Raw genomic sequence first — 144,179 nt, forward strand, 5'->3', positions numbered from 1 at the left:
GCCTGCCTGTCAGTAAGAAGATAACAGAAACGGATCTAGCTGAACACTGTGAGCAGGACGCACCCCCCTAGCTTGTAGGTTTAGCTGAACACTGTGAGGTGGACGCACCCCACTAACTTGTAGGTTTAGCTGAACACTGTGAGCAGGACGCACCCCACTAACTTGTAGGTTTAGCAGAACACTGTGAGCAGGACGCACTGCACTAGCTGTAAATAGTCTAGTTGCCTGACTGTGGTACTAATAGGATCAAAAGAACACCAGCAATTTTCTTCAGGTAGCTGTATTTACTGTAACAAGACAAGCCTGCCTGTCAGTAAGAAGATAACAGAAACGGATCTAGCTGAACACTGTGAGCAGGACGCACCCCACTAGCTGAACACTGTGAGGTGGACGCACCCCACTAACTTGTAGGTTTAGCTGAACACTGTGAGCAGGACGCACCCCACTAACTTGTAGGTTTAGCAGAACACTGTGAGCAGGACGCACTGCACTAACTGTAAATAGTCTAGCTGCCTGACTGTGGTACTAATAGGATCAAAAGAACACAAGCAATTTTCTTCAGGTAGCTGTATTTACTGTAACAAGACAAGCCTGCCTGTCAGTAAGAAGATAACAGAAACGGATCTAGCTGAACACTGTGAGCAGGACGCACCCCACTAGCTTGTAGGTTTAGCTGAACACTGTGAGGTGGACGCACCCCACTAACTTGTAGGTTTAGCTGAACACTGTGAGCAGGACGCACCCCACTAACTTGTAGGTTTAGCAGAACACTGTGAGCAGGACGCACTGCACTAACTGTAAATAGTCTAGCTGCCTGACTGTGGTACCAATAGGATCAAAAGAACACAAGCAATTTTCTTCAGGTAGCTGTATTTACTGTAACAAGACAAGCCTGCCTGTCAGTAAGAAGATAACAGAAACGGATCTAGCTGAACACTGTGAGCAGGACGCACCCCACTAGCTTGTAGGTTTAGCTGAACACTGTGAGGTGGACGCACCCCACTAACTTGTAGGTTTAGCTGAACACTGTGAGCAGGACGCACCCCACTAACTTGTAGGTTTAGCAGAACACTGTGAGCAGGACGCACTGCACTAACTGTAAATAGTCTAGCTGCCTGACTGTGGTACTAATAGGATCAAAAGAACACCAGCAATTTTCTTCAGGTAGCTGTATTTACTGTAACAAGACAAGCCTGCCTGTCAGTAAGAAGATAACAGAAACGGATCTAGCTGAACACTGTGAGCAGGACGCACCCCACTAGCTTGTAGGTTTAGCTGAACACTGTGAGGTGGACGCACCCCACTAACTTGTAGGTTTAGCTGAACACTGTGAGCAGGACACACCCCACTAACTTGTAGGTTTAGCAGAACACTGTGAGCAGGACACACTGCACTAACTGTAAATAGTCTAGCTGCCTGATTGTGGTACTAATAGGATCAAAAGAACACAAGCAATTTTCTTCAGGTAGCTGTATTTACTGTAACAAGACAAGCCTGCCTGTCAGTAAGAAGATAACAGAAACGGATCTAGCTGAACACTGTGAGCAGGACGCACCCCACTAACTTGTAGGTTTAGCAGAACACTGTGAGCAGGACGCTCTGCACTAAATGTAAATAGTCTAGCTGCCTGACTGTGGTACTAATAGGATCAAAAGAACACCAGTAATTTTCTTCAGGTAGCTTTATATACTGTAACAAGACAAGCCTGCCTGTCAGTAAGAAGAGAACAGGAACGGATCTAGCTGAACACTGTGAGCAGGAAGCACTGCCCTAAATGTAAATAGTCTAGCTGCCTGACTGTGGTACTAATAGGATCAAAAGAACACCTGTAATTTTCTTCAAAATACTGTAACAAGACAAGCCTGCCTGTCAGTAAGAAGATAACAGGAACGGATCTAGCTGAACACTGTGAGCAGGACGCACTGCACTAAATGTAAATAGTCTAGCTGCCTGACTGTGGTACTAATAGGATCAAAAGAACACCAGTAATTTTCTTCAAAATACTGTAACAAGACAAGCCTGCCTGTCAGTAAGAAGATAACAGGAACGGATCTAGCTGAACACTGTGAGCAGGACGCACTGCACTAAATGTAAATAGTCTAGAAGATAACAGGAACGGATCTAGCTAAACTGAATACAGTGTATATATATATATATATATATATATATATATATATATATGCAACACCTGGGATGCATATATATAGACAATACACTTTAAGTGCAGCTAACTGACTGACTGTCCTGCCTAATCTAGCTAACTCAAATGAAATGACGCTGTCTCTCTCTCTCTATTTCTCAGCACACCGGAACACACTGCACAGGGCCGCCGTGCAGGCGGCCTTATATAGTGTGGGGCGTGTACTAAATCCCCTGAGCCATAATTGGCCAAAGCCTCCTTGGCTTTGGCCAATTACGGCTCTCTGTTAAGGCGGCGCTGTGATTGGCCAAGCATGCGGGTCATAGTGCATGCTTGGCCAATCATCAGCAAGCAATGCACTGCAATGCCGCAGTGAATTATGGGCTGTGACACGCCACACGAATTTGGCGCGAACGGCCCATATCGTTCGCAATTCGACGAACGATCGAACAGCCGATGTTCGAGTCGAACATGGGTTCGACTCGAACACGAAGCTCATCCCTACTTAGCCGTTGATAATTCTCCCTTGTCCATGGGTCTGGTGACTTTGTGTATAGTACCTATTACCTTGACCATTGGGGAATTTCACAGGGAGACAATCAGTTTCTACCTGATCTCTTCTCCTGCTTATCCCCTTATCTTGGGGTATCCCTCGCTTAAACTTCACAACCCGCACATAGACTGGGCTGCACAGGTGATTGGGTCCTGGTCCCAGACCTGCATCCAGAATTGCATTACAACTGCTGATCAGTGGCCCATGTATAACTCTTGTGTGGCCAGTACCAGTCACATGCCTTTTTTCAGTCCTATTCAGATCCTGTTCATGACAATGTGACCCCAGTTTGCATAACCATGTGCCTTTACATGACTCTATTATAACAAAACATGCTGACAAGTAGGGATGAGCTTCGAGTTCGAGTCGAACTCATGTTCGACTCGAACATTGGCTGTTCGCAAGTTCACCGAACAGCGAACAATTTGGGGTGTTCGCGGCAAATTCGAATGCCGCGGAACACCCTTTAAAAGTCTATGGGAGAAATCAAAAGTGCTAATTTTAAAGGCTAATATGCAAGTTATTGTCATAAAAAGTGTTTGGGGACCTGGGTCCTGCCCCAGGGGACATGGATCAATGCAAAAAAAAGTTTTAAAAATGGCCGTTTTTTCAGGAGCAGTGATTTTAATAATACTTAAAGTCAATCAATAAAAGTGTAATATCCCTTTAAATTTCGTACCTGGGGGGTGTCTATAGTGTGCCTGTAAAGGGGCGCATGTTTCCTGTGTTTAGAACAGTCTGACAGCAAAATGACATTTTGAAGGAAAAAACTAATTTAAAACTACCCGCGGCTATTGCATTGCCGACAATACACATAGAAGTTCATTGATAAAAACGGCATGGGAATTCCCCAAAGGGGAACCCCGAACCAAAATTAAAAAAAAAAAATGACGTGGGGGTCCCCCTAAATTCCATACCAGGCCCTTCAGGTCTGGTATGGATATTAAGGGGAACCCCGGCCAAAATTTAAAAAAAAAAAATGACGTGGGGTTCCCCCTAAATTCCATACCAGACCCTTCAGGTCTGGTATGGATTTTAAGGGGAACCCCGCGCCAAAAAAAAAAAAAACGGCGTGGGGTCCCCCCAAAAATCCATACCAGACCCTTATCCGAGCACGCAACCTGGCAGGCCGCAGGAAAAGAGGGGGGGACAAGAGTGCCGCCCCCCCTCCCTCCTGAACCGTACCAGGCCACATGCCCTCAACATTGGGAGGGTGCTTTGGGGTAGCCCCCAAAACACCTTGTCCCCATGTTGATGAGGACAAGGGCCTCATCCCCACAACCTTGGCCGGTGGTTGTGGGGGTCTGCGGGCGGGGGGCATGGGGGGGAGGCTCCCGCTCTTCTCTTTCTTCTTTTCTTCTTTTCTTCTCTTCTTCTCTTCTTCTTCATTTTCTTCTCCGGGCCGCTCTGCAATCCATGCTGGAGGCTCCCGCTGTGTGACGGCGCTCCTCGTCTGACAGTTCTTAAATAACGGGGGGGCGGGGCCACCCGGTGACCCCGCCCCCCTCTGACGCACGGTGACTTGACGGGACTTCCCTGTGGCATTCCCCGTGACGTCACAGGGAAGTCCCGTCAAGTCACCGTGCGTCAGAGGGGGGCGGGGTCACCGGGTGGCCCCGCCCCCCCGTTATTTAAGAACTGTCAGACGAGGAGCGCCGTCACACAGCGGGAGCCTCCCTCCATGCCAGCATGGATTGCGGAGCGGCCCGGAGAAGAAAATGAAGAAGAAGAGAAGAAGAGAAGAAAAGAAGAAAAGAAGAAGAGAAGAAGAGAAGAGCGGGAGCCTCCCCCCCCATGCCATGGGTGCGGAGCGGCCCGAGGAGAAGAAGACAGAAGACGCCGCGGAGGAGATGCTGGACGAGAACGCCGGAGGAAGAACCAGAAGAACCAGAAGAGCCAGAAGAACCAGAAGATGAAGGAAGATAGAAGAAAGAAGAAGCATTTAAATAAAGGAATTGTCAAAAACTGTCTCTTGTCATTTTTAACATTTTTGACACTTTTTTCGTGAAATGGTAGGGGTACTTATGTACCCCCTTACCATTTCACACAGGGGGGGGCCGGGATCTGGGGGTCACCTTGTTAAAGGGGGCTTCCAGATTCCGATAAGCCCCCCGCCCGCAGACCCCCACAACCACCGGCCAGGGTTGTGGGGATGAGGCCCTTGTCCTCATCAACATGGGGACAAGGTGTTTTGGGGGGCTACCCCAAAGCACCCTCCCAATGTTGAGGGCATGTGGCCTGGTACGGTTCAGGAGGGAGGGGGGGCCGCACTCTTGTCCCCCCCTCTTTTCCTGCGGCCTGCCAGGTTGCGTGCTCGGATAAGGGTCTGGTATGGATTTTTGGGGGGACCCCACGCCGTTTTTTTTTTTTTTTGGCGCGGGGTTCCCCTTAAAATCCATACCAGACCTGAAGGGTCTGGTATGGAATTTAGGGGGAACCCCACGTCATTTTTTTTTTTTAATTTTGGCCGGGGTTCCCCTTAATATCCATACCAGACCTGAAGGGCCTGGTATGGAATTTAGGGGGACCCCCACGTCATTTTTTTTTTTTAATTTTGGTTCGGGGTTCCCCTTTGGGGAATTCCCATGCCGTTTTTATCAATGAACTTCTATGTGTATTGTCGGCAATGCAATAGCCGCGGGTAGTTTTAAATGAGTTTTTTCCTTCAAAATGTCATTTTGCTGTCAGACTGTTCTAAACACAGGAAACATGCGCCCCTTTTACAGGCACACTATAGACACCCCCCAGGTACGAAATTTAAAGGGATATTACACTTTTATTGTTTGACTTTAAGCATTATTAAAATCACTGCTCCTGAAAAAACGGCCGTTTTTAAAACTTTTTTTTGCATTGATCCATGTCCCCTGGGGCAGGACCCAGGACCCCAAACACTTTTTATGACAATAACTTGCATATAAGCCTTGAAAATTAGCACTTTTGATTATTCATGTTCGTGTCCCATAGACTTTAACGGTGTTCGCATGTTCGAACGAACTTTTTTCCTGTTTGCATGTTCTGGTGCGAACCGAACAGGGGGGTGTTCGGCTCATCCCTACTGACAAGTCTATTGAATTCTCTATAGGTCACCTCTCTAGCCAATTGACACAGCCTGAACCCTCTCCTCCTAGAAACCAAGCTTATCCATTGTTTTGTAGCCTTGAGGCTTGTTTCAAAAATTCCTCTAATTCCTCCGAAGTCAAGTTCCCTGGATTACCCCTACCTTTGTCTGTCGCTAAACTCCCTTGCACCCACAGCCAGGTTAACTTGTCCACAAGTTCCACTGTTGCCATGCCTGGTGATGCGATTCAGACAGTTGCCATGCCTGGTGATGCGATTCAGACAGTTGCTATGCCTGGTGATGCAGCCACTGCATCAATTATGCCAGTCCAGCCCATGCCTGTTGAGCTTCCTGTTTCTTCTTATTCTGAACTTTCTGGTGATACGATTCAGATAGTCGCTACGCCTGGTGATGTCAGGCACTACATCAATTATGCCAGTCCAGCCCATGCCCATTGAACTTCCTGCTTTTTCTCATTCAGGACTTTCTCACCCTACTTCTACTATACCCATTCTACCCGGTCTAAGAGGTTCAATCCATCCTTTAGATAAACTGCCTTATTTGGCCAGGTGGGGCTTTCAACCTCTTTTTTTAGGTCTCTCTGCACCCCACTCGTGTTTCAGCTATTCAGCTTGACTCATGTGACATGTCCCCTGCTAACCAGCCTGACCTCATGGATCCACAGACCTCTGCCCAGTCTGATGGTCCTGTGCTGGATGTCCAACTGGTCTTTGAGGGTCCGAGGGCCCCTACTCAGAGGGGGGTAATTTCATGATCACTTAGTGCCCCTGTTGCTCATTACAGCACCCGGTTGTTGGCTGTTGCTTTTCCCGTCTGTGCTCACCTGCCTGTTAGCTGAATGATCTGGTCAGTAGGGATGGGCGAACAGTTCAGCCTGAGCATAAGTTCGGGCCGAACTTTGGTTGTTCGGTGAACAACGAACATTATGCGGTGTTCGTGGCAAATTCGAAAGCCGCTGAAGCCCTGTTAAAGACTATGGGACACTAACATTAAAAACCAAAAGTGATAATTTTAAAGGCTTATATGCAAGTTATTGTCATAAAAAGTGTTTGGGGACCTGGATCCTGCCCCAGGGGACATGTATCAATGCAAAAAAAAAGTTAAAAACAGACGTTTTTTCAGGAGCAGTGATTTTAATAATGCTTAAAGTGAAACAATAAAATGAAATATCTTTAAATATCATGCCTGGGGGGTGTCTATAGTATGTAAGTGATGCAGTTTTCCCGTGTTTAGAACAGCACCACAACAAAATGACATTTCTAAAGGAAAAAAAGTAATTTAAAACTGATCGCGGCTGTAATTAATTGTCGGGTCTTGGCAATATAGATAAAACTCATTGAAAAAAGGGCATGGGTTCCCCCCCAGTCCATTACCAGGCCCTTTGGGTCTAGTATGAATATTAAGGGGAACCCTGAACCAAAAACGTAAAAAAAAATTGTGTGGGGGTCCTCCAAAATTCATACCAGGCCCTTCAGGTCTTTTCTCACTGCCTGGTCACACTGTTTGAGCATTTTGCAATCATCTGAAATAAGTACCCCCAAATATTTTTCCTCTGTAGTGCTGACCAACACTGTACCCTCAATGTTGTACTCTCTCAGGGGATTCTTTTTCCCTAGGTGCATTATTTTGCATTTACAAACATGAACTGCAGTTTGCACTGTTTTGACCAATCTTCCAGCAATTCCAAATCGTGTTCCTTGTTACAGATACCTCCAGGAATATCAACCCTATTACACACCATTGTATCATCAGCAAAAAGACATACATTTCCCAACAAACCTTTAGTTTTATCATTTACATATAGATTAAATAGAACAGGACCCTTGCACCAATCCTTTAACCAAACATTGAACTCTGCTATATGAAGTACTTTTTTCTTGTTGTCCATTATGCACTGGTAAGACCTCTGAAAATGTAACAGTATACCCTTAACTGGATGAAGGTTGCAGGCTAGATACAGGTGGATGCAATGTAAACTGTGCTGTCTCTGAGAGGATGATGGCAGGCGAGGGATAGGGCCCACTGTCTCTGGCTGGAACTGTCTCCCTGCTGGCACATTTCTGGGCGGTTAAGCAAAAGGTCACAATACCCTGGCACTTCCTCTCTCTAGCTTTCATCCTTTCCTGTAATGACTTAATGGGCCCATGTCTCTCTGCTGTCTCAGGGTCCTCTCTCTACACAGCCTGGTTTGTGTGCCCCCAGGGACTAATTGCTTTTTCCCATTGGTAGGATTTTGGTCTGTTCTGCTGATGTAGCCTATCAGTGTTCTCCCTGCAGCATATGGATGGGGCTAATTTCCAGCTGCCAATGCGGACAATGTTGCAGCAGCTCCTTCCTGGCCTGTCAGTCAATAATTGAGGGAAGAGGGTCAAGCTATGCAGCCGTGAGAGTGCCTGGGCAGTGTGGCTTAAAGAGGACACCAGCCAGGGCTTCATTGTAAAAGTTGCATCTTTTATGACCTATTGCACATTTCTAAATGTGTAGCTTGCAAGGTTTTATTTTATTTATTATTTATTTATTATTTACTATTTATTATATGCATTGTATAAAAGCTGTAATGGTATGGCAAAATTTAAGTATAACACTGTAAATTTCACAGATAACAGAAGAATTGATTGGAAAATGAACATTGTTGTCCACATAATGTTAGACAATAATAAAATAACATCCATTAAAGCAGAGTGAAATGTTGATCTTAAAATTATATGCTGCATGTTTGGTTATAGTACAATACAACTGCAAATGCATATGAATTTAATCTTTGTAAAACAACCTTTTACCCTATAATTTTAGGTGCATCTTAAGTGAATGCTTTTTACTTGTTAGCACAATGTCCATAAATATACACAATAGATTTCTTGTTTTTTTTCATAAACTATTATTATTATTATTATTATTATTATTATTATTATTATTATTATTATCCACTATTGTGGAAATTATCAATGAAATAAGAGAGCTTTATTTCTAAAAAATGGGATTAGCTCATTGTGCTTAGTTTGTAAATCAAATTTAGTTTTTTTTTTCCTTTGAAAGGCAATTTGATCATTTACTAGCATGTCTGAATGCAGTTCATAATATAACCTACTGTGACTGGAAGAGGAAGTACCTTGTGTGCTCAATTTAAAGAAGAGTACAGGTAGTCTAACTCAATTGAGTGAATTGGAAATATAGGATTAAAAACCTCCTGTTGGGTGTTTCTTTTCTGTCTCTTTCCCATTAGGTAGGTGTCCTTTCACTTCCTCTTCTATAGACACAAAAAGAAGTGAGGTAAATAACCTCTTAGACAGTTTTTATTAGAACAGATTTACACATTTGAATATTTCCCATATTATCCTGTTCTGGTGACAACTCAAAATTTTGGATTTTCGCTCACTTTAAATCTTGTTGACAGTGGTTACCAGAAAGAAGAGAATATAAAGCAAAGACTAAGATAAAGATAATAAAGTAAAGATATGATTGAGTAAGTAAATAGGAGGTACTGGATCTGGGATTATTTATAATTCAAGTATGCAGGATGAGGCCCTTCCTAATAGGAGTGCAATGATTCCAACTAGACTGCTCTCAGGCATAAAACAGCCCTAAGAGGAGTCTCTGATAGATTTCTGGGAACGTGAGCAAGTAAGATGTCCTCACCAATAGCTCTAGAGTCTAAAAGCATTTATTCCATCATAAAAATCCAAAGTAAAAAAAACAAATTTAAGAACCGTCAGAAGAGGAGATGCGTCACACAGCAGGAGCCTCCCTCCATGCCAGCATGGGTGCGGAGCGGCCCGGAGAAGAAAACTAAGAAGATGAAGAGAAGAGCGCAAGCCTTCCCCCATGCCATGGGTGCGGAGCGGCCCGAGGAGAAGAAGATAGAAGACGCCGCGGAGGAGATGCTGCACAACAACACTGGAGGAAGAACCAGAAGAGCCAGAAGAAGAAGATGAAGGAAGATAGAAGAAAGAAGAAAGAAGAAGCATTTAAATAAAGGACTTGTCAAAAACTGTCTCTTGTCATTTTTAACATTTTTGACAGTTTTTTAGTGAAATGGTAGGGGTACTTTTGTACCCCCTTACCATTTCACACAGGGGGGGCTGGGATCTGGGGGTCCCCTTGTTAAAGGGGGCTTCCAGATTCCAATAAGCCCCCCGCCCGCAGACCCCCACAACCACTGGCCAGGGTTGTGGGGATGAGGCCCATGTCCTCATCAACATGGGGACAAGGTGTTTTGGGGGGCTACCCCAAAGCACCCTCCCAATGTTGAGGGCATGTGGCCTGGTACGGTTCAGGAAGGGGGGCGCTCTCTCATCCGTCCCTCTTTTCCTGCGGCCTACCAGGTTGCGTGCTCGGATAAGGGTCTGGTATAGATTTTTGGGGGGACCCCACGCCGTTTTTTTTTTTTTTTAATTTTGGCGCGGGGTTCCCCTTAAAATCCATACCAGACCTGAAGGGTCTGGTATGGAATTTAGGGGGACCCCCACGTCATTTTTTTTTTTTAATTTTGGTTCGGGGTTCCCCTGTGGGGAATTCCCATGCAATTTTTTCAATGAACTTTTATGCGTAGCAGCTAGTAGTTTTAAATGACTTTTTTCCTTTGAAATGTCATTTTGCTGTCAGACTGTTCTAAACACGGGAAACATGCGCCCCTTTACAGGCATACTATAGACACTCCCCAGCTACGAAATTTAAAGGGATATTACACTTTTATTGTTTCACTTTAAGCATTATTAAAATCACTGCTCCTGAAAAAACGTCCGTTTTTAAAACTTTTTTTTGCATTGATCCATGTCCCCTGGGCCAGGACCCAGGTCCCCAAACACTTTTTATGACAACTTGCATATAAGCCTTTAAAATTAGCACTTTTGATTATTCATGTTCGTGTCCCATAGACTTTAACGGTGTTCGCGTGTTCTAACTAACTTTTTTCCTGTTCGCATGTTCTGATGCAAACCGAACAGGGGGGTGTTCAGCTCATCCCTAATGGACAGGCAGATTGTACCCAAGTTGATCGATGGAACCTGTCGACCAGCCTGTTCGATGTTTGCCATGTGATTTGTTAACTGCTGCCAGCTATAGCCACTAGCAGTAATCATTGTGTTCTTCTGGCTGGGAAGGCTCCCCACACTGGCAGAACACTGTGTGGTTTTAAGGGGGAATCAATCAATTTTCTTTCCTTCCACTCAAATCATCTATGGGCTTTCCAACCTGCAGCAATTAGGATTTAAAATATAATGCCTATATGAGAACAGTAGCATGGAAACAAGATACAGATTTCTCCATGAGCTTTAGCTGCAGAATTACAGGTAAAGGCACATGAAAAAATGAACACAAAATCCACCCTTTGGCCCTATGATTTGGGCCTAAATATATATTTTACTTGTAATATTATAAGGTTTAAAGAGTGTGTTACCCTGATATTACAAGGTCATGATATGTGTATGGTTATCATGTACTTGAATTAAAACACATCCTGTTCTCTATGTATTGCTTCCTGGCAGTACCCCTACTTTTTTATTTCAAACTGACCATGCCAAGGTTTGGAAGCACATCCATCCCATCATGGTCAGTTTGATTTTTGTACTCTACCTGGGACCACAGCCTACCTGTACTCTGATGGTCAAACTTGTGCTGACATGTCCAACCCCCCCCCCCCCCACACCTTTTACACCGGACCGTGTCCATGTTCCATGAAAGATGCTGCTGCAATACTCCACCCCCCCCCCATTGTCTCCAACCCCACCTTTCCTAGCCCCTTATGCAGCTGTGAGAACAGAGGTTACTTGATCATTTATTGAAAAGAAGACAGACAGACCTTTTCATGTGATGACACTTTGCTACAATGTAAAGTAGTGAGTGTACAGCTTGTATAACAGTGTAAATATGTGTGGCCACCATTACTTTCCAGCACTGCCTTAACCCTCTTGGGCATGGAGTTCACCGGAGCTTCACGGGTTGCCACTGGAGTCCTCCTCCATGTACTCACTTTTGTTGCCAGCTGTTTAGACATTAATGGCTGTGTGAGTTATTTTGAGGGGACAGCAAATTTACACTGTTTTACAAGCTGTACACTCACTACTTTACATTGTAGCAAAGTGTCATTTCTTCAGTGTTGTCACATGAAAAGATATAATAAAATATTTACAAAAATGTGAGGGGTGTACTCACTTTTGTGAGATACTATATATAGAATGTAAATGATCACCTTGTAAAACAACCCATTCGGTTTAAAATAGAAATGAAATTCACAACATTTTTGTATAGATATGAAAAAAGGTATTTATAATGTTTTTTTATTTTTTTATAAGTGATCACATTCCCTCTGTTCTCAGCTTCAGAGGAGCTGGGGGAGGAGAAGCAGCGGCACACTGAGCTTCCCAATGAATGGCTGTGCAGCAGGGACGTTTCAGGATAAGTCTGATCATTGGAGGAGAGCAGGCTGAGTTTCCAACATAGCTAGAGAATTGACCATGGTGTGCTCTCCTGCTTAGTGTGGTCAGTTGTTAATAGGAAAGCAAGGGGACTAGCAAGAACACCAGGGATTTCACATAAAGGAAGCAATACAAAGAGGACAGGATACTTTCTCATACAAGTACATGGTATAGCAGGCACATATAAATACTTTGAGGCATAGATTCAACAAGGTGTTGGAAACATTCTTCAGAGATTTTGGTCCATATTGACATGATAGCATTTTGCAGTTGCTGCAGATTTCTCTGCTGCACATCCATGATGCAAATCTCCAGTTCCACCACATCCCAGAGGTGCTCTATTGGATTGAGATCTGGTGACTGTGGAGGCCATTGGAGTACAGTGAACTCATTGTCATGTTCAAGAAATCAGTTTGAAATTATTTGAGCTTTGTTACATGGTGCATTCTCCTGCTGGAAGTAGCCCTCAGGAGGATAGGTACATTGTAGTTAGGGATGGGCTATCTGTCCGAGTCGAACATGAGTTCGACTTAAACATTGGCTGTTTAACGAACAGTGAACAATTTGGGGTGTTCGCGGCAAATTTGAAAAACCGCGGAACACCCTTTAAAATTCTATGGGAGAAATCTAAAGTGCTAATTTTAAAGGTTAATATGCAAGTTATTGTCATAAAAAAGTGTTTGGGGACCTGGGTCCTGCTCCAGGGGACATGTATCAATGCAAAAAAAAGTTTTGCAATGCAGGATTCCCGTTGCATCAGAGGGGGACGGTGTCACCCGTACACGTCACTGGGAAACCCCAGCGTTTCCCCTTGTCAGAGGGGGACAGGGTCACGTAATGGGTGGCCCCGCCCTCAGCTACATAAGAGCTGTCAAGCTAGCGCCGTGTCATTGGCTGGGTGCCTCCGGTGGAGGCAGGATCCTGTGCATGTTCCTTGCTGGAGATCATTCATCGCTGGAGATCGAGAATTGGATTACATCGCTGGAGTAGGAGCATGGATTTATTGGATTACATTGCTGGAATCTCTTTTTTATTTATTTTTTTATTTTTAATAAAGGACTTCTCCCAAGCCGTCTCCTGTGTTTTTTTTTTTTTTACATTTTGACACTTTCTGTTTGTGAAATGGTAGGGATACAATGTACCCCTTACCAATTCACATGGGGGGGGCGGGATCTGGGTGTTAGCTTTGTTAAAGGGGGCTTCCAGATTCCGATAAGCCCCCTGCCCGCAGACCCCCACAACCATCGGGCAAGGGTTGTGGGGATGAGGCCCTTGTCCCCTTCAACATGGGGACATCCTCCCCATGTTGAGGGCATGTTGCCTGGTACAGTTCAGGAGGGGGGCCGCTCTCTCGCCCCCCCTCTTTTCCTGAGGCCTGCCAGGTTGCGTGCTTGGATAAGGTTCTGGTGTGGATTTTTGGGGGGAACCCCCCACGCCATTTTTTTTTTTTTTTTATTTTGGCACAGAGTTCCCCTTAGTATCCATACCAAACCTGAAGGGCCTGGTAATGGAATTTTGGGGGATCCCCACGCATTTTTAATTTAAAAAAAATTTTTTTTTTTCAATGACTTTCAATGACTTTTATGTGTATTGTCGGGACCGACAATTCATTAATAGCCGACACTAGCGCTAGCACTTTTAAATTACTTTTTTTTTCCTTTAGAAATGTCATTTGCTCTCTGACTGTTATAAACATGGGAAACATTTGCTACTTTACAGGCATACTATAGACACCCCCCTAGGTACGAAATTTAAAGGAATATTTCACTTTTATTGTTATACTTTAAGCATTATTAAAATCACTGCTCCCAAAAAAACTGCCGTTTTTAAAACTTTTTTGCATTGATACATGTCCCCTGGGGACACCCAAACACTTTTTATAACAATAACTTGCATATTGACCTTTAAAATTAGCACTTTTGATTTTTCATGTTCGTGTCCCATAGACATTAATAGTGTTCGTGTGTTCAAACAAATGTTTTTTCCTTTTCGCATGTTCTGGATGCGAACCGAACAGGGGGGTGTTTTCAGCCCATCCCTAATTGTAGTCATAAAGGGATGTACATGGTCAGCAGTAATATTTAGGTAGGTTCAACTGGTACTAAGGGGCCCAAAGTGTGCAAAGAAAATATGCCCCACACCATTACACCACCACCAGCCTGAACCATTGATACAAGGCAGGATGGTTCCACGCTTTCATGTTGTTCATGCCAAATTCTGATCCTACCATCTAAATTTTGCAACTGGAATTGAGGCTCATCAGACCAGGCAAAGTTTTTTACAGTCTTCTATTGTCCAATTTTGATGAACCTGTGCAAATTATGCCTCAGTTTCCTGTTCTTAGCTGACATGAGTGGCACCCATTGATGTCTTCTGCTGCTGTAGCCCATCTGCTTCAAGGTTCGATGTGTTGTGCATTCAGAGATGGTATTCTGCATACCTTGGTTGTAACGAGTGTTTGTTTTTTTGAGTTACTGTTACCTTTCTATCATCTACAAACAGTCTGCCCATTCTCCTCTGACATCAACAACACATTTTCGTCCACACAACTATCGCTCACTGGATATTTTCTCTTTTTCAGACCATAATCTATAAACCCTAAAGATGTTTGTGCATGAAAATCCCAGTAGATCAACAGTTTTGAAATACTCAGACCAGCCCGTCTGGCACCAACAACCAAGTTCAAAGTCACTGAACCACTTCAATACAGGGCACTTATACACCTTACTGCCCAGACCAATTTTCAGCTTTCAGCGCTGTCGCACTTTGAATGACAATTGCGCGATCATGCTACGCTGTACCCAAAATAAATTTTTAGCATTTTGTTCCCACAAATAGAGCTTTCTTTTGGTGGTATTTGATCACCTCTGCATTTTTTTTATTTTTTGCTAAACAAATAAAAATAGACCAAAAAATTTGAAAAAAATAAAAGTAAAAATGAAAAATGAAATGAAAAAAATAAAAATAACATTTTGTAAATAAGTTTTCTCTTTCCCTGATGGGCACTGATAAGGTGGCACCGATTAAGGAAGCACTGATAGAGAGCACTGATGGGTGGCACTGATAGGCAGCACTGAAGGGCATTGATAGTCGGCACTGATGGGCACTCATGGGTGGCACTGGTGGGCACTGAAAGGCTGCAAAGATGGGTACTTATGGGTGACACTGATAGGCGGCACTGATGGCCACTGATGGGCACTGATAGGTGACACTGCTGAGTACTGATGGGCACTGATACACGGCACTGATATGAGGCACTGATAGGCATCCCTGGTGGCAATGGTAGGCATTGTGAGTGGGCACTGATTGGCAGCTGCCTGGGCATTGATTGGCAGCTGCCTGGGCACAGATTTGCATTTCCCTGGGGGTCTAGGGGGCATACATGGTGGTCCAGTGTGGATGGCCATCCTGGTGGTCCTGGGTGGCATGATGGTGGTCCTGGGTGGGGTCCGAGGGGGGCTGTGCTGATAAACAATCAACATAGACCCCCCTGTCAGGAGAGCAGCCAATCGGCTCTCTCCTACTCGCATCTGTCAGACGCGAGTGAGAAAAAGCCGATCACCGGCTCTTCCTGTTTACATCGTGATCAGCCGTGATTGGACACGGTTGATTGTGTGGTAAAGAGCCTCCGTCAGAGACTCTTTACCTAGAGTGGAGTTGCGGAATGTCAGACTGACACACCGCAACAACGATCGCCACGATGTGCGCCCCCAGGGGAGCGGCTTAATATCCTGAGGACATCATATGACATCCAGTCAGGATATTGAAACCACTTTGCCGACGTCATTCTGCTATATGGCGGGTGGCAAGTGGTTAAATCTTCTTTCTTTCCCATTGTGATGCTTGATATGAACTTCAGCAAGTCATCTTCACCACGCCTAGATGCCTAAATACATTAAGTTGCTGCCATGTGATTGGCTGATTAGCAATTTGTGTTACCAAGCAATTGAATAGGTTTACCTAATAAAGTGGGCGGTGAGTGCATATATACTCTGTGTGTGTACACACACACACACACACACAAACATTTTGTCTTCTATTTTAAACTGAATGGGTTGTTAAAGGTCCACATACTGTTTACCTTAAGCAGGGGTTGATTTTCATCAATGGGCACTGTAGGCACATGACCTTTCACACAAATCAACCTCCTTTATTAATTACACAAAAAACATTTATTTTTCTGGTTCTAAGTTGCCTTAGAATATTGTGTCTATTTGCAAATAAGCTTAGAAGATGACTGTATTTCTACAGATGATGGCAAAATCCGTGGTTGATAACTATTTAGGGAAAAGCTGCCTCTTTTCCTCTGCCAATTATAAGCACATGTCTACTATGCCTTATGGAAAATCCGGGTTTGGTTTTGAGACATACTTCATGTTTTCCTTTAGCGTTCATTTATAGTTGGCAACAATATTTTCTCAGCTATTGAAGGACAAAAAAAAAAAAGAATGCAGAATTCTAAATAAATTTTTTTTCAAATTAAACTTTTTTTATTTTTTATTATGTATCCTCCAGGATAACAACTACCTCTGGAGCACTGAACGGTGTCATTTATACAATGTATTTATTGTACTGTTTACTGAACTCTGTTTCAGCCACAGGAAAGAAGTCAAAAGCCGTTAAGAGCTTGAGAAAAGAATGACAGGTCTAAATGAAAAGTTATAACTGCCATGAGAGGTCAGAAACCTGGTAGAGAAAATAAATGAGCACAAGAACATCAGATTGCTGTCTGTTATACTGTCAAAATACAAACTAATTTATCTATCTCTACCACTACTGTTCTAACCTATTAGGCTAATATTTTATAAATTACCTTGTATTATACAATTAGGAAGAACATGATAGTCTTCTAAGGCTGCCTGAGGACAAGCAGACTCTAAGCAACTGCCAATTGCGATTACTTGGTGTTACTATATTTGAGATTTAATATCTCTCAGATATGATTTGGGTAAAATGAGAGTTCTTTGACCATGAGTGAAAGCTTTGACACAATAACAAAAATGTATTGGTAAGTAGTAAGCCGTCTAAACTAATACACAGCAATCTATCTATTTGTACAGGAAAAGTGTAATAATCATGGATTACATGAAGGAATACAGAGCATATTCCTTAAAACAATAATCTACAAACAGTGGGACAGAAAAGACATAAGACAAACATAATTAGTTACAAGTACAAGGCTGACATTTCATATTTACTAGGCTATGGCCTACAAAGGTTCCATTCAGGTGGCTGCTCTCCTATAGAGTGTGTGTTTCCCTCCCATCTAGTCTGTGTATATCATTACAAGCTGATGCCTCATTGGTTGGCAGGGCGCGGCTCTGATTGGTGGGCCTCCCTATTCCTGGTTAAGGATTGAAGGGTCGATCTGGTGCACAGGGTGAAGTGCACCCGGGTGCCACAGAGGTGGGGGCGCTGTAGCGCCAGAGTGCTCACCCTCCCTCCTCCTCCATAGGTGGCTCTCTCCGCCGGTCACCGCCGCTGTCTTTCTTGACGAAGCCCATCCCCCCTCCCTCCTTCTGTCAGAGGAGGAGAGCGGAAACAGCTGGAGATCGGAGCGGTTGTGTCTCTGTGTGCAGAGAGACCAGCCGCGCAGTGACGTCACTGGGGGGGCGGTCTGTGCCCGACGTGTTCCAGTTCTCCTCCACCTGTGTGTAACTCCCGCCTGCTGCCCAAGCCTGACACACTCTGTTCTCCACCAGGGCAGCGCAGCTGCACACTGTCCTCTCCTCTCCAGCTGCCGCCCGGGTGTTTTTTAATTAGCTTAATGGAGGGGTGGGGGTGGTTTGTCGGGGTCTATACTAATGTAACGGGGGTGGTTTGTCCTGGGGGGGTCTATACTAATGGAGGGGGGTTTGCCCGGGGGGGTCTATACTAATAGGGGGTGGTTTGTTCTAGGGGGGTCTGTCATAATGGAGGGGGGGTGGTTTGTCTGGGGGGGTCTATACTAATGGAGGGGGGTGGTTCGTCCTTAGGGGTCTATACTAATGTAGGGGGGGTGGTTAGTCCTGGGGAGTCTGTACTAATAGAGGAGGGGTGGTTTGTCCTGGGGGTCTGTACTAATGGAGGGGGGTGGTTTGTTCTGGGGGTCTGTACTAATGGAGGGGGGGTGGTTTGTTCTGGGGGGTCTGTACTAATGGAGGGGGGGTGGTTTGTCCTGTGGGAGTCTGTACTAATGGAGGGGGGTGGTTTGTCCTGGGGGCTGTAATAATTGAGGGGGGTGGTTTGTTCTAGGGGGGTCTGTCATAATGGAGGGGGGGTGGTTTGTCTGGGGGGTCTGTACTAATGGAGGGGGGTGGTTTGTTCTGGGGGTCTGTACTAATGGAGGGGGGGTGGTTTGTCCTGGGGGGGGTCTGTACTAATGGAGGGGGTGGTTTGTTCTGGGGGGTCTGTACTAATGGAGGGGTGATTTGTCCAGGGGGGTCTGTACTAATGGGGGGTGATTTGTTCTGGGGGGGTCTGTACTAATGGAGGGAGGGTGGTTTGTCCTGGGGGTCTATACTGATGGGGGGCCTGTGCTGAGGGAGGGGTTTATACTTAGTGGGGGTTCTGCACTGACGGAGGGGGTCTATACTTAGTGGAGGGAGTCTGTACTGAGGGGTGACTATAGTTGGTGGAGGGTGTGATACCATGTTTTACCGCACCGGGTGACAGCAACCCTAGTGATGCCACTGCAGCCACAGGCTCTTATTTCCCCTCTGCTCCTCACGCGTGCTGCTGTACTAGTGAGTGGCGCACTATGTTTCTTCCCCCGCCTTCATGTGGGCCAGGGAAGAAAAAAAAAAGTCGCAAAGAGGATTGTGGGACATGTAGTCCTGAGGACTGGCAGCCCTTCTGTAACACGGAAACTGCAGCCCACACAGCATGCCCAGCTGAATGGGGGAGAGAGAGAGAGCCAGGAGCCCGGGAAAGCTTTCAGGGAAGTACACCCAGGACACCAGAGGGAGAGGACAGTGAGGAGAGAACACCATCAGAGAGAGAACCCCGCTGCCCTGTGCCACCAGAGGGAAAGCAACACAGCCTAGCGCCATCCCTGACAGAGAAAGGAATGGAGTCATAGACAGGATACAGATCTGGGCTCTACCCAGCGAGTCGCCATGGGCAATTCAGAGTGAGCTGACTCCTGATCAGAGGAACCATTGCTGTATCGATGGGTTAGGTGAGAGGGCTCAGCAGCCATTATCTACTAACGTCCATAGGAACTGCAGTCTGTGACCATCTCTTATAACATATCTGCAGTCTCTGACCATCTTTTGTAACGTGTCTGCAGTCTCTGACCATCTCTTGTAACATGTCTGCAGTCCCCACTATCTCCTGTAGTATGTCTGCAATCTCTGACCATCTCCTGCAGTATGTCTGCAGTCTCTGACCATCTCCTGTAGTATGTCTGGGGGCTCTTTCTAACAGAAGCCCTCTCTGTGTGCATCAGAGAGACTCCCCTCCAGGTCTCATTAGTGTACCCTCTTCCCGTATTTTCTTTATTGTTAAAAGATCATGGGAGGAACCCAGGGTAACAAAGACTTCTTAGGGGAGCATCTTCGTGTTTGAGTCGTTGCCATAGTAACATTTGTAAAGGGGAGGAAATGGCAAGATGCCCACGTGGGGGGACCAGAAATTTTTCTACACCCAGGCGTCTGTGACCCTAGGAACGGCCCTGAAGGATTGGCTACATTTCCAATCCCTATACTTTGCAAAAGTCAGCCCCCTTTAACCTCCCTGGCGGTATGATTATTTCAGATTTTAGGTGCTGAAAGCGGTACCATTATTTTGCATGAAAATTTGGCGTTTTATATTGTAGGCCTGTAATTCTTAGGAATAACTCACTGAAATCTGTCCAAACAAGAGTCTAGTAGACATCCTGGGTATGTGTCAGAGAAGCTCCCGGAACAGACTCAGTACCAGGTGCCCTGGGGTGCGCCGGCACACACCCATGCGTACCCCTGTGCAGGGGCGCTCGGGTGAGCGCATCTGCGCGCACGGCGTTTGGTGCCAATCGCCCTATTTAAACTGTTGGTGCACTTTGCTCGGTGCTGTCCAATCTGCCGCGCCCAGTATCCGTGCTTCCTGTTTACCTGTCTGAACATTTGATCTCCTTGATACCCGGCTTGTCTATTGAATTACTCTCTGCTGTCTGCCTGCATCTGACTCCGGCCTGCCTTTGACCTTGAATCTGCCTGCTCCTTTGTACTACGCTGCCCACTTGTTTCCAACCCTGCCTGTGCCCTGGACTCTGAACCTGTCTGCTCCCTTGTACTGTGCTGCCCGCCTGTTGTCAACTCTGCCTGTGACCGGACCTGCCTACCCTGCTCCTGCTCTGCACCTGCTGCCTGTGCTCCAGCTTACCAAGGATCTCCAGTCCACATGCACCAGGATCCTGGGCCTTACTTCCGCAAGTCACCCGCCAGGCTCTCATACCATTCTGAGCTCCCGTGCCTCCTGTTCATATTACCAGGGGCCAGGAACCAGATACAGCAGGGGAAGGTCTCCCTTAAGTATCGGGCTCGTCAGTCAGGTACGTGGAAGTTTGACAGTATCGGATAGCCATGTCCGAGCCCGAGCAGGGAACCTCTCCCATGGAGGAACTGTGTAGACACCTGGCGGGTCTCACACAAGCTGTGAAGAGCCTTCAGGAAGGCTACAATAGACTGGAAGAACGAGTCCAGGTTTTGTCCTCACCTGCCAACCCTCAAGTTGCTTCTGCTGCAGGACTCTCATCTGCACCCTCAGTGGTAATGCTACCCTCTGAGCCTAGGGTCCCTACTCCCGAAAGATTTGCTGGAGAGCGCATTGAATACCGGTCCTTCCGCAACGCCTGCAAACTTTACTTTGCTCTGCAACCACGCACCTTTTCTTTGGAGGCGACTAAGGTGGGCTTTGTGATTTCTCTCTTGTCCGGTGAACCACAGACTTGGGCCCACCGACTTCTGGAGCAAAAGTCAGCATCTCTTGATAGCCTGTATACCTTTTTTGCCGCTATGTCTCAACTATATGAGGACCCTCAATTAAAAGCCACCGCTGAATCCGCCTTGCACGCCCTACAACAAGGGCATAGACCTGCAGAGGACTATGTGCTGGAATTCAGGCATTGGAGTTCTGATACGGACTGGAATGACGCTGCCCTGCGTTATCAATTTCATATGGGCTTATCTGATTCACTTAAAGACGAGTTGGCACGGGTCGGAATACCCCAATCCTCGGATGACCTCATCAACCTGTCCGTTCAAATAGACCGGGGTCTAAGGGAGCGCCGCTCTGAGAGATCCACCAACCAATTCCGCCCTACCTCGGTCCTCCCCAAGGTCCCTAGTGCTACCAGCTCTGTCGGCCAATGTCCTTGTGCACCATCTACCCCGGGTCCTCGATACCCCCGAACCTATGCAGCTCAGTCTTCTCCGCCTGTCTCTCACTCCAGAAGAGCGGCAGCGCCGACGTGTCATCAATCTGTGCATGTATGGCGGGGAGTCGGGTCACTACGTGAGATCTTGCCCTAACAAGACACGTAACTCCCTTTCAACCTCTCCTAAGTATGCACCTGCCTTGCCTAATCCTGCTAATTACCTTGCTCTCTCAATTATTCGACAGCTTCCAGGACAGGATCTTCCAGTCTCAGTCATAATTGACTCTGGAGCATGCAGCTGCTTCATTGACCTAACTTTTGCTGCTAACCACCGCATTCCTCTCCAATCGAAGACTCAGGGACTCACTCTACACCTTGCTGATGGCTCCACCCTTAGTTCCGGTCCTGTCACCCAGGAGACTATCCCTATGCTGGCCATCATGGGCACTCACCATCAGGAACTTCTTCGATTGGATGCCATCTCTTCACCACTTTTTCCCATTATCCTGGGAATGCCTTGGTTACAGGATCATAATCCTAGCATTGACTGGGTCACTGGGGAAATTAAGTTCCTCTCCAGATATTGCCAACAGCACTGTTTGCACAGTACCTCCGTAAATCCCACTCAACTCCTCTGTCTGGACAGGCAATTCCCGCTCCTTATCGGGACTTTCTTGATGTGTTTAGCAAGAAGGGGAAAGAGACCCTTCCTCCCCACAGATCTTATGATTGCCCGATAGAACTTCTGCCAGGAACTGAAGTCCCTATTGGAAGAATATTTCCACTAACAGAGCAGGAGCTGAATACCCTTAAGATCTATATTGATGAGAATCTAAAAAAAGGTTATATCCATCCATCCACCTCACCAGCCGGGGCCGGCATCTTCTTCGAGGAGAAGGATCACTCCCTACAGCCTTGTATCGACTACCGGGAACTGAATAAAATAACCATCAAGAACCGTTACCCTCTACCTCTTGTGCCCAAACTTTTCCAAAGACTGGGTTCTGCAATAATCTTCACCAAACTAGATCTCCGTGGTGCCTACAACTTAATCCACATTAGAGAAGGAGATGAATGGAAAACAGCCTTCCGTACCCGGTTCGGGCACTTTAAGTATCTTGTTATGCCCTTTGGTCTGTGCAACGCACCAGCAACATTTCAACACTTTGTTAATGATGTCTTCTGGACTTGTATGTCATAGTGTATTTAGATGATATCTTAATCTTTTCCTCTTCAGTCACTGAGCATCTCAGGCATGTCCGAAATGTGTTAACCCGGCTCAAGCAGCATGGACTTTACGCCAAGTTGGAAAAATGCGAGTTTTAACTCCAGTGCATCCAGTTCCTCAGCCTAATCATTTCAGTCAACGGCATTAAGATGGATCCCCAAAAAGTGGCAGCCATCCTGGACTGGCCCGCTCCCTCCGATAAGAAAGGAGTCCAACGCTTCATTGGCTTCGCCAATTTTTACCGGAAGTTAATAAGGGGCTTTTCTGCAATAATTGCCCCCATCGTTGAATTAACCAAGCAAGGGAACCGATTCTGTTGTGCCCCTAAGGCGCAATCCGCCTTTGAAAAACTGAAGGAGCTATTTACCTCTGCTTCCATCCTGAAACATCCAGATCCTGCCTTACCATTTTGTCCTTGAAGTGGATGCATCAGAGGTTGCAGTAGGGGCAGTACTTTCTCAGCGGCAAAGCGCCAAGGCCCTCCTCTATCCAGTAGCCTTTTTTTCACGTAAGCTCTCCACTGTGGAGAAAAATTATGATGTAGGAGATGGGGAGCTTCTGGCTATCTACTGGAAGGTGCTGCTCATCCCATTCTGGTCTATACCAGCCACAAAAACCTGGAGTACTTGAACGGTCAAGAGATTGAAACCACGGCAGGCAAGGTGGGCTCTGTTTTTCTCCAGATTTCAGTTCCACATGACGTACAGACCTGGCTCTAAAAATATCAAACCGGACGCATTATCCTGCATGTTCCATGATTCTGGGGAATCCTTACCCCCAGACACCATCCTTCCTGCTGGAAATTTCTTGTTACTTCAAGAGGATCTCCTATCCCAAATAAAACAAGCTTCTATGGGATGGTCCCCATCTGCTGAAGATAATGTAAGCATGCAAGATGGTTTGTTCTTTGGTGTTCTGAAAATGACAGAGCTGGTACAACGCACATTCTGGTGGCCTCAGCTGGCAAACGACTGCAAGAGCTACGTGGAATCATGCACCACCTGTGCTCAGAATAAGAATAGCCGAACGACAGCCTGGGGCCTACTAAGACCCTTACCTGTTCCAGAAAGACCCTGGAAAAGGATTTTGATGGATTTCATCATAGAGCTCCCTCAGGCAGAAGGTTTTTCTACCATCTTTGTCATTGTGGATAGATTGTCTAAAATGGCTCACTTTCTACCCATGAAAGGCACACCTTCAGCATTGGAAACAGCGAAAGTTTTCTTTAAGGAAATAGTGAGACTGCATGGATTCCCATCAAATATAGTATCTGATCGAGGTGTTCAGTTCACTTCCAGGTTTTGGAAGGCTCTCTGTGGGTCTCTCGAAATTGAATTGGCATTCTCGTCTGCCTACCATCCCCAGACGAATGAGCAGATGGAGAGAACCAATCAAACTTTGGAGCAATATCTCTGCTGCTTCTCTGCCTTCTCACAGGATGATTGGGTCTCTCTACTGCCTATTGCTGTTTGCCTACAACAACTCTTTGCACTCTGCGATTAAGCAAACGCCATTCTTTGCCAACTATGGCTTCCATCCTTCCTGCCCGGTTCCTTACCTGAGTGTGCGATTCCTGCAGTCTCCGAAACAATAGACTTCTTCCTCACCAACAATAAGTTACTACAGTAGGCCATGGCTAAAACCCAGGAATACAATAAGAGGATGTTTGACAAGAAGAAGCGAGGAGAACTCATCCTAGAACCTGGCAACCAGGTTTGGCTGTCTACGGCTAACTTAAAAATGGCCTGCCCCTCAAGGAAGTTGGGTCCCAAATTTATGGGTCCTTTTTCGGTCAAGAGGAAAATTAATGATGTGACTTACGAGCTTGACTTACCCGATGCTTTGAAAGTCCATCCAGTTTTTCACGTGTCTTTGCTGAAACCTGTTATTCCCAATTCTTTTTCTGGCCGAAATACTGGCCCACCTGAACCTGTAATCATTGACAACGAGGAAGAATTTGAGGTGGAAGCAAACCTGGACTGCAGGAAGAGGCACAACCAAGTCCAATACTTAATTAAGTGGAGGGGGTATGGACCAGAAGATAATTCCTGGGAACCGGAAAGCAACCTGCATGCTAAAGAACTTTTAAGGGATTTTTGGAGTGCCCACACCAATAGACTGTCCCAGATGGGCATCTGGAGGCTGCCCTTAAGGAGGGGGCACTGTCAGAGAAGCTCCCGGAACAGACTCAGTATCAGGCTCCCTGGGGTGCTCCGGCACGCGCCGGTGCACACCCGTGCATGTGGGTGTGCGCGTGCCTGTGCGTGTTGGTGCACACGACGTTTGGCGCCAATCGTCCTATTTAAACTGTTGGTGCACTTTGCTCGGTGCTGTCCGATCTGCAGCTCCCAGTATCCGTGCTTCCTGTTTACCTGTCTGAATGTTTGATCTCCTTGATACCCAGCTTGTCTATTGGATTACTCTCTGCTATCTGCCTGCATCTGACCCTGGCCTGCCTTTGACCTTGAATCTGCCTGCTCCTTTGTACTACGCTGCCCGCCTGTTGCCAACCCTGCCTGTGCCCTGGACTCTGAACCTGCCTGCTCCCTTGTACTGTGCTGCCCGCCTGTTGCCAACTCTGTCTGTGACCGGACCTGCCTACCCTGCTCCTGTTCTGCACCTGCTGCCTGTGCTCCAGCTTACCAAGGATCTCCAGTCCACTTGCACCAGGATCCTGGGCCTTACTTCCGCAAGTCACCCGCCAGGCTCTCATACCATTCTGAGCTCCCGTGCCTCCTGTTCATACTACCAGGGGCCAGGAACCAGATACGTAAGGGAGACCTTCCCCTGCTGTATCGGGCTCGTCAGTCAGGTACGTGGAAGTCTGACAGTATGATAAAGTTTGAAACACAAAATCATAAATTATAATATAATAAATAACTATAAATAATAAGAAATAATAATATAATAGTAATTGGTGTTTGGTGCTTGAGAAATATAAGTTCGGCAACTTTCCAAACAAAGTCCGCATGAACCACAGGTCTGTCACTTTTTTTTTTTTTTTTAACTTTAAAAGAATTAAAGCATTTCACAGGCACTGTTCAAGAAGATGCCTGAAGATTTTTTTTGTAATATATATATATTTTTTTGTTGCTTTCTCATAGCAGGATAAAAAGTCATGGCCTGGTCAGCTCTGTCAACACCTCTCATGGTGTTGTTGTACTCCATCACGACTTGACTTGAGGTTTCATTACGTCTTTTCCACCTTTTGTATGTACCATGACAGTAGAGGTGTTGTGAATGGTACTCATTAGGCACACATCTTTTTTTGTCGCGCCATCTCAGTGCCTCATTTTGCCTTTCTGCCAGGCAACTATTTCTCCTGCCTTGAGCTTTTGATTGCCAAAGGTTGGTGGCATGTCACGGCGGTTTGCTCTAACAGTCCCGTATGCATCCGTCTTGTGTTGTAGAAGGAACTCATAGAGTTCTGGAGAAGTGTCAAAATTATCTGTGGTTACACAGTACCCCTGATTCAGCAATGGCTTAATCAAAGTAAGAACAGAAGCGGTTGCCATTCCATATTTACTGAATCTTTCATTGAATTTGGTCCCTTTCCTGGTGTAAAGGATCGAATTCCATATGTAACCAGTGCTGGCTTCACAGAGCATGAATGATTTTATGCCAAATTGCGCTCTTAGATGCGATGTACTGTATCCAGCTAAGTCTTCCTTTGTAGGCCATTAGACTTTCGTCGATACTGACGTCTCTGTCTGGTACATAGGTCTGCTGGAAATTTTTCGGAATAATTTCATATACCCCCAAATCTTTTTCAGTTTTGGAGCTGGATGAGAAGTCTCATCAAATTCTTCATTATTTTGAAAGTGCAGATATTTCATTATGAGAGAATTTGTACTCCGACATGATGGTGCCAAAAAAAAAGAGTGGCTAGTAATTTGTTGGTTGTCCAGTACCACTTCTGCAGGGGTTTCCCCACCACTCCCAGAAGAATAATTAGGCCCGGTATCTTCCAGATGTCCTCTTTGGTCACTGGTTCCCACTTTCTGCTCATTGGAAACCTCTGAGGTATAGCAACTTGTTGCTCCTGGTACCGATTTGTCTCCGTAACAATTCTTTCTATAACCTCATCAGTCAAAAAGAGTTGGAGGTATCCTAAAGGGCTGTCATCTTCAACCTCCACTTTGATACCAGGTGCTCTGGTAAACGGGAATCTTGGGGGGTGCTGCGTGCTCCGTACCGCAGTCAATCGAGCACAAAGTCCGCACATCACTGGGCACAGTTGCAGGATCATAGCTGAAATCGCTTTCCGTGCCTGATGATGAACTTCCCCAAGAATCGCTATCACTCACTTCTGCAAGCAATTCTGTGTCACTGTCGCTGTTTTCCAGCAGGTCATATGACGCTTTTGAAGTAGAGGCGTGCTTTTTTGATGCCATGGTCGGTCTGCAGTTTCCAGACAGTGTACAGTAAAACTGTAGGCAGGGGCACGGGACAAAGCACTGGGGGGTAAACTAAGGTCAATTTTATTTAGTAATGTAATCCAATAGGATTACAATGTATCAGTGTGTTTGTGCTTTATACATTTTGAATTTGCCGCTGGTTCCACCCCCCTGCATCGCAACGCAGGGAACAGAAGCCAGGGCACACAGAGCACACAGTGCATCAGGAGGAAGATGCGGCCGCCGTACACAGCGGGAATAATTGCAGGATCCCGGGGACAAGGTTAGTAACCTCTTTCAGGATCCAACGATGTGATCCCGAGTGTGGCTCAGGATTACCGCTAATGGTACTGAAATCTCACCCCGAGCCACACTCGGAAATACCGCCAGGGGGGTTAATGGAAATCTTTGGCACAGCCTTTTGAGCATGAGATGTAACCCTTGTAAGTAGACCTTTTCAGGGAAATTAAGTATTCATGACGGGCTGGCCACCCTCATTGCATATCTCAACAAGGGATCTTTTGAAGTGAATGTTAGTAGAACAAAGGTTTGGGTCCCATTGTTTAGTTACACAAGCCTAGGCACTGACTTGTCTGTATAACAGGGCCTTCTGGGAAGCTATGTTTACCCCTACATAGATACAAGTCTAAATTAAATATATTCATAATTACAAATATTTTACAACTTTTAATGGAGATTTCATGTAAACTCTCAAGGCAACATATGCCCCCTTGTGGCCAGTTGAGAATATGAGACTCGGCCACACCTAAAATAATGGTTTATGTGTAATCTCCTTTAATATTTGGAACTTTTAGCTTTGCCTTCTGAAACAAAAAAAAAAAACTCTTTGGAAAAAACTTTTAAACTCTCCTTCTCTACAGTACACATTTCTGGATCTCTGTATCGGTAGTCATCACTAGGGATGGGCTATCTGTTCGAGTCGAACATTGGCTGTTCGCCCGTTCACCGAACAGCGAACAATTGTGGTGTTTGCGGCAAATTCAAAAAGCCGCGGAACACCCTTTAAAAGTTTATGGGAGAAATCTAAAGTGCTAATTTTAAAGGTTAATATGCAAGTTATTGTCATAAAAAGTGTTTGGGGACCCGGGTCCTACCCCAGGGGACATGTATCAATGCAAAAAAAAGTTAAAAACGTCAGTTTTTTGGGAGCAGTGATTTTAATAATGCTTAAAATGAAACAATAAAAGTGAAATATTCCTTTAAATTTCGTACCTGGGGGTGGCTTTAGTATGCCTGTAAAGTAGCGCATCTCCCTGATGAAGACACATGATCCCTGTGTCGAACACACATAGGGGAGGGGCCAGGCTGGAGCGAGTGGCAGCATTACCTGCTAGTGATGAGACGGCTATCATATCCCCGGATTGTTTACCATTTGAACGCTTTGTATAGAGCGGTGCACTGACGCACCTTAAAAGTGTGAGTACCCCATTTGGGGAGTGTGGTGTGTGTTTTTTTTTTTTTTTTACAGTAATTATTAAAGTTTTAAACAATATCACACTATCAAGTTCTTTCTTATGCATCTTTTTGGAAACCGTACTGGATCCTGATACCTGGTGATCTGTACTGAGCCCTGCTGTGGTTCAAAAGCGTGTTTTGACTCAGTGTAGCAGCTGTGTCACATGCTCTGAGGTTAGCACATTACCTGGGGGGCCACTGGATCACAATTTTGGCATGCTTTTCAGCACAAGAGGAAGTTATAAGCACGCTGGATATTAATTAAAGTGGACGTTCACCACAATACTTTTACCAATAGCCATTTACAGGACTTCACTTCCACCTATATCACAATATAATTAGGACTTTTTTTCACTTATGTTGTGTGGCACTTTGGCACTTTGTTTGCATTATATAATATCATCTATGATGCATCTCAGCATATGTATTTGATTCATAGTGTTTTTTGCACTTCAGTGTGATCACGCTTTTTATTGTGTATGTTTGTACTCAGTATTCTTTTCATGATTATGAAGTAACTATTTTATTATTGTTTATTTATGCAATCATTTATTCACTTATATTTGATATTTGATTTAGGAAAGCGCATGTTTAAATATTTTCACGTGTCTTAGTTTGGAGACACACACACATTTTCTATTATATAGCGGAATTTAGCACACTTCTAGCGCAACGTTTTCTCTATATTATCAGATTGTTAGCACACTATATGAGACATGTTTTACACATGCAGCTGATTAGTGCCAATCTCTAGTCAATTAGTAAACATTGGCTCGCAGGATTCTATCTATTTTTGTAAAGTAGCGCATGTTTCCCATGTTTATAACAGTCCGAGAGCAAAATGACATTTCTAAAGGAAAAAAAAGTAATTTTAAAAGTGCTAGTGCCGGCTATTAATGAAATGTCGGTCCCGACAATACACATAAAAGTCATTGAAAGTCATTGAAAAATTTTTTAAAAAATGGTCGTGGGGTTCCCCCAAAAATCCTCACCAGACCCTTATCCAAGCACGCAACCTGGCAGGCCGCAGGAAAAGAGGGGGGGACGAGAGAGCGCCCCCACTCCTGAACCATACCAAGCCACATGCCCTCAACATGTTGAGGATGTCCCCATGTTGATGGGATAAGGGCCTCATCCCCACAACCCTTGCCCGGTGGTTGTGGGGATCTGCAGGCGGGGGGCTTATTGGAATCTGGAAGCCCCCTTTAACAAAGGGGACACCCAGATCCCACCCCCCCATGTGAATTGATAAGGGGTACATTGTACCCCTACCATTTCACAAAAAGAGTGTCAAAATGTTAAAAACCACAGGAGACGGCTTGGGACAAGTCCTTTATTAAAAATAAAAAAATAAAAAAGAGATTCCAGCGATGTAATCCAATAAATCCATGCTCCTACTCCAGTGATGTAATCCAATTGTTAAAGGGGGCTTTCAGATTCCGATAAGCCCCCCGCCTGCAGACCCCCACAACCACCGGCAAGGGTTGTGGGGATGAGGCCCTTGTCCCCATCAACATGGGGTCATCCTCCCCATGTTGAGGGCATGTGGCCGGGTACGGTTCAAGAGGGGGTGCTCTCTCATCCTCCCTCTTTTCCTGCAGCCTGCCAGGATGCGTGCTCGGATTAGGGTCTGGTGTGGATTTTTGGGGGAACCCCACGCCTTTTTTTTTTTTTTTTTAATTTTGACACGGTGTTCCCCTTAAAATACATACCAGGCCCTTCAGGTCTGGTATGGATTTTTGGGGGGAACTCCACACAATTTTTTTTTTTAATTTTGGCGCGGAGTTCCCCTTAATATCCATACCAGACCTGAAGGGCCTGGTAATGGAATTTTGGGGGACCCCCACGCATTTTTTTTTTTTTTTTTATGTTTTTAAGTGACTTTCATTGACTTTTATGTGTATTGTCGGGACTGACAATTCATTAATAGCCGGCACTAGTACTTTTAAATTACTTTTTTTTTCTTTAGAAATGTCATTTTGCTCTCGGACTGTTATAAACATGGGAAACATGTGCTACTTTACAGGCATACTATAGACACCCCCCAGGTACAAAATTTAAAGGTATATTTCACTTTTATTGTTTCACTTTAAGCATTATTAAAATCACTGCTCCCGAAAAAAATGGCTGTTTTTAAAACTTTTTTTTGCATTGATACATGGCAGGACCCGGGTCCCCAAACACTTTTTATGACAATAACTTGCATATTAACCTTTAAAATTAGCACTTTTTTTATTTTCGTGTCCCATAGACTTTAATGGTGTTCGCGTGTTTGAACTAATTTTTTGCCTGTTCGCATGTTCTGGTTGCGAACCGAACAGGGGGGTGTTCGGCCAATCCCTAGTCATTACTTGTTCTGGATGTAATAAGTCCATAATTTAAAATAAGAGTCAAAACACTAAAAAAAAAACAAGAAGGGAAAAAAAAATGAGGATCCTTGGTCTCAACAGTCCAATAATAATAGTACGAAAGTCCATAATGCCAATCTGGTCATGTTGCCCTTGCTTCTGGGACAGCCTTCCATCGGGATCCCAATTGGATACAGCATACCGTTATGGCCTTTGGACCAGCTTTCCTGGCTTTCTGAGATTATACTTTATTAATGTGGACAAAGGTAGAGAAAGAAAAACATGAGTACTTTTAAGACATATATATGCATTCAAATGAATGCTTATCTGGTAAGTCTGGGTAGTAAGGACCTTTGATTAGAATTGCCATAGATATACTGTGACATAATAATGAGACCCTTTCCCATTGACACATTTTAACAATTTGAATGGTTACTCCCTTCAGCCAGGTTGTTTGATTTTCATCACCCATTTTTCTTCATCCATTTGTCATATGCCTGCAAATGACTCTGCCCCACCTTCTGCTGAATACCACTGTGTCTGTGTATGACCCTTCAAGTGTCCAGGGGGATCTTGTTGCCATTGTAACTCATCACTAACTCCTTTTACTGAAACTGTGTTCAGTTATAAAAAACCCTGATGGGCTAAAAACCTTGGCTGGTGCCAAACATTTGTGCATATAGCTCCGTCCTTGGCTACCGTGTGTAGCTACTGCACGAGTCCTGCCTTTAGCAGGCTACGTAAGAGGTCATAACTTTAAGAGGTCTCAGTGCAGATTAGGCAGTGTCAACTAAGCAGACAAAAATAACTTGATTTGAAAATACGGATAAGTGTGATGTCACCAGTTACTTGTGGCTTCAGAAATAATCAAACTAAATTACTCTTAAGTACAATTGTACTATACTCCCTGCTAATTGCCAATCATTATGCGTCTCCCAAGTCCCAGTATATTTATATGCTATTCAGGCAATGCTCTTTGAAGTTACTTATGGCACAAAAAAAATGACCAACAAAAAAATTGACCAACGACCACATATGATGAATGCCACATATAAGGACTGTAGCGAGCACTGTCACATGTACAAAGAAAATAGTCACATGACTGTTGCTAAAACCTGGTGTTACTGTTACTATTGTCATAGTTGGTAATCGCTAAAATGACCTAAATTTATATAGAACAATTATCCCATGTTGAAAGAGAGGAAAAAAAAAGAACTGTTGGAAATGTGCCCAAACACAAAATGCTATAGTGAGGCTTTAATATTCTATATCAACATTTTTTACTGTTTTAAATGTTCTCCATATAATGTCTCCCCCCCCCCCCCCCCGCCCAATTTTTTTTTTTTTTTTTTTATTTCACCATAGTAAAACCAAATTCAAGAATCACCCAAAAATAAAGGTGACCTAGGAAAGAAAAAAAATAGTTAACATTAAAAGAGAGAGGAAAAATGAACCAAAAAAAGAATGTAAAAAAAAAAGTACAGATTTCTACACTGAAATATCTGAGAAGAGATAAATTCCCCGTTTTTGTACAACTAGGTGCCAACACAACTGTGCATGCTCAGACCTGCAAATAGCTCTTTTCTCTGAAATACATTTTCCTTTGCAACATTGTTGCTTCTACTTCAAATATTTTGTTTTTAAGAATGCTAGAATGTGGAATGTTTTGGTAAAATATATTTTTCTCTGTCACTCACTTGTTACTCTCCATCTCACAACAATCTTTATCCAAACTCACACAGGTGTCTTTACAAACCACAAACAATACCATTGCTGATGCTAATTTAAAATGAGTCACAATTATTTGTGGTTTTTATTATTTCCAAATCATAATTTGAGCCCCAAAAATGTGATATGTGTACTAACATCAGAAATCCAAAATGTAATTCCCCAAAATTTGAGGGTAATATCACTATTCTACACTCACTCACAAAGAACCAGCAAATATCACAGAATAAATCAAGAAGAATAACTCTTGAGTAATGTAATTCCATCACCTGTATGTCCAAAGAAATGCAGTTTTTATGTGTATTTATGTGTAGGAGGTTCACACATGTGGCAGCTCCGTGGCTTAGAACTTCTGCTTAGCATTTCTGAGCATCTGGGTTCAAATCCCAAACATGCTGCTTCATGTAGAGAAGTTGTCTCATCTGCCAGGTCCTAAAACTATGTCTAAATGTAGTATGTATGTGTAGGAGGGTTCCACCACCATTGTAAATCTTTCCAGATACACTATCTAGTCAAAAGTATTGGGGCACCTACCGTTACACACACATGAACTTTAACCTCCTTAGCGGTATTCCCGAGTGTGGCTTGGGGTGAATTTTCCGTACCAAAAGCAGTAACCCAGAGCCACACTTCGGATCACATCGCAGGATCCAGGCAAAGTTACTTACCTTGTCCCCAGAACCCTGCAATGTCTCTCCACTGTGTGTGCGAGCCGTGTCCTCTGCTGAATCTATCACAGTGCCAAGTTCTGTTCCCTGCAAGCGGTGCGACGCACGGGGAGGGAGCACGGCACCAAATTCAAAAAGTAAAAAACACATTACACATACAGTAATGTAATCTTACAGATTACATTACTGTATCAAATTATTTCACATCTTTTGTTTCTATTGGTTTGTCCAGTGCCCTGCATGCAGTTTTATATTATAAATACTGTTCTTTCTGCCTGGAAACTGGAGATTGTCCATAGCAACAAAAAAGTGTCCCTTTACATCAAAAGCGGTTTTAGACCAGATAGAAAACAGCGATAATAAATTAGAATCACTTGCAGAATTGAGCGATAGTGAATTGTGGGGAAATCTGTCATCAAACACTGAAAGTAATGACAGCATCAATTCTGCAACTGAGCAAATTTCAGTGTTTTTTGATTTGATTACATTATTGAACAATTTTTATTATTTGTTATAATTATTTATAGTTATTTATTATATTATAATTTATGATTTTGTGTTTCAAACTTTATCATACCCGGGATGTCTATTAGACTCTTGTTTGAACGGATTTAAGTGTGTTATTCCTAAGAATTATAGGCCTACAATATAAAACGCCAAATTTCCATGCAAAACAATGTACCGCTTTGAGCATCAAAAATAAAATAAATATAATCATATCGCCAGGGAGGTTAATGGCAGCCCAGTCTTAGTCCGTAGGGTTAAAAATTGATTTGGCCCACCCTTTGCAGCTAGAACAGCTTCTGGGAAGGCTTTCCATAAGGTTTAGTGTGTCTATGGGAATGTTTGACCATTTTTCCAGAAGTGCATTTGTGAGGCCAGGCACTGATTATGGATGAAAAGGCCTGGCTCGCAGGCTCTGCTCTAATTCAGCCAAAAGGTGTTCTATCGGGTTAAGGTCAGGACAGTCAAGTTCCTCCACCACAAACTCGCTCATCCATGTCTTTTATGGACCTTGCTTTGTGCAGCCATGATGGAACAGGAAGGTGCTATCCCCAAACTGTTCCCACAAAGTGGGGAGCATGAAATTGTCCAAAAAGTCTTGGTATGCTGAAGCCTTAAGAGTTCCCTTCACTGGAACTAAGAGGCCAAGCCCAACCCCTGAAAAACCACACCACATCATAATCCCCCCCTCCACTAAATGATTTGGACCAGTGCACAAAGCAAGGTCCATAAAGACATGGATGAGTGAGTTTGGGGTGGAGGAACTTGACTGGCCTGGACAGAGTCCTGACCTCAACACAACAGAACACCTTGGGGATGAATTAGAGCGGTAACTGTAAGCCAGGCCTTATCATCCAACATCAGTGCTTGACCTCACAAATGCACTTGAAAGAATGGTCAAACATTCCTATAGACACACTCCTAAACCTTGTGAACAGCCTTCCCAGAAGAGTTGAAGCTGTTATAGCTGCAAAGAGTGGGCCAAATGAATTTTGAACCCTGCAGACTAAGACTGGGATGCCCTTACAGTTCATGTGCGTTTAAAGGCAAGCGCCCCAATACTTAGGGGCTGGCTAAGTGGGTAGCAATTCTGTCGAGCAGCACTGGGGTTGCTGGTTCAATTCCCCCAATATGCTAATGCTTGTGTCAAAGTTTATATGTTCTCCCTTTGTGGGTTTTTCACCACAATCCAAAAACATGCTGGCATTTTATTTGTCTCCTGTCAAAATAGTCTCTAATGTTAGTTTTGGACTTTAGATTGGAAGCTCATTGCAGCCAGGGACTGATGTTAATGTTTGTTAGCACTAATCATGCCCAGGGACTTGGACATTTAAAATAGTAGGGTTTATACTGCACAGGTACATATGCTTAGAAAACTGTTGCTTTGTTTATGTACATACAAATGGACTTCGATCTTCGGCCTGTAGTTGGGGATTTGATGCACATAGCCAAGGGCTAACACAGTTGCATATAGTATTGTGTTCCTGCTCATCAGGTGCAATCACTTTAGACATACACGAAGAGACAGATTGAAAGATACTGGTGGACGTGTACTTCTTTTCGGCGTGTGCTAACAATACAACCTATCTTTTATATAAAGGGCTGCAGTAGGGGGGGATTCATTTTGCCTGAGAAGGCCAGTTTTTTTTGCTGTGATTTGTGGGGGGAGAAGGAATGATATTGTGTCTATTGACAAACGCCCAACTAGGGCTGTTTGTTTGCTGAAATTCTTGTGCATTTTTTTCAATCAAAAGTGGGTTTATGTGGCCATGCTGTCAATGTTGTGTGTGTATTGTTCCTGTCTGACCATGCAAACATGGGAGCATGTGCTGACCTTCTACTCTTTGATCTCATTGCCTAATCATGTACACAGAAAATGCAGCTTACAGCAGAACATGGTCACCGATGTATGTTTGTGTGGATTTGTGAACATTTTTTATATGATTTTATGCTTTGTAAGAATGACTGTTAAGTATGTTTCTATAGGGAAAACAGAGAACAAGTGTAGCGCTATACAATGTCCAACATGAACGCCAATTGGCCAATCAATATACAGTGAAAAGAATCAACCATATCTAAGAAATAAAAAATAAAATATAAAAAATAGGTAGTCCTCATGAAAACATTTTAAAACAGAAACTTCCAGCATCCAAAATGCAGACTAGCCCACTCCCACCGAGAGATGAAAAGGCTTACCAGATGAGATGGACCCAAAGGGGCATACGCCGAGTTGGGCCGGATAAGGCTTGGGTGGTGAGTGGCTGTGCTTGGCCCGAAGAAATTATGTTAATGAGTGATCCCACGGATTACTGTATCCCTCCAAATGGCACCCGGGTCCTGAAGGGTGTAGGCAATCTCGCGGATATAGATGGTCCTGCAGATCCCGGAAGGGTGGGGTATTACATGAATGAATCCCTCAAGGCGATATTCCATGGACCAGAAGATGGTGTTAATAGGTGAGGAAAGAAAGGAAGGGCCACATAGTGTAAATCCGAAAACAAAGATTTTATTTAAAATATATAGATGTACACTCACATGTAGATCCAAAGTAGTACTTGAAGACGAAATGCGTCGGGTAGGACCCCACTGTCGCCACTTTCTCACAGCGCTGTTTTTTACTTTGGATCTACATGTGAGTGTACATCTCTATATTTTAAATAAAATCTTTGTTTTCGCAGTGTTGTATGTGTCAGCCCTGGTTCACATTGGTGTGATGTGTCAAATTGGTGGCAATTGCACAGTTCTAATTGGTGTGGCGTGTGGCGCTGCAATTTCCAAAAGCAGTTTCTGTACTACTTTTTGGTGACTTTAGGGTGCGATTTTCATTGACATCAGTGCAGAAACAGATGGCTCTGAAATTCCCCCCCGCAGTTGGGACTGACATGCGGGAATGAAATTGTGTGAGTTCGGCTGAACTCACATGATTTCCTCCCGCTGTCAGTGTGAACTAGGGCTCAAACTGGGCCTTTGTCTTTGTAATTCACCTGCTGCTATCCCAGGGACAGCATTTCTTATCAAACTCCCTTAAGTTTACCTTTTAAATATCATTAATTATTATGTTGAAATACAGATTTGGATATCTGCAAATAAACAAAAAAATTCTAATCGTGGTTGCAATCAATAGAGCATGCTTTTACCTTCTGATCCGGAAATGAGTCATTGTAATCACCCGGAAGTTCCTGTGCTGGTCAGGTATAGACTTGTTTCACAGTTGGGTGACTTTTTCAGCATATTTGGACCTCCGAGTTGCATGACAAGTTGTACCCCATGATTCTCAATGCTAACCATTCATATCTGTGCTACTTCAAGTTGCAACAACTTCAAAGTAGTCCCTGTACTACTTTGGTGTGACTTGAGGTACATAGGGCGCAATATTACACAGGCATTCCCAGAAGTTGGGGCTAAGTTGCAGCAGCAAAATAGTGTGACTTTCAGGTTGCAGCAGTGTAAATGAGATTTATGGATAATACCTTTGAATTGGGCACTATTCTTACTTGTGCATCCTGCAAGTCGTCCAGCATCTCCTCCGCGGCGTCGGCGTCTTCTTCCCTGCTTCTCCTTGGGCCGCTCCGCATCCATGGCGGCATGGAGGGAGGCTCCTGCTCTTCTCTTCATCTTCTTCTCTTCATCTTCTTTTTGGGCCGCTCCACATCCATGATGGCATGGAGGGAGGCTCCCGCTGTGTGACGCTTCTCCTCTTCTGACGGTTCTTAAATAATGGGGGGGGCACCCGGTGACCCTGCCCCCTCTGATGCACGGTGACTTGATGGGACTTCCCTGTGGCATTCCCCATGATGCCACAGGGAAGTCCCGTTGAGTCACCATGTGTCAGAGGGGGGCAGGGTCACCGGGTGGCCCCGCTCCCCATTATTAAGAACCGTCACACAACGGGAGAGGAGGAGGGAGGAGGAGGAGGGAGGAGACTGTCTCTTATAATTTTTGACAGTTTTTTTAGTGAAATGGTAGGGGTGCTTTGGAGTCCCCCAAAACACCTTGTCCCCACGTTGAGGGCCTTTGCCCAGTGGTTGTGGGGGTCTGTGAATGAGGCTAAGATGGCGCCCACTCGTCTCCATGACACTGCTGGATGGAAGCGACGTCAAAACGTCACTTCCGCCCATACGTCTTAAAGGCACATTTTTTTCAATGTCATTTTTTTAAATGAATTTTTTTTTTATTGCATTTTAGTGTAAATATGAGATCTGAGGTCTTTTTGACCCCAGATCTCATATGTAGCCTCCCTGGCGGTTTTCCCGAGTGTGGCTCGGGGTTAAAATTCAGTACCATTAGCGGTAACCCCGAGCCACACTCGGGATCGCATTGCAGGATCCTGGGGCGGCGTTACTTACCTTGTCCCCGGGATCCTGCGATGTCCCCCGCATTGTCCGAGGGCTCCGTCCTCCTCCGAAGCCTCTCCGTGCCAGGCTCCGTTCCCTACGAGCGGCGCGACGCATGGGGGCGGAGCCTGGCGGCAAATTAAAAAAAAAGTAAAAATCATAACACATACAGTACTGTAATCTTACAGATTACAGTACTGTATGAAATGATTTCACATCCCTTTTGTCCCCAGTGCTTTGTCCCATGCCCTGCATGCAGTTTTACATGATATACACTGTTCTTTCTGCCTGGAAACTGGAGATTGTCCATAGCAACCAAAAAGTGTCCCTTTACGTCAAAAGTGGCTTTAGACCAGCTAGAAAACAGCGATAGTAAATTAGAACACTTGCAGAATTGAGCGATAGTGAATTGTGGGGAAATTTATTTTATTACTATTTTTTTTTTTTTTAATTATTTATTTTTATTTATTATATTATAATTTATGTTTTTGTGTTTCAAACTTTATCATACCCGGGATATCTACTAGACTCTGGTTTGGACAGATTTAAGTGTGTTATTGTTAAGATTTACAGACCTACAATATAAAACGCCAAATTTCCATGCAAAATAATGGTACCGCTTTCAGCACCTAAAATCCGATATAATCATACCGCCAGGGAGGTTAAGAGGTCCTCTCATGCTTTTTTCTATTACAAGGGATGTTTACATTCCTTGTAATAGGAATAAAAGTGACACAATTTTTTTTTTAAACTGTGTAAAAATAAATAAAATCATGTAACATAAATAATAAAAATTAAAAAAATGTTTTTTTTAAAAACCCCCTGTCCTGACGAGCTCGCATGCAGAAGCGAACGCATACGTGGGTAGCGCCCGCATATGAAAACGGTGGTCAAACCACACATGTGAGGTATCACCGCGACCGGTAGAGCAAGAGCAATAATTCTAGCCATAGACCTCCTCTGTAACACAAAACATGCAACCTGTAGAATTTTTTAAACGTCGCCTATGGAGATTTTTGAGGGTAAAAGTTTGACGCCATTCCATGAGCGGGCGCAATTTTGAAGCTTGACATGTTGGGTATCAATTTACTTGGCATAACATTATATTTCACAATATAAAAACAATTGGGCTAACTTTACTGTTGTCTTATTTTTTTTATTCAAAAAAGTGAATTTTTTGCAAAAAAAGTGTGCTTATAAGACCGCTGCGCAAATACGGTGTAAAAAAAAGTATTGCATTGACTGCCATTTTATTCTCTAGGGTGTTAGAACACCCAAACATTATATATTGTTTTTTTCTAAGTAATTTTCTAGCAAAAAACTGTTTTAAACATGTAAACACCTAAAATCCAAAATGAGGCTGGTCCTTAAGTGGTTAACTCTATTACCAGGAACCGACAATTCATTACAGCCACAAGCAATTTTAGATTAAATGTTTTCCTTTAGAAATGTCATTTTGCTGCGGTACAGTAATAAACACGGAAAGGTGCACTACTTTACAGACATACTATAGACACTCCCCCAGGCACGATAATTAATTAAAAGAAATTTTTATTGTTTCCCTTTAAGCATTATTAAAATCACCGCTCCTGAAAAAACATCAGTTTTTTTAAATACATTTTTTCCAATTGACACATGTCCCCCGGAGCAGGAGCCAGGTCCCCATACATTTTTTATGGCAAAGAACTTGCATATAAACCTTCAGTGAGAACTTTGAATTTTGCGGGTTCGAGCTCCATTGACTTCCACTATTACCGCATATGTGATCTGATAATCTGGCAATAGCTCTGCTTTCCATTTGCATTAGCACCCAGTTTCTGAGAGTTTCAGTCTTAATAGGGCGCTATTTTCTGGGACTGTAGGATCATTTTTCTGCGCTTTAGTAAATGACCCCCACTTTCAACTGCGTCCAAACATTGCAGCTGTACAAAAGGCAACGCCCTCTCTCGGTAGTGATTAACCACTTGAGCCCCGGACCATTATGCTGCCTAAGGACCAGAGGTCTTTTTCCAATTTGGCACTGCGTCGCTTTAACTGCTAATTGCGCGGTCATGCAATGCTGTACCCAAACGAAATTTGCGTCCTTTTCTTCCCACAAATAGAGCTTTCTTTTGATGGTATTTGATCACCTCTGTGGTTTTTATTTTTTGCGCTATAAACGGAAAAAGACCGAAAATTTTGAAAAAAAATGATATTTTCTACTTTTTGTTATAAAAAAAATCCAATAAACTAAATTTTAGTCATACATTTAGGCCAAAATGTATTCGGCCACATGTCTTTGGTAAAAAAAATGTCAATAAGCGTATATTTATTGGTTTACGCAAAAGTTATAGCGTCTACAAACTAGGGTACATTTTCTGTAATTTACACAGCTTTTAGTTTATGACTGCCTATGTCATTTCTTGAGGTGCTAAAATGGCAGGGCAGTACAAAACCCCCCCAAGTGACCCCATTTTGGAAAGTAGACACCCCAAGGAAATTGCTGAGAGGCATGTTGAACCCATTGAATATTTATTTTTTTTGTCCCAAGTGATTGAATAATGACAAAAAAAAAAAAAATATTTACAAAAAGTTGTCACTAAATGATATATTGCTCACACAGGCCATGGGCCTATGTGGAATTGCACCCCAAAATACATTCAGCTGCTTCTCCTGAGTATGGGGATACCACATGTGTGGGACTTTTTGGGAGCCTAGCCGCGTACGGGGCCCCGAAAACCAATCACCACCTTCAGGATTTCTAAGGGTGTAAATTTTTGATTTTACTCCTCACTACCTATCACAGTTTCGGAGGCCATGGAATGCCCAGGTGGCACAAAACCCCCCAAAATGACCCCATTTTGGAAAGTAGACACCCCAAGCTATTTGCTGAGAGGCATATTGAGTCCATGGAATATTTTATATTTTGACACAAGTTGTGGGAAAGTGACACTTTTTTTTTTTTTTTTTTTTTTTTGCATAAAGTTGTCACTAAATGATATATTGCTCACACAGGCCATGGGCATATGTGGAATTGCACCCCAAAATACATTTAGCTGCTTCTCCTGAGTATGGGGATACCACATGTGTGGGACTTTTTGGGAGCCTAGCCGCGTACGGGACCCCGAAAACCAATCACCGCCTTCAGGATTTCTAAGGGTGAAAATTTTTGATTTCACTCTTCACTGCCTATCACAGTTTCGGAGGCCATGGAATGCCCAGGTGGCACAAAACCCCCCCAAATGACCCCATTTTGGAAAGTAGACACCCCAAGCTATTTGCTGAGAGGCATGGTGAGTATTTTGCAGCTCTCATTTGTTTTTGAAAATGAAGAAAGACAAGAAAAAACATTTTTTTTTTTCTTTTTTCAATTTTCAAAACTTTGTGACAAAAAGTGAGGTCTGCAAAATACTCACTATACCTCTCAGCAAATAGCTTGGGGTGTCTACTTTCCAAAATGGGGTCATTTGGGGGGGGGTTTGTGCCACCTGGGCTTTCCATGGCCTCCGAAACTGTGATAGGCAGTGAAGAGTGAAATCAAAAATTCACGCCCTTAGAAAGCCTGAAGGCGGTGCTTGGTTTTCGGGGTCCCGTACGTGGCTAGGCTCCCAAAAAGTCTCACACATGTGGTATCCCCGTACTCAGGAGAAGCAGCAGAATGTATTTTGGGGTGTAATTTCACATATTCCCATGGCATGTTTGAGCAATATAACATTTAGTGACAACTTTGTGCAAAAAAAAAAAAAAAAAATGTGTCTCTTTCCCGCATCTTGTGTCGCAATATAAAATATTCCATGGACTCGACATGCCTCTCAGCAAATAGCTTGGGGGGTTTTGAACTGTCCTGGCATTTTATGCACAACATTTAGAAGCTTATGTCACACATCACCCACTCTTCTAACCACTTGAAGACAAAGCCCTTTCTGACACTTATTGTTTACATGAAAAAGTTATTTTTTTTTTGCAAAAAAATTACTTTGAACCCCCAAACATTATATATTTTTTTAAAGCAAATGCCCTACAGATTAAAATGGTGGGTGTTTCATTTTTTTTTTTCACACAGTATTTGCGCAGCGATTTTTCAAACGCATTTTTTGGGAAAAAACACACTTTTTTAAATTTTAATGCACTAAAACACACTATATTGCCCAAATGTTTGATGAAATAAAAAAGATGATCTTAGGCCGAGTACATGGATACCAAACATGACATGCTTTAAAATTGCGCACAAACGTGCAGTGGCAACAAAATAAATACATTTTTAAAAGCCTTTAAAAGCCTTTACAGGTTACCACTTTAGATCTACAGAGGAGGTCTACTGCAAAAATTACTGCCCTCGATCTGACCTTCGCGGTGATACGTCACATGCATGGTGCAATTGCTGTTTACGTTTGACGACAGACCGCCGATTGCGTTCGCCTTAGCGCGAGAGCAGGGGGCGACAGGGGTGCTTTTTTTTTTTTTTTCTTTATTATTTTTCTGCTTTTTTTATCTTATTTTTAAACTGTTCCTTTCATATTTTTTTTTTTTTAATCATTTTTATTGTTATCTCGGGGAATGTAAATATCCCCTATGATAGCAATAGGTAGTGACAGGTACTCTTTTTTGAAAAAATTGGGGTCTATTAGACCCTAGATCTCTCCTCTGCCCTCAAAGCATCTGACGACACCAAGATTGGTGTGATAAAATGCTTCCCCAATTTCCCAATGGCGCTATTTACCTCCGGCGAAATCTAAGTCATAAAATGCTCGTAGCTTCCGGTTTCTTAGGCCATAGAGATGTTTGGAGCCACTCTGGTCTCTGATCAGCTCTATGGTCAGCTGGCTGAATCACCGGCTGCATTCTCAGGTTCCCTGTTGAGACAGGAGAGCCAGAGAAAAACACGGAAGACGGTGGGGGGGGGGGCATTCCCTCCCACGGCTTGTAAAAGCAGTCTAGAGGCTAATTAGCCGCTAGGATTGCTTTTACATGAAAGCCGACCGCTGGCTGAAAAGAATGATACCAAGATGATACCTAAACCTGCAGGCATCATTCTGGTATAACCACTCAAAGTCGTGAATGGCGTACCTGAAGACAAAAAAATGGTTAACAATAAAGCACAGTAAACGGTAAAGTATAAAAAATTGCATACCTGAAAAAGCAAACATGATAAAACATAACAACAATAAAACATTGCAGAATAGAATACAGTAAAAAAGAGCAGAACAATAGAGAGAGAATAGAGAGAGAGAGAACAATAAAACGACAACTATTTTTTTTTATTTTATATATATATTTTTTTTTTGACACTTTTTTTGTAACTAACTTTTGTAACTGTAACCGGTTCCAGGTTCGGGTCTCTCAAAATGCGATGGCATCTTGGGAGACCCTGTGAAAGTGTGCCTAGTCTGTGCAATGCTGTACCCTACGCTAATACTCAACTAGTGAATGGTAGCGTTCAAAACATTCACCAATGCAAAGACCAGGATTGTCAGGACAGGAGGGACAATAATAGCGGGTGTCACGCCTATATTTGCGCTTGCTGCAGACACGACATCTTTTTTGGGGGGGTTCGTTGGGTAGGGGTACTCGGGAGGACATAAAGAAAATGCCTCTCATGCAGCCGACTGCATTTGATTGGGGATGTGAATGGGGGAAGTACGGGCGCTGCAGAAGTGGTGGGTTCCCAATTAGGATTGGCGAATGCAGCAGGAAGGGCACTATGGGCACGACGGGCCTGTGTTTGTCTTCTTGGTGGCAGCGGGACACTACTTGTGCTTGCCACCTCACCAGCTTGAACTGCACTTATGGGACTCGCCACGTCACCAAGTGTTGCTGCAGTGCTGGTTTGACTACGACCGGGGTGTACTACGCCGCTGGTGCTTGCCAGTTCACCAAAACGCTACCAAAAAAACTGTTAGCGATCGCAGGGATCAAGGCCTGACTCTGCGAACGCTGCAGTTATGTGTTTAGTGTTTTGTAAGTGTCAGTGATCGATCGATACTGCACTTGGGTGGGCTGGGCTGGGCCGGGCGGAGGGGCAAAACACAGGTGCTAGCAGGTATCTGGGCTGATCCCGCTAACACTGCGTTTTTGGGAACCCTAAACTGCTGGGGACGCTAGTATAGATCTGATCGGATCAGATATTGATCCGTACAGATACTATACCACTAAGGGAGGTGTATGCTGCGTGCGTGGGTGTTAGCGGTACTGGCGCTAACCTGACGCTGCCTGGGGCTGGTGCTTGCCAGTTCACCAAAACGCTACCAAAAAAACTGTTAGCGATCGCAGGGATCAGGCCTGACTCTGCGAACGCTACAGTTATGCGTTTAGTGTTTTGTAAGGGACAGTGATTGATCGATACTGCACTTGGGTGGGCCGGGCGGAGGGGCAAAACGCAGGTGCTAGCAGGTATCTGGGCTGATCCCGCTAACACTGCGTTTTTGGGAACCCTAAACTGCTGGGGACGCTAGTATAGATCTGATCGGATCAGATATTGATCCGATCAGATACTATACCACTAAGGGAGGTGTACGGTGCGTGCGTGGGTGTTAGCGCTACTGGCGCTAATCTGACGCTGCCTGGTGCTTGCTTGCCAGTTCACCAAAATGCTACCAAAAAAACTGTTAGCGATCGCAGGGATCAGGCCTGACTCTGCGAACGCTGCAGTTATGCGTTTAGTGTTTTGTAAGTGACAGCGATCGATCGATACTGCACTTGGGTGGGCCGGGCGGAGGGGCAAAACGCAGGTGCTAGCAGGTATCTGGGCTGATCCCGCTAACACTGCGTTTTTGGGAACCCTAAACTGCTGGGGACGCTAGTATAGATCTGATCGGATCAGATATTGATCCGATCAGATACTATACCACTAAGGGAGGCGTATGCTGCGTGCGTGGGTGTTAGCGGTACTGTACGTGATTTTGCCTGCCCGTGCCGCTTTGCCGACGTAAATCGGCGTTAGGCGGTCCTTAAGTGGTTAACATATTAATTGATCCTCCATTGAAGACCAATTTGCAAGTCAATCAGGCAACAAAAAATTGTAGTAGAGAGGGAAACAAACACTCTAGTTAATAGAAAGACAAACACACAAAAATATATTTTAGAATTTAGTTAGGCCTGACTGCAATTATTCCAATCAAAGCTTCTCCTTAAAACACCATAAAACTATGCTTTAAGGTCCTTTGTGTTTTTATTCTAAAGTATTTTTCCAAGTTTGGGTCATATCCGTCTTATCCACTGATGTTTGTTTGTGTACGTTTCCTAAAATACAAAACTAAAAATCATTAATAACCCCTCACTCTACCTCTGAGGTTTCCCATGACTACACTTGCTGTGGATGCTTGGAACTGCCTTCCAGCAGAGGTAATGAGTCAGTCAGCCGTAAGTACAGTCAAAAATGTACAGACACACACCTACATATCTATACTGTGACAAAAAGGTTATAGGAAAACTGGGTGGGTTTTAAGTACTTAAAGCCTAAGAAGACAACATGTAGACATATTCACACATATTAACAGGACCTGAGTGAATTTGGAAGGAAAAACAAAACACAAGACATACTGGATCCATAAGATGCCACAATGTGCAAAGTAATGTATTATTATGTGCTTTCCGAGTGTCAGAGTGAATGAAACTTCACTCTAAGCCCCAGGAAAGGAGAAAGGGGGGAAAAAAATCCCTACAGTTTCTTAGAGTTATAGGGATTGAGATCTCATATCTGAGCACAGGTTCATTATTCAAGAATAAATTAGAAATTATAAAAGTAAAAAAAAGTACAAATGTAAACTGGTACCAGTACTGAGCTCATTACAAACAGAAAGAAAAATAAAAAACATGCGCGTTAATGTGATCACCTGATGGCCATCCAACAATGGTGTGTACACACCCCTGAGAAAAAAAAAACGTTATTTACACATAGACAGTTCATACATATCCATTACATCACCCAGATACACACATTAATTGAAATTGAATCCCATACATTCTGAATAGAGAAAGCTTTTATAATTGCAAATGAATTGCTAGGCATTTCTGGCTACTGGGAGAATACAAAAGAAGTAAAAAACAAAACAATGGAACAGGAGTACCTAGTCTATTATACTTTACCTTCTGTTAGGCATGTGTATTTATGCATATGTACAGGTGTATACATACACTTGCTTTTATATGTAAATACACTTTCAGGAAAGCACTTAACCTGAAAAAGATAACTTGTAGACAAACGTTATTACTCTTTTTTTTTTTATTTAACCTATTTAAAGCAAACAATACAACAATTTTACATGTACATTGGTAAATGGTCAATGACATTCCCACTTTGATCTAGTGGAAAATGCCATAGACCTCTAAAACAAAATACAAAGTATTTTATCTATCTCTACCACTACTGTTCTAACATCTTAGGCTAATATTTTATGAATTACCTTGTATTATACAATTAGGAAGACCATGATAGTCTTCTAAAGCTGCCTGAGGACAAGCAGACTCCAAGCAACTGGCAATTACCATTACTTGGCTTACAATTGGCGTTAGCAAAGTGAATGATGATTACTTTTTCTTTTGTGATTCAGAATTCAAAAAGACAAGCTACAACAATGCTTGACTCTGTTACATCAACAATGAAAATCAGATATTGCATGGTCACCATGCATAGGTGGCAGCAGAGAATTCAGTAGTGGAAGTTTTAACATATGACTATATTGTCTTTTTAAGTATGGTGGAAACATTTTGACAGAGTCTGACAAACTTAAATTTCCACTTGATAATACAGCAATTTGGACAACTCCATATGCAGCACGCACATTGCCAAACTGCAATCTAAGGAAGTACACAATGTAGGACTGGCAAAAGCTCTGCAACTGGCAAATGAGATGAAAAAATAAGTAGTGACAATTAAACTTGGTGGCATCAGGCCAGGTACATCTGACCTTGGAGAACACAAAGAACTGTGAGTGATGCTCTATGTTTACAAGTACAAATGAGAAGCTAGTTTAAAAGGATATTTGGGATGACATGCCCAGCGACAAGGTAAACAGCATCTGCCTGCTGGGATGTGCTAAGCAATGTTTAAGCACAGCAATTCTTAAGGCTAATTCATGTTAATGTGGCAGACTTGCTTCATGAAAAATTAACAAATGTGGCGAATAGCTCAGACGTGACAATGCGCCTCTGGCTTCCAAAATTGCACTGTCTTTACTAGTGTTGAAGGCAACCTTCACTGAATTGAGAATTGTATTTATTTACATGTTAAGCATTAGAAAGAAGTAATTAAATCAGCAGTTTTAAAGCATGACTTCTGTAGAAAATAAGCAAATGTAGCATATTGGTAACATCATTCATTACAATTACCATGTTAAAGTTATAAGGGCTCATTCACACTGCATCTCAAAGAAGCTCACAGGAGCTGCTCCCACCGGCTTTTGAGCTATTCTGAACCCTCGTTTTATTTTGCCTGGAAACTCCCCTCTGTTAGCCAATGTGTTCATGCAAACTATGGCTTTTTCAGGAGTTTACAGGCATATGAGAAACAGGCAGACCCCCCCCCCCTCACCAAACTCGCTTTTTTGAGCTTTTGAGCAGAAAAGATGTCTAAGCACCCACAAACACTTGAAAAAGACTGATAAATCACAAAAAATAATGCAAAATTAGCTGAGGAGAGCGATTTGTGAAAAAAAAAATGCTTATGCACATGAAAGCTCCAAAAGGCACAAAAACGTGCAATAAAAATTTGCGAAAGAGCACAAAAAAGCACAAGCTTCCTAGGCAGAGAAATAAAAGTTCAAATGCCCGTAAAAGCAGCTTTTTTTGAGCTGCAGTGTGCAACGAGCCCTAATGCCCCATGCACACGATAGGATTTTCCAACCGAAAATGTTTGATAGGGGCTTGTTGTCGGAAAAACCAACCATGTGTAGGCTCCATCGGACATTTTCCATTGGAATTTCCGTCACACAAAATTTGAGAGCTGGTTCTCAAATTTTCTGACAACAAAATCCATTGGAAATTCCGATTGCGTGTACACAATTATGACGCACAAAGTTCCACACATGCTCGGAATCAAGTAGAAGAGCAGCACTGGCTATTGAACTTCATTTTTCTTGGCTCATTGTACGTGTTGTATGTCACCGCATTCTTGACGTTCAGAATTTCCGACCAACTTTGTGTGACCGTGTGTATGCAAGACAAGTTTGAGCCAACATCCGTCAGAAAAAAACATGGATTTTGTTGTCGGAAAATCCTATTGTGTGTAAAGGGCATTAGAATGCTCCCAGCTGTATGATCATTAACTTTACAAAATCCGCCTCTAAGTTCCAGAACCCCCCATATAAAATAATGCAAACAATATTCAATATGAATCCAAACAGTAGAAAAAAAATATGGAACTTTAATAGGGCTTATATTTTACAGGACAAAAGCAAAATATGGTTAAATCGCATTAGTTTATTGTACATTGCATGATAAAAATGATAACATAAAAGGTGCTTCACAATCAAATGCACAGCCACATAGAACATCAATAATATATAAAATGTGATAGAGCACCCTGTGTTTAGACCACCCACCTACCCTCTGTATACTTAACACAGAATTTCAAAAATAGTCAAGATGTAATCTCAGAATAATTAGTAGAACACTGTGTTCATGGAGGGTGGGGGCATGTCTCAATGCATTTCACAGAAAAGGCTTCTTCAGGGGACACCAAGGTGCTAATGATAAAAGATAATTAGTATATTTAAATGGTATATAATGATATTACATACAATATAAGACTTAAAACATTGTGTTATTCACAAAGGCTAAAACACTATGTAGATGTAAACTGACACTGTGAGCTGTCTTACCTTTATGCTTTGTATATATAATCAAAACACATCAGTGCATACACAGAGCTAAACATTAGCCTCAATACCCAAGGAACATATAACATGGGGGCTTACTGCTCTTAAGAGGATCCAATATATCAGATATTCAAGTTGTAGGGTGAAAACTCTACAAATAAAAAGAAAAGTAAAAAGCCAATCAAAGGAAGACCAACAATTCAAAAAGTGAAATATTTTCTAAAAGGATAAAGCCCTAAAATCCAAAGGGGACAAAAGGTGTGTGTGTGTGTGTGTTACATAGTTACATAGTTAGTAAGGTTGAATAAAGACACCAGTCCATCCAGTTCAACCTGAGTGAGTGTGGGTCTACAACCCTGACCCTTGTCCCTAACCCTGAACATCGCACACTCACATCAATCCCTACCCACAATCCAAGGTCCCCATTCATATACTAGGGCCAATTTTGGACAGAAGCCAATTAACCTACCAGCATGTCTTTGGAGTGTGGGAGGAAACCGGAGTACCTGGAGGAAACCCACGCAGGCACAGGGAGAACATGCAAACTCCAGGCAGGTAGTGTCGTGGTTGGGATTCGAACCAGCGACCCTTTTTTACTGCTAGGTGAGAGTGCTAACCACTGCACCACTGTGCCGCCCTGTGTATATATATATATATATATATATATATATATATATATATATATATATATATATATATATATATATATATATATATATATATATATATATATATATATATATATATATATATATATATATATATATATATATATATATATATATATATATATATATATATATATATATATATATATATATACAAATTATTAACTACCATTTCACTAGGGATAACATAGAATTGGTTGAAGTTTTCCCTCCCTACTCTAAATACTGTATTTATTGGCGTATAACATGCACTTTTTCACCCTGTAAATCAGGTGCAAACAGTGTGTGCATGTTATACGCCGATATTGGAATTTAGGCTGCCTAGGAAGGAACGGGGAAGGGGGGTGGGATGAGAGCTGTCAGATTACATACACCTCTGTAATAGGAAGTCCCGTCTCCTGGGCCGGAATTGGACCAGTGTTCTGTCTATCATAGTACTTTGTATTAAAGAGGCCTCCGAGTAAACAGGAGATTCTCGCTGTATGTAATCTGACGGCACTCGTACCGCCCCCCTCCCTGTCCCCTCCGAGGCAGCAGTAATCTGAGGTGAGGCTGCAGATGGGCACTGATCAGGCTGCATTCATGGCAATGGTGAGGCTGCATATGAGCATTGATCAAGCTGTAATGATGGGCAATTGTGAGACTGCAGATGGGCATTGATCAGGATGCACCGATGGGCAATTGTGAGGCTGCAGATGGGCACTGATCAAGCTGCATTGATAGGCAATTGTGAGGCTTTAGATGGGCATTGATCAGGATGCACTGATAGGCAATTGTGAGGCTGCAGATGGGCACTGATCAAGCTGCATTGATGGGCAATTGTGAGGCTTTAGATGGGCATTGATCAAGCTGCATTGATGGGCAATTGTGAGGCTGCAGATGGACATTGATCAAGCTGCATTGATGGGCAATGATCAAGCTGCATTGATGGGCAATTGTGAGGCTCCATATGACATTGATCAGGCTGCAGATGGGCAATGGTGAGGCTGCAGATGGGCAATGACCCTTATTTTGCTTCAACGTTCTTTATTTAAAATTTAAGTTTTTTTCCTGAAACTTCCCTCCTAAAATGAAGGTGCTTGTTTTACACCTGTGCGTGTTATATGCCGATAAATACGGTAAACCTTTATAGCTATGTTTTTCACATCCAGCCTGTCCCACCTCTTGGATCCGTTCCTTCCACCATTGGTCCAGTCCTCAGTCGCTGTGGGGCTTATGCGGCACTGACTGTTATCCGTCCATCCAACCTTGATGTGTGTAAGCACATTTATACGTTTTTGTAAGCATTGTTGCCTTTATGAGTTAACATGAAATGTCCATTAATAGTTGTAAAATAATTGTAATTATGAACATATTTCATTTAGACTTGTATCTATGTAGGGGTACAATATAGCTTCCCAGAAGGCCCTGTTATACAGACAAGTTGATGCCTAGGCTTGTGTGTCTAAACAATGGGACCCAAACCTCTTTGTTCTACAAATATTGACTTCAAAGGATCCCTTGTTGAGATATGCAATGAGGGTTACCAGCCCGTCATGAATACTTAATTTTCCTGAAAATGTCTACTTACAAGGTTACATCTCACGCTCAAAAGTCTGTGCCAGAGATTTCCATTAAAAGGGCGGACTTATGTAAAGTATAGGGATCGCAGATGTAGCCAATCCTTAACCAGAAATAGGGGGGCCCACCAATCAGAGCCACGCCCTGTCAGCGTGGCATCAGAGGCTGCGCTGTCCTTGTAAGAGGAGCAATGTCAGCACCAAGGACGCGGAGCCCCTGAGGGTGAGGGGTACAGGTGACAGCACAGTAGACTTTCCTGAGCCATTCCCGCCTCGGAATACCAAATCAGAGAATCCAATCAGAGGAGCAGAACATTCCGGGGGACGTGCTCCTCTAATTCAGGATGCCGTTACATCTCCTTTCTGTTGGGAGAAGTGTCAAACAGTTTGTGAATACCGAGCCTCTGGCGCCTATTGGAATACTACTCTCATGTTGATGTCTGAGAATGTTTGTGCCGAGCTGTAGTTTTGATCCAGGAGCCGTTGTCTGCCCAGCCAGATGTATCCTTCAATCCAGCTGATTTCAAAGCCTTTATGACTTGGGTGTTATAAGCCTTTCCAAGTCATCGACATCTGGTAAACCTCCCTCTGTTCACTAGTGGTGGCTCATTCACTATATCAGTCCCTTTGGAGTGTTGACGTCAGAAGAATATCTGTTCAAGTGTGTTTTGGATCACTCTTCCATCATTGGACTTTGCCAAATACAAACATACTTGTGAGCTATACTCTGGACTTCGTCCTTCACAATGATATTTTGTGTCTGATTACCAGATTTGTCACTATTGGCACCTTATTCACATTTTTAATTTGTTTCTAATTGTTATTATTGTGGTATTATCACTTTATTCACTTTATTTGGTCACTTTTTTATTCAGTATGTTATTTTTTTAGTAAGTTTTTTTTTTTTTTTTTGATCTATATATTGTGCTGTATATATCACACATGTCACTTTCATATTGACCTCTAATTACAGTATATGCATTCTTTGCACATTGAGATATCTTTCAGCACTTGTATTGTGGAGATCTACTCTACAATCATAATATTACCTTTTAATGGTCACAAATTAATAATTTATATGGTTTAAACAGCGCTACACTTTTCTACACTTACACACATTGCTTTTGGTCTATAGCTTTGTTGGCTGCTGTTTTTACCTTCATTCCACATAGCGCTGTATTCTTTTTTCTATTTAAGTATGAAATGTTTGCCTTGTACTTATAACTAAATACCTTTTGTCTTATGTCTTTTCTGTCCTACTGTTTGTAGATTCATGTTTTAAGGAATATACTCTGTATTCCTCCATGTAATCCATGATTTTTAACCTTTTCCTATACAGAAAGATAGATTGCTGTGTAATAGTTTAGACCTGCTTACTACTTACCAATCCATTTTTGTTATTGTGTTAAAGCTTTCACTCATGGTCAAAGAACTCTCATTTAACCCAAATCATATCTGAGAGATATTAAGGCTCAAATATAATACATGGGTAACAACATATATTCTTTACATACACTGATGTGATATACTGTATTGTTTACATGCATTTATATGATCATAATTTATTCTTTTCTTATTTTGTTCAGAATATTTGTACTTAAAGCTCCTGAAGTGTTAATTTGTGAAACATGTAGAGCCTATTCATCCATAGCTCCAACACATCAAGTTATCCTGTTGTGGTCTATATTTGAACTGTGGTTGCTTGGCTGTTTCTTAGTGGGATGGGATTGGCTTGGCTCACCCCCTTCTCTTGCATTCTGTTTGCCTGGGTGATGGTTAAGACAGGGTGAATGCATTTGCTATGTATGATGTCATCCCTTTGGCAACCGGGATATGCAGATGGTGGGTGGGGTTGTAGCACAGCACAATGATGCTTGTCTGTTCCCTGTCACTACTATATAGCCACTAACACTCCACCTCCTCCTCACGCCCGCCACCAGAAGTACATCAGCAAGACCAGTGGCCATGATGCTTGTTCAGTGCATGCCCAGTAGTGGCATGTATACTAATCATTAGCCAAAAAACAAAAAAAAGTCCAAATTATAAAAAAATATTGAATCATATGCCCAGTTCATGAATTCACCTTGCCTCCACCTATGGAAACCCTGTGTCAAAATCCCTTTAGGATCCGATTGAACCCTATCTAATATCTGAAGCACAAATCTTTACTTGATTAGAACTGTCATGTTTAAACTGAATGTATTATGCAACAGTAGAACACAAACTGAAATTAGTAATATAATAACGAGCATAATTCACATGATCTACAGCTCCAGGAAGCTAAAGTAGCTAAATCCTTTAAGTTAAATGTTTCTCCATACCTGAAAATACCGTGCTTTTTCTTCACCCCATTGGCTTTAAAGAGCAGAAGGAAATGTGAATATGTACTGCTGGGGAGGTGGTAGTAAAATGAAGCAAGTGAATACAAATCACAGGTTTGCTTTAAAGTTGAAGTTTAATCTGCTTATATTTTGCTTTGCCAGGTTACTACCCCTTTCCACATCAACATGAAACATTAAAAAAAAACTTCCTGTTTTTATTTATACATCTTATTTTAGACTCAGTGATGTCTTTACTGGACTTCTCTTCTTCGCTATGCAATGCAGGCAGAGCATGGTAAATGGGAGGGGCCAGCACATCACAGTGTCCTGCTTCAAAATGATTCTCAAGTGCCCTCAGTCCTAATGCAAGAAGTAGGCTGATGCGAATCTCAAAATGCCTTCATAGGTGGGTGTCAATCAGAAGGAGTGGATGTTCCTAAGCTAGCAGTATTTTCAAGCAGACTACCCTAGGTATCACCTACATTTATTGCTGAGCCTCCATGATTGAAAGAACTGGAATCTAAATAAAGAAAAGGGGAAGGTCAAGGGCAGTAAAGGAAAATATGTTAGATAATGCTAGATAGTGTGCAATTATAGCAAGATATTCCTGTATTTTAGAGGGAACATGCACACACAGACACACAGACACACACACACACAGACACACACACACACACACACACAGAACAGGGTCTATATTTACAAGATTCCCACCTATGTAAGAGAATTTGAAAAAAAAACATTATAACAACATTGAGTAATTTTCTCAGCACAATGTATTCAGTTACTGGGAGACTTCCAGTTTTAATTTTGCCTTAACATACAATGCCTTGAAAAAGTCTTCTTACCCTTTGAAATTTTCCACATTTTCTCATGTTGCAACCAAAAACGTAAATGTATTTCATTGGGATTTTATGTGATAGACCAACACAAAGTGGCACATAATTGTTAAGTGGAAGAAAAATGATAAATGGTTTTCCAATTTTTTTTTTTTTTTTTTTACAAATATCTGAAAAGTGTGGCGTGCATTTGTATTCAGCCCTCCTTTACTCTGATACCCCTAACTAAAATCTAGTTGCCTTCAGAAGTCACCTAATAAGTAAATAGAGTCTACCTGTGTGTAATTTAATCTCAATATAAATACAGCTGTTCTGTGAAGCCCTCAGAGGTTTGTTAGAGAACCTTAGTGAACTAACAGCATCATGAAGTCCAAGGAACAGGTTAGGGATAAAGTTGTGGAGAAGTTTAAATTAGGGTTAGGTTATAAAAAAAATTCCAAGCTTTGAACATCTCTCGGAGCACTGTTCAATCCAACATCAGAAAATGGAAAGAGTATGGCATAACTGCAAACCTACCAAAACATGGCCGTCCACCTAAACTGACAGGCCAGGCAAGGAGAGCATTAATCAGAGAAGCAGCCAAGAAGCCCATGGTAACTCTGAAGGAGCTGCAGAGATCCACAGCTCAGGTGGGAGAATCTATCCACAGGACAACTATTAGTCCTGCACTCCACAAATCTGGCCTTTATGAAAGAGTGGCAAGAAGAAAGCCATTGTTGAAAGAAAGCCATAAGAAGTCCTTTGTGAGTCTCACTTTGTGAGAAGCCATGTGGGGGACACATCAAACATGTGGAAGAAGGTGCTCTGGCTATATGAGACCACAATTTAACTTTTTGGCCTAAAAGTAAAACACTATGTGTGGCGGAAAACTAACACTGCACCTCTCCCTGAACACACCATCCCCACCGTGAAACATGGTGGTGGCAGCATCATACTGTGGGAATGCTTTTCTTCAGCAGGGACAGGGAAGCTGGTCAGAGTTGATGGGAAGATGGATGGAGCCAAATACAGGGCAATCTTAGAAGAAAACCTGTTAGAGTCTTCAAAAGACTTGAGACTGGGGTAGAGGTTCACCTTCCAGGAGGAAAATGACCTTGGAATGGTTTATATCAAAGCATATTCATGTGTTAGAATATCCCAGTCAAAGTCCAGACCTAAATCCAATTGAGAATCTGTGGCAAGACTTGGAAATTTCTGTTCACAGATGTTCTCTATTTAATCTGACAGAGCTTGAGCTATTTTACAAAGAAGAGTGGGCAAAAAAATCACTCTCTAGATTTGCCAAGCTGGTAGAGACATACCCAAAAAGACTTGCAGCTGTAATTGCAGCAAAAGGTGGTTCTATTTAGTGTTGACTCGGGGGGGCTGAATACAAATGCACGCCACACTTTTCAGATATTTACTTGTAAAAAAAATTGAAAACCATTTATCATTTTCCTTCCACTTCACAATTATGTGCTGCTTTGTGTTGGTTTATCACATACAATCCCAATAAAATACATTTACATTTTTGGTTGTAACATGATCAAATATGGAAAATTTCAAGGGGAATGTATTCTTTTTTAAGGCACTGTACTTTGTCAATATCCTCTAATATCTCTTCAACAAGGGTCTGAATTATGGAATTAATAGATAAGGCCGAGAAAGAACAGGACTGATTAAAAAACAGGCCCGGATAAGGAAGTGATTAGTATCTTCAACTGTAGATATGGTACATCATCTAATAGAAAACATGTCAGATTGTTGTGTATTCAATGCTAGGGTGTTTGCCCCATATGCACTGCTGGAATGTGTGTGTCTGGTGAAAAATGGATCTTTTGAGTCATAAATCATAAGAATATTTCATGGCACTAAATTAATGACTGGAGGATGCCAAGTAGGATCCTCAGTAACATACCAGGTATGAAATAAAAACTTAACTTTGTCTTCTTTTGTGACATGTAAGAGGACCTTGTTTAGTCAGATTTTCTTTAAAATATTATAAAAATACCTAGGGCAAAATGTAATCATAAGACAAGTATAATAAGAAAAAGATTCAATGGTCCATAGCAATTACAGCATACTGTGTGCTTTACATTTTAATGCACTATTCCCAAGGGCACTGAGAACATTTCTAGATTGAAAGACAATGAAATATTTAAGAAAAGGAAAACAAAACATGACATGTATTTGACAAGGGATTACCAATCAAAAAAAAAAAGTCTTACACAGCTTAATAGAGAATGTCTAATTCAAGTCAAAGATACGGTAGAACATACACATTAAAGCCTAAACATGCATAATGTAACATTTGTGCTTGCCAAATGTAGGTTTTAATAATCTATTTAAAATACATAAGCATATAACTGATAGACATACAAAGTTTACCTGGTATAGTGGCCACAGGACCTTAAAACACACACCTGCAGGTGCCTGGTGACATTCAGAAATTACTTCCAGATCACCTTGGAATCCTTTTGGAATCCTTTAGTATCCATCTAGAGAGAAGAGTTGCTGTGTTTGCACATGGGTTCATCTCCTTCTGCCATGCACACCACTGTATTTACTACTACCGGAAAGTGCTGTGGGTGACTTTGCTAAGACGAATGTGCGAGTAGGAGGAGGTAAGCTAGAGTGACCATTTTATCTCTGAATGCTATTTAATATTGCAGAGCCCCAGATATGGAGGATCCTTGAGTAATTTCCTTGTCATTTGCAAATGCTTGTAGGTGCCTATGCTAAGGACTTTAGGTAGGGTATGTCCACAATATTGCTTTGAGCTGCTCATATACAAGAAACATATCATTAATAAAAATGTAAGCGGCAACTTTTTGAAACTTGTTTCTCCTCATTACTAGGGATAGGTGAATCTGCCTTGATCTGTTTTGCAAACAGTTATGCAAATATTGGTTGAAGTTTGCAAACTTTGTGGCGAACCTCACTGCAGTGTATGGGTAAAATAGTTAAGCTTGTTATTCATTTATGGCCTTTTCCAGGGTTATTAAGCAAAAGTATGTCAAATGGGCATTGAAATATAGGCACTGATATAGGGGGACATGTTCTAGTGCCCGAGAAAAAAAAAGGTTTCTCACCCTACACAGAACAGCTCTCACTAAAAGCACAAACACACTAACTATATGGCTGCTATGAGTCAACCCTTTTATAGCAAAAGAGTTGGGTTGGCTATGCACTGTATAATTAGTTGCTCTCTGTTTCTGGGGGTGCATCTGCAGTATTCAGCCACATTTTTGCAATTTGAAAACCTGATTCCTTCTCATAACCTTTGAACGTATGGAATTGGTTTATATCCACACATTGCACACCTAAAAAAAATATTAGATTATCACAATATCAGTTTCCAGCCTTTATTACTAATAATTACTAATAATAACCAAAACTGACAAATGACTGTATGTTTTCAGTGGAAACTAAACCAATTGATGTTTCTATTTTTCACAAGAATCGTGTATAAAAATGTCTTTCATCCTAGGTGTAGCATGTGAATACCTAAAAAGAAAGTCAGCTGCTGAATCTTGTTGGGCACCTTTGGTTATGGAAGAACACAATATGAACATGTCAACACAATATTAACATATACTGTAATTTTTCTTTATTAAGGTGGGAAAAATAAGCACAGAGAGAGGAAGAGAAGGAAAAACGAGAAGAGAAAGGGAAGAGGGGGAAAAAGATAAGTGGAAGAGAAGAGAAGGAGAGAAAAAAAGAGAAATACTCAGTGTAATATTTTTCAAATACTACTTCTTTAACAAATGATGTTGTACTCCTCTCAAGCAAAATATGTTTATAGTTTATATTGTCTATCACTAGCAGCTAAAGCTGCTGTAAAGAAAATGTGCAATATTATGTAATGAGGTCCCTCATGACTGGTGAAACGTTGTTGTCCATCGAGGAAGTTTCCCCACACTTATGCCGTGTACACACGATCAGACTTTCCGCCAACAAAACCATGGATTTTTGTTCGAAGGTTGTTGGCTCAAACTTGTCTTGCATACACACGGTTACACAAATGTTGGCCAACAATTACAGACGTGAGAACGCAGTGACATACAACACGTACGACGAGCCAATAAAAAGGAAGTTCAATAGCCAGTGCACCACCCTTTGGGTTCCTTCTGCTAATCTCGTGTTTATCTCGTGTTAGTATATCAAGGTTATCAAGTTCACGACTGGGATCTCCCCCCAGGCTCTTGGAATCATTATTCCGGAGACCTGTTCTTCCATCATTCAGGTCCTGCAGAAGGACTATATTAAGGTTAGTTTTATCCTTTAACATCACATTCTATGTATTTAATGTTTGCTAATATTTTGTATTTATTTCATCATTCCCTAATTACCATGATTGTAATATGCTGTGAATGTCCTCTTTGTCCTCATGCATGCTGTAAGCTTTTAATGCTCCTTTTTTGTCCTTCAAGCATATTTGCCTTCACTAACCTCCCCAGCATGCTATCCTGGGCCCATACACACCTAGCCTAGTCACTTAACAATGTATTTTGTCAGCTCCATTGTAGTGCTTACCCTAAACACCCCCTAAAATGTGTTCAAATGTTATTGTTGGCCTTAAATTCAGGCAGAGTACAAGAGGCTTTTTTGGGGGGGCCAAAACTCATTTGGAACCCTCCCCCCCAACTGCTAAGTCAACCAATACCAATACTAGATTTGATGACTTTGCCAAACCCATACACACTATACCTACCTCTTTTGTGGACATATTTATAGATGAATTCACCAAAGCATGTAGTGCAAGGGCCTGCCTGAATACTTTCAAATGGTACTGTTTAAAGTTTTGTTCTCCTATTATCCTGATAGGTAATTGCAGAATATAAAAATGTGTTTCAATTTGGACAGTGTGTCCAAATATTTCATTTGATTTACTGCTTGTGTGTCTCCTAGGTTCTCCAATGTTTGGCCATTTTCTTCAATAGAGCAAACGTAACTTATTTGATACATGAGGTGACAATCTCTTCTTCAGCTAACTGTTATGTTGAGCTGTGGGTCTGCTACACACACACAATGTTTTTGTTGTTAATGTATGTAATGCATTAATGATAAAAATAATCATTCTTTTCAACTCCATGAATTAATTGCTTGGAGACCCTAACATGGCCTGACTGGGGCAAATTTTAGAGCACAGTGGGGGTTATTTACTAAAGGCAAATCCACTTTACACAAGTGCACTGCAAGTGCACATGAAAGTGCACTTGTAGTGCAAAGTGAATTTGCCTTTAGTAAATAACCCCCATTGTCACTGTCACTACACCAACTTACTAAAAAAACTGGTATTAAGCACTGAAAGAAGAAACCACACATTGTTTAGTATAAAATATTTTACTCTAAGCACATTCACATGTGCGTTATAAAAGGATTTTTTAACAAACGAACTTCTTTGGTGTATAACATGTATGTTTGACAGTATATAGCCGTTTTTGTTGCTAAACAGGCATGTTTAACCACTTAAGGACCAGCCTCGTTTTGGATTTTAGGTGTTTACATGTTTAAAACGTTTTTTTTTTTGCTAGAAAATTACTTAGAACCCCCAAACATTATATATTGTTTTTTTTCTAACACCCTAGAGAATAAAATGGCGGTCATTGCAATACTTTTTTTTGCACCGTGTTTGCGCAGCGGTCTTATAAGCGCACAAACTTAAAATTTCCAGCGCTTAGGACAATGTATTAAAGGAGAACTGCAGCCCCCCCAAAAAAATGGAAAAAACCACCGAGGTGGAATCCAAAAAATTAAGAAATCTCTGGTGGGGAATGTGGCGCTGTTCAGAAATATTTATAATAGGATACTAATATCCTACAAGGTGATGATATTATGTAAAAAATACTGTGAAAAAAAATCAAGAACAAATAACATATCAGGTGTATGTGTCACAGGTGTCAAACAACATCTAATAAAACATATGATTAAAGAATCCAGTGCAAATGCGGTGTAAATAATCCTAGAAAAAATATATACGTGCACTCAAAAAAGGACAGAAAAAATAGTAGTACTGATCTGCAAAATCGCAAAGGAAAAAGCATAAAAGATACCAGAAAACATTATATATCCAAAATATGTGCAGATATGAACAACAGTATGATAAATAGTGTAGTGATGTGGCAGAAAAAATCACCATCCAAAAGATATTAGTGTCCGAGCAGATTAAAAAAAAAAAAAAAAAAAAATTAAAAAGGAAAAAAATTTCTGTGAGAAGTGACTTTGCTTTCAAATGAATCCCGTGTGAATAATTGTGATCGTTGTATAATCTCCTTCTCTGGAACCCCCAAATGTGTCCCCACTCACCAGAAAGCCCAACCCCTGCAGGGGTAATGGGCAATTGAAAGTAAATCCACCAGCAGGAAATCGATCGATGTCCCCCTCTGTGTTTCCGTGATCTTCTTCCTGGTTGGGCTGTCAATGGTCTGTCAATGGTCCTCCAAAAAAGTCCACCAGATCATGTCCATATGTATGGGGAAGAGAGGAGCCTCATAGTGTAAATCCAAATTGACTTTTATTTGTTCAGTCCACTTACAAAGAATAGTTAAAAACAGTAACTAACATGTGAGCCTGTTCCGCCGGCTGGTGTAAGGCCGACGACTGGAACAGTAATGAGGCAGCGGCTTGCGTTCCACAGCCGAGCTGCCGAAAACCGGAAGTAACAGCGAAGTAACAGCGACGTATGCATACCAACGTGACCACGCCTTACGCATTTCATCATCAAGACGTCATCTGAGGCGCGGCCATCTTGGTACACATACGTCCTAATATACAGCAGGGAGGCGCCGTGTGTCCAATCAGAGTGGAGGATGGTAACATAGTAACACGCCCACCCAGCGGGGAATATCATTTGCACTCTTGTATTAATAGCTAAGAGGGGGCCCACCGGCCAAACGCCCCCTAGTGGAGGAAGCTAAAAACTCCGCCCCTGGTGTAAAAGATAGGTGATGGCTGTCTCGGAAAGGCGCCTCCATGTAAACAAAGCAGAAGTTTTTTTATAAAATATAACAAGCATATGGATTATAGTCCCATCAGCCACATCTGTGCACTGAAGCAGCAGATAGAAAAAAGTGCACATTGCATATGATATCAATCATAAATAAACAATAGTGGTTAAAATAATGACAGCAGTGTGAAAAATAAAAAATAAAAATAAAATTTACAACACTTCAATACTGTACCAAAAAATCAAGATAATAATTAGAATGATACCAGCATGATGATGGAAGTGTACCAACAACTACAAAATATATATATTATTATAAAAATTAGTATTATATATAAAAATATATATATCATACATAAAAAACTTTTCATATAAAAAACCTTCTATATAAAAATGATATTAAAAATTATTATTAAAAAAGAAAGAATGCGAGTAAAAGAACAACATATAATGGATTTCCACCATAGAAAGTATACTCGCAATGACAGTCAATCTATATCTGGGGAAACCACAAATCCTAAAAAATCCCCTATTCCCAAAAAACGGATGTTGAAAATGTAGGAGCATATGAAAAATAAAGATATGTAAAAGTGAGCTAAAAAATGGAGAAATTACAAAAGAGATGGAAATGTATAGTACCCAAAAAATATTCCAATTCTATGTGAAGTTGGTATAGATAATCAGCCCTATGAGGGCTAGTGAAGAAAATTATGTGAGGCAGGAGAGAATACAGACAAATTTCGTGGGAAGGTAAGGAATATATAATTCTTTGTGGGAATGTATACTCCCTGTCCGAACCTTCAGTGAAGAATGGGGGTTACTGATATATGTTATGTATTCTGAAGATAGGTTAATAAATGAACGAGGAGGTGGAACTAGAAATTGGATAAAAAACAATTTAGATCTATGTCCACATTAAGTCCTCTAGGCACCAAGCTATATCCATCTGGTTTCATTCTGAGATATCTGTATCTTTTTATTGCCCCCCCTCCAATGGTCTTTTAAGCGCACTTTTTTTGGAAAAAATTCACTTTTTTGAATAAAAAAATAAGACAGCAGTAAAGTTAGCCCAATTATTTTTATATTGTGAAATATAATGTTACGCCAAGTAAATTGATACCCAACATGTCACGCTTCAAAATTGCGCCCTCTCCTGGAATGGCGTCAAACTTTTACCCTTAAAAAATGTTTAAAAAATTCTACAGATTGCATGTTTTGCATTACAGAGGAGGTTTTCATATGCGGGCGCTACTCACGTATGCGTTCTCTTCTGCGCGCGAGCTCGTCGGGACAGGGACGCTTTAAAAATTTTTTTTTTATTATTATTTATTTTACTTTATTTTATTTATTTTTTCACTGTTTTTTTTTTTTTAAATTTGGATCACTTTTATTCCTATTACAAGGAATGTAAACATCCCTTGTAATAGAAAAAAGCATGACAGGTCCTCTTAAATATGAGATCTGGGGTCAAAAAGTCCTCAGATCTCATATTTAGACTTTAATGCAAAAAAATTATGTCGCTCCGGCTGTCCTATGGTGTAGAGACGGGTGGGCGCCATCTTAGCCTCACTCGTCTCTATACTGAGGAAGAGAAAGGACCCGATTGCCTCCGCCGCTACCGACAGCTCCAGTAAGCGTCGGAGGGCGCAGGAGAGCGGCATTAGGGGGGGTGGCACCTCTCCCGCCGCTGATAACGGTGATCTCGCTGCAAACCCGCCGCAGAGACCACCATTATCGTGTACAGAAACGCCGGCCCTAAAGATGGATACCTCGGTTGTGGCAGCAGCTGCTGCAGTTACTGAGATATCCATCTTTAAAGTAATGACGTATATATACAGTGGCCGGTCGTTAAGTGGTTAAAACCTTAACATACACATCCCCAACTCAGGAACTTACAAAGTTCCACTTTGATAAAGTGAAGGCCATATGAGACATTAGTATGTCAAATTTTGCCTTTATCAGATGGGGTGATGTCGCCCCTGTAAAAGCCAAATTTTGAAGATGCACGCAAATTGGGACTCAAAATGTGGATTTCCCTCATGATCCCATGCCTCAAATGTGTGTCCTTTCCCTACATCTATTTTTCTAAAGCCACAAAACACACAGTGTGTCAACATGTGCTATCTGCCATCATGGGATATCAATGTATGCGTTTTGTGGGTGCAACCCCTTCCTCGAAACTAAAGTAGGTGAGAGGGAGTGGTTGCACCCCCGAAACATGTCCATTGATCCCCCATGATGTGAGATAGCACATGTTAAAACACTGGGCCTTATTTCAGAAAGGACAATCCACTTTGCCCTACAAGTGCACTTGCATTGCACTTGTAGTGCAAAGTGGTTTTGCTCTTTTGAAATAAGCCGCAGTGTGTCAACATGTGCTAGCTTCCATCATGGGGGATCAATGGACGTGTTTTGGGGGTGTAACCCCTTCCTCTCACCTACTTTAGTTTCGAGGAAGGGGTTGCACCCACAAAACGCGTACATCCCATGATATTAGATAGCACATGTTGACACACTGTGCGCATCTTAAAAAATTCGCTTTGCAATTACTTTAAAACTTTTAAAAAATGTAAAACAATAACGACAGAATTTTACATTTTTTGGGGGTTTTAGATTTTGGCTAAATAATCAATGATGCTGGTCATTTTTTTTTAACATCATTGATATTTTGCTTGACCTTCTCTAAATCCTGATTGCACACCATTATCTCACTGATGAATACTTGTGCACTTGCATTGTTGAAGTGAGTTTCTTCTTCCACAACATCCACATCACCTAAAAATAAAAAAACACACCATGTATTATAAATATGCAGGCATACATCTATTACCTGAAGCTGTGGTCTCAGACACTGACCTGTTCTGGTCACCATTTCGACCACTTCCTGAAACACTGCATCCACATCATCAGGTTGTATGCTGAGTTCCCCTTCTTCAGGAGATGTGGGGTTCCTGGTGTCCTCAGATGTCATGATTCTTTTCTCCCCTATGTGAATACAAAAAAGGTATACTTAGCAGACAGATATTTGAGGCGAGAAATAGTAATATGAAACATTGCTTGGAAGTGTCATTCAATTATCTGTTTTGGCAGAGTTCCAAGCTGAAGACATGATTTTTTTCCCTTTCCAAAGCTGGAATGCTTACCTGTTTTGTGCAAGTTTCACACTTGGAGTGACCCCTAGTATCCACTGGAGCTGGGTGTCCTCTCCTTACACTGAATCAAGTTGGCATTTCATTATAGTGTCAAACACATCTAGACAACAATGTAATAAACCTCTTTTAATCCAAATAGGCATGAACAAATGTAGTTAACCTGCATCTGCCAAAAATGTTGTATTAGTGGTCGAACAAAAGATGTTTAATACGAACAATTACTGTGCCCACGAACCTCAAACTTGGCATTTTAAACTGTACAACGGTAAAGAAAAGCACATGTACCAGCACGAAAGTAATAATAATAGGAACACACGACAAATACTTTTTTGCAGCACTTTCTTGATCTTTCTATACTGATCTTGCTCCCTCAATTTCAGGTCTGACCAGCGTTTCCTCAATTGCTCCTTGGATCGTCGTACCCCAAAACTCCTGTGCAGACTTTTCACAACTTTAGCCATGATCTTGGCCTTTCCTACATTTGGGTTTCTGTACGATCCATACTTCCCATCATAGTCTGCCCTCTTCAAGATGTCCACCATCTCCACCATCTCTTCAAAGGAAATATTTGAGGCCTTATATCTCCTCCTGGATGTGAAACTGTCTTGCTCCAGGCTTCCCTCGTCGTTGCTGAGGACAGCACACACCGGCTGTGTCTCCACCATGTGCTCTCCCACTGCCCCGAAAGAGAAGAGTTGGGGGATACACTAGAAAGAAGGCCAGGGGCGGAGTTTCACGCATGCTCAATGTATATAAAGCATAACATTCGGGTGACATACGTATGATCTGTGAGTGGAGGACAGAGGATCGTTAGCGCAGATTGTTCAGACGAAGGTACAATTGTAACTTGGGGCATCAGTGGTTAGTGGCCTATACTGCTTATAGATTGAGGCCTATATTGGGACAAGATTAGGAGAGTTTAGCCTGACATTAGGGTTTGTCTTGTGTCTTGCAGATAAAATGGTGGATAAATTCACTGACCCTGACTTCCTGCCCAAATTCCTAGACATGTACAGGGAGCTGCCATGTCTCTGGCAAGTCCAATGCAGGGACTACTCCAACAAGCAAAAGAGGAAGGCAGCGCTGGATAAAATGTTGGGATTGGTAAAGCCGGTATATCCCACGGCAGACATCAACTATTAACATCAACTATTGATACCGTAGGATACCTCAGGCTACCAAAATTGGTAGCCTGAGGAGCACATATAATAGGGAGCGCAAGAAGGTCCAGGATTCCATGAGATCCGGAGCAGCAGCAGATGACATATATGTACCCAGGCTGTGGTACTACGACAGACTGTGTTTTTTGTCATACCACTTCCACATCAGCCGAGGCTCCTGAAGTCCAACCTGGGCCTTCCACCCAGGAAGAAGATGTGGAGGAGCCCAGCTTGAGCCAGGTATAGCATTGTTTAACATATTTCTTGTCAAAAATTAAATGATGTTAACTAGATATTGTTGATCACTAATTTCTGATTTAACAAAGTGGTTTACATATCAATAAACAGTAGTAGCCAAAAATGATTGGTACAAGAATGAAAAATGGTGGAGTCAGAATGATAGTCTTTTCTATTTGGTAACATTCAATTTGCAACAGTCATGAGCTCAAAATTGTGTGTGATTGATGACCAAAAAATTAAAACTATGTACCATTTTCATACACAGGAAAGTCTCAGCCAGGAGGTGGCCATGGCGAGCAGCCTGATCGAATCTCAGGTTCCTCCCCTCCAATCAAAAGGACCAGGAAGGCGAGGAACCTGGAGGAATCAGCATAGAATAGAAACCTCAAGAGATTGGGATTTTTGGGGCAACAGAAAACCAAAATATATTAAAAAATTACAATACATTTTATTTATACAAAAAATTATTAAAAAATGAATTAAACATATAACCATATATATTTGAAAAAGAAAAACAATATGATATACTATAGACGTGGCACAAAATCTTATAATCCGACGCGTTTCGAAATCGTAAAATTTCTTCTTCAGGGATAAATTTTTGCCATTATCTGAAAGGCACAAAATTGGCATAAGTATACATACATATATGTTTACAATACCAAAGGAGAAATAATATGTAAAGAAAGCTTACAGTAATCATGATTGACCCAACGAGTTCTCAGCGTGACACTCCAAAGATTCCCCCTTCCAATTAGTAAACGGTCTTTTATCGTGCAAAAGAGCCCCCAGAAATTGAGATCCAAGGAGAGACGCCAAATTACCCCAGGCGAAAGGAAAACGCTAGGGGAGAGGGGGGATGTGAAATCTGAAAAAAACATATATATGTATATTTATATATCATCTGTATGGGAGACATGACATCTGTGGAAGTCAAAACCAACCTTGTATGGAAGATATGAATAGAGTATGTCTTCAATAAGCCATAGAGAAGGAAATTTTTCCTTCCTATAAAGAAAAAAATGCAAAAATATGAGACATAAAGAATGAAAAAGATAAAAGTAAATGTGAAATTAAAATATGTAAGTAGGAATATGAGAGCTGAAAAAAGCAAATAGCCAAACAGTGTATGGGCATAGAAGCCTAGGGATACAGTGAAGAGGTGAAAAGATTGCCCCCAAAAGGGGAGATAATCATTTTACTCTTCAATGGTTTAAATACTTTAAATTCTGTATAAATGATTGAAAACCCCCTATTGGTCATTCATTTGCGGCCATGTAGAAAAAATCCCCCCAAAAACAAGGGGAGGAAAAAGGTATCTCACTTCCCAGATGGTGTCCACCATATGGGGAAAGAAGAAATCCGGAAAAGGGAGGTAGTTGAAAATGGGGTGTGTTATTCAATCAAAAAAAAAAAAAAAAAAACAATTAATGATTGGGACTTACCACAGTTTTATTGCATGTCTCCAATGGATGAACACAAATTCCAAGAGAAGTCCAGGGGGGGACAAAAAACCGTCCCAAGCCTCAGCACAAGCCCCAAAAGATGTTCAATCTCATCAGTGCGTGACAGAGAAATGGCGTTGGCGGCTCAGGGGCTCCCGGCGTTCTCCTTATGAGCCTGTACTGCCAATTAGCTGAGGGAGCGTGGGGCGGTGACGCCGCTCCGATATGCGGAAGTGACGTCATTCCCCCGCTCACCTTACTGGTCGAACAGGCGCCCATATGACCGGAGCGTGGGGAAGGACAGACCGGAAACCCGCCTCCTCCCCCACGTCAATCGCCAGAAGCGCACTGTAAGAAAAAGCATCCATTGCTGACACTAAAGCGAGGCCAGGCATTCCGCTCCACCTACCCTTCAATCTCCAAGATCAAAGGATGCGTGTCAAAACAAAAAATTGCCGGTATTGCTGAGAGAACATTCACAGCAGATCCTGGAAGGGGCAGAAACGTCCTCTACCAGATCTACACATGCAGGGGGACATGTCAAAAAGACAGTTTCCAACCCGTTGTTGATCGAAAAAAGAATTTATTTAGTAAAGTGTACAGCATAATCTCAAATGAATGCAAAAAATCAAAAATTATCATATATAACTAGACAGCTGGGAGAAAAATTATCCTGTGTCTAGTATTAAAGCAGAGACTCATTTATAGGAGAATAATCCCAAAGAAGGGAATAAATCCTCCAGTAGAGAACAAAAGCCCCCGACACAGAGAGATCCATTATATGCCAGAAGATGGCAACAAAGGGCACCATCGAGTGGCAATGGAGAAAAGGGGCCCCTAAACTGAAGTTTGGGCCCCCCCCTGTGCCGGGTGCACGATATGACCACAAATCCAAAAGGGGGGGGATTGGAGCGCCATCCGAGAAGAACCGTCATATCATGAAAACTGAAGCTACAAATTATATACATACAATTGAATAGATAAATAGATCCTGAAGGACACTATCATGGACGGGAAAGGGAGAAAAGGATCAGAGCCCAAAATTCTCCCAACCAGCCCATGAGATGTCATTCTATAGAAAAGGAAATAAACAATTTTTTCATAAATCCAACATATAAGCAGAAAAATACCCCTATAGACATTATCATTCCACATGTTAATCCATAGGCTATATAGATGTAGAAAAGAATGGATGGGAAATGCAAAAGAGAGAGAAAAGAAGGGAGAGAAAGAAGGGGAGAGGAGGTTCAAGCCATCAAAGCAAGAGAGAGGTAGGAAAGATCACATTTAGTCTGTTTTGCCAGAACTAAAACCTTCAAGAAAAGGTCTAAAACTTTCTGCTTCATTTAAGCCTGGTGGGGTAGTGGCATCAAGATGTCTAATCCAACGCATTTCGCGTTGCAGGAGAGTCTTATTCCAGTCACCCTCACGTAGGGGGACATGGACACGATCAATCACTGTAAAGTTTACAGATGGCATCCTATATCCATGTCCCCTGGCTACATGTCTGCCGAGGGGAAGATACAGGTTGCCAATCTGCATACTCAGCAGGTGTTTGCTGACGCGCTGTCTAAATTCTTGGCGGGTTTTGCCAATGTAAAATGCCCCGCATTGGCATTGTACCATATAGACAACCCCTCGGGTTTGGCAATTGGCAAAATGCTTTAGTTGAAAACGCTCCCCATTGGGTAATAAAAATGAAGTCCTTTTCCCAATCACATTGCAGAAAGAACAATTGCCACAGGGAAAGGTCCCCCATGTTTTGCATGGGTCCCCTCTTTGGTTCCCCTTATATTCGCTTTGGGTGAGTAGATCGGCTAAAGAGCCTGCCTTCCGAAAGGTGATTTGTGGTTTTGGAGTTAACAGACTTCCCAAAACTGGGTCATCAGTCAGAATTGACCAGTATTTCGTAAGGATTTTCCTTATAGTGTTGTGTTCATTGGAATAGCGTAGGATAATCCTTGTAGTGTCATCAGATTTTTGGGTTTTAGTCCCAAAGATTAAAGCGTGTCTATCTTGTTTTTTGACGCGATTAAATGCTTTTTTCAAGGAGGACTTGGTGTATCCCCTTGAAAGTAGTCTTTTGCTAAGCTTATCCGCCTCACACTGGAAAGTTTCCATAGTGGTGCAGTTACGTTTTAATCTTAAAAACTGACTGAAGGGTATGGATTTTTTCAGAGGTTCTGGATGGAAACTGTCAGCATGCAGAAGGGTATTGCCGGCAGTCTCCTTCCTGAACAGAGTACTAGCAACTCGACCATTTTTGTTCTTGTAGATGGTAACATCTAAGAAATTGATTTTTTGGAGGTCATAAGACATGGTGAAAAATAGGTTCATGGTATTCTGATTCATTGCCTTGAGGCAGCTTTTCAAACTATCCTCTGGTCCATTCCATATCAGAAAGATGTCGTCTATGTATCTTTGCCATAAGACGACATGTTCTGTATACATAGTTGACTCATCGTTGGTCAGAAAGTCCTTTTCCCACTCCCCCAGGTACAGATTTGCATAAGAGGGGGCGCAGCACGTCCCCATAGCAACACCCTGTACCTGGAGGTAGTGGGAACCCCCAAATAGAAACACATTGTGTTGAAGAATGAAGTCGAGCATTTCCAGAATGAATTTGTTGAATTTCCACTCTATGGTCGCCTTTTGACCTAGAACGCGACCAACCACAGCTATCCTGGAGGAATCAGCAACTGTTTTCCTTCGCTAGGCTACTACGGCACTTAACACGACCCCTGGTGTTCACGAGGCATTTGGCTGTGTGACAGCAAGCATGCTCAAACACATGAAGGATGGCCAACGCACAATCTGTGAGGAAATCATTTTGAAGGCCCTACACTGTGTGAGTTGGACCATGCTCCTCCACCACCTTGAGCAACACCACAGCCACCCAATCCACCAAAGCAGCATGGAAGGAAGTGTTGAGAGTGATGGCCTAGGTTTGGTGTGGTCTGGCAAAAAACGCAGGCTATTGTAAGACCACAGCCTCAGGACATATATGTCATCTGGTGCTGCTCCTGATCTCTCGGAGTCCTGGACCGTATTGTGTTCCCTATTAAATGGACTCCTCAGGTTACCAATTTTGACAGACAAATAATTGATGTCAGCCCTGGGGCACAAAGGCTTCACCAATTCCAACTGTTTCTCCAGTGTTGCCTTCCTCTTTATTTTGTTAGGACCCCTATTAAATTTCTAATTTTTGTTTTGACAAATACTTGGCTATGTGTTTGACTTCAAAAAGGACAGTTTGTTTGTGAGTAGGCAGGTACATTTAAAAAATACAATGTCAAATTAACAAGGGACACCAACATAGTTGTATCTATGAGGTTAAAAAATACAAGATAATAAAGGTGTTGTGGTAACTTGACACACAAAACGAAACAAAAAATATGGAGATCACTAGAAAAAAAAAGATTATTCTGGAGATCACGAGATAAAAAAAAGAAGAAAAAATGATTCCGGAGATCACGAGAAAAAAAACCCAACAAAAACAAATATTATTCAGGAGATCACGAGAAATAATAAAAAATCCGTTTGTCAGAACTCTATTGCCCCGTACACACGGTCGGACTTTGTTCGGACATTCCAACAACAAAATCCATGGATTTTTTCTGACGGATGTTGGCTCAAACTTGTCTTGCATACACACGGTCACACAAAGTCCGATCGTTCTAAACGCGGTGACGTAAAACACATACGTCGGGACTATAAACGGGGCAGTGGCCAATAGCTTTCATCTCTTTATTTATTCTGATCATGCGTGGCACTTTATCCGTCGGATTTGTGTACACACGATCGGAATTTCCGACAGCGGATTTTGTTGTCGGAAAATTTTATATCCTGCTGTCAAACTTTGTGTGTCGGAAAATCCGATGGAAAATGTGTGATGGAGCCTACACATGGTCGGAATTTCCGACAACAAGGTCCTATCACACATTTTCCGTTGGAAAATCCGACCATGTGTACGGGGCATATGAATATCAGCAGCAAAGCAACTCCATTATTACCATTATAAAGAAGAAAAGAATGCGCTGCATTGAGAGACTTCAAAATTTGCCGCATGACAAATGTGATATCTCCATTATGAATGCTAGTTTTACAAGACCGATCGCTTCCTGCTCATACTTGATTCCGAGCATGCGTGAACTTTTGTGCGCGGACTTGTGTACACACAATCGGACTTTCCGACAACAAAGTTTTGTTGGCGGAAAATTTGAGAACCTGCAAGCCAACATTTGTTGGCGGAAAGTCCAACAGCAAATGTTCGATGGAGAACACAACGACAAGCTCACATTTCCCGTCGGAAAATCCGACCGTGTGTACGCGGCATTACTGTTGATGTGACCATGCAGGAAGTAAAGGGAATTTCTTTAAGGGCGACACAGACAGTGATTGATGAGATGCTTCTTTATCTATACTCTAGTCTTAACTATCACCTTATTATTGTCTAATTACATTACCTTATTGTCGGCATCTCTCCATTCATCACACCCATATCTGAGCAGGGAACAGTGACTCAACACATATTAAATCTACACACTGTTCAGTTTATTTTTTGACTTGTATAAGATCTTAAATACACAGGATGAGATGGGTGTTATTAATTATTATCTACCAATAAGGGTTACATGTTCGAATGACTAGTTCCCTTTATAAACCTACTTATTCAATTAACCAATTATAATAATACATACTGTATATTTAAAATTCTTTACATATCTGCATCTAAACAAAACTATTATCTCACTTAGAGTATATTAAAAAAACCCTGTGGTTTCCTGTCAGCCAACACTCATTGTCTGATACATATGTAAGTTCCTCATATCAAGGTTCAATTTCAACACAAGCCTACTTTTTAAGCAAGAATATATTTAAAACTTACTGCTAAGCAAAATAATACATTTAAAGGAGTAATCAAGGCTTAGGTTTTTAATAACATCGCACAAAGCAGTGTAGACATTAGGGGGGCTTTTTTACAAGACCCTCTCAACCACCTCTTTTGTCACAAATGTGACAACTACAAACCCAGTTACTCTTAATATGCCCTTAACATCTACCTGGATTACTTTCCCATAAATGTACCACTATCCCAAGCATGCAAAAATAGATAACAATAAACACATCAAAATTAGTAGATATCAAGCTCTCAGCTGTATAGCGATTGTCCATGAAAAAAAAAGGGAAAGGGGTGTGACAGTCCATAAAAGTAAGAGGGCGGGGGCATGACAGTCTGTAGGCTAATGAAGAAATAGTCCTCAGCAAAAATATGAAGGAACACCAAAAGAGTCTCTCTTGTATGTACATAAAATTTCCAGTATACAAAAAAGGAAAAAATCCACATTATTTCACTCCTTAATCTAATTTCCTAAACTTTTAAAACACCTCCAAGGATTTGAATGAATGAATGAATGATTTGTAAAGCGCTGCAAATGCGAGCTGAATCGCCTTAAGGCGCTAGACGCGTTCTCTGTTGTCAGCTTCTTAGAAAAGGAAGGTCTTTAGTTTTTTCCTGAAGGCCTGATGGTTTTCTTCCATGCGGATGTAGGTCGGAAGAGCGTTCCATAGCCGAGGTCCTTGGACTGCGAATCTTCGTTCTCCCTTTGCTTTGTAGCGGTGTTTGGGAATGATGAGGTTTTGGTTAGCTGATCGAAGACTGCGATTAGGTGTGTAGTGTTTTATTTTCTCTCGAAGATATAGTGGAGCGTTTCCTTGTATGCATTTGTGGGTGAGGCAGAGGGTCTTGAATGTGATCCGATTCTTTACGGTTAGCCAGTGTAGGCTCCTTAGGGATGGGGAAATGGATTCCCAGGGTTTTTTTCTGTTAACAGTCTTGCCGCCGTGTTTTGGATGAGTTGTAAGCGCGCAAGCTGATATTGGGTTAATCCTACATAGAGCGAGTTTGCGTAGTCGAGTCGGGAATTAATGATTGTTCCATCAACTGCCGCTTTGTCCTCTTCTGGGATGAAGGGAATAAGTCTACGTAGCAGGTGGAGGAGATAGTGGGATCCGCTAACTACTGATCCTATTTGTGCATCCATTGTCATTCCTGAGTCAAAGATGACTCCGAGACTCTTGGCTTTGGTGCTTGGAGAGATGGTCTGTCTGAAGATGGTGGGAGGTGTCCACGGAGTCTTAGTTTTGGAATTTTTGTTAGCGTGTAGGAGAAGAAGTTCTGTTTTTGAACTGTTGAGTTTGAGGGAGCTAATGGTCATCCAGTCATCTATTAAAGTGAGGCATTTCTCTAATTGCTGATGATGGTCTTTTTGTCCGGTGATGCAAAGGTAGAGTTGGGTGTCATCAGCGTATGAGTGGAAGCAGAGGTCCTTTTTTCTGATGATATTGAGGAGTGGGTGGATGTAGATGTTGAATAGCACTGGTCGACAAGGGTGAGCCCTGAAGGACTCCACAGGAGATTGCCCGGGTTTCCGAGGTGAATGCCCCTAGTTTCACTATCTGAGAGCGATTCTCTAAGAAGGATGCAAACCATTTTAGAGCAGAATCTGTAGCTCCTGCTACTTCTGCGAGGCGGACAAGTAAAGTATTATGGTCCACTCTATCAAATGCTGCACTGAGGTCTAACAGTACCAGGAGACACGATTCTCCGTCATTTGCTGCTTCAAGGGCGTCGTCCCATATTTTGAGAAGTGCTGTTTCTGTGCCAGGGCCTGGGCGGAAGCCTGATTGCAGAGGGTCCAGGAGTGCGTCCGGGTGGTGTTGTAGCTGATGTACTACTGCTTTCTCCATAATCTTGGAGATGGTGTTGAGGCTTGTTATCGGTCTGTGGCAGTTAGGGTCCTTAAGGTCGAGATTGGGTTTCTTTAGCAGGGGTTTGACGTTGCCTTGCTTGAGGGTGGTTGGCACAATCCCTTCTTTGAATGATTGATTTATGAGGTGTGTAATGCTAGGGGCCAAGATGTCGGAACATTCTTTCAGGAGTTTTGTGGGAATGATGTCGTTTGGTGATGTGCTGTCTCGAAGGCTTCTGATGATGTTTTTAGTCGTGTCAGTGGTGATTGGGGACAAAGAGAAATTCGGTGGTTGTGTGATGTTCGTGTCGATATCCTCTTTTTGCTTTGGTTGAGTGAGGTTGGTTGTTATTTTCTGATGAACTGGTTTCCGAATGTTGTCGATTTTGTCGATGAAGAAATTTGATAACTCATTGCAAAATTCTTGAGTATCGTTTGGGTTCATTGACTGGGCGACTATTTTGAAAAGTTCCCGCGGCCAGTTTAAGATTTGATTCTGTAGTAATCCATGTAAACAGAAGTTTCTTCACCCCAAAAACTTGTCTCTTTGTAAGGACAGAACTTGACATCCACAGACAGACTCAAACTGATGCATTGGGCTAGGTTTGGGTCTTTGGGCTGGCACCTCAGATCTTTCTCACGGTGTTCACAGGAAGTTTTCCTTGGGTTTGCGTCATGGCTCCCTCTCATGGTGTCATTCCCAGGAACATGTTTCCAGCAGGAGTCCCCCCTTTACTCATCCCATGACCTCCTGCAGCATTAGAACAACAAAGATGAACAACAAAGATTTCCATGTAAAAGATGTAGTAATTTCTTCAAATAGCGGGTATCTGGATAGGGGCATGAATGGTGGGGTCATTTCCTCACGTGAAAGGGGCTGGCTGTGTGGATACTGGCTGGGGTGGATACTTTCTATCCAACATAAATAACCACAGAATCACCTGCCTGAACTATTAGCTAAAGCCTTCCTTAGCCATTGGAGGTGTCAAAAAGATTATTTCATTAATTCAAACATAAGTCTATTAGTCCATTAAGCATGCAGAAATAAAATGTTTCTTAGCAACAGTTTTCATTATATAGATTCAATATATATATATATATATATATTCAACGGAACATTTTTCTCAAATCCAGTATTGCAGCAGGATTCAATAAAACATGAACACCTTTAGTTCTTTTATCCTTTGGACCCAAGTGGAACCCGAGGGTCTCAGAACAGAACATTTTACCCAAGAACTTATTCTGACTCAGAAGTTAACTTCTAACTTTGTAAATGTATCTGACTATCAGATACAAAATAAACAGTAGTGCACTTTACAGCTGAAATTCTGAGAGTTCTGGGAGTGATATATCCAAAAAATAGTCACTCTGACTTTATTCAAACAAACTTTCCCACCAAATTTTTGCATTTCACAGATTCAATATATGTAACACTTTATTTTGGTCCTGATTACTTAACTACTTCCCGACCAGCCTCCGCAGTTGTACTGCGGCAGGTTGGCTCTCCTGCTCAAATCGCTGTTATTGAATGTTGGGCACGCACAAGGCAATCGCGTGCCCATTCACTACGAGGGGAGCCAATCAGTGGGTGCGGCGGACTCTATGTCTGCTGGTCACCTGTGATTGCTTCACAGAGAGGCAGAACGGGGATCTGCCAGTGTAAACAAATAGATCCCGATTCTGTCAGGGGAGTAGAGTCAGATTGTCTGTTCCTAGTGATTAGGAACAGCGATCTCTCTCTACTCCCTGTCAGTTCACTCCCCCCACAGTTGGCCTACACTGAGGAAGAAATTAGATTTTTCAAATTTTTATTTTGGATATTTATTATAGTAAAAAATATTGTTTTTTTTTTTCTAAATTGTGGCTATTTTTTGTCCATTATGCAAAAAATAAAAAACGCAGAGGTGATCAAGTACCGCCAAAAGAAAGCTCTATTTGTGGGAAAAAAAGGACATCAATATTGTTTGGGTACAACATCGCACAACCGTACAATTGTCCGTTAAAGCAACGCAGTGCAAAAAAATGGCCTGGTCAGGAAGTGGGTAAATCCTCCTGGGGCTGAAGTTGTTCAGTAACTCTTAAAGTATTTATAATTTCAGCCCTTTCTTTACCAAAACCCATTATCAAACTTTATTTTAGCTCCAAACCTTAGGGAAATCTTTTGTAAATACATATACTGTATAGGTGTTAGGCTTAATATTCAACATTTTTCCATAAGCAACATGGCTTAGTAACCTTTACTCCCAAAGTAAGAGAACACAATATATCATGAGATAAACATCTATTTGTGTACACTATAAGGCATTAACAGAAACCCTTGCCTTAGGTACACTACTGATCAAATAATAAACCTTGTGCATAACCCAAATTTTGCTTGACACAATGAAACACATTCTCATTTCTCCATTCATTAGCGCCATCCATTTACTTCATTCATTCAACACATTCTCATATATTTCTCCTAAATCACCTGTTTTCACATATAATATATATATATATACACATGCATACATACATACATACATACATACATACATACATATATACAGTATAATACGCACAAAAGTGAGTATACCCTTTACATTTTTGTAAATATTTTATTATATATTTTCATGTGACATCACTGAAGAAATTGCTACAATGTAAAGTAGTGAATGTAGAGCTTGTATAAGTGTAAATATGCTGTCCCCTCAAAATAACTCAACACATAGCCATTAATGTCTAAAACTTTGGCAACAAAAGTGAGTATACCCCTAAGTGAAAATGTCCAAATTGGGCCCAATTTGCCATTTTCCCTCCACGGTGTCATGTGACTGGTTTGTGTTACAAGGTCTCAGGTGTGAATGGGGAGTAGGTGTGTTAAATTTGGTGTTATCGCTCTCACTCTCTCATACTGGTCACTGGAAGTTCAACATCGCACCTCATGGCAAAGAAGTCTCTGAGGATCTGAAAAAAAGAATTGTTGCTCTACATAAAGATGGCCTAGGCTATAAGAAGATTGCCAAACCCTGAAACTGAGCTGCAGCATGGTGGCCACGACCATACAGCAGTTTAACAGGACAGGTTCCACTTAGAACAGGCCTTGCCATGGTCAACCAAAGAAGTTGAGTGCACGTGCTCAGCATCATATCCAGAGGTTGTCTTTGGGAAATAGACATATAAGTGCTGCCTGCAATGCTGCAGAGTTTGAAGGGGTGGGGGGTCAGCCTGTCAGTGCTCAGACCATACGCCACACACTGCATCAAATTGGTCTGCATGGCTGTCATCCCAGAAGAAAGCCTCCTCTAAAGATGATGCACAAGAAAGCCCGCAAACAGTTTGCTGAAGACAAGCAGACTAAGGATATGGATTACTGGAACCAAGTCCTGTGGTCTGATGAGACCAAGATAAACTTATTTGGTTCAGATGGTGTCAAGCTTGTGAGGCGGTAACCAGGTGAGGAGTACAAAGACAAGTGTGTCTTGCCTACAGTCGAGCATGTTGGTGGGAGTGTCATGGTCTGGGGCTGCATGAGTGCTGCCGGCACTGGGGAGCTACAGTTCATTGAGGGAACCATGAGTGCCAACATGTACTGCAACGTACTGAAGCAGAGCATGATCCCTCCCTTCGGAGACTGGGCCGTAGGGCAGTAGTCCAACATGATAACGACCCCAAACATGCCTCCAAGACGACCACTGCCTTGCTAAAGAAGCTGAGGGTAAAGGTAATGGATTGGCCAAGCATGTCTCCAGACCTAAACCCTATTGAGCATCTGTGGGGCATCCTCAAACGGAAGGTGGAGGAGCGCAAGGTCTCTAACATCCACCAACTCCATGATGTTGTCATGGCAACCTGTGAAGCTCTGGTGAACTCCATGCCCAAAAGGGTTAAGGCAGTGCTGGAAAATAATGGTGGTCACACAAAATATTGACACTTTGGGTCCAATTTGGGCCCAGTTTGGACATTTTCACCTAGGGGTGTACTCACTTTTGTTGCTAGCAGTTTAGACAATAATGGCTGTGTGTTGAGTTATTTTGAGGGGACACCAAATTTACACTGTTATACAAGCTGTACACTCACTACTTTACACTGTAGAAAAGTGTAATTTCTTCAGTGTTGTCACATGAAAAGGTATAATAAAATTTTTACAAAAGTGTGAGGGGTGTACTCACTTTTGTGAGATGCTGTATTTCCAAATCTCTTGCTACATCTACTTCTGCAATGAAAGCCTTATCCCCCTTTTTTTATAGCCAGAATAATTTATATTTTGCTGATGTTATAAACGTTATCCACTTCATGATTGTAATATTTCTAAACTGGCGTATCTCAAATGCTAAACTAAGCTCCTAACCAAAAGTAAAAATCAAACACTTTAAAATCCTGAAGCACAATTATTACAAACATATAATTTCTCTTACTTAAACATTTGCTTTCCCCTCCAGCAAGTCTAGAACGCGCTGAATAGGGAGTGCAAATGTGCCAATATGTATTCTAGGGTGATATGTAAGACAATGAAGTGCACTGTCAGGAGTAGAACATGGATTTCAAATAATTACCATTATAGGATTAGATAAACTGCAAACCTTCATGTAAAAGTGCACACATAAAATAATAATTCATAAGAATCTACTTAATGCTATCGACTATTTTAATTATTTAACCTCTAATATTGCATATACAGTACAAAGATTATCCCCTTCCTTCCGACCGTACGAAGATATGCGTACTCGGCTTTCCGGGGTTATACTGGGATGATGCCCGCAGCTGCAGGCATCATCCCGGTACCGTTGTTTACAGCGGGCGATCGGCTACCCGAGTATAACAACCGATGTGGCTAAAAGCCGCTCGGCTGTTATACCGGAGGAGCGGGAGGGGACATCCCCCCTCCCGCCGCCTCCTGCCGCTCTTACCGGCCTCCCGTGCGATCGGGAAGCCCGGTGTCCAATCGGCCACCTCCGGCAGCTGTAGGCGGGCTGGAACGAAGCTGTGGGCAGCTTCGTTCCAGCCTTCTCAATGTAAACGCGGAAGCGACGTCATGACGTCACTTCCCGTTTACTCGGCTGCCAATGGCGCCGGTTTAAAAAAAAAATACAGCATTCAGAATCGCCGTTTTCAGCGATCTGAATACTTTGAAGTGCAAAGGAGGGATCGGGGGTCTTTTAGACCCTAGACCTCCTCTGTAACTCAAACCTGGTAACCGTAAAAAAAAGCGTCGCCTATGGAAATTCATAGGTACCGTAGTTTGTCGCCATTCCACGAGTGCGTGCATTTATAAAGGGTGACATGTTTGGTATCTATTTACTCGGCGTAACATCATCTTTCACATTATACAAAAAAATTGGGGTAACTTTACTGTTTGGATTTTTTAAAATTCATGAAAGTGTCCCTTTTCCAAAAATTTGCGTTTAAAACACCGCTGCACAAATACCATGTGATATAAACTATTGCAACAATCTCCATTTTATTCTCTAGATTCTCTGCTAAAAAATATATATATAATGTTTGGGAACTCTAAGTAATTTTCTAGCAAAAAATACAGATTTTAACTTGTAAACACCAAATTTCAAAAATAGGCTTAGTCATGAAAGGGTTATAATATTATATGTGTTCAAATTAAGTGTTATTCATTTGAGAAATAAGAAAAACATTTTGTCGAGATATGTTGTTTAAATCCTAGCTGTGAATTCTGTAACACACTGGTGTCAGTCCAGGGCAATTCCATCAATCTGATTGGAGACTTGCACCAATATGAGCACTGGCAACTCCTACAAAAATTATTATGGGCTCAAATGCAGATCAAACTTTTAAGAAGCATGGCTGTAAAACCCAAATATATATCACTAGTGCCATTACTGTACTTATACCCATATTCCTTCTTTTTCCTAAAATATATATACACATGTGAACACATTGAATTTCTTTTGCGTTTCTTTCCCTTTCTTTAGTACACTAACTAAAGGTTATCCCAGATCTGCACCGAGATAAGGTATCTTCTAGGCTTGTGCAATTCACTTTGTAACAAATCAAAATTTGGCCAAATTTTGCATCTTTCGGTCCCGACTAAAAAAATAATGAATTTCAACTAATACAAAAGAAATTATAGCGAATATAACGAATGAATTCAACATGATTCAGTAATTCTTTAAAGATCTAATGAAACAAAAGGTCAACTCAAAGTAAATCTTACAGTCCAATCAGCTGATTAATTTTTGTGCTGGAGGTTGGATTACTGGCAAAGTGCATTCCTGAGAACTGAGTGAGAGGGGTGGTGTATTGTATTTGAGCAGAGGAGAAGAGATATTGTCATTGTGTGTGTTAAAAGATTCAATAAACAAACGACTTTCAACGACAACTGACGAGAATATATATATATATATATATATATATATATATATATATATATATATATATATATACACACACACATACATAAATATCGAATTTCAAGGAATATGAACAAAATTATAGCGCATATAACGAATGAATACGACATGATTCGAGATTCAGTATAACGAATAATGACACTCTACAGAAATAACGAATTATACAAAAATGTATTAACGTAACATAATGAATATAACAGAACGAAATTATGTATTTTACAAATTGCAACGAACCGAAATTAAACAAAATTTTCCGTTGTGCACAAGTCTAGTGTCTTCTCCATTTACAGTTGTCTTTTCTTTTTTCCCACTACTATTACTATTTTTCTCCTGCTGCTTCTGCTCTACACAGATTCCAGTTTCCCCAAATGCACTCCTGTACTCAGTGGCGTAACTAGAAACCTCAGGGCCCCGGTGCAAGAAATCATGAAGGGCATGATTTTGATACTATATTTTTTTCCACTGTACAACAAAGTAAAACATATCTGTTTCTGATTTAAATTTACCGTAACTGTCGAGGAAGCTTCAGGATAGGACATGGTCACATGACAGGTCAGAATGATGAGAATGTACCTGCAAAATATCATAACGAACAACCATAAATCAAGGCAATATATACATCCATTAGACAAAGTTATAGTCAAAGATCCACATTTCAATTATATATTTAAATACATAAAATATAACATTTTGAATGAGATTAATTTGGAAAATATAAAAACACTGTACATGTATAGACACACAAACTTACTAAAAATGTTCACAAAGGTAGAAGAAAATCTTCCAAAAAGGGTCCACAACAGGGCCAACAATAACTTCTTCAAAAAAGAGTCCACAACAGGGCCAACAATAACTTCCAACTTTTTTAGAACTTAAAACTATTTCACACATTTAAACATTTAACTTTGTTTCTGTGAAGAAAGACCTGTAAAATAGAAATGTATGTATGTATGTGTATATATATATATATATATATATATATATATATATATATATATATATATATATTTATATTTATATATATATATATATATATATATATATATATATATATATATATATATATATATATATATATATATATATTTATTTATTTACATGGTTTATTGAAACTAGCATGCATTCAACTCAACTGGTTAGTTTAACTTGGAACCAAGAATGCAAGGTTCAACCATAAAAATAGGTTAGTGTAACTGGTAACAAAACTGAAAAAGTCTTTAGGGCAGCCATTCTCAACAAAGGTTCAGAGGAACCCTAGAGTTCCTACAGAGGTTGTTAGGGGTTCCATGAGCTGCAGCTGATTGACCTCCTATCTGATGGCATCTGCTTTGATCCAGGGCAATTTGATCTATTTAGCCTTCTGAAAGGTGGCATTCTGACCACCACTGTAAGAAAGACAGACATTCTTCCCACTGACCACCAATGTAGGCTGGTTTAGTGTAACTTGTAACAGAACAGATATAACTGTAAACTTACTACGGTCATTAAAAATGACGACGTCTTGCTTTTGCTTCAGCAAAGTCATCTACAATGCTTTCGATGTTGAGTCTTCTAGCTCTCTCATTTTCTATGCTTAACAAAGCAAATCCAGTGAGTCTTTGATGAGACATGGTGTTTCTCAAATAACTTTTAATTAGTTTTAATTTTGAAAAAGACCTTTCTGCAGTTGCTACGGTTACTGGGAGTGTGAGGAACAAAAGTAACGCTATGCAGACATCTGGGACAGTAGAAGACAGTGCACTGTTTACAACAAGTAGTAGGTGAGCAAGACCCTTTACAGTGGAACAACTGCGAACCTCTTCTTGAAGTGCTGAATGGAATGAAAGAAGCTGTCGAGGAAAATCTGGTGATAGATCCTCTTTGTAAAATTCATGCAGTTTTGATGCTGCTGCAATCAGATTATCATCAGATTGAGAAGCAAGAATGGCAGGCTGAACTATCTCCAATCTATGAAGGACTGCATTCATTCCTGTAAAATGGTCTGACAGCTGGTTTATAATCATATCCAAACATCTATAAAATACAGTTGTTTTAAAGCGTTCCTCTGGATGAGATCTTTCATCCATACACAGCTCATCAAAGCGGCGCTTTACTTTTTTAAATCTTTTATTTGAAAACTTTGCTTCAATTCCCCACTTTTCTGCAAGTGTCACTGCAGTTTCTTTGGCTTCCTTGAAATGATCCCTGTAGCTGGAAAGGGCTGTAACAGCATTCTGAATGAGCTTCACTGCTCCAGACAGGTCCATGTCTTTTGATTGCAAGGCTTTTGAAATTGCATTCACATTGTTCAAGCTTTTAGTTTGCAGGGTGACAAGAAGCACAAACTCAAAAGATTCAATTTTCTTTTTAAGATTTGCAGCGTCATCTCTTTCTATTGGTTTTGATGAAAGAAGGATTATTTTTGACAAAGCTTGCATGATGTCTAGAAAACAGAAAAAAACAGAAATGAAGTGCAAGCAGGGAATCATGTCTAGAAGGCCACCGTGTAGGGCAAAGCCGTTTCAGTGTGACAGAGGATTCAGATGTAAATGATGAGAGAAAAGCCCATCTGCGTATGCTTTCCCCAAAGAAGGTGTATAAATTATGCACCACATCAAAGAATATAGAAACTACCGGTATGTCAGAAACAGCATCCTGAATGACAAGATTTAGATTGTGTGCTGCACAATGAACATAGAGGGCATTCTTTTCCATCTTTGCTATACGAGCCTGCACACCAGAATGGACACCACTCATTGTTGCTGCGCCATCATAACCCTGGCCACGACACTTTGATATTTCCTTGTCAAAAGAAGTTTATTGAGTATACAATGTTATAAAGATACATAAATATACATAAAGTAAGTTTACAAGGATCTATAAAGTAAGCTCATTGTTTTACAGTAGGGTTTATATAGGTAAATATCATGAAATTTCAAATATTTAACATTGGGTTCACGTAAACCTAAATTAAAGATATATATCATTTCCTTAGTTACTTTTGTAGGTATTTAAATGATTTATACCTACTATACATATTGTTTACAAGTAGAGTGTATATAGGTCAAATAAGTTCTGATAATGAGCTTTAATCGTAAGGTGGAGAAAAGGAAAGAGAAAGAAGAAAAAGGGTTGAAAGGTAGAGGTATGGTCCACAAGGTTGTCCCGCTCGTCAGTTTATTATTCTTTTTAGTTCTCTTTGAAGCCTTAGAATGGGTGTCTCTGTAAGTCATTTAATCTGTTACCATGGCAACAGGACAGAGTCATTGAAATTTGACAGGAACTGTTGTTTTACCCAAGGATGCCAAAGTTTTTCAAATTTTGGAATTTGATTTTGATCGATGGCTACCATCTTAGCATGGGACATTGTATTATTCATTCTGTGAATTGTTTCTGCTAGTACCAATGTAGGAGATTTCCATGCCTTGGCCACTGTTTGTTTTGCAGCCGTTATTAGTTGGATCATAAGTTTGAATTGAGAGAGTGTTAACCATTCCGGTTTTAGATTAAGTAAAGTTAAATATGGATCTGGTTGTATTATTTTTTAAAATATTTTAGATGCAATCACGAAGACTTCCTTCCAGAAGGTTTGGATTACTGGGCACGTCCACCATATGTGTAAATATGTGCCTATTTCTGGGCATCCTCGAAAACAAAGAGTTGAGGTATTAGGTGAATATTTTGCCACTCTAGCGGGTACAAGGTACCAGCGAGTTAGGACTTTATAATTTGTCTCTAGTGCCAAGATGTTGGGTGAAGATGACTTAGATGTGAGCCATATATTAGACCAGTCCGTGTCTTCTAAAGTTCGTCCCAGGTCCTCCTCCCACCTCTGAACGTAAGAGGGTCTATTAAGATTTGCTACTCCATATAATTGATTATAAAGTGATGAAATTGTACCTTTAGCAAATGGATCTTTTGTACAGATTGATTCAAAAATGGATAATTGGGATAATGGTGTATCCCCCTTTAGGAATGGTGTATAGAAATTTTTGATTTGGAGATATCTAAATATCTCAGAGTTTGGTAGATCATATTTTTCTCTAAGCGATGGGAATGAAAGGAATGATTTAGATGCTATGAAGTCATTTAGTGTCTGAATGCCTGATGTTGTCCAAGCTTTAAAAGAATTTGGGTAGATCCATGCCGGATAAAAGGCCGGATTTCTGATAAAAGAAAGGAGAGGATTGTGTGGAGATTGTAACTGATATTTGGTTTTTAGTTTATCCCAGAGAGATAAGAAGTGTTTAGTTATGGGATTATGAATTTTAAAGCGGTCTTTAGGATCAAGCCATAATAAATTTGATATTAATAGAGGGTCATTTTCTGAAGCCTCTATAAATACCCATAATGGGATTTCCTGTTTTGCATGGTATTTGGACAGACTGGCCAAATGTGCTGCTCTGTAGTAGTTAGTAAAATTAGGGTATCCCAGGCCTCCTTTATTTTTGGGAAGATGTAGTGTGTGTATAGGTATACGTGGTTTAGAAGAGCCCCATATAAATGAAGTTGCTCTTTTTTGTACTATTCTCAAAAAATAGGAAGGAATTGGAATAGGGAGGACTCTGAATAGATAAAGCAATTTGGGTAGAATAGTCATTTTGATTGCATTAATCTTCCCTATCCAGGATAAAGGAAGTTGCGACCATTGTTTTATTAGATTTGTGATCTGTCTTAATACAGGAGGATAATTGGTTGAGAATAAGTCAGAATGAGATGCTGTTAAATGAATTCCAAGATATGGGATTGATTTTTCTGCCCATGTGAATGGGAGTGCAGCCCTAGCCGGGATCAATTCCATGTTTGTGAGTGAAATATTAAGCACTAGGCATTTCTTAGGATTAATCATAAGGCCGGATAGGGCTGCAAATCCATCAAGAGCTGGTATTAAGTTAGGACCAGAGACCTGTGGTGATGATAGAAAAAGTAATATATCATCTGCAAATATACATAATTTGTGTGTAATACCTCCTACTTCAATGCCAGTTATAGTTTGGTTTGTTCTGATGTATTGGGCCATGGGTTCGAGTATAAGGGCAAATAATAAGGGAGATAATGGGCAACCCTGTCGGGTACCTCTTTCGATATTAAAGGCTTCAGATTTGTATCCAGCATATTTTATATAGGCTTTGGGTTTATTATATAATGCTTTGATCCATGTTAAAAAGTGGGGTCCAAAACCCCATTTTTGTAATGAATATTGCGACACTTTGATATTTCAAGGCCCTTGCTCTCTATGCAGGCAACAATATTGCTAGCAATCTGTGCTGCACTCTGATCTTCAATGGCATGGAACCCTAAGAAAGCCTCATTTATTGTTATACTGCAGGCTCGTTGATTCGTATCTCTTCCCACAGACACATATCGAAATATCTGACTCATCTGATCTACTTTGGATATGTCCTGGGTTGTGTCCATTATTATAGAATAAAATTGTGTTTTTTTATTTCAGAAACAATTTCACTTTGCACTTTTTTGGACAGAATTTCTATTAACTCATTTTATATTTTGGGGCTCAAATATTTAAATGTGCCTTGGGGTAACTGGAGAAGTTCCTTTAAAATTGGGTCATATTCTGCAAGGAGCTCTATGATGGAGAGAAAGTTTCCATTGTTAACCTCTCCCAGGCGCTCCCTGTGACCACGAAAGGCTAGATTAGCCATTGCCATTGTTAATGTTACATTAACAATTCTTTGTAGGACCTGCCTCCAAAAGTTTTTTTTCTCGTCAAATTTGTTTTTCATTTTGCTCATAAATTGTTTTATTACGCCTCCACTGATCATAAAGTATATAGGTAGGAATACCGCGCTAACAGAAACGTAGCAATAAGCGGCAGCATACAGTGCGATTACACCAATGTTCAAAAATCTTGTAAAAAAGCTGCGCTAGAAATTAAAATTAAAGTCCATACAGATGACATCAAAGGAAAAAATGAGTCCTTCAAGAGCAAATACACCACCATCGTGCACCTATAGACAATAGTGCTAATCCACCGTAGTAGTTGATTCAGCTTACCAAATGGCAAGCATAAAAGGGCAAGTGGCTATAGCCCAGCCAAGGCCTTTTAGCTTGCTGCTGCTCCCGGTGTTCAAATGGCGGGGGGTAAATCTCCAAGCTCACTCACAGTGTCCACATATCCACATGTTGCAATGGAAACCCAGATAGCTCAGAGGAAAGAAAGACTTGCCATAGTGTGATATCCTCCAAATATTTATTATAAAACATGTAAACACTTACATTAAAATTAGCAGAGAACGAAAGCCGGCTGGCATACAAAACAAAACGGAGCCCGTTCTCTCACTCCGAAAGCGTGGTGACATCAGTGCATACCCTCCCAGATGCATTTCGTCATCATCTGACATTGTAAATGGGGAATGGGCAACGCAATGATTCACCACCATATAAAGGGAGCCAAGCCTCGTTCTGAGTAACGAGCATCCAGGCGCCATATTAAGTGTGGGAAAAAGTTCCCTTAACTTAAAACTGTTTGAAAAGTGCATCGCTGCATATGTCATTCTGTGAGAACAAAGAATTATATTGAACAACTAAAGTAGTGTCTAACCTAAACTTATGTGTATAAAAATACCGCTGTTATCCCAAACTAAAAATGTGTGTTCACATATAAATATATGGAAAACCCACCACATGTGAATGTGAATATACATGTACCGTCAGGAATAACATGTATATGTAATCCCTCCTGACATCCCAATTGCATGCAGAGAAATCATATATATAGATTATAAATTATAAAAATATATATGTTTCATATTATAATATGATAATTTGTACTGATACTAATTAATATAAATTTTGTATCAAATTTATTAAATTTAGTGAATATAATAATGTGTTCAAAAAATATATATAAATATATATAAAAAATTATAAATATTTTTTATACATGAAAAAATAATGGGTGAAAAAAAAAATAATGGGTGAAAAAAATTAGTGAATAAATGTATAAAGTGCTACGTGCTCTACCAAATAGATTCGTCATACCTCAAGCCAGAGGTTCTACAGTGTTTCTGGAATATCTGAGTATTCCCACAAACAATGCTACCTTGCAGCAAAGATTAACTTTAAATTGGCCCTCGTATGCTCGTGTCTCAGATCAAGTTCACAAACACCTCTTAGGACCCAAAAAATATATTAAAAATAAAATTAAAATAAATTGATAAAAAAATTTTTTTTTATAAAAATCTAAATTATTATGGACAATTATGAATTATCAATAAAAGCAAGGTATCAAAAGGCAAGGGGAATTAGGAGAGGAGTCAGAGAGGGGAGGCGGGTACAAGCAGCTAAAAAGACCCAAAAAGTAACAGGGAAGGGGATTTTCAACCTTAGCTCTAAAACGCTAACTGATCCTGAGAGGGCCATCCTTGACAAAGGTCTTAAATTTGTTCCACCCACTAGGCTTGACAAATTCCATACTTATATGGATATCCATAAATTTGTCAGGAAATTAAATATAAAACGGTATATGGTTAATAATCCCCCTGGTACACTAGCACCTGCACTTAAAGTTTTCAGAGATATTCTACTGAAAGATTTAGATCTCTTAGAAGTCAAGAGGGCCAAACTCAATAAAACCTTACAGGAGGGCCTCAATTCCCTCTGTAAAAATAAGGATTTGGTCATAAGACCTGCAGATAAGGGGGGAGGGATTGTTGTTCTGGATCAACAAGACTACATGACCGAGATGTCCTGAATGACCATAATACCTATACAATGCTCCCCTCTGATCCTAAAATTAAATATGCTAAAGAGTTGCAGGGTATTATGAATAAGGGGTGTCGTTTAAGCATCCTAAATAAAAAAGAAAGTTTGTATTTGGTTCGCAGAGCTGCACGTACACCCACTATCTACTATTTTCCGAAAATTCATAAGAGCTTAATCTGCCCCCCCTGGGACGTCCAATTGTGAGTGGCATAGATTCACTTACATCCCGGGTGGGCAGATACATAGACTTTTATTTGCAGCCCCTTGTACACAGGTTACCTTCATACATTAAAGACTCCAGACATGTCATTCGGTTACTTTCTGATGTTGAGGTTAGGGCTGGGATGTGGTTGGTCACTGCCGACGTGACATCCTTATATACCATAATTCCACATTTGTTGGGTTTGGGGGCGGTTAAACACTTTCTCGATAGAGATTCTGGCCTTTCAGCAAGTCAGGTGGAGTTCATAATGGAATTATTGGAATACGCCGCCTCCCACAACTATTTTTGGTTCAATAACAATTTTTATAGGCAGAATACGGGGGTCGCTATGGGGGCTAAATATGCCCCTAGCCTGGCGAACCTTTTTATGGGTAAATGGGAGGAGGATGTCATCTATGCTCGTGAGGTGCCTCAGATTATTCTGTGGGCAAGGTACATAGATGACATCCTCCTCCTATGGGATGGTGAACAGGTGGCCCTACAAGAATTTTTGTCCTTTCTTAATGTCAATCAGAGAGGCATTAGTTTAAACTATGAGATGAGTCAAACTAGTATAAATTTTCTTGATTTAAACATTTCCATTAATGGGGATAACATTGTCATGTCAACCTTTTTTAAGGAAACTGAAAGGAATTCATTTATACCTGTGGACAGTTGCCATCATAGTCCTTGGCTGGAGTCAGTTCCAAAAAGTCAGTATCTCCGTCTTAAGAGGAACTGTTCCAGTCAGACCCACTTTATAGAGCAGTCGAACGTTCTCACAGATAGATTTCTGGAGAAGGGGTATTCTAAAGAATTCCTGGGGATGACCCTTGACATGGTCAAAAGAGTAAATAGAGAAGACTTGCTAGTAGATAGGGCACCTCGCACTAACAATGATTTTTCTTCTGGTGTCCCTTTTCTAACTACATATTCTTTGCAGCATAACACCATTAAGAACCTTATATATAAACATTGGCATGTTGCACGTAGCGATGTGATATTGAATAAGGTGCTACCAGAGAAACCTCAAGTTATTTTTAGGGGTGTACCATCGCTACGTAATCGGTTGGCCCCTAATATTTTAAATCCATCGACTTCAAAACCCAGTTTCTTTAATCATTTAAAAGGATTTTATCAATGCAGACGATATAGGGTCTGCGCACATAGTGCCTGTTCCCATAGATGGACCATCACTTTTTCCTCTACCAACACTAAAAAATCATACACGATAAAACCTTTTATCACTTGTACTACAGAGGGGGTAGTGTACATGTTGCAGTGCCCTTGTGGCCTGCAATATGTGGGCAGGACCAAACTGCCTCTTCAGGTCCACCTCAATGAACATATCACTAATATTAAGAGTGGATTTAAGAACCACTCTGTATCAAAGCGCTATTTACAAGTACATGGTAAGGACCCCTCCAACACAATATTTTTGGGTATAGACAAGTTTAGTCCCCACTGGAGAGGGAGTTCTTTGGTGAGAGAAATATCTAGATTAGAGATGGCCTGGATCCATAGATTGAGGACTTACTCACCCTATGGGTTGAATATCGACACTGATCATAAAGTACATATGCTTCCATGTGAGTTTGTGAAGACTCATGGATCTGAATTTTAGCAGACAGCCTCTGCCACTTCTGGATCCCTTTTGCTCATGCAGGTTCAAATCCTACTTTTTTACGGTCTGCAAACAACCAGCATGGTTCACAGTATGCTGCATTAAGCTTTGGAGAGTAACAAAGCCACATTAAAGGTAGTTTAAGCCCTGTCTTGGTGACTCGCTCATAACTTTCAGAAAAGCATCTTTTCTTAGTATCATTATCTCGGGGGAAAAGTCCTGGAGGTCTGCATGGGCCATGAGCTAATATAAACCTTTTAACATTTGGATCTGTTATTGTGGCTGGGTAATGTCCCCTATCAGTCACATATTGCTCACCAACAATACTACTTTCAATAGCACCACCTGAAGATGCTCTACTGCTCACAAAATCTAAATCTTCATCTTCATCAGTATTTGGGGTGGTGCCAAGAGGTTGGTCTTGTATTACATAGTTACATACTAGGTGAGGTTGAAAAAAGACACAAGTCCATCAAGTCCAACCTATGTGTGTGATTATGTGTCAGTATTACATTACATATCCCTGTATATTGCGGTCATTCAGGTGATTATCTAATAGTTTCTTGAAGCTATCAATGCTCCCCGCTGAGACCACCGCCTGTGGAAGGGAATTCCACATCCTTGCCGCTCTTACAGTAAAGAACCCTCTACGTAGTTTAAGGTTAAACCTCTTTTCTTCTAATTGTAATGAGTGGCCACGAGTCTTATTAAACTCTCTTCTGCGAAAAAGTTTTATCCCTATTGTGGGGTCACCAGTACAGTATTTGTAAATTGAAATCATATACCCTCTTAAGCGTCTCTTCTCCGGAGAGAATAAGTTCAGTGCTCGCAACCTTTCCTCATAACTAAGATCCTCCAGACCCTTTATTAGCTTTGTTGCCCTTCTTTGTACTCGCTCCATTTCCAGTACGTCCCTCCTGAGGACTGGTGCCCAGAACTGGACAGCATACTCCAGGTGTGGGCAGACCAGAGTCTTGTAGAGCGGGAGAATTATCGTTTTATCTCTGCAGTTGATCCCCCTTTTAATGCATGCCAATATTCTGTTTGCTTTATTAGCAGCAGCTTGGCATTGCATGCCATTGCTGAGCCTATCATCCACTAGGACCCCCAGGTCCTTTTCCATCCTAGATTCCCCCAGAGGTTCTCCCCCCAGTGTATAGATTGCATTCATATTTTTGCCACCCAAATGCATTATTTTACATTTTTCTACATTGAACCTCATTTGCCATGTAGTCGCCCACTCCATTAATTTGTTCAGGTCTTTTTGCAAGATTTCCACATCCTGCGGAGAAGTTATTGCCCTGCTTAGCTTAGTATCGTCTGCAAATACAGAGATTGAACTGTTTATCCCATCCTCCAGGTTGTTTATGAACAAATTAAATAGGATTGGTCCCAGCACAGAACATTGGGGAACCCCACTACCCACCCCTGACCATTCTGAGTACTCCCCATTTATCACCACCCTCTGAACACGCCCTTGTAGCCAGTTTTCAATCCATGTACTCACCCTATGGTCCATGCCAATGCACCTTATTTTGTACAGTAAACGTTTATGGGGAACTGTGTCAAATGCTTTTGCAAAATCCAGATACACCACGTCTACGGGCCTTCCTTTATCTAGATAGCAACTCACCTCCTCATAGAAGGTTAATAGATTGGTTTGGCAAGAACGATTCTTCATGAATCCATGCTGATTACTGCTAATGATATCATTCTTATTACTAAAATCTTGTATATAGTCCCTTATCATCCCCTCCAAGAGTTTACATACTATTGATGTTAGGCTAACTGGTCTGTAATTCCCAGGGATGTTTTTTGGGCCCTTTTTAAATATTGGTGCTACATTGGCTTTTCTCCAATCAGCTGGTACCATTCCAGTCAATAGACTGTCTGTAAAAATTAGGAACAACGGTCTGGCAATCACCTGACTGAGTTCCCTAAGTACCCTCGGATGCAAGCCATCTGGTCCCGGTGATTTATTAATGTTAAGTTTCTCAAGTCTAATTTTAATTCCGTCCTCTGTTAACCATGTAGGTGCTTCCTGTGTTGTGTCATGAGGATAAACACTGCAGTTTTGGTTACTGAAGCCCCCCGATTCACTCGTGAAAACTGAGGAGAAGAATAAATTCAATACCTTTGCCATCTCCCCATCCTTTGTAACCAGATGTCCTTCCTCATTCTTTATGGTGCCAATATGGTCTGTCCTCCCTTTTTTACTGTTTACATACTTAAAGAATTTCTTGGGATTTTTTTTGCTCTCCTCCGCTATGTGTCTTTCATGTTCTATCTTAGCCAACCTAATTGCACCCTTACATTTCTTATTGCATTCTTTATAAATTCTGAATGCTGTGGATGATCCCTCAACCTTGTATTTTTTGAAGGCCTTCTCCTTTGCTTTTATATGCATTTTTACATTGGAGTTAAGCCATCCAGGATGTTTGTTCGCTCTTTTAAATTTATTACCCAATGGGATACATTGGCTAATGCCCTTATTTAATATGCTCTTAAAGCAAACCCATCTCTCCTCCGTATTCTTTGTTCCTAATATTTTATCCCAATTTATGCCTTTTAGCAAGGTTTGTAGTTTAGGGAAGTTGGCTCTTTTGAAATTCAGTGTCTTTGTGTTCCCTTCATGTCTCCTATTTGTGTGATTTATACTGAAACTAATTGACCTGTGATCACTGTTACCTAAATTGCCCCGTATTTCCACATCTGTTATCAGGTCTGTATTGTTGGTAATCAGTAGATCTAGTAATGTTTTATTTCTAGTTGGTGCATCTACCATCTGACCCATAAAATTGTCCTGCAAGACACTAAGGAACTGGCGAGCCTTAAATGAATGCGCGGTTCCCTCCGCCCAGTCTATGTCTGGATAATTAAAATCCCCCATTATGATAACACTTTCCATCCTTGCTGCTAATCCAATTTGTGATAGGAGATTCGTCTCCACTTCCTCCCTCAGGTTAGGGGGCCTATAGCATACTCCCAGTATTATTTTCCCCTTAGCTTCATCCCTTTGGAGCTCTACCCATAAAGATTCCACCTCCTCCCTAGCCCCCTCAGTGATGTCATCTCTCACATTCACTTGTACATTATTCTTGATATATAGGCATACCCCTCCCCCTTTTTTACCCTCTCTGTCCTTGCGGTATAGGGTATACCCTTGAATGTTTGCCAGCCAATCATGAGAGCTGTTGAACCAGGTCTCTGAAATTCCCACAAAATCCAAATCCTCCTTGTACAACAGTATCTCTAGTTCACCCATCTTGTCCGCCAGGCTCCTGGCATTGCTGAACATGCCACGTAGTTTAGACCGGTCGCATATTGTCCTCGTATTGGGTGTTTCAAGATTGCAACTTGGACTTGCTACTATACTCACCTTGTGTTTTTGTGCTTTGGTTAACCTACCACTAATGCCCCCAATACTACCCTCTGGAATATCTTCCACGCTGGATATCACTGTCTCTGGACCCTCCCCCCCATCGCCTAGTTTAAAAACCCCTCTAACTTTTTGGCCATCTTCATTCCCAGCAGATCTGCACCCTCCTCATTTAGGTGCAGTCCGTCCCTTCTATAGTACCGGTTACCGACTGAGAAGTCGGCCCAGTCCTCCAGGAACCCAAACCCCTCCTTACTACACCAGCTCTTCAGCCACTTGTTTACTTCCCTAATCTCCCTCTGCCTCTCTGGTGTGGCTCGATGTACCGGTAGTATTCCTGAGAACACTACCTTGGAGGTCCTTTTCCTCAATTTAGCTCCTAAGTCCCTAAAATCGTTCTTTAGGACACTCCATCTGCCTCTGACTTTGTCATTGGTGCCAACATGCACCATGACAGCCGGGTCTTCCCCAGCCCCTCCCAGTAATCTGTCCACAAGATCCGTGATGTGCCGAACCCGAGCGCCCGGTAGACAACATACTGTTTGGTGCTTCAGGTCTTGGTTACAGATTGCCCTCTCTGTCCTTCTAAGAATTGAGTCCCCTACCACCAGAATCTGTCTTTCCTTTCCCTTTGCTGCCCCCCCACTCTCACTGGAGGAGTTCTTCCCCTGGCAGCTAGGAGAGTCCCTTATCTCCAGCAGTGCTGGTCCCTGACTGGTTACACCAATGTCACTCAATGGAGCGTACTTATTGGGATGCTCCAGTCCTGGATCGGCCTCCCTGGCACTTCCCCCTCTACCCCTCCTGACTGTCACCCATCTACTCTTTGCTAGTGCCTGCACCTCTTTGTCTCCACCCGCCTCTGTGCTGGCCCCTGCCGGCACCTGCCGTGTACGTTCCTGGCTCACCTTTAGTATGGAGGGACTTCTCAGTGCTGACAGTTGCTTCCCCAGATTCAGAACCTGGGCTTCCAGGGAAACAATGTGCTTACATTTTGCACAGCAGTATTCGCCCTCGATCGGATGATCAAGGAACGCATACATGCGGCAAGATGTACAAAGAGTCGCCTCTCCACACCCGCCGGGCATCGTACCTATTAAATTTGGTGAGGATTTGGGGATTTTACCCTGTCCAAATTACCTAACAACTAGCTTCCTGGCACTAATACTCAAGACAATACACAGGTACACGACAATACACAGGTACACAATACACAAGTACTAACGATCCACACACACTACTCAGACAACACTCAGATACTCACACTACACAGGTACTATGACCCCTGTTATAACCTCCTGTTTTAAACTCTTGTTTTTAACTCCCACTTAATCCAGCTCCACTTACACCAAGCTCCACAGCTTCAAACTGAGCACGCTCAGACTGAGTCCTACAACAAGTTAAATAGGCACCTGTGAGCAATTAACCACACCCCTTAATTGATAGACTGATGAAACAAGAAAAAAAAAAAAAAAGCTATTTAAAAAGTGACAGCAAAAGGCAAATTAAAAACTAAAAGGAAAAGTCCCCAAAATGCAACCCAGCAAACACCAACAGACAGCAACACACACCAACAGACAGCAACACACACCAACAGACAGCAACACACACCAACAAACAGCAACACACACCAACAGACAGCAACACACACCAACAGACAGCAACACACACCAACAGACAGCAACACACACCAACAGACAGCAAGACTTGTATACTCTAACACTTGTTTTTAACTCCCACTTAATCCAGCTCCACTTACACCAAGCTCCACAGCTTCAAACTGAGCACCTGTATTGTGCTACAGCCTTCAAGTGGATTACTGCTGTCATTTTCTAGTGAAAACTCAATAGAGCAAGTTTCTTCACTGACTGTCGTCTGACTGATCTGTGAGATATTTACCCTTTCCTGAAATTTTTTTTTTGTTTCCTCACTGCTATCTCTAGAACTTTCAGCCACAGTTTTAGGGGTGGAAAAGAAGTGACTTGTTTTAGGCAGTTTTTGAATTTTTATCTGCTCTTCCTTAGCCTTTTTACGTTTCTGAACACCACTCCTGGACTGCATGGATGACATTATGATGGAAAAGTGTATATTTTTTATTTTCTGTAAATAAAAGTATATTAGAGTCATAGTATGCAAGCTCTTCAGGAAAGGCACTACATATATATAATACCTAGGATTACATGTGAGATGAACAGATACACATTTTACAGTCTAGCATTGTTCAATATTCACAGTGAACAGGGCAACTAGGGTATTATTAACCGAAGTGCAGTAAAATATTTTAAACTATTAATAACTTTTGTATATAGTCATAGTTCAGCCCCAGTGCAGCTATATTACTGGGGCAGCACACAAATTTTGAAAAATTCAATGTATTGATCCATTAAACCACACTTTTTCATAGAAGTGACCCAGGATTAGCCAGGGCCATTCTAAGTAAAAACTAGCTGATTTAGATGAAGCTTTATAGTAAATGGACTCTCAGCATGGTGCAGCCTAGTAATTGACTGCTGGGAACCACCTGGCTAAGGTGACCCAAAGTGAAGGATTAGAAGGATAAGAAGTGTAGGGGGGGCATGGCCATATTCTGGGATTCTATTCCATATTCAGTCCTAAGCCCCAGTCAAAGGGGTTGTAAACCCTCGTTTTTTTTATATTTATATTTTTTAAATAACAAACATATCATACTTACCTCCACTGTGCAGCTCGTTTTGCACAGAGTGGCCCTGATCGTTCTCTTCTGGGGTCCCCCCGGTGGCTCTCGCGGCTCCTCCCCACAATCAGATAACCCCCTAAGAGAAGCACTCTCCCGGGGGGGGGTTACCTTGCCCGTGCGCTCCTGAGTCCAGCATTTGCGTCCATATACACGAATGCTGGACTCAGTCCAGCAGCGGGAGCCAATTGCTGAGCAGCTATTAATCTATCCAATCAAGAACTGGGACTCCGTGTAGAGAGAGAGAGCGGGTCTCCGCCGAGGGAAATACGGGGCTCAGGTAAGTAAAACGGGGGGGGGGGGCTGGGGGGCCGGAGATTGGCAGATTTTTTTTTCACCTTAAAGCATAGTGTTTACAACCCTTTTTAGGTGCTCTATCTTTTTATCTGCAAATTGCCTGAATTTGTACTATAGTGAATAAACTCTCTAGTTGGGTTTTACTTTGCATAAAAGGAACTAAGCTATGAGCATTAAAAACACACAAACACCAAAGAAAAATAATGCTGCACTTCAATATTCAGTGACACATTGTTTTTCCTACAATACAATGCTAGATAACCATTGTCACTATTTTGGATTACTTTTTCCCATAAAGCATGGCTGGCTGAGCATCATGGGGAATACAGACAGTCCACAACTGCATCGTTTAGCCATTAGTTAAAGTGGAGTTCCGCCTTTTTTTAAGTCAGCAGCTACAAATACTGCAGCTGCTGGCTTTTAAAATAAGAACACTCACCTGCCCAGGACGCCTGGCTCTCGGGTGCTGCAGCCGCCATCTTTAGTAAGGGAATCAAAGTGCGGCTTCACTTCCTGGTTCGCGACTCGTGCTGCGCGTTCCCACTGGTCCCTGCTGTCTCCTGGGACCCATGCATCTCCCAGCGGGGGGGAAGTGGCGTAGATACCCATGGGTGGCTCAGGTATCTATGCCCGGAAGTGGCATAATATATGTATTAGACAGGTATCTGCCCCCCTGAAAGGTGCCAAATGTGACACCGGAGGGGGGGAGGATTCCGAAAAGTGGAAGTTCCATTTTTATGTGGAATTCTGCTTTAAGTTAATAAAATATATATTCTGTATATATATATATATTTTTTAATATTTAGGCCCCCCCCCAAAAAAAATCACGAGATATCCATTATCCTTCACTACCTAAAGAAAGCCCAATTCATCCTGAAAAAAAGGTATAATCCACCTGGATACACAAAGTAGTTGTGGTGATATGTACAGTTTTACTAACACATGTCAAAGGTGCAGAATTAGGCATTAACATTTTTTCCCCTCAGTCATTAAGGGGTTAAACATATTTATCAACTCTTTGTGTTTCAATTATAAATAAAATTGCCATGCAAAATTTTTATTTCCTATGTGGCCATAATGCAGTATTTTCCTGAAATACCATGTTATGACCACTAGATAGAGCTGATGATTATCGAGGATTAATCAGATCTTTTAATAACAAGGTTGTAAATCCTGTTTGTTAATTTTTACCTACCGGTAAGCCTATAAGGCCTATAATAAGACTTACCTATACGTAAAATCAATATCTCCTAAATGTGCGCAGTTTAAGAGATATTCACCCTGCATGCAGCCAGTGACCTCACTGGTGCATGCGCTCTGAAGGTCCGGCATACCTTGCTTCAGAGCTTCGTGCCAGAACTGAGGTCTCCTGCACACATGCACAGGAGTGACGTCATCGTGGGACTGGCTATTCAGATAGCCGGAGTGCACAAATGCGGAAAAAAGACTTGGGGAACATGTCAGCCCTCTCAGCGGTGACATTACAGCGCTGGAGGGCTTAGTTCCAAGGTGAGTATTTCATAATGTGCTAGTATGGGATGAATACTAGCACATTTTGCCATTTCCTTGCAGTGTGTGGATAACTGATCCATGTCCACTCTGCTTGTGCAGAGCGGACATGGACATAGCCCACTCTGCTCTATGTGCAGTTGGATGTACATGGACCACCTGTCTGGTTTTTTTTTAACACTTTTTACTATGATTTTGTACAGAACAGTAAGGCCTCATTCACACGATGCGGACTCTGCTTCCACTGAGCCCGCCTCGGTCTGCCGGCTCAGCGGGAGATCTCTCCGTTGATCTCCACTGAGCCAGTGGATGACAGGTCCCTCTGTTCACTGAGCGGGGAGGGGCTTGTCAGGCGCCGCTGGTGCCTATGGAGGGATGGAATGAAAACGGACAGCATGTCCGTTTTCATCAGATCTCACCCGATCCGCCAGCGATGGATCCGGACGTAGGGCCATCCGTCTGCTTTTAGCGGATCGGACGGGGTCGGATGTCAGCGGACATGTCTCTGCTGACATCCATCGCTCCATAGGCTAACATTGAGCGCCCGTTCAGGTCTGCCATCAAAACTGACAGGCGGACCTGAATGGTCCGATCGTGGGAAAGGGGCCTTCTACAAGGTAATTGCAACAAGGTACAGATATATATAAAGAAGGAAAGTTGGGCCTTTAAATGAGGCTAATGACATTGTGGAGGTAAATTAATAGAAGTACATATTTATTGAACATAGAAGAGTGTAAAAATGCGTAACCGTAATAAAAAGCACATACAAAAATATATAATTTCATCTGTATTCACACACACATATATGTGCGCATGTAGCATGAACATCCAGGATACATAATTATATATCACAAATTGGCACCACATGGTGATCTGGAATAATTGATTGGCACATTTAATAAATTCATATATGTACATATATCATCAAAGCAGCACTTTGCGGAGGAAATAGAAATATGTAAAAGCAGTAAAACCATGATTAATTTGTAGATGATGATCTGGATCATCATCTTCCAGGACCACATGCAGCCATATAAAACATGAAAAAGCACAAAACATAAACCAAATACAAACCGGAACAGTTTACACAAGTACATTACCAATATAAGGATATGTCTGCAGATTAAGTCTGAGAATTACAACCACCTGTCTGTTTACACCAAACTGCCCTCAAATCCAGTCCACCCAAGCAGAGGGGATCAAATCCCCTTCTGTTTGTTTTTGGTGGATCGTATTGGAGGTAGGTGGCTGTAAACAGCGGGTGTCACCAATGCAGCCGGTGTCACCAATGCAGCCGGTGTCACCAATGCAACCTGTGTCACCAATACAACATGTGTCACCAATGCAACCTGTGTCCCCAGTGCAGCCGGTGTCACCAATGCAACCTGTGTCCCCAGTGCAGCCGGTGTCACCAATGCAACCTGTGTCCCCAGTGCAGCCGGTGTCCCCAGTGTCCCCAGTGCAGCCAGTGCCCCCAGTGCAGCCGGTGTCACCAGTGCAACCTGTGTCACCGGTGCAGCCTGGAGGGGGGTGGTGGTGGTACTGGAGGTACTGGAGGGGGGTGGTGGTGGTACTGGAGGGAGGTGATGGTGGTAATGGAGGTACTGGAGGGGGGTGGTGGTGGTACTGGAGGGAGGTGGTTCGCGACTCGTGCTGCGCGTTCCCACTGGTCCCTGCTGTCTCCTGGGACCCATGCATCTCCCAGCGGGGGGGAAGTGGCGTAGATACCCATGGGTGGCTCAGGTATCTATGCCCGGAAGTGGCATAATATATGTATTAGACAGGTATCTGCCCCCCTGAAAGGTGCCAAATGTGACACCGGAGGGGGGGAGGATTCCGAAAAGTGGAAGTTCCATTTTTATGTGGAATTCTGCTTTAAGTTAATAAAATATATATTCTGTATATATATATATATTTTTTAATATTTAGGCCCCCCCCCAAAAAAAATCACGAGATATCCATTATCCTTCACTACCTAAAGAAAGCCCAATTCATCCTGAAAAAAAGGTATAATCCACCTGGATACACAAAGTAGTTGTGGTGATATGTACAGTTTTACTAACACATGTCAAAGGTGCAGAATTAGGCATTAACATTTTTTCCCCTCAGTCATTAAGGGGTTAAACATATTTATCAACTCTTTGTGTTTCAATTATAAATAAAATTGCCATGCAAAATTTTTATTTCCTATGTGGCCATAATGCAGTATTTTCCTGAAATACCATGTTATGACCACTAGATAGAGCTGATGATTATCGAGGATTAATCAGATCTTTTAATAACAAGGTTGTAAATCCTGTTTGTTAATTTTTACCTACCGGTAAGCCTATAAGGCCTATAATAAGACTTACCTATACGTAAAATCAATATCTCCTAAATGTGCGCAGTTTAAGAGATATTCACCCTGCATGCAGCCAGTGACCTCACTGGTGCATGCGCTCTGAAGGTCCGGCATACCTTGCTTCAGAGCTTCGTGCCAGAACTGAGGTCTCCTGCACACATGCACAGGAGTGACGTCATCGTGGGACTGGCTATTCAGATAGCCGGAGTGCACAAATGCGGAAAAAAGACTTGGGGAACATGTCAGCCCTCTCAGCGGTGACATTACAGCGCTGGAGGGCTTAGTTCCAAGGTGAGTATTTCATAATGTGCTAGTATGGGATGAATACTAGCACATTTTGCCATTTCCTTGCAGTGTGTGGATAACTGATCCATGTCCACTCTGCTTGTGCAGAGCGGACATGGACATAGCCCACTCTGCTCTATGTGCAGTTGGATGTACATGGACCACCTGTCTGGTTTTTTTTTAACACTTTTTACTATGATTTTGTACAGAACAGTAAGGCCTCATTCACACGATGCGGACTCTGCTTCCACTGAGCCCGCCTCGGTCTGCCGGCTCAGCGGGAGATCTCTCCGTTGATCTCCACTGAGCCAGTGGATGACAGGTCCCTCTGTTCACTGAGCGGGGAGGGGCTTGTCAGGCGCCGCTGGTGCCTATGGAGGGATGGAATGAAAACGGACAGCATGTCCGTTTTCATCAGATCTCACCCGATCCGCCAGCGATGGATCCGGACGTAGGGCCATCCGTCTGCTTTTAGCGGATCGGACGGGGTCGGATGTCAGCGGACATGTCTCTGCTGACATCCATCGCTCCATAGGCTAACATTGAGCGCCCGTTCAGGTCTGCCATCAAAACTGACAGGCGGACCTGAATGGTCCGATCGTGGGAAAGGGGCCTTCTACAAGGTAATTGCAACAAGGTACAGATATATATAAAGAAGGAAAGTTGGGCCTTTAAATGAGGCTAATGACATTGTGGAGGTAAATTAATAGAAGTACATATTTATTGAACATAGAAGAGTGTAAAAATGCGTAACCGTAATAAAAAGCACATACAAAAATATATAATTTCATCTGTATTCACACACACATATATGTGCGCATGTAGCATGAACATCCAGGATACATAATTATATATCACAAATTGGCACCACATGGTGATCTGGAATAATTGATTGGCACATTTAATAAATTCATATATGTACATATATCATCAAAGCAGCACTTTGCGGAGGAAATAGAAATATGTAAAAGCAGTAAAACCATGATTAATTTGTAGATGATGATCTGGATCATCATCTTCCAGGACCACATGCAGCCATATAAAACATGAAAAAGCACAAAACATAAACCAAATACAAACCGGAACAGTTTACACAAGTACATTACCAATATAAGGATATGTCTGCAGATTAAGTCTGAGAATTACAACCACCTGTCTGTTTACACCAAACTGCCCTCAAATCCAGTCCACCCAAGCAGAGGGGATCAAATCCCCTTCTGTTTGTTTTTGGTGGATCGTATTGGAGGTAGGTGGCTGTAAACAGCGGGTGTCACCAATGCAGCCGGTGTCACCAATGCAGCCGGTGTCACCAATGCAACCTGTGTCACCAATACAACATGTGTCACCAATGCAACCTGTGTCCCCAGTGCAGCCGGTGTCACCAATGCAACCTGTGTCCCCAGTGCAGCCGGTGTCACCAATGCAACCTGTGTCCCCAGTGCAGCCGGTGTCCCCAGTGTCCCCAGTGCAGCCAGTGCCCCCAGTGCAGCCGGTGTCACCAGTGCAACCTGTGTCACCGGTGCAGCCTGGAGGGGGGTGGTGGTGGTACTGGAGGTACTGGAGGGGGGTGGTGGTGGTACTGGAGGGAGGTGATGGTGGTAATGGAGGTACTGGAGGGGGGTGGTGGTGGTACTGGAGGGAGGTGGTGGTGGTAATGGAGGTACTGGAGGGGGGTGGTGGTGGTACTGGAGGGAGGTGGTGGTGGTACTGGAGGGGGACCTCTTACTGATCCCATCCCCCCACCACCACCACTGATCTCATCCCTATCCCCCCACCCCATCACCTCTGTTGGATAGGTGATGGGGATGGGGGGATAGGGATGAGATCAGTGGTGGTGGTGGGGGATGGGATCGGTAAGAGGCAGAGCCAGAGGTGGTGGAGGTTGGGATCGATCAATTGCAGTGCAAAATGGTGACTTAACGCCAATCAATCGATCAATTCCTCCTCCTCAGAAATAATCCTTGCCTCCTCCAGGAATGCCTTGCTTGCCTCAGGTCCTCAGGTAGGTACTCCACACACTGCGCAGATGCAGAGGGGAGAGCTCCTCCCCCGCCTTCACTGAATTGGTCTGCTGAGTTTTTTCAATGTCCGCCCCGCCTCCCTTACAGTCTCTCTGTTTATGGATAGGCGGGGGCGGAGCCCACAAACTCAGTGCTTCTCTCTCACTGTCTCTCCCCTCAGGCGTAGCGGGTGAAAGCCCCCCTCCCCACGGCATGAACCCAACAGTGAGACTGACACACACCCCGGACAGTCAGGTGAACCCCTCACGCGGCGGGCGGCCAGTGGGCCCCCTGAAGCGGCGGAGAACTACAGGGCCCAGTCGCACTTGCGACTGTTGCGATCCTGATAATTCCAACACTGCCTGTACTCCTTCCAAATTATCCCCTACAAACAGAGAATTGTAAAGGGGCCTTGGTCTCCATAAGCTCTCCAAGAACAGCCTCTTGCATCCTTAGCTCAAAAGGAACACACCTGTATGTCCTAACTCGCATTCATCTATGGAAATACTCACCAACCCTGGGATCATTGGAGTCCTAGCCTGGGATTCATTTGTAAATGTGATGAGTTTGAGGGCTTCCAATATCCGTAAGTACTCGTCACACTGGGCAAGGAAATCCCCTATTGTATTCAAAAGGGCAATACTCTGTATTATATCATTCAGTTTTTCCTTCAAATCTCTTCTATGAACTTTTCAGAACTCTCCACTGACCGAGGCTTATGTTTCTTTATTAAGAGACTTTCCTTATGTCTATCTGCTTTTCTCTTTTTTATCAACCTCCGTTGGCATTCTCTGCAGCCCTTTCCCTCTTGTCTGTCCCATTTTAGCTAAAACTTTAAGTTTATTTTTCACTGCAAAAACCCTTGCTTCTGTATGTGACATAACAATAAAAGTTTTCTTCATTTTCTAAACACCTTACATGATACTAAACACCTTACATGATGCTATAGATAAATTTGAGACCATCCCCCTACATTAGTAGTTCTTCATCCTGAAAGGTAAAATAGCAGATTATGCGGGCTTATGTGGGCCCGTACTTCATTCTACTAAAAGAACAGTACACACATAATACGCTGAGCTGCCTCCTATGGCTCTCCGCTGGGTTTCCCAGAAACAGTTTGCATCTTGTAATCATTCCTTGCTCTAGAAAAAGAAATTCTCAATTTAGTGTCCTCACTATAGAGATTCTCTTCCTATTATGTTGACTACACAGGAAGTAAGGCAAAAAACTGACAGAGGTACCTATCCCTTCCGAATTCTACTCAATGTCAAAAAAATAACTTGGACAAATACGCAACACTGACCACTTTTCGGGTTAGAGCTATCAATCCCCAGACGTTCTGGCAGGGAAAGAAGCTCATTACCAAGGTCTGTACATGATCAGTTTCAACAAATTTCAGAGGTGGCATTAGGGGTCCATTAGACTGATGGATTCTTTAAAGAGAACCTGTCACCTACTTCATGCTATCACACAGGAGGCTTATCAGCTCAACTGTGATATCAAAAAATCTGTTAGAAAAGAAAATGAAAAAGTGTTTAAATTTGAAGTTTAATTAAATAAATTAAAAAACATCTCTCAAAATGTTCTACTCCACCCATCCACGTACACATACATACCAACCTGAAATGCATGTATCGGGAGCACATCCATACAGAATCTATGAGTGTGCTACACTTATTGAGTATTGCCATGCACACCGGGGAGGGACCAAAAATGATTGAGCTTTCATTCACAGTTAACTCTATAGCCATGACCTGTAAAGGCTATTAAAACATCACCTATGCACAATTTTAGGTTCACCATTTTATGTACATTTGCAATTTTGCTATTCATTTACTTGATGCTACCTCATTTTTCTGTATTTTACCAAAAAAATTGGGTATTATATTATGCTTGTGGGAACTAAAATTACAGAAACAATCTCATTTATGTTAATACTGTAATGTAAAAAACTGCAACTAGTACTGTTTTAGTTTACGTGGTCTCTATTTTCGGAAATTATATAATGTTTTGGGGATTGTAGTAATCTTCAGGCCTAAAGTGTGCATTTTAACTGTGTGCAAAAATGGAGAAAAATGGGTCTGGAAGTGAAAGGGTTAATGCTTGCCTGCTCTGTTCACTCAAAAAAAATTTGGGCTATACTTAAGGTCCAGCATTTATTAGCTTATTTTTCATTTCAGAACTATTCCTTTCATTGTACAGGTCTATTGGGAATGCAAAAACAGCGGAAGCAGGTCAACTGCCAGTCGATAACAGGTCAACTTCACTTGCAAAGAATCCTGAATTGTCTCAAAAGTGTCTAGGTTCAGATTACCGTTTTGACACTGTGTAATGGGGGTGCAGGCAGCTATAGTGTACTGAAGCTTCTGTAGGGAAATGACAGGGAAAGCTTGCAAACTGCAAAGAGAGAGATCACAGGGCAATTTTATGTAATTTTACTTTAAATCCCATTTCTAGCTCTTTGGGTGATCATCTACTTTCCTGACTTTTTTTTTTATCAGTCCCTTTTTGTCTCTTTTTTTAGTTTTGGTTGATTTAATTTTAGTGGTTACTTTTTATTTTATTTATTTATTTTTTCCATAAGGTTTTTATTAGAAATAAAAGAGAACAAGCAAGATGGGGTGTATTACAGAAACACATAGTACAGATGATATTACAATATACGTGGTACTGTATCATCTTAGCTTTTAGACTGTTGACATCAATATATCAACTAACAGTGGAATATTAGGAAAAAATCCTATTTCCGTGGAATCGGGGTCTTGGTAGCTTTCTTAGGCTATGATTACTTGTTTGAGCGATTGGGATTCATCATAAGTTATGGTGTGATTGTTTATATGGAAGGGGTAACTTCATCAAGTTAGGTCAGAGTGTCAAGCATATGATTCAGTTAGTATGAAGGATTCTAGATTAAGATTAGGCTATGAGTTTCTGTATAACTGAAAAGGTATTCAGAGGTCTTGTGGGGGGGTGGGTGCAGGACAGGGAGGAGAGGAAGGTGTGAACATTGGGGAGGTTGGGGGATGGGTAGGGGTGAAAGGGAGTGGCTTTTTTGGGGGGAGGATAAAAGGGGTAAGGGGGATGGAGGTGGTGGATGCTGTCCATCTCTCTCTTCCTCCGTTGGGAAAGGTGGGGGGGGGGGTTGGGTGTTGTTTTGGGTTTGTGTCTAATATAGTCAATTTATTATGTTGTTAGTGATGGTTAGCGGGGTTTATCGGTTTTGGATCTGATTATGGGATGGTGTAGGTAAGGATAATAGAGTAGTGTCAGGTGGATGGGGTGTCAGCAGTGGATTGGGCTTGGAAGTCTGTGGTTGTCTTGTAGTGGGTCCAACAGGCCCATTTGAATGACAATTTGGTAGGAGTGTCATGAGCAATGCTAATGAGACATTCCCTTTCTGCTATCCTGTCAATTCTAATTAGCCATTCGTTAATTTATGGGGTATGTGGAATACCCCAGTGGATCAGGATGCATTGTTTAGCAGCTTTAACCAGTAGTGTGAGAGGAATTGCACTGGAGAAAAGTCTAGCGTGTATGCGGTTACCTTCCTGATGATTCAGTGTACTTCAGCCCAGAAAGTTTGAATGGTAGGGCAATCCCACCAAATGTGTAGGAAAGTTCCTTTATCCTGTTTGCATTTCCAGCATATATCTGGGATGTCTGGGTTGAATTTGTGGATAAGGGTGGGGGTGCAGTACCAATGGGTTTGCACTTTATATCCATTTTCTTGCGTGGAAACATTTACAGAACCCTTGTGGATATTGAGGTAGACTTGTTCCCAGTCTTCCAGTGCCAGGGATAGGGAGAGGTCTTTTTCCCATGCTGTGCATGCCAGACCTGGAAGGGACGTATGTGAATAAAAGGGAATGCATTGTAGATATTAAGTGGCGTTGGGAGGATTGCTTTATGCATAAAGATTTGAAAGGTATGAGAGGTCTGGAGACATTAAATTTCCTGTTTAGGGAGCTTATATAATGCAAAAGTAATATATGGTTCCATTGAGAGATAGCTGTACCTTCCTCCTTTGTTGGGAGATTTTCACGTGGTAGAAGCTTACCCTGTGAGAAGAAGTGGTGTATCAGGACATTTCTATGAGGCCGACTGTCATTTAGGAAGTTGTTGCACATTCCGATAGGGAAATCAGGATAAAGGTGTAGAGAAGTGTGGGGGCCTGGAATAGTAGATAAGGGGGTTGATTTGCAGATGTTTTGGAAGCATCTGATGGTCGGGCCGATTAAGGGATGACAGCGTGTTTCCATCAGTATGTGTTTTGGGAGGGTCCAAGGTATCTAGTAGAGGGTAGACATGTGCGCCGTCAATAAATTTGTTTCGTTTCGTTCCATTCCATTTCGTATTAAAATTAATTCGTAATTCGTGTCCGAAATTCAATTCGGATTCGTACGAAATACAAATTATCGTTAGGTTCGTAAATTTTTCGTAACAATAACAAAAGATCGTTATGATAAATTTATCATTATGAGGGGCTCCCACCATCCCTGTGCTGTGCTGACTTCCTGGGGTTTTTAACTTTTAGGTTTGTTAACTTTTCGTAACAATAATGAAAGTTCGTTATGATAAAATTTATCCGAAGTTCGTAAATGAAATTTCGTATTTCGTACAAAATTCGTATGCATAAAAATTTGTATTTCGGATCCTCACGAATGTACGAATTTTCGGAAATTCGTACAAATTTCCGATTCGTACGAAACTAATTGCACATGTCTAGTAGAGGGGGGAAGGGGTAAAGGAAGCTTCAAAGGCAACCCAATCTTTGTGTTTGTCATGAATGTTCTAATCGAGAATTCTGGAGAGGTGGCAGGCATTGTGATAATTTCTAAGTCTGGTAAACCAATCCCTTCTTTATGTTTAGGTAGAGTGAGGTGATGGAAGCTAATTCTTGGTCGCCTATCCCCCCATAGAAACTTAGTGCATATACTTTTGTAGTTTTGGAAGAAAGCCGTGGGGATGTGGATTGGGGCTGCTTGTAGGATGTAGAGTAAACTGGGTAGAGCGTTCATTTTTAAAATGGCAGCTCTGCCAAACCACGAAAAGATAGATTTATTCCAGGGTTCTATAGAATGGGTATATAGTATAGATACAGATTTAGATTATTTAGTACAAATTTTGAAGGTGTCGAGGTATTTGGATGCCTAGGTAAGTTATTGCGTCTTCCTTCTATTGGAAGGGAAAATTTTCTTGGCATTGAGTGATTGTGCGTTTGGGTAGAGAGATGCTTAGGGAGTAAGATTTGGAGAAGTTGATTTTGAGATTAGAGATTATTCCAAGTTGACAAAACTCTGCTAGTAGGTTGGGAAGAGAGATGTGGGGTTCTGTAAGAAAGAGAAGTATATCGTCAGCTAAGGCCGCTAGTTTATATTCTTTGTCGGGGGAATGTATCCCTCTGACATCCGGGTTGGATTTGAGGCAGTGTAGAAAGGGTTCTAAGGTGAGTATGAACAATAGAGGGGAAAGAGGACAGTCCTGTCTCCTACTGTTACGTATTGAGAAGGCATTTGACAGGAGGCCATTGACACAGACCCTAGCCATCGGGTTAGCGTATAGAGCCATTATGTTTCCATGTAATCCCAGGCCACCCTGTCAAATGCCTTCTCCGCTTCGAGAGATAGAAAGCAGCCAGCTTGATTAGAGGAGGTCAAGAGGTGGTTTAAATTATTATTATTATTATTATACACAATTTATGTAGCACCAACAGTTTTCACAGCGTTTACAATTACAGTACAGTTCAATACAGAAGGGACAGGAGGGCCCTGCTCGTAGAACTTACATTGTAAAGGGAGGGGGTGGTGGTACAAAAGGTAATAGATGCGGAGAATGATTTGATGGGGGTGGCTTGGGGACAGTTGTTAGGTGGGTGTGGGATAAGCTTCCCTGAATAAGGGAGTTTTCATGGTTCAACTAAAGGTGGACAGGTTAGGGGCTGATTAGATATACTGGGGCAGGGAGTTCCAGAGGAGGAGGTAACAAGGGAGCTAGAGAGCAGGAGGTCCTAGGAGGAGCGGAGGGGAAGATTAGGGCGATATCTGCAGATGAGGTTGGTGATGTAACTGGGGGCGATGTTGCGGATGGCCTTGTTTGTTGTAGTTAGCATTTTGAATTTTATACGGTGGGGTAGGGGAAGCCAGTGAAGGGATTGGCAGAGAGGGGCAGCAGTCATGGATCAGTTAGTGAGGTGTACTAGTCTAGCAGCAGCATTCATATTATACTGAAGGGGGAGAGCCTGCATAAGGGTAGGCCAAAGAGAGGAGAGAGTTGCAGTAGTCAAGGTGGGAAATAATCAAGGAGTGAATAAGTTGCTTTGTGGTGCCATTAGTCAGCAAGAGTCGAATTCTGGAGATGTTGCGGAGGTTAAGGTGGCAGGATTTGGCCAGTGAGTGGATGTGGGTGCTGAAGGAGAGGTCAGAGTCAAGGATTACACCCATCACCCTGGCATGTGTGGAGGGACCATTGGTTGTGCTGTTGATCTTAATGGTAAAATCATGAGGGGGGGGGGCGGGAAGGAGGAAATATAACTAGCTCAGATTTAGAAAGATTGAGTTTGACAAAGTGGTGTGACATCCATACCAATATGTCATTCAGTAAGTTTGAGATCCGTGAGGAGATCGAGGGGGGTGAGTTGAGGAGTGGAGAGATAGATCTGGGTGTCATCAGCATAGAGGTGGCATTGGAAGCCATGGGAGGTTATCAGCTGGCCCAGGGAATAGGTATAGAGCGAGAATAGGAGGGGCCCAAGGACGGAGCCTTGGGTACCCCAACAGAGATAGGAAGAGGAGCAGAGGAGATGGAGTTGTAAGTGACACTGAAAGTGCGCTGAGATAGGTAGGAGGAGAACCAGGATAAAGCAGAATTAGAGGCCAAGGGAGAGTAGTTTGCTGAGGAGGAGCAGGTGGTCAACTGTGTCAAAGGCAGCAGAGAGGTCTAGGAGTATGAGTATGGAGTAATGGCCATTGGTTTTAGCAGTTAATAGGTAATTGGTGAGTTTTAGTAGGGCATTTTCACTGGAATGTTGTGGATGGAAGCCGGACTGTAGGGGGTCGAGAAGGTTGTTGTCCATGAGGTAGCGACTCATTCGGTCATGGACAAGGCGTTCGATGAGCTTGGAGGAAAATGGGAGCAGGGAGATGGGTCTTAAGTTATTCAAACAGGTGGGGTCTAGTGAGGGTTTTCTAAGTATGGGGGTAACCAGTGCATGTTTGAGCGGGGAAGGAAAGGTGCTGGAGGAGAGGAAGAGGTTGAAGATGTGGGTTAGGGAGTTTAGGATAGAGTGGGAAGGTGGTCGCAGTAATTGTGAGGGGACAGGTGGTGAGGTGGGCCATGGAGAGGAGTTTATCAACTTCATCGGTGGTAACTGGGTAGAAGGAGGAGAGAATTGATTGTGGTGTTGGACCTGATGTATTGGGTAGGGGAGGAAGTTGAATGCTGGATATCTCCTTGCGAATTGTGTCAATTTTCTTTTGAAATGGTTGGCAATCTGTTGAGTAAATTGGTGGGTGAGGGCAGTGGGGGGTAAAGTAAGGAATTAAGGGTAGAAAAGAGTTGATGAGGTTTGGATGAGAGGGTTTTGATGAGAGTGTTGTAGTAGGTTTGTTTAGCAGTGTGGAGGCAGGAGTCGTATTTGAGAAGGGCAGATTTGTAGAGGGTAAAGTCTTGCAGGGATTTAGATTTATGCCATGCTCGCTTATAAGCATGGCTGCGTCTCTTGAGACTTCTGGTGTCTTCTGTTTACCAGGGTTGTGGCAGATGGGACCTGGTTCTGCATGTAGAAAGAGGAGCATGTACGTCTAGGGAGGATGACAGCATGTTGTTGTAAATGGAAATGGTTAGGTCTGGGCAGGACAGACTTGCGATTTTGTCGTAAAGGCCATCAGTAGCAGAATGAAGAAGGGAAGGGTTGAGGTTGCAAAGGTTTCTGCGGGCAGTAGCTTGTGGGTTGGCAGCATTAGAGGTAGGAGAAAAGGAGAGTGTGAAACGGATAAGGTTGTGATCAGAGAGAGGAAAGGGGGTGTTAGGTTGCAGGGAGTGCAGTGATGGGAGAATACGAGGTTGAGAGTATTGCCGTTGGAGTGAGTAGTGGTTTGTGGCCATTGTGTTAGGTTAAAAGAGGAGGTTAGGTTAAGTAGTTGAGAAGTGGTTACAGTATTAACATTGATTGGAATGTTAAAGTCATCTAGGATGATGGCAGGTACTTCAGAGGAAAGAAAGTAGGGTAGCCATGCAGAGAAGTCAGAGAAGCGTGACACTGGTCCAGACAAGCTGGAGAGAAAAGACGAATGCAGTGCACTTCAAAAGAGCAGGGGAAAAGAGAAGGTGTGGGAAGATCCTGAAAGGTGCATTGTGGGGAGAGGAGAAGTCCGACGCCACCTCCTTTACGTCCACTGGGTCTGGTGGAGTGAGTCCAGAGGAGGCCACTGTGGGACAGGGCAGCTGGAGAGATAGTGTCGAATTCCTGGAACCAGGTTTCGGTAATAGAAAATAGATTAAGGGATTTGTAGAGGAAAAGGTTATTGACAGAAGCTAGTTTGTTGAAGACTGAGCGGGCATTCCAGAGGGAACATGAAAGAGGGGGTAAATTAATCACTTTGGTCGTATTATCTCTGGCTTCCCTACCAGGACGAAAATTTTGATGTCTACATTCAATAAGGAAATTGGGATTTAATTTGCTGTTTTGGTGGGGTCTTTTCCTTCTTTGGGTATGACTGAGATGTGAGCTTCAAGCAGACTTGAGGAGAGTGGGGTAGCTACAGAGAGGGAGTTGAATGCTTTTAGGAAGGGGGTTGATAAAATATCAGAGACAGTCCTGTAGTAAATGGTAGATAGGCTGTCTGGGCCGGGTCTTTTCCCCGGTTTTACATTTTTGATAGCCGCATCCAATTCATGTGTTGTGATTGGGTGATCTAGATCTTCTGAAGTGTTTAAGGTCAAAGGTCTGGGGCAGTGTTTTTCTAGGAAACTCTGAATGAGAGTAGACCTAGCGGTGGGGTTTAATGTCTGCATTTCTGAGGTGGACAGGTTGTACAAGTCTGTGTAAAAGTGTTCAAATTCTTGTGCTATATCTGGGTTGCTTTTTAGGGTATTGCCCGAAGGGGTCTGTAGTAGGTGTACTGTTGCTTTGTTTTTTTCAAACGTAGTGCTTGTGCTAGTAAGTGGCCATGCTTGTTGCTATGCTCGTAGACACATTCTTTCACAGAAACTTATTTTCTCTTCATTTTTAGTCCTAATTCATCAAGGAAGAGTTTGTGTGTCTCTATAAAGTTTTTGGTGGGTGTGTTGGACCAGGTTGCGTTTATGTGATCTCTCTAGTGTTTGTATTTTGGGAAGGAGGTTGCACATAAGTTTCTGTTTTTTGCGTTTCAGAGCGGAGGCAAGAGATTTGAGGCGTCCCCATATCACACATTTATTGTCTTCCCATTGAGTAAAAGACAATGTGTCTGGGGTATCGTCTTGGAAATAATTGGTGATGGTGGTGTGACGTTTAATGATCCTTTCCTTGTCAGTCAGCAGGTTTGAGTCAAATCTCCTGATTTTGAAGTGTGGTTATGTTCTGGGAAGGTTAAGCTGAGGGTGATAGGGTGGTGGTAGGAGTTGAACATTGGTTCTGTTGTTGTTTAGGATAGATAAGGTAGATCGGGTTGGCTGAGAAAGAGGTAGTCGAGGTGTGAGTACTTGTTGTGGGGGGCCGAGAAGTATGTGTAGTCTTTGTCGTGGGGTGCAAGGTTCTCCACGTGTCATGAAGGGCGAGTTCTTGGAGGGAGTCTGATTTGTCTTAGGGCACGATATGGGAAGTGGAAAGTACCTGTGGAGGTGTCAATGAGAGGGTCGAGAGGGACATTAAAGTCTCCTCCTAGAATGACAATGCCAAATTTGAAGGATGTTAGAAGGATGTTAGTAAGCGGGTAATTGATCTAAAGAATGGAACTTGAGAGGTGTTAGGGCTGTATATGTTGGCTAGGGTGATAGGTTTGCCCCATAGTGTACCTTTATGAAGATATAGCTTCCTTGCTCATCTGCCAGAGTGTCTGAAATTCGTAGATGAAAATTTTTTGACAGCAGAATGGATGTTCCCTTAGTTTTGGATGTGGGGGAGTTTGAGTGGTAAATGTGGGGAAAATGGGGGTTTTATAATTTGGTTATAGCTTTTGATTTAAAGTGGGTTTCCTGTAGGAATATGATGTCTGCCTTCATGCTAAGCATGGTAGCTAAAGTTTGCCATTCTTTTTTCAGGAGTGTTGAGGCCTTTTGCACTCAAGGATACTATCTTGAGCGATAGGGGTGTGGTTGAATTCATGGATTGGGTCATGTTGTGCGTATTGGAGAGTGGATTGAATAAGGGAATTTGGGGGTAGTAAATCTACACTGAGTAAATGGGGGTATTCTGAAGAGAGAGAGAGAGATGGACAGCAGTATGGGGGGGGTGGAGGGGAGAGGGGTTAATTGCAGTTGAGGTGGGAGGTGGTGAGGGAGTTGAGTGAATGAGAAGGAAGGGGCTGTACGGGAGGGAAGGCCAGGCAGAGGAGAGGTGAGTGGGTGAAGGTGGAAAGGGAGGTGGAAAGGTAGGGGCTGGAGAGTGTAAGTGGGGATTAAGTCCGGAAGGTGAAAAAAGACCGGCTAGTTCACCCTTGGGTGTATAGAAGTCTGGATTGGGTCAGCAAGAACTTCCAGAGTTCACTGGGTGGGAGGTTGGTAGATAGAGGTCGTGAGGTGGGTGGTTTCTCCGAGACCTATGAGGTCAAAGGTGATTATGTAGATGTGAATGGGGTTAAGATTGTGAGGAGAAGTTGAATAGTTGGTATCTTCTGGGTGTGGCGCAAATGTGAGATTAAGAGGGTGGAGACCAGGGTAGATATTGCTGGGAGTCTGAGTTTAGGGTAGCGAAATTCATGGATGAAGCTTTCAACTCTGGGTAGTTAGGAGATGAATAGGCTGAATAGGGGAGGGTATTCCATGTGGGGTAATTTATGCTTTTGAGTTATGAGATTAATCTTTGTTAGATTTGAGCAATATACAGATGTATCCCCATAGGTTTAAGAACATTCAGGTATGGTGGTATGAAGTAAGGTAGGATAGAGGTATCCATATTGGCTACTCGGCTTGGTTAGGTATATAAAACAATGCAAAGAACAAGTAGAAACGTTTTTAAACATTTTTAACATTCAAACTTAACGGCGTGTGGGAGGACTCTGGGGGGGGGGGGTGTATCAGATGGTATCTGAATTATCGTGCAGGATGCTGGATAATTTGCTACAGCCCAGATTGGACAATATTTTGAGATCAATATTGTTCTTGCGTTTTTAAGCATTTGATAGGACCTCCCGGAATCCCCACCTGCTAGGAATGCAATAGGCACACATCAATGGATCAAGGTACACAGTATATGTTTTCCCCTTCCTTTTAACAATAGCTCATGTCTTTGTGTCAAAATTGTCATGGTGAAAAAGGAAATAAAACTTATCAAAAATATAATATTCTTGCGGAGTGTTCGTAAAGGAGTATTGGATTTGGGGTATAAGGCAATGGGTAGGGAACAGGAGGTACGAGTGGTGAGATAAGTGTGTAATAAGTATTGAAGTCCGAATTTGTACTGATAAGGTGGACATTTTCTCAAGATGGCTTAAAAAGCGTTCTTCTCCCTGTGTGTCAGTAGATGTGGAGGTAGTCAACAGGGGTTACGGAGAAGTTCCATAGGCATTCCCGTTAGTGTCCAATGGATCCATAGAGACATGTGGTTGAAAGTGGTTAAGTGGTAGGAGATTTAGGGCAGTCCATGCAGATGACTTTAATGGGGTTGAGAGAATATGTCAGTTGTCCTATGGTTTAGACTCAGTTTCAATAAGGAAAGACACGTGTGGGTTAGATGTACCCAAGGTGAGGGTTTCAGCAGGAGTCCAGGGGAAGGGTCCGAGGCTGACAACAGAGGTCATGGGCTTAGCTTTTCCTGGAAGGCAATGCCAGGGTTGTCTTTGTATGTAGTATCAAGGTGTAGAAATGCTTACCTATGTCCAGTTTTGGGATTGACCAGGGAGAACCAATATTGGGCTAGGTGATGTGCTGATTAAAAGATTTGATAGAGGGAAGGTGTAAAATCCAGGTGTGAGGGGTGTCTAGTTATCTGAAGAGGTGAGATATACATGGCTATCTTGGGAAGCGGGATATGATCATGATACAAGTAGGATAATGAAGTGGCATATAGGGGGGACAGTCCTAGGAGGGAGACGATGAGGAAAGTTCAGTGGAAGGGGTTTTAAAGGATAACCAGTGAGAGTGGTGTACCGACCTTTAACCACAGGATGCAGCCTGCAATTAGAGGGTGTATTCTTTATTTTGCAGGCAAGCTTTTCGATGAGCTTGTGAGGCTGTTGGGCTGCCGTCCCTTGGAGTACCTTGAGCAGTTAGCGGAAGGTAGTGTAGTGTCATCATCATGTGTCGCGGTGACCCGCTTCACGGATATCTTCCATGGAGGTTGCGTGTCCTGGTGGCGGTAGACAGAAGTCACTATACCAGTCGAGTAGGTCTATTATCGGGATCTCTAAGATGTTGCAGAAGTGATCCAGGTCTTCAGGGACTCTGAGGTTCGCTGTGCGGCCCTGGCTAGTTGCCAAAAGGCAAAAAGGAAACTTCCAGTGGTAGGTAATGGGCTTAGAGCACAAGAGATCTAGGTGAGGTCTTAGCTCCTTTCTGCATTGTAGGGTGATATTTGATAGGTCCTGGAAGATTTTTACTTCTGCGTCGTGGAACATCAGGCGGTCTCTGTTGCGAGCTTTCCTAAGGATTTCTTCCTTTTGGGGGAAGCTAACCGGGCAGCAGACTACATCCCTTGGGGGGTCTGTGTCTCTTCCTTTGGGTCTTAGTGCTCTGTTCCAACCCTATTGGTGTACCTGGGGGTCTTTCTAATAGGTCATTGAATAGGGCAACAGTGGTGCTGGTGAGTTGGCTGGGTTCAATGGTTTCAGGCAGTCCTCCTACCCCTAGGCTGTGGCACCTGCCGTGGTTGTCCAGGTCTAGATGATGGTGGAGCTCACGCAGGTGGATGGAGTGAGACTCAGTGACTTGCTGCACTTAACAGAGTGACGCATCATGGCGGGCAGTCATTTTCTCTGCCTTCCCCATTCTGATACTGATGGTGCGGATGTCCTCTCGCAAGTCAGAGATGGCAGCCGAAAGGGTGTTTTTGATGTCTGCTGCAATCTCGTGTAAATCGTTGAGTCTGGGTGCTGACGATTCCCTTGTGCCTGCGGCAGCATTTTTTCGTTCTTTTGATCGAAGAGGGCTGGTGCTGGGAGAGTGGGATCTTCATGAGGTGGCCTGTGTGTCAGTCATGGCACCCCTCTGTTATTATTTGCGGAATACCTGCGGTATGTTGCCGCTCAGCTGGGTTCCTAGGTCACTGGGTGAGCAAGACCTGGTAGCAGAAGCTCTACAGTGTGTTCTCCCTGCCATTCTGTGGTAAACACCTCTGCTAATGAGCTTGCTGTGCCTTGTGGAGTCGGAGCTCTGAAGTTAAGCTGCCATCTCAGAGCAGGACCAGACCACGCCCCCATGGTTACTTTTAACTGCTGTCCCATTTATAGCAAACTTTTTGGGCTGCAAGGCTTTCTCTTAAAAAAAAAAATGAGCTTTTGTTTTAAGATGGTGGCATTTTAAGGTTTTCATTGCTGTGGGAAGTTTATTAGTTTTAACCATTTGACATACAGAAGGTTTCCCCCCTTCATGACCAGGGTATTTTTTTTTGCTGTTCAGCACTGTGCTACTTTAACTTAAAATACATTTATTTTTTTCCCCACACAAATAGAGCTTTATTTTTGTTGGGGTTTTATTTTTTACTATATAATTGAAAAAATACTGAACAGTTTGAATTTCTGTTTTAACATTTTGCAAACAAATAATCTTTCTTCATAAAGTTAGGCAAAAATGTAATCTGCTACATTTCCTTGGTAAAAATAACCCAAATCACTGTTTTTTTTTAGTTAGTCTGTGTGAAAGGTATAGTGTCTACAAACTATGGTATACTGTAAACTTTTTTTTTTAATTGATCAGTCCTGATATACTGACTGCCTACCTCATTTTTTTGAGACCCTAAAATTCCAGGACAGTACAATTATCCCCCAAATGACTCCTTTTGGAAAGTAAACCATCCAAGGTATTTAATAAGAGGCATGGCATATTTTTGAAGTTTAAATTTTTTTGTCACACTTTTTGGGAAAATTAGGAAATTAACCACTTCAATACCAGGCACTTAGACACCTTCCTGCCCAAGCCAATTTTCACCTTTCAGCGCTGTTGCAGTTTGAATGACAATTGCACGGTCGTGCTACACTGTACCCAAACAAATTTTTTTTATCATTTTGTTCCCACAAATAGAGCTTTCTTTTGGTGGTATTTGATCACCTCTGGGATTTTTATTTTTTGCACATCAAATAAGACTGAAAATTTTGAAAAAAAACTAATTTTTCTTTGTTTCTGTTAACATTTTTTGTAAATAAGTAAGTTTTCTCCTTCAATGATGGGCACTGATATGGCTGCACTGACGGGCACTGATAAGGCGGCTCTGATGGGCACCGATGAGGTGGCACCAATGAGGTAGCACTGACGGGCACTACTGATGGGCACTGATAGGTGGCACTGATGGGCACTGATAGGTGGCACTGGTATGCGGCACTTATGGGCACTCATAGGCGGCACTGATGGGCACTCATAGGCAGTACTGAAGGGCACTTGTAGGCGGCACTGGTGGGTACTTATGGGTGGCACTGATGTGTACTTATGGGTGGCACTGATGGGCATTGATACTGAAGGGTGGCATTGCTGGGCATCACTAATGTCTGTTAGTACATACTGGTGCCAATCAGTTTCCCTTTGTGGGCACTGATTGTCACAGATTGGGCATTCATTTGAACATGTGGATGGCCATGGGGTACATACCTGGCCATTCACATGTTGCCCCCTTCCCTGTGGTCCTAGTGGTGGCCCTGGTGGTCATTTGAGGGGGGGCAGCACTGATAAACAATCAGCACGGCCCCCCCATCAGGAGAGCCGCCGATCGGCTCTCCTCTACTCGCGTCTGTCAGACGCGAGTGAGGAAAAGCCGATCAATGGCTCTTCCTATTCACATTGTGATCATCCGTAATTGGACTGATCACCTCCGCCGGAGGCCCTTTACTGAGATTGGTGGAGCGGTGTGTCAGACGCGGGTGCGCGGCGGCTGTTATCCTGAAGGACGTCATATGAAGTCCAGTCAGGATAACTGAACCACCGCCCGGCCATCATTTTGCTATGGGCCGGGCAGGAAGTGGTTAAATAATATTTGTTTTTTTTACATACTGTCACTAATGCAATACAGTGTTCATCATATGATAGATGTGATGATGATTAGAGATACTGACTGGTGACAGTATGTAAAAAAAAAAAAAGTAAATATTTTGTTTAGGGCTGTGGAAATTAACGATTAATTCCTCGATTAATCGTTAATTTTTTTAAACGATCAAAATTTTTTTGATCGGTAGGCTGCCTGGCCTGGGGCCGCTTTGGGCCAAGCTGTGGCTGCAGCGCAGCGCTCCATTCCCTCCTCCTCCTCCACTATATGTCATACACAGTCTGCGGGCATCTCCCGCTGTGTGTCTCGGAGCTTAGTGTGAAAATGTTGGCCTCCTCCTAGATCAGCTCGTGTGATAGACGCAGTGTTCTGTCTATCACATGAGCTGATCTAGGAGGAGGGCGGGACTTTTTTCACAGCGTGGCCAAAGTTTTCACACTCAGCTCTGAGACACACAGCGGGAGATACCCGCAGACTGTGTAATCCAGGCACAGGCACTGACTACAGTGAGGCTGCGATTATGGGCACGGTGAGACTGCATTATGGGCACTGTGAGACTGCATTATGGGCACGGTGAGACTGCATTATGGGCACGGTGAGGCTGCCATTATAGGCACGGTGAGGCTGCGATTATGGGCACAGTGAGGCTGAGATTATGGGCACGGTGAGGCTGCGATTATGGGCGCGGCAAGGCTGCGATTATGGGCACGGCGAGGCTGCGATTATGGGCACGGCGAGGCTGCGATTATGGGCACGGCGAGGCTGCGATTATGGGCACGGTGAGGCTGCGATTATGGGCACAGTGAGACTGCATTATGGAAATGGTGAGGCTGAGATTATGAGCACGGTAAGTCAGATTATGGGCACGGTGAGACTGCATTATGGGCAAGGTAAGGCTGTGATTATGCGCATGGTAAGGCTGAAATTATGGGTACGGTGAGGCTGAGTTTATGATGTGTGACGTTCTAGCCATGCCCCGCTATGTCCGTCTTCAGCTGTTGCCATAACAACAGTGCTAAATCAGCTAAAAGTAGTTGGATCTGTATGTGCATTATAATTAATCGAAATTAGTCGATTAATCGATTTAAAAAAAATCGATTAATCGAACATGAACATTTTAATCAGTAACAGCCCTAATATTATTTATTTATTTAATTTTTTTACATTTTACTTTTTTTTGTTTATAATTAGTTTTTTACATACTCTCATCAGAGTAGTTCAGTGTTACCATAGGTAATCAGGGATTTCTTTTTACACTGTGATTGCTTATTTCAGTGATGATCACTGTAGCAGCAATTGTTTGAACTGTCATGAATAACTTTCATTCAGTACTCATTGTTTACCATTGTGATGCTGTGAGTGGCTGTTGTCGGCAAGTCAGGGATCTGGTCAGCAAGTGGTTAATGTTAATAGGTCCTTTATTAAACACTTGCCACCCAGCCACTGCGTACAGTATAAATGGCCGGGTGGGCGCTTCCTCCCCTTGTGTGGATATTTCTGAATGTTCCTCAGAAGGAGCAGGATGGCGTGGCTGCGTGCCCACGCACCCACGCAATCCCGATTTGCTGCAGGAGGGCACTGCGATTTGCCCTCCTGATCCCGGTTTGAAAACAGCCTGGGGGGTTTCATTAGACACGGAATCGTGCAGCTGCCTGCCCTCACAGTGGCCTGATCCTGATGTGCCTGTGCCCCCCAGAGACAGGGCAGCACCGCATAACAGAAGGGCTCTACGATTGGCCCTCCTGATCACATGACAGGTGTGTTCAAGCACAGCCATCATGTAATGTAAATAGAGAGCCGTTGTAATGGCTATCATCTCTTCTCCTCACACAGAGCTTGTCAATGAGGAGAGGAAGAGACGATCTGTGCTGCAGCCTGGGGATCAGTGAGTTTTTAGCTGTTTGTCTGCTTTTTACACACTGATCACCCAGCTAGTGTCCCCAAACACAATGAAAAACACCAGTCATACATCTGTGCCAGTGAAAATCTGTCCCAGTGAACATCTGTGACAACTGTCCGTGATCATCTGGCACATCTGTCTGTGATCTAGTACATCTGTCTGTAATCTAGTACATCTGTCCGTGATAATCTGACACATCTACCCACCAATGCCGCCATCATCTGCCGCACATCTGCCCGCCATCATCTGCTACATCTGGCACTTATCTGCCCACCATCATCTAGCGCACATCTACCCGTCATCATCTGCCACATCTGGCGCACATTTGCCCACCATCTGCCACATCTGGGGCACAACTTTCCGCAATAATCTGCCACATCTGTCCACAATAATCTGCCACATCTGCCGCACATCTGTTCGTAATAATCTGCCACACATCTGTCCGTAAAAATCTGCCATAACTGTCCATGATCATCTGCCACATCCCAGTGATCCACATCTGCCACATCTGTCTGTGAACATCTGCCACATCCAAGTGATCAACATTTGTAACACCTCTGCCATATCTGTCTGTGATTTGTGCATATCTGTCCACATGGCTAAAATATTATACAACAGCGAGGAGGCTCTCCAGAAACTTCAGAGTATGTTGGACGAGAGTAGCGGAGAACTCTCCCTGTCAGACTCAGATAGCGACTATGAGCCAGTAGAAAGCAGCGGCTCTGAAATTGAAACTGTGGACAGAATCCTAACAAAGAGACCCAGGAGATATGAGCAGGTGCAGGCATCCACCCGCAGCAGTGCAATATATCCTGAGGCATCCACCAGCAGCGCAGAGCTCCAGGATAATAGACAAGCATCCACCAGCAGCAGCGCAATATATCCTGAGGCATCCAACAGCATCGCAGCACTCCAGGATAGGCAGGCACCCACCAGCAGTTCTGCAAGTCCTTGTGCAGTGGCAAGCACAAGCAGGGTAACAATCCTAGAGGATAGGCCAGATGCTAGCAACAGGGCATCCCATCCACAACGAGGCAGGGCCCATACTAGCCTCCCAGACCTTCTACTGTATCCAACATGGCTGCCTAATACTTCAGTAGAACCTATAATTCCCCTTTTTACAGCCAAGCTAGGCCCTCAAATACAATTGGAAAATGTAACCCCAATTTATTATTTCCGTTTGGTTTTTACTGATGATCTCCTAAATTACATTGTGGAGCAGTATAATCTGTATGCCAGCCAACATATAGCAAATAATCCAGATTCTTCCTATGCCCACCCTTTTGTTTGGAAACCCCTCACCGTGGAAGAATTTAAAATTTTCCTTGGCCTAACCCTCAACATGGTACTGACAAAAAAAATGAACTCCATGCCTATTGGTCTACCTAACCTATTCACCACATGCCAGTCTACTCGTCACTGATGCCCAGAACCCGTTACGAGATGATAATGAGGTTTTTACATTTCTTATAATATTTTTATTGTTATGAAAGTGCAATGCAGCAACAAGTTTCATACAAAAAGACCAACATAGGAAGTCAACAACATCATACAACAGGATACAGTCTGAGCTTATATACGGGAGAAAGATTGGAAGAGGGGGGAGGAAACGAAGTTGGACAGATGGGAGGATTGTAAGCCCAGAAACAGAGTTATGCCTTATTTTAATCGAAGTAAACAGATGTTTTAGAACTTACAATCAGAATTTTGCCCCCCGATAATCGATGATCAATCACCTGAACCTGTATAGTAATCGTAGCCTTGAGGAGATCACTAGAGAGGACTCAGAATTACGGGCTTCCCTGGCCCCCAAGCTGAATTTCCAAGATGAGATCCCAGTAATGAATGGACTAGGAAGCTTACACCAAATATTATCACTCATTCCTAGGTATGCAAACTTATTCCTGTAATACTCGCCAGTATAACCTATGTGGACCTTGTGAGTATTTCTACATTGAAAAAGAAAAAAATTTGTGTTGTGGAGCATGCTAGGACGAAAAACAGAACCAGGTAACCAAAGAAGGTCTATCACAAGAGGAAGAGAGGGAAACACAGTAGTCAAGGAGAGGATAGTAAAGAGGGGAAAAAGAGAGATACAGGACAGCGCAGACACCGAGGTGGAGGAAGAATGCCTGGTCTGTTACGATTAGGACAGGACATAGTCAGTCCAGGGTGCCCAGATCGTGTCAACTCTCTTAACATTGTCTTGGATAATACCTATCGCTTTTTCTTGGGTCAACATCCAAGATATTTTCCTCTTCGCTGCCAGGAAGGACACCGTAGGTTACTTCCAGGCGCATGCGATAGTAATCTTCGCACCCAATAGAATAAAATAGATCAGTTTTTGAGTGCTCACAGGTATCTTTTCAAGTTCTTCGTTCAGTAAGGCAATGAGCAGTGATTTGGGAACAGCTACGCCTGTGACCTTCGGCAGCAAGTAAAAATTTCTATTCCAGTAACCCCGTAATCAGGGACAATGCCAAATATGGAGTAGATCTCCCCAATGGCCACAACCCCTAAAACACAGGGGAGAAGCCCCCGGGAAGAACTGGGCTAAGCGAGAGGGGACCAAATACTAGCGGGTCAGGAGTTTGACACTAGCCTCCGCTAGAGAAACATTAACAATACCTTTAAAAGAACGGGCAAAGTGTTGATGCCAGGTTTCCGTGTCCCAATCTAAAGTCAAGTCTTGTTCCCATGCTAAAGCATAAGAAGGCTTACCTGAGGTCTCTGCCAAAGAAGTGTAAATCAAAGATATGCCCCCCTTCTGATCTTTGATTTCGGAGCACCATTTTTCATAGGGTGTGATTCTCTGAACCTCTGGGCCAGCTTTCCAAATAGAGAGCAGGTAATTATGTATTTGCATCAGTCTGAGATTTCAGATTTGGGCATCTCCAGTTTTTGTATGCAATAGTTCAGAGTAAGAGGGCCCATAGCGGAAAAAAAATGCCCTATTCTAAATAGGCCTCTATTTAACCACCATTGGAATGCTCTAATGTCCAAGCCTGGGGGGAAGTGATGATTATTAAAGAGGTGCCTTAAAGGGTGGAGTTCAGAGGTAAGTGTTGGATTGGTAAGGATTACATCACACAAGGCTATAAAGTGAGAAAGAGTGGGAGCTAAGATCAGCGGTCTGTTTTTCCTAGGGCACCAAATAAGGTAGTCTATGGTGTGTTTGGGAATGGATTGCCGCTCCAAATTTACCCAGTCTGGTTTAACCCCTCTTGAGTAGATTATGGAGAACTGAGCCAGTTGAGCTGCCTGATAATATTTCCACAGGTCTGGGAGACCCAGGCCCCCTGGGGTTCGCAGCCTATGGAGAACACTCTTAGGGCATCTATAACCCTTGGAGCCCCAGATAAATTTAATAACATTGGATTGGATTTTATTCAGTTGAGATTTTTGGATTGGGATAGGAAGAGATCTAAACAAGTACAATAAGCGGGGTAGACGGGTCATTTTTACCGAGGCTACTCTGCCCAGCCAGGGTAGATCACACTTTGCCTACGCATCCATATCGGTGTTCAATTTTCTATACATCGCAAGGAAGTTTGCGGTATATAATTGTCCCACATTAGCTGTCAAGTTGACCCCTAAATACGGAAGGGAGGAAGAGCTCCAATTAAAAGGAAAATACTTCTTAAGTCTCTCAGTAAGAGACAGTGGAACCGTGATGTTAAGTGTCATGGGTTTTGAGAGGTTCACCTGTAAGCCTGATACCTTCCCAAAGTTTTGTAGTAGAGTTAAGTCGTTTGGTGTAGAAATTAAGGGTGATGTGATAAAGAATAGTAAATCGTCCGCAAATAAAGCACACTTATGAGACTCCGGGCTGCACTGAACCCCACGGATTGGTTCCTGATAGCTATTGCCAATGTCTCGATAGCTATAGCAAATATCAAAGGGGACAGGGGGCATCCCTGTCTAGTACCATTTGATATAGGAAACCGCTCTGAGTACTCACATTTGCACTGGTATTATAGTAGAGAGCTCTGAGGATCTCTAGGAAATGGGGGCCAAAACCCCATCTGGCTAGGACCTCGAAAAGAAAAGGCCATTCTATTGTATCAAATGCCTTCTGCAGGTCGATAGACAAGAGATACCCCTCCTGAGGGGGACCCCATCCCATCCTGAGTGTAGTAGGGAAATAATGTCAACAGCTCTCCGTATTGGATCGGGTCCCTGTCTCCCCGGAATAAAACCCACTTGATCTTTGTGTACATATCGGTCTATAAACGCGGGCAGTCTATTTGCTAAAATTTTTGTTAGAATTTTAAGATCATTATTGATCAGCGAGATTGGTCTATAGTTATGAACCTCAGATGAATCCTTGCCCGGTTTTGGGATGACCGATATGTATGCAGAGGTAGCGTCACCAATAATACGGGCGCCTTTCCGGGGAGAGAGTTGAAAAGTCTTGTCAGATATGGAGAGAGTGTTGGAGCAAACGTCTTATAATAGCAAACGGAGAACCCGTCAGGTCCTGGGGCAGAACCACTTTTGAGATTTTTAATTACAGTCAACACTTCCGACTCCGAGATAGGTTCCTCCGGGTCAGAGAGGTGAGCCGAAGCAAGTTTGGGAAGGGGGATCCCGTCAAGAAAGTCCTTAAGGTCTCTGGAGGGGGTAAGAGCATCAGCCTGATATAATTTAGAATAGAATTGGAATGTGGCCATTATCTTATCTGGGTTTTGGGTGAGGGCTCCTGTGGGGGCACGGATTTTGGAAAATGAAAAGGATCATGGTTTAGGAGTCAGTCTGTTGGCCAGTCTAGGGCCTGTTTTGTCTTTCATCAAGTAATGCCGGGCATTAGTCCATCGCAGGCCTTTTTCAACATGAGTGGCGAGCGCTATATTGAGAGAAAGTCTTGCTGCTTCTAATTGAGCGGAGGAAGAGTCCGTTGGGTTGCGTTCATGGTTTTTGGCTATTAGAAGGAATTCTTTTTCAAGGTTGTCAATTTCGGCCCTTTTGTCCCATTTGCGCTGAGAGGCAGTCTGTATGAGTGTGTATAATATTTTGTGGCAGGGTTTGCTTCCCTCCATATGTCTACCAATCCATGGGATTTGAGTAGTTTATCAACTCGCTATACGAGTGCTGTATTTCGGAGGACAGCGTAGCCTAGCTCGACCATTATCCGATTTATCAAGGGTCTGATCCAGGGCCACATTCGAGTCACCCCCCATAATCACTGTACCAGAGAAATGTGGGGAGTCTCCAGCATGGAGGAGAAAAATTCTGCCTGACCTCGATTTGGGGCATAATATGAAATAAGCGTAAAAGTGGAGCCATGGACGTTACCCGTTAGTAATAGGAATCTACCATTATGGTCGGATATCTCTTTGGAGAGAGAGAAGGGGGTATGTTTACAAAAAAAGTTACGGACCCCCTTGACTTTCTCCTCCGCATTAGAAAGGAAAATTTATGGTGGATATAGGAGTTTATAAGTTTTGGGAAAATGTGTTTCCTGTAAAAGAAGCACATCTATGTGCTGGGAGTGGTATGTTTGGAATAGTTTGCGCCTTTTCATCTGGGAATTTAAGCCTTGTACATTGTGGGAGGCCACTCTAATGGGAAGTTTGGAGGTTCCTTCAGACATCTTGGATCAGAAGGGGAATGCAGCTTAACCTGTGACAGAGACCTACCTCCTCAGACGAATTCTGACCCAGCGATAAGATAAAGGAGACGATTTGGGACACGGGAACGTGGACATCAGCTTCTGGTTGATTTTCTCGGAGTCTGGAGAGAAGAAGAAGAGGATATGAGAGTAGAAGGGTGAAAGAGAGCAAGAAGAGATAGGGTAGAGGATCACGCGGCATCCACCCTTTGGGTACCGCAAATCCTACCGGGGTCCCACATTGGCATGAAATCTTGAAAAAGCCCTCCAACTTGGAGGGCAGGGATCTGCCTCGACCCTAAGGAAAATCCTCAACATCGAGGCAGAAGGAGACACATGTAGTCCACTCCGGCCTAGACCTAACCTAGTAGAAAGGGCTAATATTACCGCAACCTCACATAGGGGAGTAGTTAGATGGGTCTCATGGTGGGGGTCAGGAAAATAATCAGTAAAACCGGAACAACAAGTAAATGTGTTAGAGGAGAAAACTTTTTAAGGGAGCCTGGGAGACAAAAAGAGCAGCCCTGGCCCTTCCCACAAACAGATAATTCTATTAACTGAATAGAAAAACAATACTGGGTGGATGTGCAGGGGTTAACAATCAAACATGTATAACTGACATTGTGCACATGAACTCAAGTACACACATGCACACACAGAAGTTTGCCCGCACACCCGCCCATAAACATGGCCCTAATATCATATCCGAAGGGATAGCAAATTAGCAGAGCTAAAACAGGACAAAAAAAAAATCAAAAAATGTTCGTCAGCGATGAGGGGATACTTGCATCAGTATCAAACCAGGTGAAATGAGACCTGGAAAATAGAAAAAAGAGTCACCAGTCAAGGCAGATGAGGTATCAAGGAGGTTGGGCATCCTTGGATCGCTTGGTATGTTGCCTCTGCCATAGAGGTGCGATGGGGCTTGTTGGAGGAGGTTGCTTAGACGATCCCGGGGTCTTGTATGAAGAGGCAGAATCAGGCGTTACTGAGGGAGCTTGAGAAATGAGTCCCAATTGCAATAGAAGCCGTTCACCTTCCTGGATGGTAGCGAAGCCATGCAATTTGTTCTGATAAGAAAAGGTTAACTGAAAGGGGAAGGCCCACCGATATTTAATAGAATTCCGGGAAAGAACAAGCAGCAGCAGTTTAGGAGATCTTCTCCTCTGAATAGTGTAAGGGAATAGATCAGCGAATACCTGAACAGGATGTCCCTGGATAGTGAAATGTTCTGTTTCCCTCAACCTCCACATAACTTCCTCCTTCACATTGTAGAAATGCGGCTTCACAATAATATCCCGTGGAGGACCTTCCGAACGGGGTGGTTGTAGATCTCGATCCAGTTCCAGGTGGTGTTCCAGAATGCCCGGAATAAGTTCTTTGATAAGGGCGCGAATCGCCTCGTGGGTGTCCTTAATAGATTCTGGAAGGTCTCTGACTCTAAAATTATATCGTCTGGTCCTATTTTCCAGGTCGTCAATTTTTTCATGCGCTGATTCTAGTTGGTCTTGTAAATCTTGTATGCGCAATGTGTTTTGATTAGCTCTTGCTAGAGTGTAATAAATAAAATAATGTGTTGCGCTAATATTAACCTTCCAGTCAATCTAAAAACCAGTGCACAGTTGGTGAATAAATCAATTCCTCTAAGTGACAATAAAATTATAAATATAAATAAATATAAACGTGGTCAGGTCAGAAACACTATAGTCACTGAGTTATAGTATTATACTCCCCAGAGTGAATGAACCACAGGTTGCCACCTGTAGTATTGAATAAATATGATTGTTATGTATATCGTCCAATAATATTTTTACAAAAATTTCCTCTTATGATTAAAACTTGGAGCTGTATGTTGATAGCCGTTCTTAATTGTAGAAAGTATGCATTACACTAATATGTATTATTGAGCAAAATCCCATATGTGCCAAAGTTAGATCTGTTCACAAATTCCCCTAATATTGCTATGTAGTGTAAGGGGCTTCCGGATGAATGTTCTCAGTTACCACGGATATATAAAATAAAAATAGAAAGAAGAAACATCATTGCGCAATGAACGATTACTTTAAAATAGAAGCACTTCCCTGGGTACACTCACATAAGCCTGGATAATCAGTGCCTAGATGGAAAAACAATCAGCCGCTTGGGGCACGGTGAGTCCTCACACTGCTCGCAACGAGCTGCTGACCAGCCTCAATGCTTTACGTCACTAACTCCTCCTATGCGTTGCATCACCCAACACGTGACTTTTTCAAGGTTAGTCATGTGACGCCTGAGTCTCTATTTATATATTGGTGCTAGCGTCAGCGTTGCTATAGAGACAGTGGTATATCATCAGATCGTCATTTTGTTTTTACACCAAGCCTTTACTAAACATACTAAATATAAACTTTATTAAACAATACATTTAGGTTTAAAAAACTGTTCACCGGGCGCTTCTACATAATAATATACATCTACATTAAAACAAGGAAACAATATCTATTCCACATCCTCCCTCTAGTGGTGGTTCCTATATATACCATTTGAAAATTAATTCAAATATAAAAATAGCTTCCTTAGAGTAATGATTAAACAAACATTGGGTTATAGTATGTTTTTACTCTGAATCAATCATAATTCCCACAAATACTAATCATTAAAATACACAGATTCCATAAAAACCATGCAGATAGAGCTAATTGAATAAAACCAACCATATTGAGAAAAAAGAAATTGAATATTAACGTTACAAGATATGAATATATTGTAAGATAAAAAAACAAAAATACCTCATATAGTTAGATGATAGTAATATGCATATTCATTAAAATATCAGTTGATAGTAACTAAGCCTTCATTAACCCATCACATATGTATATAAATAAAGAAAGGCCCTCTACTGGTGACTGTCACTACTACACAATTGTTTGTCAAAGTGATCTAGCCACATTAACATGGTTTAAAATTAATACCATAGGTTCCTATATATTCTGAAGAAATGTATAGTTAAAATTATTGAGAGATAGTGGACAGTAAAAAAGTAAGGAATATATAATAAAATAAATTAAAACCAAAATATTAATTAAAAACATCCTAAAATTGGAAAACAGAGTTTTCAAAATTTACAGGGGGTATAATAAAAACTAATTAATAGTCTGATATGAAACAATTTAAATCAAAGTCAATATTCAACCCCCTAGGCGCAAGTGTACACATCTCAAAAATCCACCTGGATTCTCTTTTGCTCAGTTCTCTAATTTTATTAGATCCTCTCCAGTGTGGTGTATATCTATCAATAGCCCAAAATTTTAGACCTGTAGGATCTTTATTGTGGTAATTTGTGAAGTGTTTAGAAACACTGTGCTTTGGGAGACCATTACTAATGTTCTGTATATGTTCTCTAATACGTTTCCACAATGGTATATTTGTTCTCCCAACATACTATAGGGAACATGCACATTGTAGTACATATACCACTCCCTCAGTCCTACAGGAAATACATTTTTTAATTTCATATTCCTTCTTGGTGCTTGTACAGTAGATCCAAATTTTGTGCACTTTTGTCCGTTAAAATTAGTATTTTTACATGCGAAACATCTTTTGCAAGGGTAGAAACCTTTACCCTGGAAAAAAGTTAGACTTGCTAATTTTTTTGGTGGCCATGGACATTTTTTACTACTAGGTCTCTCAACGTGGGTGCTAGTCTGTAAATAAAATGGGGTTTTTCAGGTAGACTATTTTGGAGCATTTTCCACCATCTGTACATAAAGAAGACTGTGGCTAGTGGGACAGTATGGACCAACTGCAAGGGCTTCCTACAGAGATTGGTTGCCAAGAAATTGAAACGGGAAATAGCCAGTATGCGGAATGAAGAGATACTAGCCCTGAAGTGAAGAGATAAAAGAGGAGATGTCTACATCCTTTTCACAATGCACAATGACACCTTGGTGGAACTGCATAGAAGAAGAGGTCCCATCCAGAAGCCAAAATGTGTGCATGAATATAAACTTTTTATGGGGGGGTGGATATTAATGACCAGCTGATGAACTCCCCTACTTGGCCACCAGGAGATCACTGTTTTGGTACAAGAAAGTCACCATTTATTTGATACAACTCGCCCTGTTCAATTTGTATGTGATTTTTTCTAAGTGCACCCAAAGTTCCCTAACCCATCTAAAGTTTCAAGAAGACGTTATTACAGTCCTTCTCTATACCCATGGCCAAGTCCCTCAATTAATTTCCTCCGATACATTAGCCAGACTTCATCAAAGGCACTTTCCTGAAATCCTCCCTCTTACCTAAACAGGTCGCAAACACCCGAAAAAATTTTGTGTGTGTTCAAGTAGAGGGATTTGCCATGACACCCGATACTACTGTCCCCAATGTCCCTCACAGTCAGGCCTCTGTATTGGAGAATGCAATCAGAGATATCATACTTCATTACACTATTAGTAAAGTGAAGATGACATTTTTCCAGTTTCCACTATCTGCGTTTTCTGTGAATGACCTGGACTGTTCATCGACTATGCCTTTGCCAACCATGTTTCTGCCTCCCACATGAATTGACCTCAGCCTGTTAAATTACCATGCTTTTTGCCTTCCTCCTGAACTGATCATTTGTCCTGCCACTGTACAGCACAGGGGTTTCACATATGTGAGGGGCTCCAGAAAAGGTTTTCAGAGTGGAGAAAAGTTTTTTTCCTGGTTTTTGTTTTCTTGGATTAGGGTCAAGTGACTCGGAGGCTTCAAAGAGATTTGGGTGGGAAGAAGCCTCTACCCCTGTACTCAGGTCTTACCTGACTGAGGCCCTAAGCCTTATAGTGCTGCCTGCTGCCACCTGAACTGGCCATGCCTTTGCCTGCCTCCTGAACTGGCCATGCCTTTGCCCTCCACCTGAACTTTCCATGCCTCTGCCTGCCACCTGAACTGGTCATGCCTCTGCCTGTTACCTGAACTGCCTGCTTGTGGACCATGTTCATACTTCGGCATATCTCTGTCTGCTGCCTGGACAATTCCTGGACATTTACTTTGGCCATCTAGACCAATGCTAAAACTACAGGTAATCCTTTTTTTCTACCCTTTGCTCAGCAGAATGTATTTTGGGATGTACTTCTTGGTGTATACATGCTATGTGTTAGAAGCCTGAAGGTGCTACTTGCATGTTGGGCCTATGTATGTGAACAGGCTGTGGAAAAGTCTCACACGTGGGGTATTGCCATACTCAGGACGAGTAGCATGATGTATTTTGGGGTGTAATTTTTGCTATTTACATGCTATGTGTTAGACAAATCTTAACAACTTTGTGAAAAAAAATACGTTTTAATTTTCTTTCCACATATTCCAAAAACTTGTGAAAAAAATGACATGTTCAAAAGACTCATTATGCCCTGCAGAATATACATTGGTATGTTTTAATTCTATTGTTCTGGTGCTCTGGGGTCTTCAAAAATGTGATAGGTACTCAGGAAATGAAATGTGTAATTTATGCTTTTAAAACGCCTGATGGTTCTACTTGGCTGCCAGTCATATACTGGCCATTGGGACTACCGGGAGTTTCCCGGTGGACCGATGGCTCAGTGGGCTTGTTTCAGTGACAGACAGCCTGTCAAAATAATGGATACGTGGCCCATGCAGCCATTGTTTTGAGCATTGCTGTACATTTTGGCCTACATTTTCGAAAACAAAAATTATTTTATTGGATTTCTTTTAAAACAGAAAGTAGAAAATTTTTTTTTTCAAAATTTTCGCTCTTTTTTCGCTTATATCCCAACAAAAATAAAAAACTCTTTGGTGAATAAATAAAACCAAAAGAAAGCTCTATTTGTGTGAACAAAATGATAAAAACTGAGTAATTGTCATTCAAAATGCGAGAGCACTAAAAGCTGAAAATTGGTCTGGGAAGGAAAGGGATGAAAGTGCCCAGTATTGAGTTGGTTAAAATGAGAAGCTCAAAGCACAATCCTGCATTGTTTGAAAGAAAAAAAGAACTATGTGCAAGAATAGTGTGCACCTAAACCAGCTTACATTATACCACTCACATTCATTACACACCACTATTCCTCTAGTAAAAAATAAAAGTCAGGCATAAACCAGTTAAAGTGATAATAATGGAAGATTTTTTTTAAAATAACAAACACGTTATACGTAAATACTTTATGGTTTTCCACAGAGCAGCCCCGATCCTCCTCTTCTCGGGTCCCCCGCTGGCACTCATGGCCCCTCCCTTCTGCCGAGTTCCCCCATAGCAAGCAACTTACTATGGGGGCACCTGAGCTGGTACTCTGTGTCCATTTACATGTGAAGTTTGGCTCTGCCTTGCCCCTGCTCTCTTCTCATTGGAACACTGGCTGTGATTGACAGTAGCGGAAGCCAATGGCCCCCACTGCTGCCTCAGCTAATGAGGAGGAAGTAACTCGGGAAAGAGCATCTGCTCCTGTGCACATTGCTGGATCAAGATGGGGCTGGGGGGGGGGGGCTTCTGCACAGAAGGTTTTTTTCTTAGCTTTATGCATAGAATACATGAAGGTAAAAACCTCTTAATTCTTGTAGTAAAATACCTGCCTTTACTCTGTGGGAATGGTTTACTAAAAGCAAATAATCTGTTAACTTTGCAAGGATATTCTCCTTGCAAGGGAATACTGGATGAAGTTAAGCTCTGCTGACTCCCATCATCCAATCATGTGCAACTAAAAATATATATTTTTTTATTTGCCTTGCGTATGATTGGTTTTTCTTTTGCAATTCAATTTTCACCACATACACTAAGCTAATGACAAATTCCCTTGCATAGTTAACAGCCTATTTGCATTCAGTAAATCAACTCTTGTGTCTCTAGTACATTTCAGCTTAGTCTTGAGTACTTAAACTGTTCTGCTGGCCAATTTTACACTGACAAATTTTGGTAGCAAAACAGATGTCTCTATTAATTTTCAATCTAGATTTACTCATTAAATTGTTCGGCCACTGGCAAATTTTACACTCCTGTATAGTCTGTGGTCTCTTAGTTCTTAATGAGAGTTTAAATTGGCCATCAGCAAGACATTTTTTTGCACCAGCGAAAACAGGCAGATTCAATCTCTCTTAGTTGGTCAAAGCAGGCCTATTACAGTTTGCTGCTGCATGTAAACTAAGCAGATTTTAACAGAAAAAAAAAAAGACTTTACCGCCAAACATAACTGTCTTTTTCTTTTTTTTTTTTTGTATCACCACTTACACCCTAAGGAATCCTCAAGTCTGTAATATTTGATTTGTGTTTTTCTCCATGTTGCCCTCAAATTGCAACTTAAAAAAAATCACTATGCATCTTAGTAAATAACTCAGACTGTCTTCTTTCCAAAAAGGGGTCATTTGGGGGGTATTTGTACTGTCCTGACATTTTAGGGCCTCACGAACTGAGATCAGTGCATCAGGATTGATCAATTTTCAATAATGTGTAGCATAGCTTACAAACCAATTATCATACACTTATCAGGATTTTTTTTAACAAAAGACATGTAGCAGAATACATTTTGGCCTACATTTTCAAAAACAAAAATTATTTTATTGGATTTCTTTTAAAACAGAAAGTAGAAAAACATTTTTTTTTTCAAAATTTTCGCTCTTTTTTTGCTTATATCCCCCAAAAAATAAAAAACTCTTTGGTGAATAAATAAAACCAAAAGAAAGCTCTATTTGTGTGAACAAAATGATAAAAACTGAGTAATTGTCATTCAAAATGCGAGAGCACTAAAAGCTGAAAATTGGTCTGGGAAGGAAAGGGATGAAAGTGCCCAGTATTGAGGTGGTTAAAATGAGGAGCTCAAAGCACAATCCTGCATTGTTTAAAGGAAAAAAGAACTATGTGCAAGAATAGTGTGCACCTAAACCAGCTTACATTATACCACTCACATTCATTACACACCAGTATTCCTCTAGTAAAAAATAAAAGTCAGGCATAAACCAGTTAAAGTGATAATAATGGAAGATTTTTTTAAAAATAACAAACACGTTATACGTAAATACTTTATGGTTTTCCACAGAGCAGCCCCGATCCTCCTCTTCTCGGGTCCCCCGCTGGCACTCATGGCCCCTCCCTTCTGCCGAGTTCCCCCATAGCAAGCAACTTACTATGGGGGCACCTGAGCATTCTCACACTCGAGCTGGTACTCTATGTGTCCATTTACATGTGAAGTTTGGCTCTGCCTTGCCCCTGCTCTCTTCTCATTGGAACACTGGCTGTGATTGACAGTAGCGGGAGCCAATGGCCCCCACTGCTGCCTCAGCTAATGAGGAGGAAGTACCCCGGTAAAGAGCATCTGCTCCTGTGCACATTGCTGGATCAAGATGGGGCTGGGGGGGGGGGGGTTTCCTTAGCTTTATGCATAGAATACATGAAGGTAAAAACCTCTTAATTCTTGTAGTAAAATACCTGCCTTTACTCTGTGGGAATGGTTTACTAAAAGCAAATAATCTGTTAACTTTGCAAGGATATTCTCCTTGCAAGGGAATACTGGATGAAGTTAAGCTCTGCTGACTCCCATCATCCAATCATGTGCAACTAAAAATATATATATTTTTATTTGCCTTGCGTATGATTGGTTTTTCTTTGCAATTCAATTTTCACCACATACACTAAGCTAATGACAAATTCCCTTGCATAGTTAACAGCCTATTTGCATTCAGTAAATCAACTCTTGAGTCTCTAGTACATTTCAGCTTAGTCTTGAGTACTTAAACTGTTCTACTGCTGGCCAATTTTACACTGACAAATTTTGGTAGCAAAACAGATGTCTCTATTAATTTTCAATCTAGATTTACTCATTAAATTGTTCGGCCACTGGCAAATTTTACACTCCTGTATAATCTGTGGTCTCTTAGTTCTTAATGAGAGTTTAAATTGGCCACCAGCAAGACATTTTTTTGCACCAGTGAAAACAGGCAGATTCAATCTCTCTTAGTTGGTCAAAGCAGGCCTATTACAGTTTGCTGCTGCATGTAAACTAAGCTGATTTTAACAGAAAAAAAAAAAAAAAAGACTTTACCGCCAAACATAACTGTCTTTTTCTTTTTTTTTTTTTTTTTGTATCACCACTTACACCTTAAGGAATCCTCAAGTCTGTAATATTTGATTTGTGTTTTTCTCCATGTTGCCCTCAAAGCCATAGAAAAGGAATCTCTCCCCACTGTACATGCTCTCTATTGCAGTGTTGGGCTTCCCGGGTCTTTTTTGACAATTGCTTGGGATTACCTGTTAAGTTTGTGATTGCTGATTGCAAATTGAACCTAGGTAGATTTGCTAATCCAGTTTAAAAACATTAAGTCACTGTGTGGCAACAAGCATGCAGATCTGGATAGCCACAGTGTAGCTTACAATTATTTATTTTAATAACTGTTCCATGTTTATGACAGTGGACTAATATTTTTAAAAGGAGAGGTCAGCGGTGGCAGAAAGAAAGAAAGATAAGGCTCTATTCAATAAGAAGCATAAGCATTTTTTTCTGCATTTGATATTTACTTTATCATAGATTAGCAAACATAAATTTCACATTACACATTACAAGTCCTCTACTTTTCATGAATTGCTTTGCATTTCTATTTACAAGGATCCTTTTACTGGCCTTCTGAGTATATCCCTTGTACAGGGAAATCTGAAAATTGTTGCCAGGCAGAAAATAGTGATATTTTAAGCAATGAAACTTTGGTGTTAATCTTTTGTGAACTGACTTTTTAAGTGCTTGACCTATTGACTTCACTGTGTATTGACTGGTAACATTGGTTACATCTAACTAATGACGGTTACCAAACTGGTGAAGGTGCAAAGAAGTCTCAATGTACAGTAGAAACATTTGTGGGGGAATGTACAGTGAAAATGTATTAAATATTTACTAAATTATAATGAGTAGCACATGATATAGAACATTTCTGATTTATTATATAGTCTTATTGTCTCCAATGAGAGCTTTTGGTCGGAAAATGCGACCATGTGTATGCTCCATCGGACTTTTGCTGGTAGAATTCCAGCCAGCAAAAGATTGAGAGCAGGTCCTCTATTTTTTGGTCGGAAAAAGTTCCTATCCAAAAAAGTGTTCGTCTGTATGCAATTCGGACACGCAAAAAATCATGCATGCTCAGAATCAAGTACGAGACGGAAGCGCCCGATCTGGTAAAACTAGCGTTCGTAATGGAAATAGCACATTCGTCATGCTGTAAATTTTTCGAGCTTTGAATGCAGCACATTCTTTTGTTCTTTATAATGCTGGAATAATGAATTTGTTTTGCTGCTGATATTCACACAGAGTTCTGATAAACTTATTTCTTTATTATTTCTCGTGATCTCCTTAATATTTTTTGTTTTTAATGCCAGATCTCCATAATAATGTTTAGAATTATTTTTTATAGTCATCTTTTGACATTGTATTTTTGAAATTTACCTGCCTACTCACAAACAAACTGTCCTATTTGAAGAAGAACACATAGGCAAGTATTTTCCAAAAAAAAATCTCCATTTATTCTGGCTCATAACAAATTAAAGAGGAAGGCAACGCTGGAGAAATGGCTCGAATTTGCAAAGCCTTTGTACCCCAGGGCAGACATCAACTCTTTGTAAAAAAAAAAAATTGGTAGCCTGAGAAGTCCATATAAAAGGGAGCACAATCTGGTCCAGGACTCCCAGAGATCAGGAACAGCAGCAGATGCCATATATGTCCCCAGGCTGTGGTACTACCACAGCCTGCATCTTCTGTCAGACCAGACTGAACCCAGGCCATCACTTTTAATGTCTTCCTTGCAGCCTTCCCTCCACACTTCCCTGCAGCCTTCCCTGCAGTCTTCCTTCGAGGCTGTGGCTCTGGAGGTGGACTTGTGGCAGGAGGAGGAGGAGGATGGGCGAGCGCACATAAGTGCATGTTATCACTCATTTGGTCCCTCAACCCCTTCTGAAGGGCCTGAAAAATTATATTCTCACACATGAGGCAATGGCCCTCCTCCATTTGCTGCAATTTTGCAGCTACATAGCAGCCATAGGCCTCTTCAGCGTCGGGGGGGGGTGTTTTCAGGGCCGCATTAGCATCCTTAATGAGGACCAGTGCTGTCTCCTCCACGTTATTCCCCTTCTTGGCCATTTTTGTTGTAAGGTGGAGGGGAGGCACCTGGGATTGGGAGAGGCTCCTACTGGGCCCGGCCACCTCCTGGCTGACACTTACCCCCGCCTCGTTCTGTCTGCCACATTCCAGAGACTCGTCCTGGCTGAGGTCTTCCTGTGTATGAAAAAGGGACATAGTTTTAGTTTTTGGTTCATCAATCACACACAATTTCCAGCTCATGACTGTTGCAAATTGAATGTTAATAAATAGAAAAGACTATCATTCTGACCCCAGCATTTTTCATTCTTGTCACAATGATTTTTGGCCCATACTGTCTATTGATATGTAAAACACTTTTTGTTAAATCATTAATTTGTTATCAATAATAACATAGAGTTAACAACACTAATTTTCAGACAATAAATATGGTAAAAAATACTATACCTGGCTCCAGCTGGGCTCCTCCACTTCTTCCAGGATGGAAGGCCTAGGTTGGTCCTCGGAAGCCTCAGCTGGGGTTGAGGGAAGGGTTGAGGGAAGGCTGGATGGAAGTGTAGAAAGGGATTCCCTGACTTCAATCTGGTCTTCCAGAAACCGCATCCTGTTGTAGTACCACAGACTGGGTACATACACATCCTTTGCTGCTGCTCCTGATTTCATGGAAGCCTTGACCTTATTAAGCTCCTTCTTATACGTGCTTCTCAAGCTACCAATTTTCTTTTCCACAAACTCAATGTCTGCGTCGGGGACCTGTGTCTTCACAAATTACAACAGTTTGTCCAGCGATGCCTTCCTAGCTGGTTTATTTCTATCTAAGGGGTTTTTAACCTCTCACAAATTTCTCATATCCCTGTATCTGTCTATGAACTGGCCCATGAGTTCAGGGTCTTTGAATTGTTTCATATTTGCTGCAAGACAAAACAGAAGACAAAACACTAATATCAGGCTAAACTCTCCTAATCTTATCCCAATATAGGCCTCAATCTCAAATTAGTATGGGGCACTTATGTCCCAAGTTAAAATGTTACCTTCGTTAGAACGTTTGGCACCTCCGATCCTCCTTCCTACGCACACAGAACGTAGGTACGACATACGCGTGTTAGCTTCATATACACTGCGCATGCGTGAAACTCCGCCCGCCCTGACATTCTTTCTAGAATATTCCCCGCCCCTTCTCTTTCGTCACAGTGGGATGTGAACACGGCGGAGACACAGCAGGTGCGTAATAGCAGTAATGAGGAGGAAAGCCCAGAGCCAGAAACGTCACGATCCCGCAGGAGATTCCAGGCCTCAAATATGGTCTTTGTAGAGATGGTGGAGATGGTGGACATCTTGAAGAGGGCCGACTATGACGGAAAGTAAGGACCTTACCTAAACCCAAATGTGAGAAAGGCCAAGATCATGTCTAACGTTGTGAAGAGTCTGCACAGGAATTTTGGGGTACAACGATCCAAGGAGCAATTGAGGAACACTGGTCAGATCAGAAAATGGCTACTTTCATGTTCCCGGGCACAGTAATCGGTCGCAGTAAACATCGTTCGTTTGCCAACTAAATACAATGTTTTTGGCAGATACAGGGTTAACTACATTTGGTCATGCTAATTTGTAATAAAAGAAGTTTGAGACATTGTTGTCTAGATGTGTTTGAAACTAGAAAGAATTGCAAACTTGATTCAGTGTAATGTAAGGAGAGGACACACAGCAGCTGTTTACACATCTGGACTCAGGAGCACTAGTGTGGGACACAAGAACAAACTTTTTAGGGTGTCCCACACAGGTACTTCAGTTGACAGATGGGGTGTCTCCATGTGTGAAACTTGTCCAAAAAAGGTAAGTATTCCAGCTTTGGTAAGGGAAAAAAAATCATGTCTTCAGCTTGGAACTCTGCCAAAACAGACAATTGTACCCCACTTTCAAGCAATGTTTCATATTCCTATTTCTGGCCTCAAATATCGGTGTGCTAAGTATACCTTTTGTTTCATTCTCATAGGGGAGAAAAGACTCTGGATGTCTGAGGACACCAGGAACCCCCCACCTTCTGAAGAAGGGGAACAGAGCACACCACAACCAGAGGATGTGGAGGAAGGATAGGTGGTTGAAATTGTCACCACAACAGGTGAGTGTCTGAGACCACAGATTCAGGTAATAGATGTATGCCTGAATATTTATAATACATGGTGTGTTTTTTTATTTTTAGGTGATGTGGATGTTGTGGAAGAACAATCTCCTCATTTCACCAGTGACAGTGCACAAAGGCTAATCCGGGACATAATGTTTTGTAGTCAGGATTTAGACATCATAAAGCAAAAAACAAAATGATATTGAACAAAAACTGAAGAACATGATTGATGTACTAGGAAGAATCTAAATAACAACAAAATTACTCCATTTTTTTGGGGGGGGACCATTGTTATACATATTTGATGCATTTTAAAAGCCAAATTTTGAAGATGCACACAGTGTGTCCACATGTGCTATCTGCCATCAGGGGATATCAATGTGGGTGCAACCCCTACCTCGTAATTCAAGTAGGTGAGAGGAAGTGGTTGCACCCCCAAAACACCTCCATTGATCCCCCACAATGGGAGATAGCACATGTTGACATTAGGTATGGGATCAGGAGGGAAATGCCCAGTTTCACTCCCAATTTGTGTGCATCTTCAAAATTTGGCTTTTACAGGGTTGACATCACCCCATCTGATGTAGGCAATATCAACACATTTTTGACACTATAATGTCTGATATTGCCTTCAGTTTTTTTCCAATGTTGAACTTTGTAAGTTCCTGAGTTGTGTGTTATGTTTTGAAACATGCCTGTTTATGTACTAAAAAAAATATTCAAGGTAAAACTTTATAAAATCAAGATGTTGTTTTTTTACCCAAAAATGTTTTACAACGCACATGTGAATGTGCACAGAGTAAAAGGTTTTATACTCAACAATGTGTGGCTTCTTCTTTCAATGCTCAATACCAGTTTTTGTATTAAGTTGGTGTTTACAGTGACAATGGGTGTCATTTAACAATGGAAAAACCACTTGGCACTACAAGTGCACTAGGAGAACCTAGGAGACAGCTAAAAGAAACAAGCAGTAAATCAAAATCAAGATTTTATCAGACCAAATTTTTTTTTATCTCCAAAATAATTCCAAATTTGCTGCCATAGCAATGGCCCCCCTACCCTTAAAATAATTGACATATTTTTTGACGCACTTCATGGGTGCTTTTGGGGGCAAGCCAGGATGGCCAGCTACCAGGGCCATCATTGTAGTTTCAGAAAGTCCGGCCTCAAGCCCAACTGAGGCAACATAATTCGGAGCTGTTCTCTTTAAAAAGTTGTGAAGTATGCAGCATGCTAGAACTATGTGGTTCAGTTTGTACTCCGCCATATTTATTGCCGTAAGAAATAGGCGGAACCGGCTGGCCATTATCCCAAAGGCATTCTCTTCGACTCTTCTGGCTCTGGCCAGCCGGTAATTAAAAACCCTCTTCTCCGGGGTGAGGGTCCTTGCTGATGAAGCATTTGGTCTGGGTGATCACCTGATGAGGCCCATCAGGTGATCACCCAGACCAAATGCTTCATCAGCGATAAAAACAAATGGGAGTCCTTCCACGTTCTCTTCCGCAGGTGGCAATCCCAAGCCACCACTCTGGAGACGTGTGTAGAACTCCATCTGGGCAAAGACTCTACCATCCGACATTCGACCATTCTTTCCCACGTCCACATAGAGAAACTCGTATGTCGCAGACACCACCGCCATCAACACAATACTATGAAACCCCTTATAGTTAAAATAGTATGACCCTGAGTGGGGTAGTGGGACAATGTGAATGTGCTTCCCATCGATTGCCCCTCTGCAGTTGGGAAAGTCCTAACGATGAGCAAAATGGGAAGCCACAGTCTGCCATCTGCGGAGTCAAAAAAGAAAAAAAAATATTAGTACTTTTGCATATAACATTGCAAGCAGATTAGATACAAACATTTTTGACCAACATAAGTATAACATTTATTTTAAGGAGTATTTAAAGACAAAAATATAAGGTTCACTTATCAGATTCCTCACCCCCTCTGTTGGCCCATTGGAAACATTTTAGGGGGGTTATAAATGAGTTTTGGACCCCACAAAAAAAGCCTCTGGCACTCTGCCTGAATTTAAGGACAACATTAACATTTGGACACATTTTAGGAGGTGTTTAGGGTAAAGAACTACAATGGAGCTGACAAAATACATTGTTAAGTGACTAGGCTAGGTGTATATGGGCCCAGGATAGAATGCTGAGGAGGTTAGTGAAGGCAAATATGCATGTAGGCCAGAAAGAGAGCATTAAAAACTTACAGCATGCATGGGCACAAAGGGGACATTCACAGCATATTACAATCATGGTAATTAGGGAATGATGAAAGAAATACAATACATTAGCAAACATTAAATACATAGAATGTGATGTTAAAGAAGAAAACTTACCCTAATATAGTCCTTCTGCAGGACCTGTATGATGGCAGAACAGGTCTCTGGAACAATTATTCCCAGAGCCTGAGGGGAGGTGCCTGTAGAGAACTTGAGGTCCTGTAGACATCTCCCCATCGCCAAAAACCGCAACGTGGCAACTAGCCTCTGCTCTGGAGTAATGGCTTGCCGCATGCAGGTGTCCTGCTTCATAATATAAGGGGACAGCAAAGCCAACAGACGGTGAAAAATGGGGTCTGTCATCCAGAGAAAATTCCTGAAATGATCAGGGTTATTCTCCTGGATCTCTCGCAGCAAAGGCATATAAGAGAATTGGTCACGCTGGAGCAACCAATTCTTGGTCCATGAACTCCTCCCCACCCTGTTCATGGACTGGGCTTGGGTCAAAGCAAGAACCCCAACACCAAGCCCCCGCATAGCATGAACTCTACAATGAGCACATACCCGCAACATGGCTTCAAAATGGTTGGCTGGTCAGAACGAACTAATAGAATGCACTGAAAAACAGAAAGGCCTGTGAAGAGCGAGCTGAAAATCAGAAACGAGCAGACAAGAGCGCACTGAAAAACAGATACGAACTGACTACACGCACTGAAAACCAGATACAAAACCACAAGCACAAACTGAAGAGCAGTAATGGACTGAAAAGCACAAGGTTGAAAAGCGCGAATCGTCTCTCACCAAACTTCTACTAACACGTGATAAACACGAGATTAGCAGAAGTAGCACAAAGGGTGGCGCCCTGGCTATTGAACTTCCGTTTTATAGTCCCATCATACGTGTTGTTCGTCACCGCATTCTTGACGGTCAGAATTTGGTGTGATCGTGTATATGCAAGACAAGCTTGAGCCGAATTCCGTCCGAAACACCATCCAAGATTTTCCCGACAGAAATTCCGCTCATGTGTACGTTGCATTATCTTTTTAACTCCTGAATACAAGATGCATTATTTAGCACATGTGACTACAGAAATATGTATTTAACAGTGTTTGGCTTTGGTCCCACTTTCTGTGCGATATTTAAAAAAAAAATGACTACATTTTATGGAAATATCAGCTTTTGGTGGAATGACCATTTAAAGAAAATTGGAAAATGTTTTATGTTCTTTTTTTCCTTTCTTTAGATCAACTTTGTTCCAAGCTAATTCTGCTCAGATACATTTATACACATACTCAATATTATTAAGGAGAGTATGTGGGGTTTAGTGGCCATTTAAAAATGTAAGTTATCCCAAAAGAGAACTTCATTTTAGATGGAGAGAGGCATGATCATTCACACTGAAACTTCATACAACATTGAGAGACCCCATTGCAAAAATATTCTTCCATGAGCTGTTTAGTCATATACCTCCTGTGAAATGTAACATATTAATGATTTAGTAATTTTAATTATTGTGTATCAAAAGTGATCTGATTTTTATACCTCATGCCATTATATTATCTTTTCCATAATGCATTGATGAACATAAATGCAATGACATGACTGATAAGATAAAAGCTTTATAAAAATGATTTTACTCCTGCAGTCTGTAGTGTTCCAAGAACGAAACCATGAATTAGCAAATTACATTTTTTATATTCATTATCTGATGAACAAAGCTGCTGCATCTTTTGTGCTGAAACCACACTTCTGATGTTCTTGAACTTGTCAGATTTTAAAAGGCAGGACATTAATTAATTTATACATAGTGATTCATTCTTCTTCAGATATTAGTTCCACATTTTTCTTAATTATGAATGTAATAGTTGGGTGATTTATCCTGTTTTATTTGATTTAATTTTAAGATGTCTATGGTGTTTGTAAATCTGCAGTGGAGGGATTATAATACTACAAAAAGTTACTAACATCACACTGTTATGTCTTGTATAGTTAGATTTACATTCAGGTCCTCCCCCTTATAATTTGGAATAATAAATAAATAAATATATCTATATATATCTATATATATATCATTTTCCTGCATGCTTCCAGCTGATCAGATAAAATCATGACATCTTCCTTTTCTTCTTGACTGAGTGGCACTCATATAATGATGTGTGAGCTACGGGAGTACTGTAAACCTAGCCTGCATTATGATGTCCCCTCCTAGTAAACTAGCAGTGCTCGATTGAAAAAGAAACCAAAGACAGTGCTGGAGTGTAGAGAGCATAAAAAGAAGCAGATTTTTTTCAAACAGAAGATGGGAACTAAAAAAAAAAGAAAACTGTGGTTCCACTTTACCATGTTTATAATTTAAATTGAAGGCATTTGTATTGCCTGATAAGTTTTGTCTACTAAAAGGGAAGCACTAAAGGATGGGCAAGACACTTGATTGTTCATTAGAAGAGTGCCAAGGGGACTAAGGCTTTCATCTGTAGCGAAAGACTGTAGAGGAAGAGCACAGAGACTGACAGTAATGTTTAACATGCTGAGTCCAGGTTCACACTGATGCACTGCGAATATGATGCGATTTCCCAGTGCGATTTCTGCAAATTTAATGCAATTTTTGAGGGTACTGGGCATAGCCTGAGATTAAATTCGCACCACACCCGCACTAAACTCACACAGGACCCTTTTTTTAACCGGATCAAAATCACACCACATCGATGTGAACAGCCTTCATAGAAAACAATGTTTTTTCAGATGACATGCAAATCTATGATTTTGGATCACATCAGATTTGCATTATTGTGAACCGGGCTTTATGCTCAGAGGTCTTTGAAACCTAGATATCTAGACCAAATTAGCAACAGCACTATGTCTCAGTTAACTTGGTTATACTTCTATGATTCATTTGCCCACATATATTGTTCTTACATTAAAAAAAAAAAAAAAAAAAAAATGTAAGGATGTTTTGGCAAAATGTTTAAAAAAAAAAAAGCCAAACTCTGTTTTTCTTTATGATATGGTGACAAAGGGGACAACATTTTAACTATATCATATCTTAGGCAATTACACTTTGGAACAGACACATTTCCACTTTTTGGCCTAAATGAAGCATTCAGCTTGTATGTGATCACAGCTGACATAGTGATCACATTATCAGGAATAACTCTGGTTCCTGATCATTAATGGGGACCAATGCTGTCAGTGAGAGCCAGGTTTAACAGTTAACAGCTGCCCAGTGCTGTTAAAAGGATTATTATATTAAGGTATCCTTAGCATGCGGCATTCTGGTGAGGAATTTTAATACAGAAACTATGAATGGGAGGAGCTTAAAGTTCAACTCCAAGCAGGACTTGTTTTTATTTCATTTTGAATATAGTGGGGAAGGGTTAAAACCTCTGGCAAGGTTCTATTGTTGTCCTTATCCTCTAAGGTCCTTATTTTCTCCTCACATCTTGTCTATTTGATGGCTGCCCGATAGAAAGTAAAGGAAAA

The 144,179-nt window shown here is 42.1% G+C and overlaps 1 long non-coding RNA gene across 1 annotated transcript; it reads right to left on the reverse strand.

The window, feature by feature from the left end:
* Positions 1 to 60,582: 60,582 nt before the first annotated feature.
* Positions 60,583 to 64,298, reverse strand: LOC141141431 (uncharacterized). The gene is made up of 3 exons (XR_012244074.1): positions 64,170 to 64,298; positions 64,015 to 64,088; positions 60,583 to 60,792 (listed from the first exon to the last, which is right to left on the reverse strand). It is a non-coding gene; the product is annotated as an uncharacterized lncRNA (long non-coding RNA).
* Between the last annotated feature and the right edge of the window lie 79,881 nt (positions 64,299 to 144,179).

Source organism: Aquarana catesbeiana, linkage group LG04, assembly GCF_042186555.1.
Source record: "Aquarana catesbeiana isolate 2022-GZ linkage group LG04, ASM4218655v1, whole genome shotgun sequence".
NCBI lineage: Eukaryota > Metazoa > Chordata > Amphibia > Anura > Ranidae > Aquarana > Aquarana catesbeiana.